General features: G+C 47.9%; 5 long non-coding RNA genes and 2 pseudogenes across 14 annotated transcripts; 4 read left to right on the forward strand and 3 right to left on the reverse strand.

Moving 5' to 3' along the window:
* Positions 1–3,106: 3,106 nt before the first annotated feature.
* Positions 3,107–70,419, forward strand: LOC147570828 (pleckstrin homology domain-containing family M member 1-like; annotated as a pseudogene).
* On the reverse strand, positions 45,283–47,146 carry LOC147570829 (uncharacterized). Its single transcript, XR_015247988.1, has 2 exons — positions 46,975–47,146; positions 45,283–46,687 (listed from the first exon to the last, which is right to left on the reverse strand). It is a non-coding gene; the product is annotated as an uncharacterized LOC147570829 (long non-coding RNA).
* Positions 47,448–50,085, forward strand: LOC147570830 (uncharacterized). The gene is made up of 2 exons (XR_015247989.1): positions 47,448–49,200; positions 49,822–50,085. It is a non-coding gene; the product is annotated as an uncharacterized LOC147570830 (long non-coding RNA).
* A 4,054-nt stretch (positions 70,420–74,473) lies between the features above and the next one.
* Positions 74,474–85,267, reverse strand: LOC147570831 (uncharacterized). Of its 10 annotated transcripts, XR_015247995.1 has the most exons (7): positions 83,777–83,875; positions 80,642–80,685; positions 80,173–80,305; positions 79,078–79,219; positions 78,627–78,980; positions 76,274–76,701; positions 75,688–76,162 (listed from the first exon to the last, which is right to left on the reverse strand). It is a non-coding gene; the product is annotated as an uncharacterized LOC147570831 (long non-coding RNA). The 10 variants fall into 10 exon arrangements; XR_015247999.1 differs by lacking the exon at positions 75,688–76,162 and adding an exon at positions 74,474–75,253 and having other exon boundaries at positions 78,627–79,219; XR_015247994.1 differs by lacking the exon at positions 83,777–83,875 and adding an exon at positions 84,926–85,267 and having other exon boundaries at positions 78,627–79,219.
* Positions 79,216–82,601, forward strand: LOC147570832 (uncharacterized). The gene is made up of 2 exons (XR_015248000.1): positions 79,216–79,379; positions 82,221–82,601. It is a non-coding gene; the product is annotated as an uncharacterized LOC147570832 (long non-coding RNA).
* LOC147570833 (pleckstrin homology domain-containing family M member 1-like) lies at positions 83,892–132,198 on the forward strand (annotated as a pseudogene).
* On the reverse strand, positions 132,038–133,490 carry LOC147570834 (uncharacterized). The gene is made up of 2 exons (XR_015248001.1): positions 132,869–133,490; positions 132,038–132,173 (listed from the first exon to the last, which is right to left on the reverse strand). It is a non-coding gene; the product is annotated as an uncharacterized LOC147570834 (long non-coding RNA).
* Between the last annotated feature and the right edge of the window lie 42 nt (positions 133,491–133,532).

Genomic DNA, 133,532 nt, shown 5'->3' on the forward strand with positions numbered 1-133,532 from the left:
TTATAGCAGAAGCAGGCTCTGAGGAGATCCTGCCCTTTCTAGAACATCTTCTTGGTGATGGAATGGGAATTGATAAAAAACGACGGATTTTAATACGGGCTGCCTAAAGACCAAGGATTTCTCAAAGGAAGTCATACATATGGGGCGCCTGGGTGGCTCACACGGTTAAGCGTCATGATCGTAAGCGGCTCATGGTCTTACAGTTTGTGAGGTCAAGCCCTGCATTGGGCGCTCTGCTGTCAGAGCAGAGCCTGCTTTGGATCCTCGGTCCGCTCTGTCTCTGCCCCCTCCCCCACAGGCACATACACGTATGCACATTCTCTCTCTCTCTCTCTCAAAAATAAGTAAACATTAAAAGAAGGGGCAGCTGGGTGGCTCAGTCGGTTGAGCATCCGACTTCGGCTCAGGTCATGATCTCACGGCTCATGGGTTGGAGCCCCGCATCGGGCTCTGTGCTGCCAGCTCAGTGCCTGGAGGTTGCTTCATATTCTGGGTCTCCCTCTCTCTCTCTCTGCCCTCTCCCTCTCATGCTGTCTCTCTCTGTCTCTCAAAAATAAATAAACATTAAAAAAAAAGAAAAGAAAAGAAGGCATTAGGGTGGCCTGGGTGGCTCAGACGGTTGAGCGTCCATTTGGCTCAGGTCATGATCTCACGATTTGGGAGTTTGCTGTCACCACCTAGCCCACTTTGAATCCTCTGTCCCCCTCTCTCTTTGCCTCTCTCTCTCTCTCTCTCTCTCTCAAGTCAAATAAGCAAACAATGAAAGAAGTATATGACCCATAAGTCATATGAAAAGATGTCTAACATCAAAAGACTGCATACTGTATGACTTCATTTACACAAAATGTCCAGAATTGGCAAATCCATAAAGACAGAAAGTAGATTAGTAGTTGCTAGGGGTCGAGGGAGAGGGGACTAGAGAGGAGTGACTGCTCATGGGCACAGTGTTCCTTTTTGAGAGAATGAAAATGTCCTAAAATTAGGTAGTGGCTGTAGTTTCACTATTCTGTGAATATACCAAAAATCACTGAACTGAATAGTTTAAATGAGTGAATTTTATGCAATGTAAATTGTGTCTCATTAAAGCTGTTATAAAGAAAAAAGGAACAGGGGCGCCTGGGTGGCGCAGTCGGTTGAGCGTCCGACTTCGGCTCAGGTCATGATCTCACGGTCCATGAGTTCGAGCCCCGCGTCGGGCTCTGTGCTGACAGCTCAGAGCCTGGAGCCTGCTTCGGGTTCTGTGTCTCCCTCTCTCTCTGACCCTCCCCCGTTCATGCTCTGTCTCTCTCTGTCTCAAAAATACATAAACATTAAAAAAAATTTTTTTTTTAAAGAAAAAAAGAACATTCAAGTTTTCTAAGAACATTAACATGAACTGTTTGGGCTAAGATAAAAATAAAACAGTAAAATATTTATCCATAATCCTATCAGCTAACAGTTCAAACCAGGTTTTCTGTATTCCCTCCCAATCCTTTTCCAAAACATAGGTATTTTGACATGCTTATATTATGACAGAACTGTCTTTATCTTTCCAAAGGATTTTACATATATGTATTTTATAATTGATTTATGTAACAGACCTTAACGGAATACTTACATGTGTCAGGAACCAGGCCAAGTGTTGAGGATGCAAGAATGAAAAAAAAAAGCAAGTCCTGCCCTCAGAGTAATCCCCCCCCCACCCCCCAACTCCTGTGCTGTAGGTCAGGAAGTATTCGTTCCGTTTAACAGATGAGGAAATTAAGCTCAGTGAGGTTAAGTGAAATGTCTGCAGTGACCCAGCTGTTGACCAACAGAGCTGAGACTAACATCTGCCTCTGACTGCCAGGTCAAGGATCTTTCCTTTTTTCTTTCTTTCTTTTTAAAGTTTATTTATTTATTTTAGGGGCGCCTGGGTGGCTCAGTCAGTTAAGCGTCCTGTTTCGGCTCAGGTCATGATCTCACGGCTCGTGGGTTCGAGCCCTGCATCAGGCTCTGTGCTGACAGCTCAGAGCCTGGAGCCTGCTTCGGATTCTGTGTCTTCCTCTCTCTCTGCCCCTCCCCCCCTCATACTTTGTCTGTCTCTCTCTCTGTCTCTCTCTCTCAAAAATAAACATTAAAAAGATATTTTTAAATAAATAACGTTTATTTTATTTATTTTGAAAGGGAGAGTGAGCATGAGCAGAGGAGGGGCAGAGGAGGGGCAGAGAGGGAGAGAGAGAGAGAGAGAGAGAGAGAGAGAGAGAGAGAGAGAGAGAGAATCTCAAGCAGGCTCCACACTGTCAGCACAGAGCCAGATACGGAGCTCAAACTCAGAAACCGTGAGATCACGACCTGAGCTGAAATCAAGAGTCAGATGCTTAACTGACTGAGCCACCCAGGTGCCCCTAGGATCTTTCGTAATGTGGACCATGCTCCTGTTTTCTTGGTGTTTTTATGGTTCTAAAGTGGCACTTGTAGCCTCTTCATGGAATCGTAGACCCCTAAACAAGGTGGAAAGCTTCACCCCTGCCCTAGATGGATCACCCAGGCTCCCACACCTGTAACTATGATGGAGCCGGTATTTAAACACAAGATTTCTATGGCTATCAAATCACTGAAGTTCGGTTTAAAAAGCAAAACAAAAGAAAAACATACAACTATCTTTGCAAAAAAATAACTATCTCTGGGGGGTATAAGTACATAATTTTCCTTTTCTCCTCTATGCTTTGTCTCTGTTTTCTTTCTTTCTTTTTTTAAAATTTTTTTCCAACGTTTATCTATTTTTGAGAGAAAGAGAGAGAGCGCGTGTGTGCGTGTGCAAGTGGGGGAGGGGCAGAGAGAGAGGGAGACACAGAATCCAAAGCAGGCTCCAGGCTCTGAGCTGGCAGCACAGAGCCCGACGTGGGGCTCGAACCCATGAACCGTGAGATCAGGACCTGAGCCGAAGTCGGACGCTCAACCGACTGAGCCACCCAGGCACCCATCTTTGTTTTCTATGATTAGCTTGTGCTAGTTTTGCTGTATACACACCCACAGGTAGACGTGAGGCGTGTGTGGGTGTGCGTGTATTTGGTGATAAGCACTTCCCTTCCAGGGGTCACCGCAGGATCTTCTAAAGGCCTGTGTTATGTCTGACACTGACTAGGTCATCAAGAAGAAGCTAGTGGGATCTGTGAAGGCGTTGCAGAAGCAGTACGTGTCCTCGGACACAGTGGTCACTAGCGAAGACGGAGATGCCAGCACCATGTGCAGTGCCCTGGAGGCTGTATTTATCCACGGACTGCATGCCAAGCACATCCGAGCCGAGGCCGGAGGGAAAAGGAAGAAGAGCGCCCACCAGAAGCCTCTGCCTCAGCCTGTCTTCTGGCCCCTCCTGAAAGCTGTCACCCACAAGTGAGATCAGCAGGGGAGGCTTTGCTTTGGGGAGGAGCTTCAGTGTGGGTGACCCTGGGCTCTCCCTCTACAGCTCTATGGGAAGGCAGCAGAGATGCTCTGTGTTCTAGAATGGAGATGGGTGAGATAGGGGTTATTGTTAGACCAAGCCTCAAGAGCCCCTCAGCGCACAGGCAATGGCCTGGGGCTGCTCAGGCCCCTGGCTGGTCGCCTTTAGCAGGAGCCGCTTTTTTGCCACACCGTGGCAAAGTTAGGTAGTTGGAACAGAGAATGTGTGGCCTGCAAAGCCTAAAATCTTTACTAAGTGGCCCTTGACAGAAGAGGTTTGCTGACCCTGCCTTGGAATGTTTGAACATCTCTATGCTAAGTATTATATCCTAAGAGGCTGTGGCATTTTTTAAAGCAGTGGAATCCAGATCATCTGAATATCCACCCTGGGACGTTTGCCTCTGCGGCCCTGGCCCTAACTGCCTGGGCTTTGGAGCAAGCAGCTGCTGGCACGTTGCCTCTAAGGGCTATTAAATGCCACCTGCAGCCTGAAGGTGCCTTGTCGGTCTGTATCTTCCTTTTCCTGCTGACTGCCACCGCCCTATCTCAGGTTCTTACCTCATTCCCAGGTGGCAGTGGCTTTCTAATTGTCCCCCTTATCTCATTCTGTCTGTCCTTAGGTCAGGCAGCTGGTCCACATTTATTGAGCTTAAGCTAACCCGAGCTCATTCCCTGAGCCCTGTGGAGCACGCACTCCTATGGGCGAGACGTGCTCAGGGCACTGTGATGGTCAGAGGAAGGGCATTTACATCAGACCAAGGGTTCGGGAACTGAGTTTGGTACCTGATCTTATCCCGAGCAGCCCACCCAGAAGTCTGCGTGACTGCGGTCGAGTCATTTCCCGGTGTAAAAACTCTCAGGCTCCCCAGTGCTAGCCTGGAGTCCCATTCACTTCGTTGGGGCCCCAGAATCTGTATCCTGACCAGGTTCCCAGGTGATTCTGACGCACAGCCAGGTGTGGGGACCCTTGCCCCACTTTGCCTCACCGGTTGGATGCTCGAGACCCTGCATCACCTGACTTTGCAACCCAATCAGCCGCTCCTCCTCCTCCCCGTGCTGTAACGGGAGTGCTCACCACTCCTGTTACACAGCTGCTGCTTCCCTACCCTTGGTGCCTTTTTGCTGTCAGTCCTTGGTGCCTAAGGTTCCCCTTCCATCTTTGCCGCTTGAAATCCCTCAAGGCCCAGCTCAATGCCTTGCCTATCCCTAATCCCTATGCCTAATCCCTCAATGCCTTGCCTAAGGCATTGTTCTTACTGCAACCTGGAAGTGATTGCCTTCCCCCCACCCCAGCTCTACTGACAACAGGGTTCACCTCCGTGTGCCCTTGAAAGGTAGTAACCTGGACTGAGGGCAGGACCATGTCTGTATCCTGTATCTTCACGGCTCCAAAGACCTGGCACTTAGGGGCTCATCAGATGTATGCCGGATGAGCAGGTGATGTCAAGGGCGCCTGGGGAGTTGTAACAAAAATGGCAATTATCCTGCATGACAGTAACCTCGAAAAAGTGGGGTGTTGTAGCTAAATATTTCTCAATTCCTTGTAGAACACTGCTATCTGAGATTTTTTTCCCAAGCCTGTATATACTTGCAGTCATTATTACTGGCTCCTGCTCACCAGTGGATAAAACAATCCTCCGTGATCTGAAATCATTTCTTGAAACAAGCCTGTCCTCTCCACCCGCAGACACATCGTCTCGGAATTGGAGCACCTGATCTTTGTCAGCACGGACGTGGGCCGCTGCCGGGCCTGGCTGAGGCTGGCCCTCAATGACGGCCTGATGGAGTGCTACCTGAAGCTGCTCCTCCAGGAGCCCGCCCGCCTGTGCGAGTACTATCAGCCCGCAGCCCTGCTTCGAGACGCCGAGGAGGGCCAGTTCCTCCTCAGCTTCCTGCAGGGACTGACGTCCTTATCCTTCGAGCTCTCCTACAAGTCCGCCATCTTAAACGAGTGGACGCTTACCCCACTGGCTCTCTCTGGGCTTTGCCCGCTCTCTGAGCTCGACCCCCTCACCACCTCTGGGACACAACTACAGCGGAAAGAGTCTCTGGATTCAATTTCCCATTCCTCAGGCTCGGAGGACATCGAAGTCCAGCACTCAGGCCATAAGATCCGACGGAACCGGAAGCTCACGGCCTCCTCCCTCAGCCTGGACACCGCCAGTTCATCCCAGCTGTCTTGCAGCCTAAACTCTGATAGCTGCCCACTCCAAGTGAATGGCTCCAAGAGTCCAGATCGTTCCGAGGAGCCCATGTCCTACGACTCCGATCTGGGGACAGCAAATGCCGATGACTCAGACCCGTCTCTGCAAGAGTGAGTGTCCTCCCCCCACTCCTTCTCCTCCCCCTGCCTTCCTTCCTTCCTTCTCCTCTTCCTCTTTCTCTCCCTTCCTATGGCATGTGATTGCCTGTCACTGAGCATTGAGCTCTCTAAGGGCATAAAGGAAAAGAGGACCGTGGCTCTTCCTCAGGGACTGGAGTTGCCGGGACTTATAACTGGAGGCAACATGGGGCAGCGAGGAGAATGGATTCAGGGAGGGCTCAGAGCTGAATCAGGCTCCGGCTCTGCCCCTGGCTGATCTTCGACAAGTTACCTAATTTGTCTGAGGCTTCGTGTAAAATATTATTGCCTCTAGGGCGGAAACTAACGGTTCGGAGTTAGATGTACGACTTCCAAAAGACGCAGTGAAGCCCAGCGCGTCAGGGTGCTCCGCTGCGACCTCCCAGAAGGCCTCTGAAGGACACAGACCCTGAATGAGGCCTGGAGGAGGTGGTGCACAAAAGGGGCCAAGCAAGTGAGTGGAGGAAGAGCACAGGGAGCAATGAACTTGACTAGAGAAGGGACCCTGGGCAGAGCTATCTCTTTAAAAGAACTTTTTTCTATTTGAGTATTGTTGACGCACGGTGTTATATTAGTCTCAGGTGTACAACGTAGTGAGTCACCATCTCTCTATGTTAACCATGCTCACCACAGCAGAGCCTTCTTCGTTCAGGCCCTTTTGAAACATTCGTTTTTTAATAGATTTATTTTTATGGTAAGAAAAAAAAGTCTACCTACAGTGAAACGTCTTTTCCACCTTTGTAACCATAATTATTAATTCCTTACATCTTTCTTTTTCTTTTTTTTAAAGTTTATTTATTTTTGAGAGAATGAGCAGGGGAGGGGCAGTGAGAAAGGGGGACGGAGGATCTGAAGCAGATTCTGTGCTGACAGCAGAGAGCCCAACGTGGGGCTCGAACTCACAAACTGTGAGATCATGAGCTAGGCTGAAGTCAGACATTTAACTGACCGAGCCACCCAGGCACCCCCTTTACATGTCTTTTTCTGATGTTTCTAAATGCATCTAACAGATATGAAAAGACTTTTTAAATGTCTTTTATATTTCTTATCTCTGCCCCATCCCCACAAAGCTATTATAAATATACTGTTTGATACCTTGTCTCAGAAGAGATCAGAATTTTTGTTTTGGAGCTTCATATCAGTTTCTTCAGTTTTTTTTTTTTTTTCCCCTGTGACATGTGTTTCCATTGTATGAATCTACCTTAGTTTATTTGGCCAGCCCTGTATTTACTGGACACTGGAGTTCACTCTTTCTATAAATAACCGTGTGTATGTGATCTTTTAAGTCTATGCAACTATCTCTGTTCAGTAAAGTCCCAGAAACAGAATTGCTGAGGCAAAGGATAAATGAATCTACAATTTTCATAGATAACCGCCTGTTTACACTCTGTCAGGAATGTACCTGTGCCCTCTCGGCCTTGTAGGCAGAAGGTATTATCAAACTTTTGGATATTTGCTCATCTAATAGGTAGAACATGATAAACTTTTTTTTCAAGTTTATTTATTTGTTTTGAGAGAGAGAGAGAGAGAGAGAGCAAGCGAGCATGAGTTGGGGAAGGGCAGGGAGAGAGAGGGGGAGAGAGAGAATCCCAAGCAGGCCCCTCGCTGTCAGTGCAGAGCGTGATGCAGAGCTTGATCCCAGGAACTGTGAGATCATGACCCGAGCCAAAATCAAGAGTCGGACGCTTAACTGACTGAGCCACCCAGGCGCCCCGAAAATGGTAAATTTTTATTAAGCGCTTCCTTCAGCCAGACCCATGTTCCCTCAGCCAGTGTCTAGGATCTTCTTTTCTACTCCTGTGTGCCCCTACCTTCTTGGTTCATTCAAGTCTTTACAGGTTTCCCAGCTGCTGTGGGAAGAACACCAGATTGGGTGCCGGTACGGACTGGCTTGTAGCAGGATCCGGCCTCAAGCCCTGTTCTACCAGTCACAAGTCCAGTAACGGCAGGCCAAGCGTTGGCTCTGTGAGGTTGTTTCTTCATCTGTAAAGTGGAGGCTCCCTCATAGGGATTCTCTGGCTGAGAATCAGATCAGATGCCTGGGGGCGAATTACGGCTGAAGCAGCTTCTGAGCAACAGAGCACATTAGCTAGAACTTTCAAACATCAAACAAGAATTTAGGTAGAACATCCTGGAAGGGAGCAATCCCCGCTCTATCGGCTGGGCCCATGGCGTGACTTAAGTTCACTCACCTGTCTGAACCCTTCCTTGTGTCTCCTCCTCCCACAGGCCAGCCCGCCGGCCCTCTGTCTGTCATGTGCCCTGCTTTTATCTTTCGTGAGTCTTGTGATTGGAAAATTCCAGCTTAAGGCCGTTGAATCAGTGACCGTCCACCCTGTGTGGGAAGCGTCATCCTGGGCATTGTGGGAGAAGTCAAGGGAAGAGGGTCAGGATGTACAGACCAGCGCGGGGCAGTGGCGTGCGGAACCAGCAAACACAGAGCACACAGATGCACAAACACACATCCAGCACCGTCACTCTGAGTGCTGGGCTTGAAGTTATCTTCGCACGTCCACACACACCAGCTCTTAGAGGGTGTGTCTGAGGGTGAAGAGTCACATCAGCAGTTAAGAGTTCGCTTATTTTTGTCATATTACTTAAATATTTGTTTACGTGGATTTTTTAAAGTTGATTTATTTTGAGAGAGAGAGAGAACAGGCGTTCTATCAAAATAAATGTTAAAAAAAGTTTTTTAAAATCATCTACAAGTTAAACATAAAGTACAAAAGATGTAACATTCCAAGGAAATGTATTAACTTAATGTTTTCTGGAAACCAAACTGCAGTTTGCTTTGTGAATAGAGGATTGATGGCCTGAATAGCTTCTTTTGTGTTGGTTGGGTCTGAATTACAGTGATCGCTGAGAAGCACAGCTAGGGGCCGGTGGTTAGGAGTGTGGACTCAGGAGCCAGACTGCTGGAGTCTTCCATTAACCAGCTTTGCGACCCCGGGCAAGATACTCAACCTTTCTGACCTTGATGTCCTCATCTGCAAGACGGGGATAAGAATGCTAGGAAGTGAGTTAAGGTATGCAAAGCGCTTAGAGCAGTGCCAATCACAGGGTGAGTGCTCCATAGGCGGTGTCATCATCATTTTACTACTGGGGGTCCCCGTGATGTCAGTTCTCGCGCTACTTGTCTGTGTATACACGGCTGCAGATCTGTGCTTGGTGATATTTGTCAGAGGTCGTTATCATGAGGCCTTCTCTTGGGGGAAATGATTCTTCGCACATGCGGCCCCCTCCTGTACTTTCATGAGCACCCCTGACCGCCAGGTGGTGCCGTGGACCCCAACGCGCTAGTCCACGCGCTCAGGAAAAGCGCAGGCTCAGAATCGCTTGGCGGGGGCACTTTATGGGGTGGTCATGCCGATTCTCCAGCCCATGCTTTTATTCCACACCTACGCCTCTGTGTACGCGCAATATACGTATGTGTATAATACGTATATGTTTCCAGACTGTCTTCTAAATGAAAGCACAAACTTCTAGAATTTTTCAACAGGCAGTTTTTGAAAAACGCTGCCCTGAGCTGGACAGAAGTGGAAGGACCGGAGCGGTGTCACCGTTTCAGCCCTATGTTGGTTGCATTTTCTTCAAAAGTTTTGAAAATTCTCTTTCTTTCACTTTTCCTTCAAAACCTCATCTCTAGCACTTTTTCCCACTTGATGTGCATGTCTCTTATTCTCTCTGGGTCCTGCCGACCAGCTCTGATCCTGGTGAGACTCCTGTGAACTTGATTTCATCCTGACCGTGGTGTTGATTTGGTGGAAACTCTAATTTATCACACAAGCTTCTTGCTGTCGGGTGGTGTTTCTTTATTCCCACACCCAGTCCACTCCATCATTAAAATGTGTCTTACAGACGAGGGGTCATTTATAATTGATAACCATTTCGGTAATGCTGGTGAATCTTTCCGTAATTCTCTTTCCTTACATTTTTATAGCCATGTGTGTAGAGGCTAAGCAGTCTTGCCAGTGGCGATAAGAACAACCAATGACAAATTGAGGTTAATGTTTATTGAGTACTTACTTTGTGCCAGACACTCTATAAGCATTTTACCTATATGATCTCATTCAGCCTTGAACACAGTCATAGGTGGGTGCTGTTACCGTGCCGGTTTTACGGGTAAAGGAATGAAGTCCGTGAACTTTAGGAACCTATTGTGGGGCCACAGCAGTGTGCCAACCAAAGCCAACCAACATCACCCTTTAAGGAAACCCCTTACCCACTAGCTATGGATTTACCTATTCTGGACATTTAATACCAACGGAATCATACACTATGTGGCTTTTTGTGACCTCCTTCCTTCACTTAGTAGGTTTTCAGGGTTCATCCGTGTTGTAGCATGGGTCATGGCTGAATCATATTCCATTGTGTGAATACACCACAATTTGTTTTATCTTTTCAGTTAGTGGACATTTGTTCTATTCCTACTTTTTGGCTACTGTGAATAATATTGCTGTGAACACTCGTGTACAGGTTTTTGTGCAGACATTGTCTTTTCATTCTCTTGGGTATATACCCATGAGTTGAATTGCTGACTCATATGGTAACTCTATGTTTAACTTTTAAGGAACTACCAAACTGTTCTCCACAGAGGCTGCACCACTTCACATTTCCGCCAGCAGCGTGTAGGAGTTCCATTTTCTCTACACCTTTGCCAACACTTGTTATTCTCTGTCTTTTTAATTTTTAAAAAATTTTTAATGTTTCTTATTTTAGAGAGAGACAGAGAGAGAGAGAGAGACAGAGCATGAGTTGGGGAGAGGCAGAAAGAGAGGGAGACACAGAATCTGAAGCAGTCTCCAGGCTCCAAGCTGTCGGCACAGAGCCCGACACAGGGCTCGAACCCACGAACCGTGAGATCATGACCTGAGCCGAAGTCGGATGCTTAACTGATTGAACCACCCAGGTGCCCCTCTCTCTTTTTTATTATAGGCATCTTGGTAGGCATAAAGTAGTATCTTATTACGGTTTTGATTTGTATTTCACTCCCGTCTAATGATATCGAGCATCTTTTCATGTACTTTCCATTTGTATACCTTTAGAGAAGTGTCTCTGTAAACCTTTGCCCATTTTTCAGTCAGATTATTTGTTCTAATATTATTGAATTGTAAGAGCTCTCTATATTCTGGATACTAGACCCTTATCAGATATGTGATAATCCTTGGATATAAGATATGCAGATTTTTTTCCTGTTCTATGGGTTATCTTTTTACTTTCTTGATAGTATCCTTTTGAAGCCCAAAAGCTTTTAGTGTTGATAAAGTCCAGCGTACCTATTTTTTATTGTTTACTTATTTGTTGGCTGTCATATAAGAAACCATTGCCTGATCCAAAGATGTATACCTGTTTCCTTCTAAGAGTTTTATAGTTTTAGCTCTTACTTTTAGGTCTTTGATCCATTTTGAGTTCATTGTTTATATGGTATGAGGTAGGGGTCCAACTTTCTTCTTTTGCATGGGACTGTTCGCTTATCCCAGCACCATTTGTTGAAAAGACTATTCTTTCCCCACTGAAATGTCTTGGGCTGCAGATCAGTTGCCCATAAATGTATGGGTTGTTCACCAATGTTTGACTAGCATGTCTTGAAATGTTGTTTGGGGTTATGATGTAGATAAGAGCACACAGCTCAGCCAGAAGACATTAAGGTAGAAACTTGAGTTCTAAAATCCTTATGGAAATGAGCCCACATTAAGGGGAGTTTGGCACGTCTTCTGACCCAGTGTAAACCATTAGGGCAGATATGGGCAATCTCTTGGGCCCCGGGTAGCTTTGTTGTTGTAGGAATCTGTATTCACCCGTGACATACTCTATTGGTTCATAAACAAAGGAGGAGACAGCAAATAGTTCTAGTTCAGAAACAGAATGTGGATTCTCAGAAGCCTCAGGAGAAGGGGAGCAGCCACTAGCCAGTGCACATTTTAGAAGGCCCAGAGTAGTTTTCATGTGCGTGCGTGTGTGTGTGTGTGTATGTAAAGACAGTAACACTGGCTCCCTGTAGTCCCTGAAGCACCACTGAAGGGCAGGAAGAGGCAGTACCATTGGAAGAGTGAGCAGGTGCACACCCCATGTATACTTGCGTGCACACTCCTGCACCCCGTGTACACTGATCTCCGGCAGCAGGTCCTGGGAACAGGAGGCATCTGGGACCCCACATACGGCCCAGCTCTGGTGGACCAGCGCTTGCACCGGAGATCCCGGGCCCCGCAGTTCCCTTGGCCGCCCACTCTACCTCAGTCCCAGCTGGGGAGAAACTTTGTGAGGCGTGTCAGAGGAAGGCTTGTGTGTAAGCAGAGGAGCACGGTGGGTGGATGACGAGGATGTTTTGTTTTGGAAATCCCCAGACAGCAGTTTTGCCTTCTTACCGCCGTCCCAATAGCCTTGGGCATTCTAGCTGACAGCTTGTCACACAGGTTTCTCTGTTTAAAAACTTCCAGGGTATTGTCGGAATTCAGCAAAGCCCAGGTAAACTCTGTGCCAACCAATGGACTGAGCGGACTGAGTGGAGAAATGGAGATTCCCACGGGGCGGGCCTCACTCCCCCTCCCCGGCCTGGAGGCCAGCATCCCTTTTGATGTGCCCGCAGAGCCCCTCCCGCCCCAAGCATCCTCTGGGACTCAAGATGGGGACCGCAAGCAGGAGCCGCCTCCCCAGGCACCTGGCACCCTGGGCTTGCTGCAGTTGGGCACTGCCAAAGCTGTCCCCTCGGTGAGCATTTTAGACCAGAGGCCTTCCAGTCCCGTGGGAGAGGCGGCGGCCAGAGCATTCAGCCCGGGGAGCGGCCAGCAGAAGTCTGTGGAGGATGACGGAGCTGCACGGAGCCTTGGGGTGTCCTCACCCACCAGCCCGGTGAGTGATACAAGCTTTTCGGGGAGAGGTCTTGGGGAAATGTCTCAGAGCTGGTGCAGGGTCTCCCCAGCTAGCCACCCCGAGTGGTCTCTGCCTTGTCTCCATTAGCCCCTCATATCTGTCACGGCGGACGTGAGCCAGGCACGGTGCCAGTCCCTTCCCATGGGTCTCTCTTGTCCTCTCACATTGACCCCGTAGAGAAGATAATTCTCATCTGATCATAGACCCTGCGCATAACCACTGCCACTTATCAGCTCAAGGCCTCGGGCGAGGCCCTTTGCCTCACTGAGCCTTGGTTTCCTCCTCAGCTCTTGTTATTATTAAATTCAGATTTGCTAAAATACCAGACTTTGAGAATACTCATCTTGCAATATGAGCCAGGTTAGAACTGCACCATCCCCTATGGTAACCACTAGCCACACGTGGCTGTTGAATGAGCGTGTAAAATGTGGTTAGCTCAAACTGAGATAAGCTCTGTGAAATAAACACTGGATCTTGAAGGCTTCGTCTGAAAAAAAAAGAAGGTGAAATACTCAATCATTTATCGATTATGTGTTACAATGAAAATATGTTTGATGTTGGGTTAAATATAAAAGTTAATTACACGTGTTTCTTTTTACATTTTTTTTTTAATTTTTTTTCAACACTTACTTATTTTTGGGACAGAGAGAGACAGAGCATGAACGGGGGAGGGGCAGAGAGAGAGGGAGACACAGAATCGGAAACAGGCTCCAGGCTCTGAGCCATCAGCCCAGAGCCCGACGCGGGGCTCGAACTCCCGGACCGCGAGATCGTGACCTGGCTGAAGTCGGACACCTAACTGACTGCGCCACCCAGGCGCCCCTCTTTTTACATTTTAAAAACGTGGCTAGTAAAACATTTAAAATGATACATGTGGCTGGAATTCTGTTTCTGTTGGGCAGTGCAGCTCTAGAATGGGCCGGTCTCCTTTGTTGATAACCCCGAGGGAAGCCAGCCCTGGGAATCTCCTGCACAGAGCCATGGGTCAGAGGCTTGAGAACCATCGGCCCAGTGAAGCGGTTGTCAAAGCTGTGGACCTGAGCTCTTTGCCATTTCACATTTGTCCTTTAGGATGAATAGCCAGGGTAGGAAGTTGTATGCACGTGTGCATGCAGACATACAGAACCCCAGGTTTATCCCAGCTGTTGTCTGGGGTCACGTTAGGATATAGTCTTGCTTTTTCAGCTCCATCCGTGCATATCTCTCATCCGGTAGCTTCCAGATCCTGTAACTCAGGATGGGGCCAAGGCCGTGAAATAGATTAGGACACGCGCTCGCGCGCGCGCGCACACACACACACACACACACACACACTTTTAAATAGCTTTATTGAGATATAACTCATATACCATACAATTCACCTAATTAAAGTGTATAATTCCATTTTTTTTCGTATATTCACAAGGTTGTGCAGCCATCACTACAATCGAATTTGAAAATATTTTCATCCCCCATAAAAGAAATCCCTTGGGATGCCTGGGTGGCTCAGTCGTTTGAGGGTCTGACTTCAGCTCAGGTCATGATCTGTGGTTCACAAGTTCGAGCCCCATGTCGGGCTCTGTGCTGACAGCTCAGAGCCTGGAGCATGCTTCAGACTCCCTCTCTCTCTGCTCCTCCCCTGCTGATGCTCTGTCTCTATCTCTCTCTCAAAAAATAAACAAAAACATTTAGAAAGAAAAGAAAAGAAATCCCTTACCATTAGCAGTGACGTCCCATCCTCCTCCTCCCGCCTCACTCCCCTCATCCCCTGGCAACTACTTATTTCCTTTGTCTATAGATTTGCTATTCTGGACATTTCACAGAAATGGAATCCTGTAATATGCAGCCTTTGGTGACTGGCTTCTTCCAATTAACATACTGTTTTCAGGATTCATCGTTGTTGGAGCCTGATCTGTGCTTCAGGGAGTAATAATTCATTGTAGATTCCTTTGTATGAACCCGTCACATTTTATTTTGTCCTTCATCAGTGGATAGACTTTTGTTTTTTTCCCCCCATTTTTTTGGCTAATATAAATAACACAGCCATGAACATTCATGTACAAGTTTTTGTGTGGGTATATTTTTGATTGTCTTGGATGTATACCCAGCAGCAAAATCTCTGGGTCACATGGTAACTCTATATTTAACCTTCTGAGGAACTACCAAACTGTTTTCCTAAGCAGCGGCCCCATTTTATATTCCCACCAGCAATGTATTCCATCCTCACCAACAGTTCTTACTGTCTTTTTAAAAATTGTCATTATAGCTAGCAGGCGGCAGGAGCAGTATCTACTTACGGTTTTGATTTGCGTTTCTTTAATGACTAATGATGTCAAGCATCATCTTGTTTGTGTGACTTTTGGCCATTTGTAGATCTACGTTGGAGGAATGTCTATTCAGAACCTTGGCCCATTTTTATTTTATTTTGTTTATTTTTCACTTATTTATTTTGTGGGAGTGCGGGCATGAGTAGGGGAGGGGCAGAGAGAGAAGGAGAGAGAGTCCCAAGCAGGCTCCTTGCCGCTAGCACAGAGCCCGATGCAGGGCTTGAACTCACGAAACGTGAGGTCACAACCTGAGCCAAAACCAAGAGTCAGATGCTGAACCCACTGAGCTACCCAGGTACCCCTTGGCCCATTTTAAAATGGGATTATTTGTCTTTTTATTATTGAATTATAATAGTTCTTTATATATTCTGGGTTGTATACCCTTATTAAATACATAATTAGCAACTGTTTCCTCCCATCCTGTGAGTTGTCGTTTCACTTTCTTGGTGGTAACATTTACAGCATAAACGTTTTCAATGTTGATAGAGTCCAGTCTACCTATTTTTTTCTTTCGCCATTTGTGCTTTTGGTGTCCCGTGTATACCCGTTTCCTAGCCCAAGGTCACAAAGATTGATGCGTTCTTCTAAAAATTTTATAGTTTTAGCTCTTACATTGAGATCTATGATCCATTTTGAGTTGACTTTTGTATGTGGTATAAGGACGAGGCCCAGCTCGATTCTTTTGCATATTGATGTACAGTGGTACCAGCACCATTTGTTCAAAAGACTATTATTTCCGGGCGCCTGGGTGGCTCAGTCGGTTAAGCGTCCGACTTCAGCTCAGGTCGTGATCTGTGGTTCGTGAGTTCGAGCCCCGCGTCGGGCTCTGTGCTGACGGCTCAGAGCCTGGAGCCTGCTTCCGATTCTTGTGTCTCCCTTTCTGTCTGCCCCTCCCCTGCGCGCGCTCTCTCTCTCTCTCTCAAAAATAAAGATTTTTAAAAATTTACCAGAAAAAAAGACTATTATTTCCCCCTTTAGAACGTTTTCGAGGAATGCTGTAAAGTGATCTTTAGTACACATCTCAGTGAGTACTTATATACGATGTACCCTCTATGGCCACCCTCCAGATGGAAACATAGAACACTTCCAGCCCACCAGAAGGCTCTCTCATGCCTTGTCCCATTGTTCCCCTCTAAAGGAAGCCTCTATTCTGACTTCTAGCACCGTAGATTAATTTCTCCTATTGTTCGACTTCATTCGTATGGAAGGAACTGTACAATGCATACTCTTTTGCTTCTTTCACTGAGCATTATGTCTGTGTGGTTCACCTGTGCATATAGCATGAGGCTATAGTTTGTTCTTTTCCATTGTTCTGTAGCATTCCATTGTAAGAGTATATCACAGTGCATCTATCCATTCTCCTGCTAACAGACATTTGGGTTGTTTCCAGGTTTGGGCTATTATGATGAAAGCTGATGTGAACGTTCTTACATTTGTATTTCTGTGAACCCCTCTGCACTCTTTTCTGGGGGTTTATATCTAGGAGCGGAATCGCCCAGTCATTGGGAAGGCGTATGTTTACCTTTAGTGCATACTGCCAAGCAGTTTTCTAACAGTGCTTGCATTGACTTGTACTCACATTGGCAATATGTGAGCATTTTCATTGCTCTTTATCCTAGCCAGTGGGTCATCAGTCTTTTTCATTTCGGCCACTCTAATAGGTGTGCAGTGGGACCTCACTGTGGTTTTAATTTGCATTTCCCTGATGACTAACGATCTTGATACCTTTTCGTTTGCTTATTGGCTGTTGGAAGTCTCTAAGTCATTGCTTCATTCTTAAATTGAGTTGTGTGTATTTCCTGATTCATTGGTAGAGGCTCTTTACATATTATGGATATGTCTTTTATTAGAGAAAAAAATATGTCGCATATACATATAGCAAACGTTTCTTCAAGTCTATGGCTTGCCTGTTTTTTTAACGTTTATTTATTTATTTTGAGAGAGAGTGTGTACGCTCATGCGCGTGCAGAAAAAGAGGGAGAGAGGAATGCCTGGGTGGCTCAGTCGGCTAAGCTCAGGTCATGATCTCGCGGTTCACGAGTTCAAGCCGTGCGCCGGGCTCTGTGCTGACAGCTTGGAGCCTGGAGCCTGCTTTGGATTCTGTGTCTCCATCTCTCTCTCTCTGCCCCTTGCCCACTTGCACTCTGTCTCTGTCTCTCTCTCAAAAATAAATAAACATTAAAAAAACAAAAGAAAAAGAGAGGGAAAGAGAGAGAATCCCAAGCAGTCTCCACACTGTCAGTGCAAAGCCTGACTTGGGGCTTGAACTCACAAACTGTGAGATCATGACCTGAGCCGAAATCAAGAGTTGGATGCTTAACTGATTGAGCCACCCAGGTGCCCCTATGGCTTGTGTTTTAAATCTCTTAATGGTATTTTTCGTGGAGCAGAAATTCTTGGTTTTAATGCTCTTCAATTTATTGGCCTCTCTGTTTGTGGTTTACGTATTTTGTGTCTATTTTTAAGATCTCTACCCAAAGCTGTGAAGACCCCTGTATTTTCATCTAGAAGCTTTGTTGTTTTACCTTTTGCAATTAGATTTATGATCCACTTGGGACTGAGTTTTGTGTATGGTGTGAGGTAAGAGTCAAAAGTCACGTTTTGTCCATACAGATATCGGACCGACTAGCACCACTGACTGAATGTGACTGTATAAGCCATGTAGCTGTATAAGTGAGGTCACAGTCTCCATTTTTTACTATCCTGAAGAGTCTTCAGGGCCCAGAATGTCAGAGGACTCTGAAGGTTTTGAGCCGACAACTGTCAACACCCTGAAGGGTAAAGAAGAACGACTCCACAGCCCCTGGCTTGAGCTGGAAGCAGGGGGCTACCCCTAGGGTCTGGGGCTGCGCGCCCTAGTAGGATGCCACAGAGTGGCGTTGACCAAGCTGAGTTCACTCCCGTCCAAGACCTGACTCGTGTTGTGTCTCAGCTCCGACATCCTGTCTTGCCAGGGTCCCAGAGCTGATGGGACAGGGCAGCTTAACTTGTCACCCAAGCTCCTCGGCTCACCGGGCGTTGCTCCTCTGGCCTCCGGCAGCTTCTGCCACCGCAGGCTCCTTTCAGCCCCAGGCGTTTCCATTTGCCATTCCATCTGCCCGGACCCTTTCCCAGCTCGCCCCTTTTCCTCACCCTTGTCTCCGCCTTCCCCCAGCACCCTGTCCCAAAAGCACCGTCCCCAGTGACTCCCTTTCCCATTTGCCTGCTTCACTTGATTTCCTGCCTCTGGACTCGAATATCGGCTCCGTGATACGGAAGAGCATGTCTGTTCCCTTCTGTAAGGTCAGCTCTGCACACCGTACCTGGGTGAGTGCAGGCGTAATTAACGGCTCTCGAACTCTCAGAGACTCTCGAGATGCCAGCTTGGGAGTTTACGCTGAGAAGTAGGCCGCCAAGTGCATGGGCTGGGCTGGTGGGTCTGACCAGGGCGGGCTCCGCCTCCCCGCAGGCCTCAGGGGACTCAGGTGGCTGAGAGCCCACAGGACCCACTCATCCCTCCCCTAAGTAGATAGTCGCTGGGCACTCCCGTGCAGCCCACCTGGTGGACCCCCGGCTCCACCCCGCGTGTCACCCCTGTGAGTCTCATTTTCCTGTGCTTCTGTCACTTAGTCACTGCCATTTATTTGACACTTTGGTGGCGTGGGGTGGGGGTGGGGGGGGTGAGTAGAGGGTTCTGACTGTCAAGTCGTATAACCATGAGAGCCATTCAGTCTTTCTTTAAAAAAGAAACAAAAACCATTATTTTAAATTCATTCACCACAGAGGCCCTGCTCTGGGCCAAGCACCATACTTGGTACGGTGATGGAACAGGACGGACAAGGGCCCTGCTCCTTGGGGACAGACACTGGATCAGGCAAGTCATTACCCACATCATAATTACACTGGTGACAAGTGCCAGGAAGGAAAGGGGCCGGGAGTGGGGGAGCTAAGGGGACTTCTATTTGTGGACTCCGGGGGGCTGTGAACGGATTTCTCAGTTGCACTCCAGAGGACAGTCTGGATTCTAAGACTTCACCCAGTGAAAGTGGCATTCCTCTGTCTCGGGCCCCTCGTGGCAGGTGCTGCCATGGCTTTGACCCGTGGTCTGTGGCGGTTTCCTCCACCGTTAGAGCGGCAGGGAACTGGCCAGATGTGGGGGCTTGAATGAGCAGAAGGTAGGAAGGTAGGTGGTAGGAAGGGGGAGGGGGAACAGTGGGGTGCTCCCCCCACACTCCGCTTGGTGACCGGGGGCCCTGGCTGGGGCACAGCTACAGAGCTCCGTCCAGGCCTGTGTGCAGTAGCTCCAAGGACCCAGTGTTCCCACTGGTTTTGTCTGTTGTCTAAGAGAACAAAAGATGTTTCCTGGAGTATCATTTCCTGGGGGCTGACCTGTGGCCGCTGGACCGAGTCTGAACACTTCCCGATCGTCTCCCTCACCTCCTTGGAGAGAGGAGCCCTCACCAGTGAACTTCTATCACCTCACAATTCACATTTGTCTCCTTCCTTCCAGTCCCCTTGCCCCAGCCTTGTTATTTTATGCCAAAGACGTTTGATACTCAAGAATTATTCCCTCACCTGTGATAACTCTGTGCCAGGCAGAAAGAAGAGTGGCCATTGCATACAGCTTGGTAGGTGCTGGGTGGGGTGGGCAAAGAATGCCGTGGGAGCCCCGAGGAGTCCCTGACCCAGCTAGGCAGCGGGAGGAGTGTAGGCTGGGAAATAGTCAGGAAAGCTTCCCAGAGGAGGTGATGGACGGCCCCTGAGCTGAGTCTTAAGGAATAGTGAGCTGGGAGGCCGCAGGACTTCCCAGGTGTGTGTGCCAGGCTCTGTGGGGCTCCTGCCCATTTTCCTCGGGGAGCTCCCCTGGGTCTCTATGGCCCAGGCAGGCTTTGTTCAGAATCTTGTGTTGCAAATGCTTCCCAAGTAGCCACCCTGATTGACACATTGTCCTGTCACTGACTGAAGGAAGCACCTGCTAATTCCGAGGGTTTTCAGAGGGAGCCCTGGAGCCCAGCCCTGAGGCCCCGATACTCCCGACTCAGAGTTCTCCACTCTTGGCTTAAGGTGCCAGAAAGCATCTGAATGGATTAAACTGTGCAAACCAATCCCTCTAGGGCAGCCCAAGCCTTACTCCCCTTCCGCGTCTACGGGAGCAGAGAGGGCAGTCTCATTTAGGGGGTGGAAATAGCAACTTCAGGGTGAGGCTGGTGACACTTAACAAAATAGCTGGGCTGGACCCACCTCTCGTGTGAGTCACTTCCTCTGTGTAGACAGCCACTTAGGGCAGTCCAGCCAGCTTTCTTCTTGACTCTGCTCATCCATGCTTAGGCACAGAAAGGCAGGGAGTGCTTGAAATGGGGGAGGGGGGAAGCTAAAATCCCTTCCCACAATTTTGTGACCCCAGACCCACCCCACTTCTCCCACTGGTGAGCAGCTTCAGTCTCAGCAACAGAAGGGGTCCTGGGTCCTGCTCACCCATGCCTCCCTCATCTCAAACCCTATAAGCAGGGCTGACAAACTGTAGTCGCTGGGCACTAGTGACTGGTGCTGGGATGATGGGATGTCCACCTGCGACAAAATAAAGGTAGACCCCTTCCTCACACCATACACAAGAATTAACTCAAAATCAGTTGGAGACTTAGGGGAGCCTGGGTGGGGTGGCTCAGTCGGTGAAGCCTCCGACTTCGGTTCAGATCATGGTTCGTGAATTCGAGCCCCACGTCGGGCTCTGTGCTGACGGCTTAGAGCCCGGAGCCTGCTTCCGATTCTGTGTCTCCCTCTCTCTCTCTGCCCCCCCCCCCGCTGTCTCTCTCAAAAATAAATAAACATTAAAAAATTTTTTTTAATAGGCAAAGAATTCGAATAGACATTTCTCCAAAGAAGATCTACTGGTGTCCACTGAGCACGTGAAAAGATGCTCGGTGTCATTGTCCTTAGACACTGGGGAAATTGCAAACCCAAACCACAAGACGGTACTTCACACACGTGAGGATGGCTATAATCAAACAGATAATAAAAACGTTGGAAAGGATGTGGAGAAATTGGAATCCCCATATGTGGTGGGAATGTAAAATGGTGTAGTCACTTAGGGAAAGAGTTTGGAAATTCCTCAGAAAGTTAGACATAGTTACCGAATGGCCCATCAGTTGCACTCATAGACATGTACCCAACGGAACGGAAAACATAGGTCCACACAGAAATGGTTACGTGGAGACAGAGACAAACCAAACAGGGCCTTTTGGTGAGGCAGGCCTTCTCCTGAGGACGCCCAGGGACTGGAGAAGAGGGGAGGGCCATGGTCAAGTTGGTCAGCTCCGTGAGGCCGAGGCCCGGAACCGAGACGTGGAGGCGTGCGTGCGGCAGCTGCAGGAGCGGATGGAGCTGCTGCAGGCCGGGGGAGACGCAGCTGTCACGGGGGTCCCCAGTCCCCGGGCCACGGATGCACCTTCCCATATGGCCCCCCGGCCGTGGCTCTGGGCCAAGGCCCGCTGGTGGGGCCAGGCCCCATGCACCGCCGCCACCTGCTGCTCCCTGCCAGCCTGACCTATCGGAGGCGCGTTCCCTGCTCCTGTTCGCCGTTGCTCTGGCTGCTGCCGCCGCCTTGGGCTGCACAGGGTTGGTGGCCTGCGCCCACCATCTCGCCCCGGTCTGGCGCCACCCGGGAGCCGCCTTCGCCCCCTGAACCCTAGGACCCCAAGCTGGAGGGTTGGGTGACCTGAGCACGGCGCAGAAGCCATTCCTACCGCCTCCCCGTTCACACCGCCTCCCAGCGTGGGTCTCCGGCTGAGCTCCAGCCCTGCGATCCGGGCCCGCCCCCTGGCGGCCGGGGAGGGAGGAGCAGGGGGCTCCATGGAGGCTTGCAACCAGGAATGCTGCAGTTGCTGCTGGGGAGAATGGCAGACCAACCACCTACTAACTCCGGCCTGGCTGAGGCCCCGCCGTGGATGGGCAAACTGCGATCTAGAGGAGACAGCAGGGCCAGGGCTCGGCCATCAGTTTTTCACCCTCCACGCGCCCCCCGCCTATCGGCTCGCAGACCACAAATCCCTGTGCATGAGGCCCTACTATCCCGGGAATGTTCTCTTCCCGCGGCGAACGTCTAGTGCGAGCCCCGCCCGCCTTCTCGAGAACATTTTGCTTTCGCCAGCCCCGCTTTTTCGGGGACTCGCGCGCCCTCCTCACGTATGTAGCTCTGGGGGCCACAGCAGGCTCCGCCCGCCTCGGCAGTTTGGGTATTTATTGACCTGTCCTCCGACCCGCCAAGTTCCAGGACCCCAGCACCCTAATCCACGTTTTGGATGCACTGAGACCCCGACATTCCTCAGTATTTATTGTCTCTCCACACCTGGGACCCCACCCCCGATCCTCGCGAATAAAAGGCCCTCCAGTCTGCCCAACAAAAAAAAAAAAAAAAGAAAGAAAAAAAAAGAAATGGTTACGTGAATGTTCGTGGCAGCATTATTCATAATTGCCCCAAAGCAGAGACAACCCAGATGCCCATCAGCTGATGAACGGACAGACCAAATGTGCTACATCCATACCTTGGAATACTAGTTAGTAATAAAGAAATACCGATGCCTGCCACAACATGGATGGACCTAGAAAACCTGATGTTCAGAGAGAAGGCAGACACAAAGACCACATTTATAAGATTCCTTTTATATTGGGGCACCTTGGTGGCTCAGTTGAGCGTTCAACTCTTGATTTTGGCTCCGGTCGTGATCCCAGGTTCGTGAGACTGAGCCCCACGTCAGGCTCCACACTGAGTGTAGAGCCTGCTTAGGATTCTGTCTCTCTCTTTCTCTGCCTGTCTGTCCCCCTCCCCTGCTCATGCTGTCTCCCCCCCATACACCCCAAAATAAATATACATACAAATGAATAAAAAGACAAACCATAAATGAAGATTCTGTTTATGTAAACAGAATGGACAGATCTCTAGAAACAGAAAGTAGATTAGTGGTGGCCTAGAACTGGAGCGGTTGAGGGGAAATGGGAACTGACCGCTCCCGAGCACGGGGTTTCTTTCTGGAGGAATGAAAATGTTCTGAACTTCGTGGTGCTGGTTGCACAACTCCGTGAATACACTGAAAGTATTCAGTCGTGCACTCTAAATGGTTCCTTTGATGATCGGTGAATTGTGTCTCCATCAAGATGTCTGTAAAACAAAACAAACACACAAAAACCTTCAACCACCACCTGTGTCTTCCCTCCCTTCCCACTAGAAGAGCAGGAGCTGGATTTCAGAGGATGACTTCTACCGGCCTCCCCAGGAGCCGCCCACAGAGAGCCCTTCAGAACACTCCGTGGCTTCTTCCGGAGGGACTCCGGAGTCCAGGCCTGGGCTCCTCCGGCACTTTTCTCAAGGGCCAAGGAAAAGCCACTCCACGGGGGCCTTAGACCAAGCCTGCGTGCCTTCCCCAGGAGGCCGGCCAAGCAGGGCAGCGGCGGCCCAGGAGCACCAGAACTTCAGGGTGGTGCACCGCAGGCAGATGGGTAGGTGACCGCAGGGTTCCAGTGACCTTGCCGCGGGGACAGTGCCTTTCGGAGAGCAGTGCCAGAGCCCTCTTTTCCATTACTGGTTGGGTAGTGTATTCTCACGAGCAAAACCTCTTCCCAAAATGTAATCAGGAACACCCTTGCTGAGTAATTCAGGGAAGCATTTCAGGAAAAGTGCTATATTTTCTCATGAGAGCTCCACAGTATCATGCCCCCAAACCTGTTTCATATATTGAAATACTGAAACTTCCCCCCCCCCGCCCCCCGAGGTCGTGTGACTATGCACGACTCTGGGTTCTGCCTGTAGCTCAGAGCAAACCCTGCCTCCGGAAGGCGTTTCAGTGCCCCTTCCCGAGACCTCTGTCTTCGATGGTTTGTTTAACAGCTCTGGTGGGGGTGTATCAGCTCTGCCATCTGTTAGCCGTCCTCTGTGCGCTGTTTACAACGAGGCCAGCTCGAGTTCCGCACCCTGTGCAATTCTAAAAAGCGTTCAGTAACCATAAGCGAATTTCTCCACAACCCCCACAAACAGAAAAGTCTGCCCTGGAGCCGGTCTCTTTCTCACTTCATTTTCTGTTTGCCATGACCCAGCAGACGATTCCGGCCAGGTTCCTAGCTCAGGAGAGCCCTGGTCTCCACACTGGCTTCTTTTAGGTTTTTCTTGTAGTCCGTGTAACCATGCCAGAGAAAGTGTGCCTCATGCCTAGGCCGTCAGGTTCCCTGAAGGGTAGGAAGACCCTATACAATTATCTGAAATCTCCAAGGCTAGTTCAGGCTGCGGAAGAGAGAACTGTGCATCCTTTGGACCCCCCAGTTGCTGGCAGAGCCCTAGGAACCAGGGAGCATAGAGGGGTGTGTGGTGTCCAGGCACACGCTCATTCAGCGGGTATTTATTAAGTATCTGTGCTGTGCCAGGCTGTTCTGGGTGCTGGGGACACAGCAGGAAGCAAAGCAACGTCCCTGTCTTCACAGACTTCTTATATCCTAGTGCAAGAGGCAGGGAAGAAGGGAATTAACAAGTAAATGTATAGTATGGACTGGTGATAATAATTGCTGTGGAGAACTTGGGGAGTGCCGGGGGGGAGCGTACTATTTCATATGGGTGGCCAAGGAAGCCCTCACAGAGAAGGTGACATTTGAGGAGATGTGCAGGGAGAGAGGCAGGAAGGCACGGGCCGACCTGTGTGGCTCCAGCAGGGGAACAGATGCAAAGATCCTGCCATGGGCACGTGCCCAGGAAACCAAGGAGATGGGAAGGGGGTAGTTAGAGATGAGGGCGGAGTGACGGAGGGCCTCGCGGGCCACAGAAGGGACGTTAGCTTTCCCTCCGAGGGAGATGGCAGTCATTGCAGGGTTTGGGGCAAAGGGACGTGATCTGACTTCCTTTAAATGGGGAGTCATCCTGGCTCGTATGTTGAAGGACCTCAGGGGAGAGAGACCAGTCAGGAGGCTCTCGCCACAAGCCAGGCCAGGGGTGACAGCCGTCGGAGCCCGTGTGGTAGCGGTCGAGGTGGTGAGAAGCAGAGGGTTCCGGATGTGCCAGCAGAATTCGCTGACGGGCTGCGTGTGTATGTGTGTGACAGAAAGGAAAGGTTTTTAGCCCAAGCAGCTCGAAGGATGCAGTTTGCCATTTATGAGATGAGGGATGTTGGGAGAAAAGCTAGTTTGCAGTGGGAGGGGCAGGAATTGATTTTCGGGCATGTCAATTTTGAGATGCCTATTAGATATCAGCCATACATGGCACAGGTGGAGATCTGAACCTGAAGTTCAAGGGCAAGGTTCAGGCTGGACATAAACGCTGGGGAGCTGTTGGCATAAAGCCCTGAGCGTAGGCACGATCAGGTAGGAGGCGGGTGTCAATGGAGAAGGGGACCCAGGACTGAGCTCTGGGGTGCTCCAATGTTGACATGTCAGGGAGAGGCGGAGGAGTGAGCCCGGGGGACAGAAGAGTGGCCCGTCGTGGCGGAGGAGTACCCAGAGTGGCCCCTCAGCAGCCGTGTGAGGGAAGTGTCTCATGAGGGCAGGAGGGTCTCAGCTGTGTCCTGAGATACTGATGGGTCAGGCCAGATTGGCACCAAGGATTAGCCTTGGGATTTGGTGACAAGGAGGGCATGGGGCTTCCCAAGTGCCGTTTCAGTGGAAGGAGGGGACAAAAACCTGACTGGAGCAGATTCAAGATGGAACGGGAGCAGGGGAACCAGAGACAGTTGTGACACCTCCTCGAGGTTTTCTGTAAAGGGGACAGAGGAACAGGGTGGTAATTAGAAATGTGAGTGCCATCAAGAAAGCTATTTTTAAAGATGGCAGAAATAACAGCGTGTTTGTGTGCTGATGGGAACGAGCCAGGAGGGAAGGGACAAAGCAGTGACACGGTGGGGGGCGGGGGGGGGGGCTGCTGGAGAGACGTCCCTGTCCTTGAGTGGGCAGTGGGGAGGGGTCCCCTGTGCAGACGGAGGAGTAGGCCTCAGACTGAGCCGGAAGTTCATCCCCGGTGACAAGGGGGAAGTCTGAGTGTGGGTACAGATGCCATAGTGAGGGCTCTGTGGAGGTAATTTTTTTAGTCCTTTTTTTTTTTTTTTTTTCTCAGTAAAATTCAGGAACAAGGTCAACAGCTGAGGGTGCGGATGGGACGAAGGCACTCCTAAAGCGTTCTCGCGGCAGCCCCTGTCCCCACCCGCTGCAGGGCCTCGGGAGGTAGAGGCTTGGCCCGCCGTCTAAAGTGCCTCTTTCTGCCCCCAGGGCTGTCCAACCCATTCCGGGGTCTCATGAAGCTGGGCACCGTGGAGCGGCGGGGGGCGATGGGCATCTGGAAGGAACTCTTCTGCGAGCTCTCCCCTCTGGAGTTCCGCCTCTACCTGAACACCGAGGAACGCACCTGCGTGGAGAACTGCTCCCTGCTGCGATGCGAGGCCGTGGGGCCAGCCCACGGCGACGGCCGCTTCGAGCTGGTCTTCTCTGGCAGGAAGCTGCTGGCCCTGCGGGCCTCCTCCCAGGACGAAGCCGAGGACTGGCTGGACCGGGTGCGGGAGGCCCTACAGAAGTGCCGGCCCCAGCAGGAGGATGAGTGGGTGAACATCCAGTACCCGGAGCAGCCCGAGGACCCCCCAGACGCCCCCCAGGGTGGCCTCCCCTCCCACCCGGACCCACCCACTGAGCCCGAGACTCTCCAGGGCACACAGTTCTGTTGGTCCTCTGCCCAAGTTCCCGAGCCAGACGCTATTAAAGAATCCCTTCTGTACCTGTACACGGACAGGACCTGGATGCCCTATATTTTTTCCCTATCCTTGGAGTCTCTGAAGTGCTTCCGAGTGAGAAACAACGAGAAAATGTTAAGTGACAGCCACGGAGTTGAGACCATCCGAGACATCCTGCCAGACACGAGCCTCGGGGGCCCATCCTTCTTCAAAATCATCACGGCCAAGGCCGTCCTGAAGCTGCAGGCCGGGAATGCTGAGGAGGCCGCCCTGTGGAGGGAGCTGGTGCGCAAGGTCCTGGCGTCCTACTTGGAGAGGGCCGAGGAGGCGGTGACACTGGGCGGGAGTCTGGACGAAAACTGTCAGGAGGTGCTGAAGTTCGCCACGCGGGAGAACGGCTTCCTGCTGCGGTACCTCGTGGCCATCCCCACGGAGAAAGGCCTCGACTCCCAGGGCTGCTTCTGTGCAGGTGCCCCCTTGCTGTCCCGCCACCCCCAGCCTGCCCGCCTCACTCTGCCTCGGGTGGGGCTCCCGATTTAGGCTCTCTGCCCTGTCCTGGCTCTCCACGAGCGTCCCCATGCCACCCCTGGGATGTTGCAGCAGACGTAGCCTCTGCTCCTCCCCAGCACCCACCGAGGCCAGCAGCCCTGCCGAGGGTTGGGACCTGTGGGTGCACAGCTCATCCTACTGAGTGCTGTGCAATAGAACATTCTCCGATGGTGAAAATATCCTAGATCTGTGCTGTCTAATATGGTAACTACAAGCCATCTGTGGCCCCTGAGGACTTCAAATGTGGCTAGTGTGACTAAGGAACCAAATTTTCAGTTTAACTTAAAGGTATTTAAATTGAAATGGGCGCCTGTGGCTTGTGGCCACCGTACGGGCCAGCACAGCTGTATATATTGTTCTGCAACTTGGTTTTGTTCTACTGAGGAATGTATCATGGATATTATTCTACGTCAGTACATCTGCCGTATCATTACTGTCCTCAAGTCTGATCCTTCTGTGTGGGACCACCGGGCCAGCTGCTTTATTTGGATTATTTAACTTAGTCCTAACAATAACCTGTCCTGTGGTGAAGCCAGATGAGGACCTTGACGGTCCTAGAGGCTCGCTCTGGCCGTGTCCCCGCAGGGCCTCTCCACCCCATTGCTTTTCAAGGCTGTGAGATATTCCATGGCTCACGTTCCATTTTTAGCTCTTCTCCCCGACCCAGACCCCTGTTTCCATCACCTTCGGTTCTCCAGGGGGACTGTGAGGACTTTGCCCTGCCGCAGGGTGCCCTAGCAGGAGACGCAGCTGCAGGTGGTTTGAGGACCATCCTGTTGGCTGGAGCCTGTGGGACCGGAGGGAAAGTCTGCTTCGGGCATCTGGAAGGAAGTGGTCTGCGGTTTTCTTCCTGCAGAAGACATTTTCAAGTCCCTGCTCACTCCCTCCTCACACCCGCCAACCCCTAACACTCACGCTCTGAACTTTCCGCCTGTGGGTGTTGGGCTCGTGGAGGAGGCCAGGCCCCCCAGGGCTGGTGAGGAGGGTCCCCCAGTGGGTGTGAATGCTGGCAGGGGGCGGCTCTCACTGTGCCTCTCACCCGCCAGCCCTCAGGCCGAGACTGAATCTGGGGGCTTGGGCTTCCTTCCTGCTGCAGGCATGGCTTTGTGGCCGGGTGGATGCCCACCGCCGGCATCTGGCTGTATTTCATGGTTCACAGGGCACTTTCAAAGCCTCATCTCATTTAAACTTGGTCATCACCCCCACAGGAGAGCAAGGAGCAGCTGAGTTTTATAGATACTGAAATGGAACCTCGTAAAACCTCGACGAAGGTTAGGATGAGGCAGCTATTAGGCAGAAGAGCCAGCCCTTCTCGTCCCAAGGCCAGAGGGCCTCTTTCCCCTGGCCCTGTGGGAGGCAGGCATGTGCTCAGGATCTGAGCCCCACTCTGACTCCCACCGCCCGCCGCTGTGGAGGGACCTCCAGCAGAGGAGCTGAAGCCGGACCCTGCACCACTGTCCAGAGATGTCCGGCCTGTCTGACTCCAAGCTGGCACCAGGCAGTGTCCAGACGGTCCTGCCTCCGGTTGGCCTCCCCACCTACTCCCTGCCTGTCGGCCGGCCCCATGTCCCCAGCTCCTACCCTGCTTGCTGAGGCGCTGACTCGGTTGCTTCCGTTTCTGGGCCCCAGTGGAGGGGTGGGCCTACGGGAGGTTGGCATTGGTGAGCAAGCAGTGGGAACACTGAACACAGGCAGCTAGGTAGAAGAGGATGTGGGCTCTAACACCAACCCAACCCAAATCCGATTACCGGCTCTGCCACTTAATCGTCCTGTGACTGGGCAGGTCTCCTGACCTCTCTGTGCACCGACTGCTTCGGCTGCAAAATGGCAGCAATAATTGTTAATGGTGTTTTGTCGTAAAGACTAAGTAATGGGGTTGTTTCTCAGCGGTGGGCATGTGAGTGACGGTTGTTTGATCTTTGTGTCCTCCTTGTATGTCTGCCCCTTCCTTAAATAGCAGGTCCTTCTGCCTAGGAGCTTCTGCGTTGTCCCCAGACTCTGGCCCCGCCACTGCTCACTCTCCTGCCGTCCCTCTCCCCAGGCTGCTCCCGGCAGATTGGCTTCTCGTTTGTACGACCCAAGCTTTGTGCCTTCTCTGGCCTCTATTACTGCGACATCTGCCACCAGGACGATGCCTCGGTGATTCCGGCCAGGATCATCCACAACTGGGACCTCACCAAGCGCCCGGTAAGCCTTGGGCCCAACCAGTCGTGGCCACACAGGGCTGAGGAGTGACAAAGGAATGGTCGCTCCCCTTTGTTGCTGCTCTTTGTGTGGAGGAGTTTGGCTCTAGGGAATTTAGGGTCACTGGTTCAGGCCCCATGATGGTGGGAGGGCCAACCAAGAGAAAACTGTGCTGCTGGTCTGTAGCCCCTGGGCAGAACTCTGTCAGTGCCTGCCTCGTTCCTCAGGTGGAGGTCTGAGGGTGGTTCTCTGCAGCTCCCATGGCCATGGAGAAAACTGTTTAAGGCACCAGCAACTAGAGAGAGAGAAAGAGAGGGAGAGGAAGAATAGATAAGGAAAGATAGTTAGGATAGATTATATTTCTAGATGGATGGGGGATGGGTGGGTAGATAGTTGTGAATAGATAGATGGGTGGATGGGTTGGCGGGTGGATGTAGACAGATGGTTGGGTGAATGGATGTGGATGGAGGGATGGGTAGATGGATGTGGACTGATGGACGGGTGGATGGATGGGTGGGCTGGCCAACTGGCTGTACTTCCCCTTGGAGCAGTCAGCCTTTTCTGTATATTTGTTTACATACATTTGTAAAGTTGGGATCGTTCTGGACTCATACTGATTTATAACAGGCTCTGTCCACTTGGTACCATTTAGTGTGATTTAGTCTTGAGTACTTTTTTATGTTCACCAAATGCTTTTGAATAAGATGTATTCTAAGATCTCTCTTTTCTTCTTCTCCACCTGAGCTTACCCACCTACCTAGCTATGTTACCATTAGCAAATTATTTAACTTCAGTTTCCTCATCTATAAAGAAGGATTAATAAGTATCTGCCTCAGAGGACATTACAGGAGATGGCACCCGCCAGTCTCTTAGAGCCTTACATCAGTGCCCTTTCTTTCTCCTGAGGCCTGCCACACCTTCAGCCCCTCATTCACTTAGTCAGAGCCTGCCTGGAGGAGCACAAACTTGGCTTTCTCCCAAAGGCACAGATTTCTGCTTAAGACAGACACAGAAGCACAAAGAAGAAGCTATTTGTTTCTCAAGACCCAGGCCTATTGGCCATGCAGTCTTGACGTGTGGATGTGTCGTCAGAGCACAGGGAACGTGACTCTTAGATTCCGTGCCACCCCAGCCTCCACCTTGCTGGGGACCGGAACCCCAAGGACATTAGCTTCACTTTGGCTTTTTGTTGGTTACCTTGTCCTCACTCCTGCCCTCAGTGGTAAGTATTTAACTAACTGCATATAGAATATTAAACCTCAGAACCGCCACAGATGCAAATAATTCTTTGGCCATAAAACACACTCGCTATTTACAACATCCGGACAACTTTTTTTTTTTTTATTTTTTATTTTTTGCATTTATTTATTTTTGAGAGAAAGAGAGAGAGAGAGAGAGAGCACGAGTGGGGGAGAAGCAGAGAGAGGGGAAGACTCAGAATCCAAAGCAGGCTCTAGGCTCTGATCTGAGCTGTCAGCACAGAGCCCGACATGGGGCTCAAACCCGTGAACCGTAAGATCATGAACTGAGCCGAAGTCGGACGCTTAACCGACTGAGCCACCCAGGCGCCCCTGCATTATTATTATTATTATTATTATTATTATTATTATCATTATTTTAACCTAAACTCAAAATAATTCCGTAAGAGATGCTTTTCTTTTCCCCACTTTATAGACAAGGAAACTGAGTCACAGAGGTTAAATAAGTGTCACAAGGTCCTACTGGTAGGCAGTGGTAGAGCCAGGATTCGAATTCAATTCTGACTTGAAAGCCTGACTCCTAACCACTGCATGGTAGTTGATGGTGGAGACCATCTCAGATCCTCCGGCCTTCTTATTACACCAAGGAGGAGACTGAAGGGGAGAGAAGCTTCTTGGTAGTTAATGAGGCAGCCAAGTGTGCAGAGACAACACCTCAGTTTAGACCCGGGCTCTGCTTTCTGCAGGTAGATTGGATAAGCCACTTTAGCTTCTCTGAGCCTCCATTTACTCATCTGTAAAATGGGGGTGGTGACACCTCCCCCATTGAATTGTCATCAGCCCGAAGAAAGGATATGGTTGAGATCCGCAGCCCACCGTCGGGCAAATAGTAGGCGCTCAGTAACCGGCTTTGGCATTAGGGTCAGGGCCGAGGGTAGAACCTGTAACACCCTGTCAGTGGGAGAGGCTGGGATTGATCGCTCCCCTCCACACGGGGACTTGGGGGAGCCCTGGTTGGTGCTGCTGGCCAGAGCTTGGGGTGGGGGCGCTCGGGAAACCTTGTTAAGCTGTGTCTGATCTGTAGTTTCCTGTGGCTGGAGCCTGACTCAGACAGTCACCTGGTTCCCGGGTCGGCGCTGGGGCAGTGCCTGTTTCTGTTAGGCAGGAAAATGGGGGCTGGGAAGACAGGAAATAGTGGGAAGGATCTGTAGGCCCGGGGGGAGAGGGGCATTGACCCAACGTGGCCGGGGAGGGACCGCAGCTAGTGCCTGGGAGGGAGAGTAGGTTTGGGAGTTAGGGCAACTGGGTTCAGATCTTGACTTTTATGAGCTGTGGACCTAGGCCCGGTCACATCATCTCTGGTCCTCCATTTCCTCATCTGTATAATGAAGATGGCACCGCTTCCCTTGGACGGTGGTGGCAGGGCGGGTGAGTGGGTGGGTAATACTGTGCCTGTCGCAGAGATGCTCACCGAACGGCCATTCTGTCCCGCCCCCCCCCCCCAACCGCCACCGTCTGCCGTCTGGTGGTGTCCCAGATCTGCCGGCAGGCTCTGAAGTTCCTGACGCAGATCCGGGCCCACCCCTCATCAACCTGCAGCTGGTGAATGCCTCGCTGTACGAGCATGTGGAGCAGATGCGCCTCGTCCGGAGGAGACGGGAGCAGCTGAAGCTTCTGGGGGATTACCTGGGCCTGTGCCGAAGTGGGGCCCTGAAGGAGCTGAGCAAGAGGTGAGCGTCCCGGACACACACACACACACACACACACACACACACACACGCATGCAGCTAGTGCCCGCCCAAGACGCCCCCTTAGGAAAAATGCCAGAGCCGAGCAGAAATCACCTTCCCACTAGGTTGGGGAAATTACCGCAAGCTTTGGGAGTGGTTTTTATTTGTTCATGTATTCATTCATTTACTCGTTCATCTAACAGTTATTTACTGAGAACATACCAAGTGCTCAGCACTGAGCCAGCTTTGTGAGCTCCACACTGAGCAAGGTAGACCCGGTCCTACCCTCTCACAGGGAAGGCAGATGAGTAAGCCTAGAGCTACAACAGCCTGTAGAGCTGCTACAACAGCCTAGAGGGAGCTAGAAGGGAGGCAGGATGCCTGGAAGTACAGAGGTGAGCCCTCTAATCCGGAGTGGAGGAGGGCAGAGCCCGGAAGACTTCCTGGAGGAATGTACATATAAGATGAGCCTTGGAGAATGAGTCAGAGTTAGAAAGGGGAAGACTCAGGAAAGAGTGTTACAGATGGAAGGAACGGTGCGCTCAGGCCCTGAATGAAGGCCCCATACGAGGGAAGAACAGAGAGAGCTCCTGGGCGTGCAAGGAAGGAAGAGGGGCGCTGCCAGGACCCCGCGCTGCTCGGCCACGTGGAGGCCCCCCAGGCAGGCGCACGCGGCGCGCACCCCGAAGTCGGTGCCCGCGCGCGCGCACTCCTCTCCACTGGGCCCGGCAGCCCTTCCCTCCCTCGACACCCAGCAAACAGAGGTTGCGGGGGGGACTGGAACTGAGGGTCCCCAACCACGTTGGAGCAGGAGGGCAGAGTAGGAAAGGATGCGGGGGGAATAAGGGAGACCAAAGGAGGAAGGACTGAGGGTTTTTTGAGGGGGGACCACCTCGCTGTCTCAATTCCTCGGATGAGTGGCCTAGAGCCAGCCAGGCTGGGCCAGCAGGGCGCTGGGAGGCAGTGTCAGCCTGTGGCTTTGCTGGGCTAGAGGTGGGGGCGGGGGCGGGGCGGGGAAGGCCAGGTGGCAGGGGCTGTTTGGAGAAAGGAAGGCTTTCTGGGCCCAAGGGAGGCCAAGTCCGACGCCTGCCCCGGAGCCCGGTGTACTTGATTTGGCTTTTCAAATATGCACTGAGGCGTCGTTCTTGCCTTGAGAGCTGAGTTATTCACACCCACTGGGCCCTGCTGGATAAGAGCACCAGTGAATGCAGGACTGGTAGGGAGAGCCAGCTAGTGCGCTGAGGTTGCACAGAGAGACAGTGACCCCTCGCCGTTTTCTGGGTGTGGAACTTTTAGTCCCCGCGCAGGAGAGGGTGACAGCCTTCTGGTTCCAGGCGGGGACGCAAGGAGCTCCGTTTCTCAGCCTCCCCTTGGGCTGATGGCTCGGAGCCTGGAGCCTGTTTCCGATTCTGTGTCTCCCTCTCTCTCTGCCCCTCCCCCGTTCATGCTCTGTCTCTCTCTGTCCCAAAATAAATAAAAAACGTTGAAAAAACAATTAAAAAAAAAAAGCAGCTGTTTATTTGTACCCTTATCTCACTTCCTTTCCTAGACCGCGACCTCTCTTGAGGGCAAGAGGAACCGGTTTCCCCACAGCACACAAGACACGGTTACCACTCATTCATTGGGAGTTTATTGGAAGGATAAATGGGGGGGGGGGGGGGGGAGTAGTAACCGGACATATTTGACATAGGAGATGCTTGCGCACAAGAGCCCAGCGGAGCGCAAGCTCCAGACCCACAACTGAGCAGCTTACTGGGAAGCAGAGCGAGAACAGCCCCCCCAAGCCTGCCTCCGCTGGGGAATGGCAGGTGTACACCAGCTCTCCTGCAGCTTTGCTCTGAGGACCTCACGTCCCTACTTCTCCGACTGCCCTTGTCAACGCCTGACTCGATGCCGAAGCCCGCCCCCCTACCCACAACTATGCTTCCTCGTCCCCGATCTGCGGCAGTGCCTCTGACTACTCTTAGCCTTTTTGTCCGGGCCTCTTCTCCGTCGCCCTCCTCTTCTGTCTCCATCACCACCGGCAGGGCGCGCGCCGGGGCAGCCCTGGCCGGCAGGAGGGGGCGGGTCCTGCGACCGGGAGCCGGAAGCCGGAAGCCGGACGGGGGGGGGGGGGGGGGGCCGTGAGGACGTGTTCCAGGGAAGCCAGGGCCGGACCCGGCGGGGCCGGCGACGTGGAGCCGCTGTACCAGCAAACGCACAAGTGAGGGCCGCGTCGGGGCACGGGCGGGGGCGCAGCCAGGCTGGGCGAGGCCGGCTCCCCTGGCTGGGGCCTCGGGCGCCCGCCAGTGTGGAGGCCGAGTCCTTCCGCCGGGGCGCTGCCGGGGGCGGCTCGGAAGTTCTGTCTCTGGCGGGATGCCCAAGTCGGCGGCGGATGGAGGGTCCGGCCTGATGCGTGGGGACGTTGGGCCGGACGGCTCATGGGATCTTCGAGGCCGCGACTACCTGCTAAGTAGACTAGGTGAAGGGAAAGTCACACTTACAGATGATAAATTGTTTGTCCAGCACCTGCCAACTCACTGCTCTGGGTTGGTAGAGATGGTGGGAGTCAGGGCCCCTACACCTAGTTTACTATTCACTTGGAGAGCCCAGGGACGTCCGAAAAAAATCTAAGGTGTGGCAGGATTGGATGGAGTGTAAAGGAACAATACAAACGGAGTCTTCTTTAGTTTAGAAAGAGCCATCATTGAGCTAAGGTCGTCAGAATAAGTTTCATTGTAACTCACAGCTCCTAAATGACGTCGGCCCCAACTCTTGATTGACACTAATCTGTTGTTGCTGCTACACTTTTTTCCCTTTTCTTTTGATTTGGTTTATACCAGAGACCATAATGATGAAGTGTTTGGTTTGAGTGCAAATATAAAACCTACTTTGTAACAGTTTTAAAACGGAGCCCTTTAAAATAGGGAGCCCTATTCTCATATAAAAAGTATAAGAAGGGACGGGTCGCCTGTGTGGCTCAGTCGGTTGGACATCTGACTCTTGATCTCAGCTCACGGCTTGATCTCTGGGTGGGGAGTTCAAGCCCTGCGTTAAGCTTCAAGCTGGGCGTGGAGACGACTTTAGAAAAAAAAATTTTATATCTATATGCATTCTAAGGTCCTTCTTGGTCCAGAACTTTGAAGTCAGTAGCTCTGAGGAAAGGTGTTTCCCCTTCCATATCCCAACTCAACCTCTACCGATTGCAATTCTGTGTTAATTTTTTTTTAACGTTTATTTATTTTTGAAACAGAGAGAGACAGAGCATGAACGGGGGAGGGTCAGAGAGAGGGAGACACAGAATCTGAAACAGGCTCCAGGCTCTGAGCTGTCGGCACAGAGCCCGACGCAGGGCTCGAACTCACGGACCGCGAGATCATGACCTGAGCTGAAGTCGGCCGCTTAACCGACTGAGCCACCCAGGCGCCCCTCAAGTTTTCTAATTTATTCAACGACCATTTCTGCTGCTCATAGACTGAGTTTTTTACTAATGATAATACTTTTCATTCATATAATCTTGAGTTGGTTCTTTTTATTAGATGTACTGTTTACCTCTATCTGAGGATATATTAATGATGCTATTCTAAATTTTTTATAGTGTTTATTTTTGAGAGAGAGAGAGAGAGAGAGTGAGAGACAGAGTGCAAGTTGGGGAGGGGCAGAGAGAGAGGGAGATACAGAATCTGAAGCAGGCTCCAGGCTCTGAGCTTCAGCACAGAGCCCAGTGCAGGGCTTGAACCCATGGACTGCAACCTGAGCCGAAGTCGGATGCTTAACCGACTGAGCCACGCAGGTGCCCCATTAATGTTGGTATTCTCAAATCCTTTTGTGTTTTCTCTGTTAACTGTGTCATTGACTATAAGCTGTTATATTTGTTTTTTATTTTCTGTCCTGAATGGAATTGGCTTTCTCACTCCACATGGTCATTCCTGAGTGCAATTTATCTTTGTAGTTGAGATTTGACTTGCTTCTGTTTTCTGGTCCTAAGGAAGAGGTGAAATGAACCACGGGGCTTGTTATTGGTGACAGGTCCCCCTGAGAGTTAAAGAAGAGGTGGGAGGTGACTTCTAATGGCTAGTCAGAGTGTAGACCCTTCCTCCAGGGTTCTGGGACCCTGCCCCCTTCTAACACCAATGGCTCCTGCCTGGAAGAAAACACCCTTTGCTGCCAGATCCCAGGAGGAAGGATGTGGGGTTGATGTGCTGTCCTTGGTCCTACTGCAGTATCCCAGCTAATCACCCTGTAGGTGGCTCCAAGGCATTTCTGGTGGGGAGTGTTTGTAGAGCTACTCCCTTGGCTTTGAGCTAAGGTTGTGGATTTTCTAATTGTATCTTTTCTAATCATTCTTAGGGACTTTGGTGGAGTTTGGAGTTTGGTAGAGACCTGGCATGTTTCAATCTGCCAGCTTGAAATAGCACAACCTCTTAGGAAGGCAATTTTGTACCCCTGTTAAATCCTGGAGAAACTTAGGCAAATGTGTACTAGGATATAAACAGAAAAATGTTCAAAGCAGCACTGTTTATAATAACTAAAAATTAGAAAAATCTAGTATCCACCAACAGTAGAAAGAACAAATAGCGTTACACGGGTATTTACTCTATACATATTAAACTGAGCATTTATGTTATGTGCATTTTATGCACATTTTTAGTTCTCACAGATACTTTTTGGTTGGGGAAAAAAATTAGATGGCTTTACTCGTAGCACTGATATGGTTATAAATAGGGCTTCCACAATAAAATTTGGGAAAAGAGAGGAGGAAGTGGCAGTTCTGTCCATGTTTTTGCCACTCAGGGCTGGATTCTAACAGAGATTTTGTGATCCAGAGAGTAGGCATTAAATGTACATTTTGGTGTGAAGAGTGGATAGGGGTGTGTGTGTGTGTGTGTGTGTGTGTGTGTGTGTGAGAGAGAGAGAGAGAGAGAGAGAGAGAGAGAGACAAAGGAGTATGTGAGAAGAAAATATTTGAATCAAACAGCAGAGGTCGCCATCCCTACATTAAATAAGAATTAGTGTATTTGGTGGCACCATTACCCAGGTTTCTCTCACATCTAGCGGTCCTGTGTAGCAAATAGTTGTAGTTATTTTGCATTTTGACCCAGAAATGACCTTTTCATTTTGCAGAATTCTCAGTGAAAATTATCTGACCGAATTACGTAAAGACACATTTGAAGGCCTGCTATCCCTCCAGTATTTGTAAGTTAATCAGTTCATCATTTATTATGAGTTTTTAGTTATATTATTTATTAAAAAATACAGGGTTCAAATTAGATAATTGCAACAATTTCTTCTAACAGTAGAATTCTGTAACTCTCTCTATTAAATTGTATAACTCTGTAAGTCTGTGGGGACCCAGCCCATCTCTAGCATTAAATACCTCCTATGCGTTTTCAACTTTTTAATTTTATAGACAAGATCTAGGAAAAAGCCCTTCAGTTGTAGAGGAAAAGGGGTAATGAGGTCTGAGCAATTATGGACACCCATATGAACCTTGTTATGTAAGTGTTCATATACCATCTGCCTTTATTTATATTTATTATTTATGGCCCATGGATCAAATCCTGTGTATGGTCTGTCTTGATACAACCTATGAGTTCAGAATGATTTTCATGTTCTTAAAGGGCTGTAAAAGAGAAAAGAAGAGAGAGAAACAGAGAATATGTGACAGAGACCGTATATGGCCTGCAAAGCCTAAAATATTTACTGTGTGGCCTTTACAGAAAAGGTTTGAAAAAGTTGGCTTAGTAAAATGAGAGGAATTGAAGTTAACCTCAAATTGTCACCTACAAGACAAGAAAATATAGAACACTTACATTAATTTGAATGCCATTAACCCAGAATTTTTAAATAATTTAATCTAAATGAAATATTTAAATATGAAATATTTAAGCAGGTGAATTATGTAAGCAGTATTACCAAGTACATATTAAATTATCAAGAGAACAGATTAGGGATTTCAGTGTGGGAAATTTTATTAGTTTATTTTTTTATTATTATTTTTTATGTAATTTATTGTTAAGTTAGCTAACATACAGTGTGCTCTTGGCTTCAGGAGCAGATTCCTGTGATCGGTGTGGAAATGCTTATGCCACCATAAAAATAGATGTTTAAAATGATGGTTAAGGGGTTGGGGCTCCTGGGTGGCTCAGTTGGTTGGGTGTCTGACTTTGACTCAGGTCGTGATCTCACAGTTTGTGGGTTCGAGCCCCGTGTCGGGCTCTGTGCTGACAGCTCAGAGCCCGGAGCCTGTTTCAGATTCTGTCTCCCTCTCTCTCTGCCCCTCCCCCACTCATGCTCTGTCTCTGTCTCTCTCAAAAATAAATAAACATTAAAAAAAAGATGGCTAAAGGGCACGTGGCTGTCTCAGTCATTAGAGTCTGCAACTCTTGATCTCGAGGTTGTAGGTTAGAGCCCCATGTTAGGTATAGAGATTACTTAAAAAAAATGAAATCTTTAAAAATATAATGATGGTTAAGTGGTATAGTTAGAAATGTTTACACTAAACAAACATCAGAAATGCCTCTAACTTTGCTAATTACAGAATAAACATCTCTCCAGCCTCATTGTCAAGGAAGAAATGTTTGCATATATCTCTGTACATTAGACATACAGAGATACTAATGTTCTTTGCTATGGAGGTTCAGTGTTTATTCTTTGCCCATGCCATCCAAAGCTGTGTATTTCATTAATCCTTTTTTTAAAAATTTTTTAATGTTTATTTATTTTTGAGAGAGAGAGAGAGAGAGAGAGACAGAGTATGAGAGAGACAGAGTATGAGCAGGGTAGGCTCAGAGAGAGAGGGAGACACAGAATCCGAAGCGGGCTTCAGTCTCTGAGCTGTTGGCCCAGAACCCGATGCGGGGCTCGAATTCATGAACAGTGAGATCATGACCTGAACCGAACGAAGTCAGATGCTCAATCGACTAAGCCATCCAGGCGCCCCTCATTAATCCTTATTAATGATGTGCTTTAGAAAATAGATTCTTCTTGCAAATGTAGAAGGCTTAAGGGTAGTGAGTAAAAGGAATCTCATATGACACTAAAAATAGTCCTTCAAATTATCAAACCTTCCAAGTCTTAGGGGACAACCACTTTGTATTGGTCTTCTTGGCTACCTCTGCCATCTGGGCTCCAAACGTTACAAACACAGTTTGGAGAAAAACAAAAGAGACAAACTGCGCAATGGATTGGGCCTTTCATTATTTCTACTATGAGGTACTTTGTAAGCCAATTATTTCATGTTAGGTGAAGTGTTCTCATTCATTCATTCAAAAAAAAATGTGAATCAAAACCTAAAAAAGAATGTGACAGGCCCTATGCCCAGTACCATAGGCACGCAGATGGTTAAGACAGGCTTCCCACCCTTGTAGGAACTCATGATTTCACAGGGAAAATAAACAGAAGCTTAAACCATAACGCATAAGCACTAAATGGATGATGAAGCACTGACAGAGTGCAGAAGCGGGAGCCACAAAGTCATAAAACCACATTTCTTTTCAGTCATTTTGCTCCTTCTACTCACTACCCAGCTGTTAATTTATTTTATAAATATTTGAGTTTGTTCTTTGTCCATGCATCAGTTTTAAACACAGTAGACAACGCAGATGAGCAAGACTAGTCCATACTTTCATGGAGTTTATGCCCAGAGGAAATGGAATGCCAGAATAACTATATTAAGAAGAAATTGGGGCACCTGACCGGCTGAGTCAGTAGAGCATGCGACTCTTGATCTCAGGGTCGTGAGTTCAAGCCCCAGGTTGGGCGTGGAGTCTACTTTAAAAAATTCAAAGAAGGAGAAGAAGGAGGAGGAGGAGAGGGGGAGGGGAAGAAATGGATTTGGGCAATGAGAAGTATAAGTTGTTTTTGGAACATAGAAGAGGGGGGAAGACTTCAAGTTGGATCAGGGAAGTTACTAGAGAAATGCTGTTTGAACAGAACCTTGAATGGCTATGACGTGTCATCGGATAGACATCTTGGGAAGAATATGCTTGCAAAATAGAGTGAGTGAAAGGCAAAATGCAGGAGAAATTTCTTTGGTATCTGTAGAGTAGGAAACTAGAGCCAGATTTAGGATTTTGAAGGCCTTGGATAATATGCCAAGCTACCGTGTTATCACAGCAGTGCTCTAGGACAAACTTTAGACTGCACCAGGGTCACTTGGAGGCCTTGTCAGAACACAGGTTCCACCTCCACAGTTCCTGATTCACTCAGTCCGGAGTAGAGCTGAGAATTTGCATCTTGAGTAAGTTCCCAAGTGACTCTGATATTTGAGAACCACTCCTGGAGAATTAATCTGGTGACTGTGTGCAGTATAGATTAGAATGGGAGAGACCAGAGATGACAATGCCAGTCAGAAGATGGTGGTACCCATGTAGGTGGAAAGTGAGGGACTCGGCTGAAATCAATGGAAATAAGAGGGTCAACTATAATCAAGAATGGGTGTTTCCAAATAAAAATCCAGTACCATGTTGTTTTTTTGTTGGCCCCACTTGCAACTGAAGCAGTTGATAAATTCATAGAGCGTTTAGGCAATGTACAACCAAAAATAAATTTCTATTAATATGATAATATAATTCTGAGTTCGTTCAAAGTTAGGTATTGATTAGAGGAGTAACTTCTTTTCAAGTTAAATGAAAAGGTATCTTTTATCTCTTCTGGTATTGACTTGGTGTCGAGAAATACAACTAAACCAGGAAGGTGTGCTAATGTGAGAATATCCCTTTTAATATTAGAAATTATATGTGGAGATCACAACTTTGAGCTCATAATTTAGAAATTGATGAGGCCACAGAAAGTCATTTAATCAATTCTTCTGCTCTCAGGAAAGATTACTTCCAAGATCTATCAAGATCTATAGTTGTATGTTTTATGTATGAAGATCACAAAGGTGAGACTCTTAAGAAAGGTGAGGGCAGGGTTAGGGGCTCTGGAAGGTTCAAATAACAATTCCTAATACTCAGAGTTTAGCCAAAAGCTACTTATTCAATACTATCATCCTACTAATTAGATAGCTTAGAGCTAATTGAGGCAATATTTTCCTTTTCCTTTTCCTAGAGATTTATCCTGCAATAAAATACAATCTATTGAAAGACGTATATTTGAATCCCTACCTTTTTTGCAGTTTATGTAAGTTACAAATATAATTTCATTGTATTTGGAATTTTTATTAAACTTAATTGTAAACCTCTTTGTTATTCATTTTGAATGAATGAAACTTTATTAGTCGAAAGCTACTAAAATTATGTAGCAAATCTTTTTTGTCTGTGGCAAAGTTTGGTGTGAGAGTTATTATAGAGATCAGAGTGAATCGTTCTAGAGCAGCAGTTCTCTGCCAGGGTGCTTTTGCGTCCAGGTGACACTTGGTAGTGTCTAGAGACATTTTTGATTGTCAGACTGTAGATGTGCTGCTGGCATCTAGTGGGTGGAGGCCAGGGCTGCTGTCACACCCTACAGTTCACAGGGCAGCACCCCCCCCCCATAACAAAGATTATCCAACCATAAATCTCAACAGTGCTAAAGTTGTGAAACATTTTTCTAGAGAAATAAACTTACTTCTCTAGAAAAAAATACTTACTTAACACAAGTATTTATTGAGCATTTACTGATTTGTATCTAATGCACCACATGTATAAACATGAAAGTATAAATCTTTCATGCAAATATTTTTTTTAAAAGGCAAGCATCTTTCATAGTGAGATTTCTTTAGTGTATGGAGATTGTATTGTGGTTATGTTTCGTTATCTATAAATTAGAATCACTGCCAAAGGATAAATATTCTGAAAATATCTTGTTTTTCTTCTTCGTTTGTGTCTTGTTTTTTTTTGTTGTTGTTTTGTTTTGTTTTGGTTTTTTTTTTTTTTTTTTTTTTTTTTTTGGTGTGTGTAGAAATCTTGGTTGCAATTTACTCACCAAACTGAACTTTGGAACATTTCAGGCCTGGCATGGAATGCAGTTTTTACACAAGCTGTAAGTGAAACAGAAAATGAATACATGTAAAAAAAAAAACCAAAAAAAACTACATGTAAAAATATCATACAGTGATTGGTTAGGTGTGTGTTAATAAACCCAGTATGAATTCTGGAAAGTAGGTCTTAAAATCCATTTTTTTTTTCAAATGAGGAAACTAAGGTACAAAGAGGCCAAGAGACTTGTCTTAACTCCTAAATGGCACTCTCTGCCCTCCCTCGTACCCAGCTTTGTGTGGGCAGTGAAGGCCCCAAGCAAGTAACACCCAAGTCAGTATTATCATGGGAATTCGTGACAGTGATGCTTCCCCAAGGTGTGCGTGGTCCTTGAAATCCACTTCTGAATTTAACTTTGATTCTGGCTCACGTGCAAGTTTCCTGTGCAAAAGAGAACTGCGAAGAACTAAGTTTAGCACAGAGTTCTCCAGGCAGCAAAAGGTGTGGGTGCTTCCTCAGCCATCAGGAAAGCAGCAAGAACTCCTGAACACCTGCCACAGGGCACTGCTCTCCATGTGCTTTCTTTCCTGACCACTCTTCAGTTAAGAAGTGTGTGACTCCCTTTCAGCAGGGACATTCTGTGATTTCTCTGTCAAAAAGCAAATCATACTGGGCATGTTCAGTGGCCTGAGGGGGATGTTGAGACTCAAGGTTGAAGACCCTCCACTAAAGCAGACGCTGGAAAAGACTGGCTCACTGTCTTGTGGTTCAGAAATCCGATTTCACAGCTTATCTTCCGTTAGATGAAAGTGTTTACGGTGTGTCTGGAGCTGGAGTAAGTTCCTGCGGGTGCCCAAGAGCAGGGGCCTCCTCTCTCATTAATTTGCTGATGCCTAACTTGGGGAAAGAATACTGAGGGTCAGTTTTTTGTTTTGCCAGCATGCCAGAGAACGGGCTCATTGAGTTTCTCCACCAAGAGGTTTTAGTGGTGTCAATATAATGTCTTAAAAGTCACCACCTCTACTAAGCATCTTATAACACCAAGAGTCTCTTCTAAGAATCTGAATTTCATAGTTATGTAGGCAATACAGGACAAAATAGGGTGGAATCCGTTGATAACAATGAATGAATTCATTGAAAAACAATCCGTGCCACGCGCACTCTATGTCGACAATGTACTAAGTACCGGGGGTACAAAGAATATACAGGGACTGTCCCCAAGAATCTTTCATACTGGAAAAAGGAGAAAAAGATGGCCTTTTTCTTGTAATTTACTAAGATATTTGTAAACTGATGGAAACCCCTGTCTTGCCCGACTGAGATCTCTATCAGTTAACCATTTGTTTTCTTTCCTTTCCTTTGTCCTCCAGCAGCCAGAATGACACATATCCCACCTGGGGCGGGGGCATGTGCTAATTTGTATTTTGCCCTCAACTTGCCCCATGCTCCCTCATCAATCTTACATGACAGAGAAAGGTAATTAAAGAACCAGAGCTAGCTGGTATTGAGAATAAATTAATACTCATGCCATGTGTGTTATGCCCAGAATTCGTGATCCCCAAATACCGCCAGGGAGCCGAGTCCGGTGTAAAAGCAAAAGAGCCTTTATTGGAGCTAGCTCGAGCTCAATCCCCTACCTGCACTGTCGAAGCTGTGAGATACCCGGGAGAGAGAGCCAGTTTCAAAAGGACAAAGGTTTTACTGGTGCCTAGTGGCAGTTGGTGAGGTAATGGCTGCGGCCTCAGCTGATTGGCTGGGGAAGGGTCCTGGGGAAGAGTCCTGTTAGGCAGTTGGGGGGGGGTTACTCAAGGGGAGGAGGTGTGGTCAAGGTGAAGGACACAGAACAAGATGGAGTCGGCCGGTGTAGGCCCGCCCTTTCAATGTGGTTTGAATAGAGCTGTACTACTAAAACGAATTCACAGTTAACTTCCAAAACATTATCACAGTACAGTAAGTGTGTATTGGAGGTTGGGCTCCTTGTTTGGGGCCAAACTTTTCTTTTCTTTTTTCTTTTTAACGTTTATTTATTTATTCTGAGAGAAAGAGAGCGTGCGCAGGGGAGATGCCATCCCGTGAATTCAGTCACGTTATTACCTATGTGACTTATTACTGGGGTGTTTATAAGTTGAAACAGTATTTTCTCCAGCATTAAATAAGCTTGTAAACCTTTTGGGCCCCAGCTGAGGTGGATTTATCTTGAACTGACTGGAGCTTAAACTTCAGGTCTCCTCACTTACATAGGCCCCTTCCAAAGTCTTGGGAGGGACCCTCGCAATTCCTGTACGCATAATTTTGCATGTTTTGATGAGGCAGGATTTCCCAAAGTAGATGAGGTTCAGACCCTACAAGGCCTTGATTCACCCCTGGGTTTCAGGTAATTATATCTCAGTAAGTTTTTTGAATGAAGCCTCTTAAGTTATTGATAAACACTGAGTGAACACGTTAGCGGTGTGGTAAAGTCTATTTTGAATCTGAAATCCACCTCAAAGCCATGCCAAGAGTTTATTAATAAGGTACCACTTTTTGAATGGTAGTAATAATCCTGTTTCTTTCAGATGAAATCAGGAATGAAATATATTATGGAAAACCAACAGTGGTTGATAATCCTAAATGTTAAGTATAGTTTTTTTTTTTTTTCCTGACTTTAAAGTGCTTCTCCTTCATTCACCTACACAGGTCCAGACTGGTGGCTTATTTTAAAAAATTCACTTCATTGGTTCTAACAGTACGAGCTCCATGATTTTAGAAGCTGAAGGACTCTACGATGTAGAAAGGCTGTACCTTATCGGGATAGAGCACATTCACATGCTGGCTCGTCTGTGGCGCATCCGTATTGTGCCAAGAACATAAGCTCTAAGGGAGAATAAGGAAAATCTAAGCCTTGCCCCTGTTGAATTATTGTTGAGAATATCATTGAGGTAGGTGTGGCCACCCTCTGAAGGCAAACTCGAGCCCCAGTCACAGACACGCCCTAACGCTCCCCCAGTCAACCGGCATCTGCTTCCTTTTAGACAGCTGTGTGCCCACAAAAGTTGACACACTTCAGGATATTGTCATCGCTTTTTGGTATGTACTGGAAATCCTGGCAGCTTCTTCTCAGATTCAGAAAGGCATAAACGTTAAGGATGAAGATAACAACTCAGGGCTGTCCTTTTGGGGTGATTTAGGGTAACTTTTATTATTTTCCGTGTGTGGTAGTTCAAAAGCTTTGCCATAGTCATACCCAACTATTACTTTTCTTCTCCCAGCTGCATCTGAGTCTTCCCACGTATATACCAAGGCATCTTCTTTCTCTGGGAAGCATGGTAGTTGCTCCTCCGCCCCATATCATTTCTTTAATACCGACCTCTATTAGGTATTTACTGCGCTCCGGCACTATGCTAAGACCTTTCGCTTGTGCTGCAAGTAAGACAATGTGTCTTAAACTCTTAGAATAGAGCCTGGCACGTGGGAAGTGCTCCGGACGTGGCCCCTCACACGGCACTTCATTTTCGTCTTTCCAGCAACTCTTGTGACACAGGTAGTATTATCCTCATTTTGGGGATGAGGAACTTGAAACTCAGAGACATCGGGTGACTTGCCTAGGTTCACACTGTCAATAAGTGACAGAACCACTTCAGAAGCTTCGCGAGTAATACAATTCCGCATTCCCTGGCACTAGGTAGGACCTGAATGACAACTGGCCTTTTGGGCGTCGTCCCTTGGAGTCAGCTTCTCACTGGAATAGGACCTTTCGAGCAGGGAGCTCCTTTTCCCTATGCTTCTGGAGTTCCTGGCCATGCCACCTATGGGCATCCCCAGGCTTCCTGCTCACCGCCTGGTGCAACTATCACATCGTCACTGCTAGGCACCCACTCTGTGCCCAGCCTTATGCTAGGTGCTTTGCACATGCTCTTTCCTTTAATCCTCAAGTTGCCTTATGAGGTAAATGCTGCTAAAAGGACTCGGAGACGTTCGTTACTTAAGTCCCTTCACCAGGAAGTGACAGCCAGAATTCAGACCTAGGTCTGCCTGATTCCAGGGCCCTTGCTTCTTGGGCTGGTCCTCACTGCCAGAAACTCCTCTTCAAGGCTATTCTCAGAACTTTAATTAAAACATAGGCTCACCATTTCAGATTCTTTAGGCTTCGCCCCTCCCCCCGCCCAACCCCTGAGAAAGGATTTACGTGATGCCCTTAGATGTCTTGCATTGAGGAGCTTCCCATGGGGAGTCACGTTCTCATGGCTCATGGACCTATGTAGATGAATAAAGGAAAGGGGTTATTCTATCCCCAGGTACTTCAAACAGACTGGAATAGGGTCTAGATCACTCCACTTATCTCTTCAACTGCTTTCCTCCAACGAGCCAGTTTTCCCTCCATGCCTTGGGATTCCAGCGTAGAGAGTTTGGAGTTTGTCCTATTTGAAATTTATTTTCACTGCCTGCTTTGGACATTTTTTCAGCTAAAGCTGTTAGGATTTCAGTACATTCAGGACAGTGGTGACAAGCTTCAGTCCTCAAGTCTTCTCTGTCTCCTCAGTTAATAGAAAGGAAACGTAGCCCATCTGTCTGGACCTCTGTAGAAGAATTTGGAGAAAAAAAAAATAACACGTAAGAAATGTTCCCTTATTTTGTGAGCTACCTTTAGTCTGTCCCGTTGCTCTGCAACAGAAAGCTTTTGCAAAAATACTTGAGTTTTCCTCTTCAAATAAGATACAGTTTTTTAAAAAACAAAAGAATATCTAGAACAGTATTTCTTCAACTTTGATTATGAGACAGTCTTTGAGGATAACTGTTGTTATGTTTGACTCCCATAAAGATAAGCCCACGAATATCCAAAAGCCAATAGACTGAGTCAGCACACCTTTTATCTGTAAGATGAGGGAATTGAACGGAAATGGAGATGATCTCTAGTGCAATGTCCACCGTTCGTTCGTATCGCAGTCTGTGGAAAAACAATTGCTGTCGGTCCAGCAGAGGTAACCTGTCGGGTCAGTTCTCATTCTCCCCTTGGCTCAGGCACAATAGCTCCATGAAGAAAAGGCAGCACTAAAGACAGGAGGAAATAGGATAATTTGGAGTGGCCTGTATTTTGTTTTCACTACAGATAAACACGGGGCATTCATCTCAGCAGGAGGGCTGCCTGGGTAAGAGGAAGCACTGAGCCGATGGGTATAAGGCCATGGGTGAGCTACCAGGAAAGAGGGGGGGACAGTGGGGGTAGAGCACTGAGATAGTTGGGGGGAAGGATAACGAACTACTAAATTGTTTTGGCTGCATAACTCTTCATAGTCTTTCTTAATAGGGAGCCGGGGGTGGGCGCGGGGTGGAGGGGGGAGGGGAGCAGTGGGCAGGGGAAGACACACACGTGGAAGAGCTTACTTGCACAGAGCCCACCAGTAAGCTTGTAGGTATGAATGCCATTGTTATTGTTTCAAAGCCAAAGGACATTCAGAGCCTCAAGGTTGAGGAACTGTGTTTAACCAGACATGTGACACTCACGTTCTTTCTCTTCATAACATTGTCTGACTGGATATTAACTAGTGTTACACAAACCCGACATGTTAATGGGCCTGAAAAAACGTAGAAGAATGGGCTGGAATAGGAAGAATAGGGGAGTTTCCAAGGCAGGAACAAAAACGCATGGCTCCCAGCCGCACCGCTAACTCCCTCTGACCTCCGTTGTGGAAGAGTTTGAATCTTCGCTCCCCTTTTCTCCACCTACTAACATGTTTATCTTCTGGCAACTGGTTCTCTATTTATCACAACGTGGTTCTTTTTTTTTTTTTTTTTTTCAAATTGAGATATAGAATATGCATAATAGAATATGCAACGTTATAAAGTATATAGTGCAATGGTATACTTTGATAGACAGTAATCACTGCTAATTCCAGAACATTGTCATCACCCCCCTCAAAAGAAATACCATACCCATCAGCCTTTACTCCCCATTCTCCCCTCCCCCCAGGCCCCTGGCAACAACTAATTTACCTTCTGCCCCTATGGATTTGCCTATTCTGGACATTTCATCGAAATGTGTGTCTAGTTTCTTTCACATAGCTTGTTGGCTTCAAGATTTATCCGGTTGTAGCATGTTTCAGTACTTCATTCTTTTTTTTAATGTTTATTTATTTTTGAAAGAGAGCGCCCACACAAGCGGGGAAGGGGCAGAGGGAGAGGGGGACAGAGGATCCAAAACCACAGAGCCTGATGTAGAGCTCGAACTCATGAACTGTGAGATGACGACCTGAGCCAAAGTCAGATGCTTAACCGACTGAGCCACCCAGGTGCTCCAATCACATTTTGTTCATCCATTCATGAGTTATTGGACATTTGGATTATTTTGACTTTTTGGCTCTTATGAATAATGCTGCTATGAGTATTCATGTGCAAGTTTTTGTGTGGTCATATGTTTTTAATTCTCTTGGGTACGTACCTAAGAGTGGAATTGCTGGGTCATGTAGTAACTCTATATTTAACCCTTTTGAGGAACTGCCAAACTGTTTTCCACAGTGACTGCACCATCTTACATTCCCACCAATGTATGAAGATTCTGGTTTCCCCAAATCTTGCTACCACTTATCATTGTCTCTCTGTTCGATCATAGCCATCTTAGTGAGTGTAGAGTAGTATCTCATTGTAGCTTTGATTTCTATTTCCCTAATGACCTAAGACATTGAGCATCTTTTCATGTGCTTATTGGCCATTCATGTATTTTCTTTGGCGAAATGTCTCTTCAAATCCTTTACCCATTTAAACATTAGATTATTTGTCTTTTTCCTGAGTTTTAAGAGTTCTTTATATATTCTGGATATTCTGGATACTAGACTTGTATCAGACATATGATAGTTTTGGGTTGTTTTTTTATTTTTAAATAAAGTCCAGCTTACCTATTTTTCCTTTGGTTTGTTGTGCTTTTTGTGTCATGTCTAAGAAACTGTTGCCTAAATCCAAGGTCATAAAGATTTCTCTCCTGAGAGTTTTATAGCTTGAGCTCTTCCATTTAGGTCTTTGACTCATTTTGAGTTAATATTTATATATGGTGTGAAGTGTAGGAATCCAACTCCATTATTTTGTATGGGGATATACGGTTGTCCCAGCATCATTTGAAAACACTAGTCTTCCCACATTGAATGGTGTTGGCACCCTTGTTGAAAATCAGTGGGCCATAAATGTGAGGATTTATTCCTGGACTGTCAGTTCTGTTCCATCAGCTTACATGTCTGTTCTTATGCCAGTACCACACCGTGATTACTGTAGTTTTGAAGTAGGTTTTGAAACCAGGGCGTGTGAGTCTCCCCATTTGGTTGTTCTTTGTCAAAATCGTTTTGGAGCCCCTGGGTAGCTCAGTTGGTTAAGTGGCCGGCTCTTGATTTCAGCTCAGGTCATGACCTCACGGTTTGTGAGATGGAACCCCGTGTTGCCATCTGCACTGACAGCATGGAGCCTGCTTGGGATGCTCCCTCTCTTTCTCCCTCTGCCCCTCCCCTGCTCACACTTTTCCCCACTCACACTCGCTCATGTTTGCTCTTCTGCACGGGTGTGTATGCTCGCTGTCTCTCAAAATGAATAGATAAACTTTTTTTTTTTTTAAAGATCATTTTGGGCTATTCTCGGTCCCTTGAATTGACATACAGATTTTAGAATTAGCTTGCCAATATTTGGAAAGAAGTCAGTTGGGGTTTTGATAGGGATTATACTGAAACCACAGTTCAATCTGGGGTATAGTGCCATTTTAACAATATTTTCCTCTGATCCGTGAACATGGCATATCTTTACATTTATTTCAATCTTCTTTAATTTCTTTCAACAACGTTTTGTGGTTTTTAGTGTGATTCTTGCACTTCTTTGGTTAAATGTTTTCCTAAGTATTTTATTCTTTTGAGTACTGTTATACATGGAATTGTTTTCTTAATTTCATTTTTGGAATAGTCATTGCTGATGTATAGAAATAAAGCTAATTTTTACATATCGATCTTGTGTCCTGTAACCTTGCTGAACTCATTTATTAGTGCTAAGGTTTTTTTTCTACATTCCCAGGAATATGTCTTGTGGTCTTCTAGTTACCCAGGAAGATGTTGGAGCATTTCAAAGTCCCTATGGACATCTCATTTCTCAGCTTTTCCCTTTTAGGCTTTTTGTTTAGGCTATTTTTTGTCTTGTGATCAATTGCCTCACATAGCTGCCAGATTAAAACATTTATCTATAATTGTTTTCAAAAAAATGCCCCTTGGGAAGAGGCTATTTTAGCACTGTGCAGTTCTCAGTGAGGTCAAGGGCAAGGCTTTCAAGTGAAGTTTTTTAGGGACCCCACTAGACAGGTAAAACAATGACAGTTTGTTCTTTGGGAATGAGGCTTTAAGGAACTTCAGCTCCATTTTGTTCCCCTGGGATGCGGGCAATTTTTAAGGCTATCATCAGGATGGAGAGCAGAGGTTGAGGACAAGTTAAAACAACAGAGCTCACTGTTCTTATAGAAATTAGTAATTTTTTCTTTAATACATGCTCTCCGGGTTGCTGCAAGCCCATTGGTTAAAATTTCCAAAGTTCTGAGAAAGTTGATTTTGACCATTTTTGCTAGTTGTTGTTGTTGTTGTTGTTGTTGCTTTTACGGAAGGATGAATTTTCAGACGTCCTTCCTTTCTCATTTTCACTGATTCACCTGTAACAGGGCTTTAAAATCTCTAAAGTCTCAGGGCACCTGGGTGGCTCAGTTAACTGCCTGACTCTTGATTTCGGCTCAGGTCATGATCTTGCGGTCATGGGATCAAGCCCCATGTCAGGCTCTGCACTGGGCATGGAGCCTGCTTGGGATTCTCTCTCTCTCTCTTCCTCTGCCTCTCCTGCACTCATACTCTTGTACTCTCTCTCTCAAAAAATAGAATAAAAAAATAAGAAATGAAATCTCTAAAGTCTCAATGATCACAGGCTAATTAAATACTTAATCATGGGAGATGATTAGAGGAAAGGAATAAAAGTAGAAAATGTAATTCTTAGAGAAGCTCTCCCAGATGGAGAGATGAAGTTCAGCAAAGTGTTTCTATATTTAATGCTCTCAAAGTTAAGTTTAAGGTAACGGCTATTTTAAACCCCCTTTTTTTCATACAATTTAAATACAGGCTTTGGAGTCAGAACTGAGTTCAGATTCCATCTCTGCTTCTTGACTGGCTTGACAAACTGGGACAAATTATACAACCTCTCTGTACTTCAGTTTCCTCACTTGTAAAATGGGGTAATGATGTGTCTATCACATAAGGTTATTGTGAGGTTTAAATGTGAAATGCTGATCACAGATGCCCCATAGCTCAATAGTATCGGTTGTGATGATTATCCTTATAATTTTGCAAAAGTACAGTGATGATTCTTGAGCAGAGTCAACCTAAAGGCAGATTTTCTTTTCTTTCTTCCTGTTTCCTTCACTTTATTTTTGCTGTAAAGAACTGAGAAGAAAATCTACTCAGCATTTTGGAATAAAAACTTGTGTCAAGCAGTGACAAAATGTTATTTATTCAACAAGCCTTCACTAAGTAACTAGTAAATAACAAGCACTCTGTCAGGCACAGGGACAAAAATGACAATAGAGTATGGTCCCTGCCCTCAGGGAGCTGGCAGTCCAGCAGATGGATAAGGAAACGGGATCATATGCCACCTAACAAAGGCTGTCATAGGAGAATGAATACAAATGGTGGGGGTATAGCTTTCACCATTTCCTCTTAGATTAATCCCTTTGTCTTTAGCCCCCAAACTGAGGAATTGGTCCTATTTTTGTCTTTAACCGGGTGTTTTAAACTGTGGAATTTTTTACATTTCTAGAGATAAAGGAAAAGCACCTAGAATTATAGAGGACACTAGAAACAGTATTTCCTACAGAGCCTGGGCTTCCTACCAGCATAGTCACTTCTAGGGTTTTCAGCCCAAAAAGTTCTTTGGCATATCTTTGCTTTGCTGTCCACGTAAAAAAAAAAAAAAAAAAAAAAAAAATTTTTTTTCTCTTTCTGTTCTCCACTTTATCGTCCAGAGAGCTGGGTAGTTCCCAAAGGAAGAGTGCTTTACAGATTCTAAGGGTGATTTATAGGCAAAGGCAGAAAATGATTAGTTTTAACCTTCCAGTTCCATACCCCCAAAATGAACATAAACTTTCATGGTAGTCATTACTGGAAATGCAGATCATTTTAATTCCATTGCATTTTTCAGAATTATCAGCCGTAACCCTCTGTCAGCTGTTGAAGATTCCTATCTTTTTAAGTTGCCAGCATTAAAATATTTGTAAGTATTGCAACAATCTCATGGCTCATGAGATGATTTCTGATCTTTTTTGTTGTCATCAAAAGATTAAGTATTTTGCGTTTTGGTTAAAAAGTCCTAATTTAAGTTTTAACTGGGTTATTGAAATAAGCATTATTAGCAAAGAAAAAACGTATATGGGCAAGATAGCCTGCAGAGGAAGGCGTAGTAGTGAAGAACACATAAGAGACATGGGACTTGCAGATGTAGGTAGAAATACCATTTATCTCAAAGTGGAAAGTGGAGTAAGGTGTATATTAAAAGAAAAAAAGACTAATCAAGAGAGGTGGATGCAATTGAGAATGAAAATGAGGATAAGAGTAAAAAGGATTGTACTGTTGAGCACCAAGGTGATTAATTTGATGATGCACATAAAATGTCTTCATTGGGAGTTTTCTGAAATTATTGTCCATAGCAAGAAAACTCTTGAGCTGACTTGACAAAGAAGCCAGAATTGAAGTAACCACATGTTGTTAAGTATCTTTTTAGGTACAGAATTTTTATCCTTGGGTTCAAATCACGCATGTTTGGGCTTTCTCCTTCAGAGACATGGGATCAACACAGGTGTCACTTACAACAGTTGAGAGCATCCTCATGATGACCCTTGAATTTGGAAACACTGTAAGTTGATTTTTCTTATGTGTATTTTCACTTAGTTGTTGATTTAGATTTGTTTTATTGTCTTCCTAAGTCAGATTTATTGAGGTATAAAATTTACTCTTTTTAAGCGTACAGTTTGATGAGTTTTGACAAACGTGTACTTATGTAAGCACCACCACATTTGAGACGTAGACCATTCTGTCACCCCAAAAGGCCCCTATGTGCCTTTGCAGCCAATCCCCTTTTGTCACCACCAGCCCTGGCAACCACCAACCTAATTTTTGTCCCTATAGTTTTGCCTTCTCCACAGTGTCTTATAAATGAAATCATACAAGGGGCACCTGGGTGGCTCGGGCAGTTAAGCGTCCGACTTCAGCTCAGGTCATGATCTCGCGGTTCGTGAGTTCAAGCCCTGCATCGGACTCTGTCCTGACAGCTCAGAGCCTGGAGCCTGCTTCGGATTCTGTGTCTCCCTGTCTCTCTACCCCTTCCCCATTTGCCCTCCATCTCTCTCTCTCTCTCTCAAAAATAAATGAACATTAAAAAAAATAAATAAATGAAATCATACAGTATGCAGTCTTCTGTGATTGGTTCCTTTCAGCATAATCCTTTTGAGATTCATCCATGTGTTTTTTTAACTTTTTTAACGTTTATTTATTTTTGAGAAACAGAGAGCATAAGCAGGAGAGGGGGAGAGAGAGAGAGAGAGAGAGAGAGAGAGAGAGAGAGAGAGACAGACACACACAGAACCCGAAGCAGGCTCCAGGCTCTGTCAGCGCAGAGCCCAATACAGGGCATGAACCTGCGGAACATGAGATCATGGCCTGAGCCAAAGTCGGTCACTTATCTGACTGAGCCACCCAGGCACCCCAGAGACTCATCCATGTGTTTGCACATGTCAGTAGTTCATTTCCTTTTTATTGCCGAGTAGTATTGCAGTTGTGAGGATATACCAGTTTGTTTATGCGTTCATCAGTTAATGGGCATTTGAGTTGTTTCTAGCTTTTTGGCCTTTATGAATAAAGTTGCTTAAAACACTTACATGCAGGTCTTCGTATGAGCATATGTTTTCATTGGGGGAGGGGGGGAGGGGGTAAAATACCTAATGGCAGGATTGCTACATCATATGCTAAGTGTATATTTAACTGTTTAAGAAACTGCTTACCTGTTTTCTAAAGTGGATGTACCATTTTGCATTCCAGCCTGCAGTATATGAGATCTTCTATCTATCCTTTCTTCTAATGTCTTGATCTATTTTTCATAAGGTGAATGTTGGCCTTAAAATTGAGTTGGGAAGTAGTCCCCTCTCTTCAATTCTCTAGTACAGTTTGTGCAGAATTGGCATTATGTTTTCCTTAAATGTTTGCTAGAATTCACCAGTGAAGCCATGTGGGCTTGAAGCTTTCTTTGTGAGAAAGTGTTAAACTACAGATTTTATTTTTGTAATAGTGCTACTTAAATTACATACTTATTTTTTGGAGTAGTTCATGTCTTTCAGGGAATCTATTTCATCTTGAAGTTATTGACATAAAGTATTTTATAATGTTCCCTTATTATCCTTTTAGTATCTGTAGAATTGTAGTGATGTCATTCCTCTCATTTTTGATATTGATAATTTGTGTCTTCTCTTGTCTTTTCTTGATAAATCTGGCCAGAAGTTTATCAGTTTTACTTATCTTCTCTAAAAAGTGCCTTTTCATTACACTGACTTCTCTATTTTTGTTTTCCTTTTTAAAAATTTCTGCTTTGATCTTCATCATTCCATTTTCTCTCCTTACTCAGTGATGAATTTCCTTTTCTTTTTCTAGTTTCTTCAAAGTGGACACTGGGGGGGGGGGGGGGGGCGCCTGGGTGGCGCAGTCGGTTAAGCGTCCGACTTCAGCCAGGTCACGATCTCGCGGTCCGTGAGTTTGAGCCCCGCGTCGGGCTCTGCGCTGATGGCTCGGAGCCTGGAGCCTGTTTCCGATTCTGTGTCTCCCTCTCTCTCTGCCCCTCCCCCGTTCATGCTCTGTCTCTCTCTGTCCCAAAAATAATAAATAAACGTTAAAAAAAAAAAAAAAAACTTAAAAAAAAAAAGTGGACACTGGGGAAGATGAATACTATATGAGCAACATCCCACATGTTGACATGTGTTTTCAGTTTCAGTCGGTACAAAATCGTTTTTAATATCCATTTTGACTTATTTGACCAATAGGGTTCCTTAGGAGTGTGTTGGTTAGTTTCTAAATATTTGGAGATTTTACAGATCTGTTAATTTGTTATTTAATTCCATTGTGGTCACAGAACAATATGTTGGATGACTGAAATCCTTTTAAATTTATTGAGGCTTGTTTTATAGCCAATGAATTCTGGTAATAGATGAGAATATGGTCTATTTTGATAAATATTATGTGCCCACTTGAAAAAAAATATGTAGTCTGCTGATTTGGTGTGGAGTATTCTATAAATGTCAACTAGGTCAAGTAGGTTGGTAGTATTTTTCAAGTCTGATGTATCATTACTCATTTTCTATATATTTTTTCTGTCAATTATTGAGAGAGGGATATTGAAATCTCCAACTATAATTGTGTACTTTTGTGTCTCTCTTTCCTATTCTCCTTAATATATTTGGAAGTTCTATTATCAGATACATAAATTTTTAAGTTATGTCTTTTCTATTAGTTGACATTTCTATCACAATGGAATAACCTCATTTATCCCTGGTAATATCTTCGCTTTGAAATTGACTTTGTCCTATAGTAAATATAGCCACTCAAGGTTTCGTTTGATTAGTGTTAGCAAAGCATAATTTCTTCCATATTTTTAACCTACTTATATCTTTGTATTGAAGATGAATCTTATAGACAGCATATAGTTGGCTTTTGCTTTTTTATCCAGTATGACAACTCTATCTTTTAATTAGGTGATTGCACCATTTATAGTTAATGTAATTATTTATAGGATTACATTTAAAGCTACTGTCTACTCTTTCTATGTATCCCATCTGTTCTTTGTTTCTTTTCTTTTTCTTTTTCTTCCTGCTCTTGGGTTGATTTAGTACGTTTTATTATTTTTTGGTGGGGGGATAAATAGTTACAACTCAGGTTTTGTTATTTTAGTAGCTGTTTAATGGTTTGTAGTGTTCATGTTTAACTTATCACAGTCTATCTTCAAATGATATGATATGATTTCATGAATAGTATAAGAACCTTACAATAAATAGTGTACTTCCATTGTTCCCCTCCTGACCTTTGTGCTATTGTTTTCATACGTTTTACTTTTAGCACACCATATTATTTTTTTTGTTTAAATAGTCAATTATCTTTTTTTATTTTTTATTTTTGAGAGAGACAGAGTGCAAGTGGGGGAGGGGCAGAGAGAGAGGGAGACACAGAATCTGAAGCAGGCTCCAGGCTCTGAGCTGTAGACACAGAGCCTGATGTGGGGCCTGAAATCACAGACTATGAGATCATGACCTGAGCTGAAGTCAGATGCTTAACTGACTGAGCCACCTGGGTGCCCCTCAATTATCTCTTTTATTGAAGTATATATAGATCATGTAATATTAAATTAGTTTCAGGTGTACAACACAGTGATCTTTTATATACATTATGAAATGCTCACCACAATAAGTATATTACAGTATTATTGACGATATTCCCTATGCTGTACTTTTCATCTGGTGACTTATTTATTTTATAACTGCAAGTTTGTACCTCTTAACCCTTTTCACTCATTTTGTCCATATCCCTAGTTTGTTCTCCATATTTACAAGTGTTTTCTCTTTTTTGTTGTTGTTTATTCATTCATTTGGTTTTTTGTTTATTTTTTGTTTATTTTTTACCTTGTTTTATATTTTATTTTTTATTTATTTATTTTTTTAATATATGAAATTTATTGTCAAATTGGTTTCCATACAACACCCAGTGCTCATCCCAAAAGGTGCCCTCCTCAATACCCATCACCCACCCTCCCCTCCCTCCCACCCCCCATCAACCCTCAGTTTGTTCTCAGTTTTTAACAGTCTCTTATGCTTTGGCTCTCTCCCACTCTAACCTCTTTTTTTTTTTTTTTCCTTCCCCTCCCCCATGGGTTTCTGTTAAGTTTCTCAGGATCCACATAAGAGTGAAATCATATGGTATCTGTCTTTCTCTGTATGGCTTATTTCACTTAGCATCACACTCTCCAGTTCCATCCACGTTGCTACAAAAGGCCATATTTCATTTTTTCTCATTGCCACGTAGTATTCCATTGTGTATATAAACCACAATTTCTTTATCCATTCATCAGTTGATGGACATTTAGGCTCTTTCCATCATTTGGCTATTGTTGAGAGTGCTGCTATAAACATTGGGGTACAAGTGCCCCTATGCATCAGTACTCCTGTGTCCCTTGGATAAATTCCTAGCAGTGCTATTGCTGGGTCATAGGGTAGGTCTATTTTTAATTTTCTGAGGAACCTCCACACTGCTTTCCAGAGCGGCTGCACCAATTTGCATTCCCACCAACAGTGCAAGAGGGTTCCCGTTTCTCCACATCCTCTCCAGCATCTACAGTCTCCCGATTTGTTCATTTTGGCCACTCTGACTGGCGTGAGGTGATATCTGAGTGTGGTTTTGATTTGTATTTCCCTGATAAGGAGCGACGTTGAACATCTTTTCATGTGCCTGTTGGCCATCCGGATGTCTTCTTTAGAGAAGTGTCTATTCATGTTTTCTGCCCATTTCTTCACTGGGTTATTTGCTTTTCGGGTGTGGAGTTTGGTGAGCTCTTTATAGATTTTGGATACTAGCCCTTTGTCCGATATGTCATTTGCAAATATCTTTTCCCATTCCGTTGGTTGCCTTTTAGTTTTGTTGGTTGTTTCCTTTGCTGTGCAGAAGCGTTTTATCTTCATAAGGTCCCAGTAATTCACTTTTGCTTTTAATTCCCTTGCCTTTGGGGATGTGTCGAGTAAGAGATTGCTACGGCTGAGGTCAGAGAGGTCTTTTCCTGCTTTCTCCTCTAAGGTTTTGATGGTTTCCTGTCTCCCATTCAGGTCCTTTATCCATTTTAAGTTTATTTTTGTGAATGGTGTGAGAAAGTGGTCTAGTTTCATTCTTCTGCATGTTGCTGTCCAGTTCTCCCAGCACCATTTGTTAAAGAGACTGTCTTTTTTCCATTGGATGTTCTTTCCTGCTTTGTCAAAGATGAGTTGGCCATACGTTTGTGGGTCTAGTTCTGGGGTTTCTATTCTATTCCATTGGTCTATGTGTCTGTTTTTGTGCCAATACCATGCTGTCTTGATGATGACAGCTTTGTAGTAGAGGCTAAAGTCTGGGATTGTGGTGCCTCCTGCTTTGGTCTTCTTCTTCAAAATTACTTTGGCTATTCGGGGCCTTTTGTGGTTCCATATGAATTTTAGGATTGCTTGTTCTAGTTTCGAGAAGAATGCTGGTGCAATTTTGATTGGGATTGCATTGAATGTGTAGATAGCTTTGGGTAGTATGGACATTTTGACAATATTTATTCTTCCAATCCATGAGCAGGGAATGTCTTTCCATTTCTTTAAATCTTCAATTACCTTCATAAGTTTCCTATAGTTTTCAGCATGCAGATCTTTTACATCTTTGGTTAGATTTATTCCTAGGTATTTTATGCTTCTTGCTGCAATTGTGAATGGGATCAGTTTCTTTATTTGTCTCTCTGTTGCTTCATTGTTAGTGTATAAGAATGCAACTGATTTCTGTACATTGATTTTGTATCCTGCAACTTTGCTGAATTCATGTATCAGTTCTAGCAGACTTTGGTGGAGTCTATCGGATTTTCCATGTATAATATCATGTCATCTGCAAAAAGCGAAAGCTTGACTTCATCTTTGCCAATTTTGATGCCTTTGATTTCCTTTTGTTGTCTGATTGCTGATGCTAGAACTTCCAGCACTATGTTAAACAACAGCGGTGAGAGTGGGCATCCCTGTCGTGTTCCTGATCTCAGGGAAAAAGCTCTAGTTTTTCCCCGTTGAGGATGATGTTAGCTGTGGGCTTTTCATAAATGGCTTTTATGATCTTTAAGTATGTTCCTTCCATCCCGACTGTCTCAAGGGTTTTTATTAAAAAAGGGTGCTGGATTTTGTCAAAGGCCTTTTCTGCATCGATTGACAGGATCATATGGTTCTTCTCTTTTTTTTTTTTTGTTAATGTGATGTATCACGTTGATTGATTTGCGAGTGTTGAACCAGCCCTGCACCCCAGGAATGAATCCCACTTGGTCATGGTGAATAATTCTTTTTATATGCCGTTGAATTCGATTTGCCAGTATCTTATTGAGAATTTTTGCATCCATATTCATCAGGGATATTGGCCTGTAGTTCTCTTTTTTTACTGGGTCTCTGTCTGGTTTAGGAATCAAAGTAATACTGGCTTCATAGAATGAGTCTGGAAGTTTTCCTTCCCCTTCTATTTTTTGGAATAGCTTGAGAAGGATAGGTATTATCTCTGCTTTAAACGTCTGGTAGAACTCCCCTGGGAAGCCATCTGGTCCTGGACTCTTATTTGTTGGGAGATTTTTGATAACCGATTCAATTTCTTTGCTGGTTATGGGTCTGTTCAAGCTTTCTATTTCCTCCTGATTGAGTTTTGGAAGAGTGTGGGTGTTTAGGAATTTGTCCATTTCTTCCAGGTTGCCCAATTTGTTGGCATATAATTTTTCATAGTATTCCCTGATAATTGTTTGTATCTCTGAGGGATTGGTTGTAATAATTCCATTTTCATTCATGATTTTATCTATTTGGGTCATCTCCCTTTTCTTTTTGAGAAGCCTGGCTAGAGGTTTGTCAATTTTGTTTATTTTTTCAAAAAACCAACTCTTGGTTTCGTTGATCTGCTCTACAGTTTTTTTAGACTCTCTATTGTTTATTTCTGCTCTGATCTTTATTATTTCTCTTCTTCTGCTGGGTTTAGGCTGCCTTCGCTGTTCTGCTTCTATTTCCTTTAGGTGTGCTGTTAGATTATGTATTTGGGATTTTTCTTGTTTCTTGAGATCGGCCTGGATTGCAATGTATTTTCCTCTCAGGACTGCCTTCGCTGCGTCCCAAAGCGTTTGGATTGTTGTATTTTCATTTTCGCTTGTTTCCATATATTTTTTACTTTCTTCTCTAATTGCCTGGCTGACCCACACATTCTTTAGTAGGGTGTTCTTTAACCTCCATGCTTTTGGAGGTTTTCCAGACTTTTTCCTGTGGTTGATTTCAAGCTTCATAGCATTGTGGTCTGAAAGTATGCATGGTATAATTTCAATTCTTGTAAACTTATGAAGGGCTGTTTTGTGACCCAGTATATGATCTATCTTGGAGAATGTTGCATGTGCACTCGAGAAGAAAGTATATTCTGTTGCTTTGGGATGCAGAGTTCTAAATATATCTGTCAAGTCCATCTGATCCAATGTCTCATTCAGGGCCCTTGTTTCTTTATTGACCATGTGTCTAGATGATCTATCCATTTCTGTAAGTGGAGTGTTAAAGTTCCCTGCAATTACCACATTCTTATCAATAAGGTTGCTTATGTTTATGAGTAATTGTTTTATATATTTGGGGGCTCCGGTATTCGGCGCATAGACATTTATAATTGTTAGCTCTTCCTGATGGATAGACCCTGTAATTATTATATAATGCCCTTCTTCATCTCTTGTTACAGCCTTTAATTTAAAGTCTAGTTTGTCTGATACAAGTATGGCTACTCCAGCTTTCTTTTGGCTTCCAGTAGCATGATAAATAGTTCTCCATCCCCTCACTCTCAATCTAAAGGTGTCCTCAGGTCTAAAATGAGTCTCTTGTAGACAGCAAATAGATGGGTCTTGTTTTTTTATCCATTCTGATACCCTATGTCTTTTGGTTGGCGCATTTAATCCATTTACATTCAGTGTTATTATAGAAAGATACGGGTTTAGAGTCATTGTGATGTCTGTATGTTTTATGCTTGTAGCGATGTCTCTGGTACTTTGTCTCACAGGGTCCCCCTTAGGATCTCTTGTAGGGCTGGTTTAGTGGTGACAAATTCCTTCAGTTTTTGTTTGTTTGGGAAGACCTTTATCTCTCCTTCTATTCTAAATGACAGACTTGCTGGATAAAGGATTCTCGGCTGCATACTTTTTCTGTTTAGCACACTGAAGATCTCGTGCCAATTCTTTCTGGCCTGCCAAGTTTCAAAAGAGAGATCAGTCACGAGTCTTATAGGTCTCCCTTTATATGTGAGGGCACGTTTATCCCTTGCTGCTTTCAGAATTTTCTCTTTATCCTTGTATTTTGCCAGTTTCACTATGATATGTCGTGCAGAAGATCGATTCAAGTTACGTCTGAAGGGAGTTCTCTGTGCCTCTTGGATTTCAATGCCTTTTTCCTTCCCCAGTTCAGGGAAGTTCTCAGTTATAATTTCTTCAAGTACCCCTTCAGCACCTTTCCCTCTCTCTTCCTCCTCTGGGATACCAATTATGCGTATATTATTTCTTTTTAGTGTATCGCTCAGTTCTCTAATTTTCCCCTCATACTCCTGGATTTTTTTATCTCTCTTTCTCTCAGCTTCCTCTTTTTCCATAACTTTATCCTCTAGTTCACCTATTCTCTCCTCTGCCTCTTCAATCCGAGCTGTCGTCGTTTCCATTTTGTTTTGCATTTCGTTTAAAGCGCTTTTCAGCTCCTCGTGACTGTTAGTCCCTTGATCTCTGTAGCAAGAGATTCTCTGCTGTCCTCCATACTGTTTGCAAGCCCAGCGATTAATTTTATGACTATTATTCTAAATTCACTTTCTGTTATATTATTTAAATCCTTTTTGATCAGTTCATTAGCTGTTGTTATTTCCTGGAGATGCTTCTGAGGGGAATTCTTCCGCTTGGTCATTTTGGGTAGTCCCTGGAGTGGTGAGGACCTGCAGGGCGCTTCCCCTGTGCTGTGGTGTATAACTGGAGTTGGTGGGCGGGGCCGCAGTCCGACCTGATGTCTGCCCCCAGCCCACCGCTGGGGCCACAGTCAGACTGGTGTGTGCCTTCTCTTCTCCTCTCCTAGGGGCGGGATTCACTGTAGGGTGGCGTGGCCCATCTGGGCTACTTGCACACTGCCAGGCTTGTGATGCTGGGGATCTGGCGTATTAGCTGGGGTGGGTAGGCGTATTAGCTGGGGTGGGCAGGAGGGGCAGGCTTAGCTCGCTTCTCCTTAGGTGATCCACTTCAGGAGGGGCCCCTCTTCTGTGGGCCTCTCATCTGCGCTTGGCTCCGGAGACTCCGTTCTGCTAATCCTCTGGCGGCTTTCTGGGTTATTTAGGCAGGTGTAGGTGGAATCTAAGTGATTAGGTCCCAAGTTTAAATGTCAAATCTTTCCAAAGAAATTGGAAACTGCCCAACCGCAGGAGAAGAGCCTAGACGAGGTTGAGAGTGTGGGGAAAAAGTTCCTGAGAGTGAACAAGGTCATCAAGGGCCCAAAGGGCATACGGAAAAGGCACTTAAAAGAACTGAGACGTCAGAACATCCAGAGGAAACAGAACGCCCAGCCGTCTGTGGAGAACATGGCCAAGGAAAGAAGGCTCAGGAGACCATCCCCAGGGGAGCTTCACGTGGCGCACAGGCCCAGCAAATTAATGGGAAGCTCCTTCAATACAGAGCCTTCGTTCGTAGAGGAGCACAAGGCAGCGGTCTCTTCTTTCCTGAAGCAATACTCTTTGGGCAGGCCTTCTGCCACCCCCGCTCCAAAATCCCCACCTGACGTGAAAAAAAAAAATCAAAAGACTTCATGTACAGCGTTTTTGTTTTAGAAGATGCAAATGCTAGAGTTAGAAATATGAAGGCTTTCGGGCCAGCCTCACACCCCAGAAAAACACACCGCTTTCATAAAAGTCGCTCCCATGTGGTCCACAGAACACCCTAGGCCAAACTGAATCGAAAGTCCAGAAAGGAAAGTTCACTCAGTAATAGACAGCTGCTTGCAAAGAGGCCTCCATCCTCTGCAGTCAGGAGCCTCATAAATTCCCCTTCACGAGAGGATTTTTCATCTCCGGGAGAACTGAGTCCTCAGAAAAATCCTTTTCCAGAATTATTTGCTCCTTCAGGAACTTACAGAGAAAACACTACTGCAGAGAACGCTACTGCCCAAAATGTTTCTGACGAAAATATTTCTACAGGAAACACTACTGTGCCAGCACAAACCCTCCCTGAATTCACAAACCGTAAGAATCTTTCCACTGCTAATTCTACTGTTACTGCAGACAACTCTATGCCGACCGTTAAACAAACCAATGATACACAATGGGAATACCACAATGCGGGCACTGGCTTGCCCCCAAAAGCCACAGGCTTCACTGTGTCAAAGGTGATCTGTTTGAAATTCCGTTAAACCAGCAGCTACAGTCCCTCATCCCCAACAATGACGTGAGAAGCCTCATTTCTCATGTTATCCGGACTTTGAAAATGGACTGCTCCGAGACCCACATGCAGCTGGCCTGTGCCAAGCTCATCTCCAGAACAGGCCTCCTGATGAAGCTTCTCAGCGAGCAGCAAGAAGTAAAGGTGTCCAAGGCAGAGTGGGATACGGACCAATGGGAAAATGAGAACTATATCAGTGAGAGCACAGAAGTCCAGAGTGAACAGAGAGGGCAGGAGTCAAGGGAGGTGAGGATAAATCCCAAAATGTGGGGTCTCGACATTTAGGTGGTTTAGGACATGGACCCAAGCACAAGGACCAGGGGCTCCTAGTCCGGGTCTTGTCTTGGCCACATAATTTTGCCTAAGGCAATGATCTGCCACTTTGCTCATTCAGGAAACAGTGCCGCTGTTCCCAGAGTAGACAAAAAGAGGACCTAACATACAAGATACATAAATTCTTGAAGAAAATCCTAATGATTAAGATTACATATCACATTAGATTTGGTATATTCCTTAAGAACCTATAAGCGATTCATCGGAAAGAATGGGGTTTTAGAGTCGTTAAAGAATAGTTAACTTTCATCCTATCTCTGTTTTCTAAAAACATTGTTCTTTCCCTTTTTTTTAGCTCACAAAAGTTCCAGGCTATGGCTATAACAACAAACTCATCTTGGCAATATCTGTGACTGTAGTAGTGATGATTTTGATCATAGTTTTCTGTCTCATTGAGGTAAGGACAACAATTAATTCAGATTCCCAGACTATATTCCTTCTTTATAATAGATTCAGAACCCACAAACTGAAAATCAAAGCCACTTTCCCACCTATCACGACCTGATATCCCTCTTCAGTCTGGAGGAAGGAGATAGGCTTTGTCCTTTCATTGCAAAGTATATTCCAGGGATTTTAAAAGGAACCCCACTGCCGGGAGACATCTGTGGATTGTAACCAAGATAACAAGCCATTAGCTTGTTCTGAGACATTAGGTCTAAGAAGGCCACAGTTGACACGATAGTAAAATTTCTTCAACTCAAAAAAATTATGTCGATTCGATGCACTCACCAGTCATCCTCCTCCTACCACTGATTTCTTTCCTCGTTGGCTAAAATGATGAGAGAGAAATAGTCTTCACCTTCATGGAGCTATCAGTCATCTCGGAAGAAAGGGCATGGCTTAGAGATAAAAGTGTCATCTTGTTGATTAATTAGATGTACCTACAGCTCTCTCCTCCACTTCGCAAGGCATTGTGTAGACAGGTTCAGTTAAAACCCTGCAGCTAAAATCCTGCATCAGGCTACTCAAAGCTTGTCATAATTACAGTTGCCTATTCCTGGAGCTTGCCTGTTTACCTTTTATTCAATTATGTATGAATTGAATATATATTCAATATATTTATTCAAATATACATATGCTTATTATATATATATATGTATATGTATATATATATATGTATATATATATATATATATATATACATATATATATATTGCCATCTGTCATGGCAACCCTCCATTTCAGCCAAAGCAGCCCCCCACCATCCCCTAGTCAGACCATGCCCATTCCTACTTTTGTTGGTGACTTTGCCCACTTGAAATTCCTTTATTTCACTCTGCTGGTGGAAGTCCCATGAGCCTTCAAAAGCCAACTCGAGTTCATCTTTCTTCACAAAGCCTTCCCCGAATACTGTAATACTCCTGGACCTAGTCCTTCTGTGAGATTGTCACCATTTCTTAGGGTCTACAGTGACGCATTCCCCTCCCCTGATAACAAAAATATGCTAAACAGTTTGTTAAAAGGCAGCTCCTCAAGAGAGAAATATCAAGGTCATGGATCAGAGCAGAGATATGTAAGGCTTCCTGGTCTCTCAGACTCGAGTAAAGCCTGACTGGATGTATTAACTGCTAAGGAGAAACATGTCTGTCTTCTGGAGGGTTGGTCAGTAGTAAAGGCATAGAAATGGTGAGGAAGAGACCAACATGGGCAGTGCCCACCTAGCCTTGCCTAAGAGTAGAGATGGCACCTCAGGCAGCAGATGAGAGTCAGGCCCACCAGCTGGGCTGTGCCCGCGGGGCAGATGGATGGATCTAGCTACCTCAGTCCTTTCCATTAAACACTGGATTCAGCTAATTACTTTTCTTCCACTTCTCTTCTCACCAAATAGCCTTCTGATTATACTTCAGCGTGCCACAGAGGCCTGTCTCCACAGGAGGTAATGCCCAATCATGTAGACACAGATGCCCTATCTATGGAACGGATGTTTTCCTTATTGTCAAGTCTTGACCTGACATTCTGATTTTGATCAATCCTGTGACATTGGTGAGGTGATATTGCCTCCATGTAGAAAGAAGTGCGTTCTCTCTTGATGAGATCAGGGTCTGATTTCTCAGCCTAAGAGCCTAGGAACTAGCGTGGGGTCAGCTTACCATGACCTCTGGGAAGAGAAATCATTGGCCATTGTCCAGTCAGTACTCTGCATCTTGAGGTGGCCTGCAGCCTTTTGCTTTTGGGGAAGTTCTATAAACTCCTATTGCTGTTTTAAATTCCTATGTGGTTTAACCTTGTGTGTATATTTTTTTATGTGGTTTCATTATTTCCTCTCCCTACTTAGATGATACACTTTTTGAGGTCAGAGACCATGCAGTTTTTTTCCTGTAGTGGACAATAATGATGTTCAAAGGAAGAGATGAGGCATTGTGTCAATTTCACAAGGAGGAATAATGCAACCTAATATTTATGTGAAGTAGCCTACAGAGTCCAGCAATAGACAGATCCGTGGGTGACTAGGACTTTTGAAATGTTACCTTTTAGAGGCGCCTGGGTGGCTCAGTTGGTTAAGCGTCCTACTTTGGCTCAGGTCATAATTTCATGGTTCAGGAGTTCGAGCCCTGTGTTGGGCTCTGTGCTGACAGCTCAGAACCTGGAGCCTGCTCTGGATTCTGTGTGTGTCTCTCTCTCTCTTTGCCCCTCTCTCACTCTTACTCTCTCTCTCTGTCACTCTCAAAAATAAATAAACATTGAAATGTTACCTTTTAGTATTCAAATCAGTGGACGAAAATAAATAAATGGTAGTAGAACAACTGCTTAATTATTTGGGAGGAAAATAACAACAGATCCCTATTTCTCACCTTAAAAAAACATATTTCAGTCAATGTAAAAAAAGAGAAACAAGAACCCGCCCAAGTATTAGAAGAAAATAGAATCAATACTTTTATGATCTTGTGGTGAGAAAAAGCTTTGTGACCTGATACCACATGCAGAAACATTTGATAGATTTGATCGTCTTGTCTGATTTATGCTTGGAATAAACCAGACATCTGATTTAATCCCCACAGTCCTGTGAGGATGATATCACCATCCTTCTTTCATACATAGAAGGGGATCAGCTTAAGGCCCCTGTGGCAAAACCCAAAGCAGAACCCAGCTGTGCCTGCAGTCAGCCTGTCTCCTATCCCACGGTTCCGTCTCCTTCACGATAAAAACACTGACAAATATTTGAAACATTGAAATTCAGTGAAAGCCCTTGAAAGGATGAATATATCTCATATGAAGAGAGTTTTATAAATCAACAGGAAGAGGACAAACAATCCAGGGGATCAAGGGGGCAAGGACTACGATGAACAGGAGGGTGTGGACAGTCCGTCACCATATCTGCCTCATGGCTTATGGGACATGGGTCTTGTTAACAAGGCCTTTTCGCCTCATGGTATAAAAACAGTCTCTGATATTTTCTTCTGTACTCTTATAATATTTGTTGTGATTTATTTATTTTTAATCTGTATGGAATCTGTGTGGTGTTTTGGTACGGTCGAGGTAGGGGATCTAACTTTTTTCCCTTACGTAAAGATCCAGTTACTTTAAAATCTTTTATTGAATGGTTCATTCTTTCTTCATGGATCTAAAATACTATTTTTATCTGGACTCTATTCTATCAATCTGGTTTTCTTTTCCTGTATCAGTATCACGCTACATACTTAACTGCAGTTGCTCCGTAAGAATGTATTTTAATGTCTGCTCTGTGATCTTCTTTTTCATACAGTTTGTAGCTATGCTTGCACATTTTCTCTACCAAATGTCAGCTGGCCAGTTTTTGTTTAAAAAACTGTCTTGGGATTTGAATGGGATTGCCTTGACTTTGTAGGTTAATTTGAAGGGAACTGACATCTTTACACTATTCTGGGAAAATAGTGTCTCACATCATGTATTCGTTTCTTCTTAATGTCCTTCAGAAGAGCTTTAGTGTTTTCATCTCATAGGTCTTACCCATTCTTTGCTAAGTTTATTCCTAGGTACTTTATGCCTTTTTATTGATCATTGTAAATGGGATAATTCTTCCGTTTTTTGATTAATTATTTATGGAACATAGGAAAGTCATTGAGGTTTACATGTTGATCTCTTGATTTTATATCTAGCCATCTTACTGAATTCTCATATTTCTTCCAATAAAATTTTAGTTGATTCTCTTGGGCCTTTTAGTTTGTCTGTAATTTCGTATGCAAATACGTCTTAGTTCTTCCTTTCCACGACTCCATTTTTTCCCAGTGCATCAGTTAGGACCTCCTCAACACCAATGAATAGAAGCAGTGATAACACACATCCTACTCTTGTCCTTGACTTTAAAACAGTGCTGCTGTTTAGGTTTCTGGTAGACACTTTTCTTTTCCTCCTCCCAAGAATTTTTATTAGGAATTATCTGTCGAATGTTATCTGAGACAGTCAGTAAAACGTATTACCAGCTGCACACAAGTTAGGTGTTATTGAAGAGTCAAAGGACTATTAAACAAATTCCTGTCCTAGGAAAAGTTATCCTCTCACTGGGTAGAGAAGACCTAAAATGCAAAGGAATGAATAAAGATTTGGAGGGAGTGGTTATTGTGATGGGTAACTGTGATCATGTTCTCTTCCAAAACAGATTCATTCTCATAGAGCAGCAGCCAAGGAAGGTAAAGAAGGAAGCTCAAGGTAAATATTAGTCTGGCAATCGTTACAGTAGAATTTTAGAACTAGATTTTCAAACTCATCTATTTCAATCCCCTTGTTTTACAGCCAGGAAATCACCAAAGGCAGAAAGAATACATATTTGGCCTAATGCTTTACCTGGATCCAGCAAAGTTAGCTGCCCAGCCAAACCCGAGTTAGAATGGGACTGGCACAGAGCACCTGCTCACTAGACCTTTAAAGAAAGATCGTGGGGGGACGGGGGTGGAAATGTTCAGACCCGTTGCTGCTGGCGGTGGGCATCGGGCCTGGCCACAGACCTTCTCAGAGGCTCTGGAGAAGGGATAGGGAGGGCCAAAAGTCGTGGGGTGAAGGGGCTAGTCTTCAAGCATGATGGAAGGTGGAATACATGAGTCCGTCCTATAGAGTGGGGGGGAGACTTCCTTCTTCCTCCTTCTGGTTTTCGAGGCCCCGCTCTCCATTCCCTTTATCCAGACCCAATAGAATTTGAACTGGGAGAGACCTTAGATAATCATTTATCTCTTCCTTTTATAATAATGAGATGGAGAAGGAGAAAAGGAAGATGTCTTGCCGGACGGTTGTATCACTAGTACCACTAGAACCAGAAAGAAGATGGTTCCTTTCCAGTTGGGCATGTCTCTGACTACACTGTTCTTGGGCTGTGAACTGCATTTTATGTCACAACTCAGTGCACACATACCGTATAGACATAAGTCCCTTCTAAAACAAACTTACCATACACTCTGATTCTTTCTGTTCTGTTTGAGTTTATTATTTATTTGGGGGGGGGGGGAGCAGAGAGAGGGAGAGAGAGAGAGAGAGAGGGAGAGAGAATCCCAAGCAGGTTCTACACTATCAGCACAGAGCCAGACACAGGGCTCAATGTCACAATCTGTGAGATCATCACTTGAGGCAAAATCAAGACTTGGGCTGCTCACCTGACTGAGCCACCCAGGTACCCCCTATTCCGTTTGTATGCAAAAAGAGTATTTTGTGTTTTAGCGCTAGCCGTGTGTTTTAAGGTGATTTCACGACCCACTCCCTCATCTGCCTGCAGTGTGACAGTCAGTGAGCTAGATAACTGCTGGTTGGACTCAGGCATTCACTCGGTGCGATTCATCTCGTAAGGTAAAGCAGCTAGGAAAATGGAAACACCTCCCCACCCGCCAGCAAATGATGCCTGGGAGGCTAAGCCTGGCGGGGACGGATGTAAAATGCTTCTGGAGAGAGTTAGGTGCTTCTGCCGTGTGGTCACCCAGTTTGTTGACTGCACAAGGGCACTTGGCCAAGGGCCAGAAGGGGAGCAGGGTGAAAATCCTGCCTATACTTCATGTCAAGTTACATGCAAAGGTCTCCCAGGGACACTGTGGGGCCATTATGGACAGACACAGGACAATTCTGAAAGCCCAGCATGTATGGAATTATTTCTGAGATCCCAGGTCTGTGTTGATTTTGCTTGCTAATAAGACTGGAGAAATACATTGTGAGAGGCATGGAAAATGGTACGAATCACTAATTGTCTGTGTGTGTGTTTCCTTCAAGGGGCTTCTTTGGATCTCTGCTGCGTAAGAGATGCTCAAAGGAAAGTGACAGTCAGGTAAATCTGAGGAGGATAAAGTACCGTGGCTGGAGAAGGCAGGGGAAACGGACCTAACATTGTCCTTTCTGTTTTCTAGGAGGGCTTTTTCTGGAGAAGGCGGCCACTTTGGCTTAGGGACATGTACAGACCTCTCAATGCCACACGCAAGAAAAACATGGCACAGAAGCTACACGACAAGGATTCTTCTCATTAAGATGAGATTTTCCACATGGAACTAGGGTACGTGATTGGGGAAGATTTTCTCTAAAATGAGGCAATTATGAAGAGTTGAATTGTTCCTTTCGAGAGTCAAAGCCTTGGCATTCTTCTCCTTTTCCCAGGGAGCCTGGCAAAGCCACAGCAGAGAAGGCCACAGATTCCACTACTGAAGAGCTGGGTGACGAGAGTGAGACACTATGTGAGGTTGTCACAGAGTGAACGCCGTCCTGCCTCAGGCCACCTACAAAGTTTACTTTCCGATACTCGCTTCTCAGCATTGCTTATAAAATACTTTTTCTTCTCATATTGAAATGTATAAATCCATAACCAATTCTAGCCACGTGGTAAGGAACTAAAACGTAAACAGTTCAGAATTTATCTACAGACAACAGGGGCCACGGGCGAGAGAAGCAGGACTGAAGCCAGAGTCCCTCGTGGTAGCCAGGATTTCCGCAAGACACAAATGGGCAAAGTAGGGTGAATGGGGCGTCTTTCCCTCATTTCCCTGATACAGTCAGTCTCTGGAAACCGGACAACGTATCTTCAAGGGGCTTAGACTATTAAGTTCATTCACAGCTTATTCTGGTGCTCTCTCCCCTGGCTCACCAAATACCAGTTACTCACAACGCGCTTGACCCCCTGCCCGTAGAGGATCATCTCTTTCTGGCCCCTCCGTGAGGTCTTTGGGGTTGCCAGAGTATTTGGATCGCTGAGCCTACCTCCACTGTCGGGCTGAGGCCTGTCTGTCTTCCCAAGAGCTCAAACTCAGACACAAAATGTGTAGCGGGAAGTAGGGTGTTCCTCAACCTTACAAGCTAGTAGACAATTCCCATTGGGTTTTTGTGTTTGTTTTCTTTAAAAAAAAAAAAAGTCCCCACCCTCAGAGAGCTAGCAGGGAGATGCTGGAGGGTTAGAGTAAAGAATGTGTGAGAGCAGTAATCACCCAGGACTGCCCTGCTCAGGCCTTTATTTCAGAAAACTTATTGGTGGGGGCACTTCCTGTTCACCTGTACCACACTAGCCTCTGCTGACCCCACTGAGGGTCGGATGCGTGCGGCTGGGCTCTCTCCAGTTCAGCCCAGCACCGCACCTACCACTGCTTTCCTACCCAGCTCGGATCAGGGCTGCACGATTCCAAGAGATAATGCAGCACAACGTGCAGAAGACGCAAACATCCCTCCACTTCTGCAGAGGAGGGCGTTAACCAGTCACATTTGGGATGTTGGGAGGAGTCGGGGTGCCTGGGTGGCTCCGTCCGTTGAGCATCCGACTTTGGCTCAGGTCATGACCTCATGGTGTGGGAGTTTGAGCCCTGCATTGGGCTCTCTGCTGTCAGCACAGAGCCCACTTCAGATCCTCCGTCTCCCTTTCTCTCTGTCCCTCCCCCCAGCTCACACACTGTCTCTCAAAAATAGATAAACATTAAAAATAATGAAGTCATCTATACTTTCTGAGTAAATGAATGACAGATTTTAGAAAAAGGACGTCAGAGTCAAAATACAGTAGTGAATAAAAGAAATCCTGAACGAACAAGGTTTGATCATCTCTTTTCTTAATGTCTGTTTATTTTGAAAGAGAGCAAGGGGGGAGGGGCAGAGAGAGAGGGAGAGAAAGAGCCCCAAGCGGGCTCCGTGCTCAGTGTGGAACCCGATGCGAGGGACTCGATCTTACGACCGTGAGATCACAGCCTGAGCTGAAATCAAGAGTCGGATGCTTAACCGACTGAGCCACCCAGGCGCCCCTGACAATCTCTTTACATGCCCCCAAATAAATGCTGGTGGCTTAGCGATAGGTGATGGAATATGGCACCAACCGCTGGCCACCAACAGAGTCCCCCGAGGGGACAGTAGGACTGGGGCACAGCCCAGCAGATTTGGCAGGGTTGGTAGGAACGGTTCCAAGCGGAGTGATTGGCCCATCAGTGCCTCTTCGGCTCTATTAGTTTGCTGCTGCTGGGCAAGGACACCTGTTCTCCGGGTGCCTGCTCCCGTTCCCCCAGCGTTTTAGTGAGAATGGCCCCCAAGTGTCTGTCTCGGTGTGGTGACTTCAGTGAGCCAACAAATAACTGTGTTGAAAGCACAAGACTAGAGAGTAACAGTAATCGGAAGCAGCGGCAGCAGCTAGTTCACTATTTGCTTACTTGGTGTCAAGGCCTGGGTTGGGCGTGTTGCAGTCTTAATTTCGCCCAACAGTCCGTGAAAACATACTTTATTATCCCCATCTGGCAGATAAGGGGACAGGGCTTAAAGGATGTAGGTAACCTGTTCAGGTGCCCAAAGCCGCAAATCCAAAACTGCCAGGTAGGGGTTTAATCCAGGCCTGTTAACTCCAAAGCCTGCTGACGGTTATACTGCCCTGCTGCAGGGTGCAGGGGTACAGAGACGTCTAAGCCATGGTTACCATCAAAGAATCAATAATTAGAACGATGAGGATGGTGGCAGCTACTGTTTGTTGAGCACCTGCTTTGAGCCAGGCGCAGTACCAGGCCCTGTAGTCACTCTTAGGTCACAAGGGCAGAAATTCCTCATGCCAGCCCAAACTCCTTAATGAGCTGGGTGGAGCGGGGGCTGGTGGTGACTTTTTGAATAAGAGAGGTGGACACAGAGACAGAGCTGACGAGAAACCAAGAAGACCCATCTGTGCATAGTTGGGCTTCCCAAAGTGTGGGCCGGGATTCCAGGCAACTCCATTCTCCTATTTTGGAATATTTCCATTAGCGCAAATGTGGTTCATAGAGTGAAGCTTAGAAAATGTTGTTTCTATAACACTACCTCAAATTTGCACAATACTTATTAGTCTCAAATGCCACCCTGCCATATTTCTTTTAATTTTTTTTTTAATTTTTTTTTTCAACGTTTATTTATTTTTGGGACAGAGAGAGACAGAGCATGAACGGGGGAGGGGCAGAGAGAGGGAGACACAGAATCGGAAACAGACTCCAGGCTCTGAGCCATCAGCCCAGAGCCCGACGCAGGGCTCGAACTCACGGACCACGAGATCGTGACCTGGCTGAAGTCGGACGCCCAACCGACTGCGCCACCCAGGCGCCCCTCTTTTAATTTTTTTAATGTTTATTTTTGAGAGAAAGAGAGAGAGAGCGTGCGGGCAGAGAGAGAGGGAGACACAGAATGTGAAGCAGGCTCCAGGCTCTGAGCTGTCAGCACAGAGCCCGATGCGGGGCTCGAACCCATGAACCACGAGATTATGACCCTCTCTGCCACTCCTCCACTCGCACTCTATGTCTCTGTCTCTTGCTCTCTCCAAAATAAACATTTAAAAAAATTTTTTTAAAACAACAATAAGCATTTATTCCTCAAAAAACATCTTTTTTAATGTTTATTTTGAAGAGAGAACAAGAGAGAGAGTACAAGCAGGGGAGGGGCAGAGAGGGAGACATAGGATCTGAAGCAGGCTCCAGGCTCTGAGCTGTCAGCACAGAGCCCAATGCGGGGCCCGAAGCCATGAATGGTGAGACCATGACCTGAGCCAAAGTCAGACAGACGCTCAACCAACTGAGCCACCCAGGCTCCCCATTCCTCAAAAGTTTTGAGTCAAATTTTTGGGAATAGCTTGGGCACTTCTGCCCCTGGGTCTTTGGTGAGATTCTCAAGATACCACAGGGCTGCAGTCACCTGAAGGCTTGACTGAGTCGGAAGGGTCCACTTCCAAGGTGGTTCACTCACTTAACATGGCTGTCAAGGGGGTTGGAGGGAGGCCTCAGATCCTTGCCATATGAGCCTGCCCACATGCTGTTTGACTGAATGTCCTCACAGCATGATGGCTGGGTACCTCCAGAGTGAGTGAGCTGAGAAAGAGAGACAGAAATGACAGAAGGTAGCCTTCCTATGACCTCACCTCAGACGGCACAGAGCAGCATTTAGCAGTGACTTAGTCACTAAATCCAGTTCCCATTCAAGGGGTGGGAATTTAGACCCCACCTTTTAAAGAGAGAAGAGTCGGGGTGCCTGGGTGGCTCAGTTGGTTAAGCGTCTGGCTTCAACTCAGGTCACGATCTCGCGGTCCATGAGTTCGAGCCCCGCGTCAGGCTCTGGGCTGATGGCTCAGAGCCTGGAGCCTGCTTCGGATTCTGTGTCTCCCTCTCTCTCTGCCCCTCCCCCGTTCATGCTCTGTCTCTGTCTCAAAAATAAATAAACGTTAAAAAAAAATTAAAATAAAGAGAAGAGTCAAAGAATTTGTGAACATATTTTATTTTTTATTTTTTTCCAGCACTCATTCAGTAGATCTTTATATTTTTTCAATATATGAAATTTATTGTCAAATTGGTTTCCATACAACACCCAGTGCTCATCCCAAAAGGTGCCCTCCTCGATACCCATCACCCACCCTCCCCTCCCTCCCACCCCCCGTCAACCCTCAGTTTTGTGAACATATTTTAAAACTACCATAGCCAGGAAAACAAACCATTCTAGATATTTCAAACACACACACACGCAAAGGTTATACAAGCAATTGGTGCTCACCACTGGTGGGGCTCGCGGTGGTGAAGGTCAGGGCCAGGGGGGAATCGCACCACTAGCTCTCAGGTTACTTTACCACAGTTGCTTTCCATAGATTCAAAGTTGCTGCTGCCACTCAGTCAGGAAACTTCGGGAAGCCACTGCTGGGGTCACTACAGCCCCATGGCCCCAAGCCTGACTGGTGGGGAGTATGGACTCCAACATTCAGCCTGCATGTCTGCTGCTGCAGAGGAGAAAAGCATGGCTTCCGCCTCCTTCCCGCCTTCTAAATCTCACACAGGTACGCTTTATTGGCAGAATTCTGTTGCCGAGGGAATCTGTGAACTATGGTTCGTGGGTTTCCAGGACCTGCAAAGAAGGGGCTAGAAATGGGTGTCAAGAGCCAACCAACATTATCCAGCAAACCCCTCCTGATGGGTGGGTGTTCAAAGGCTTTGTAAAAGGGGGGTGGTGTCCACATGGAGTAACCTGGTGGTCGTGTTTCTAAGTCAGAAACCCTGAAAGGTGTCATTCTAGCTGGGCAGCAGGTGAGGTGCTGGATGCTGACGACATACACTCATTCCCAGAGGTGACTGGAGAAGCGCCTGGAGTTGATTCTTAGTTTCATCTCTGGAACGTTCTCACTGGAATTAAAGCTGGATGGACTATTGGCAATGCGGTATCTGAGAAAACATAGCCCCCATTCAAAAGGGCTGCCAGAGAAAAGATCTCCACAGGGAAACATGATTTCTCAAAATATAGCCTTTGGACCTCTATACGCAAACATCCCTGGGATGCTTACTTAAAAAGCTGATCCTGAAAATAATTTAATTTCAAAGGCTGTTGGGGCACCTGGCTGGTTCAGTCAGTTGAGCGACCGACTTCGGCTCAGGTCATGATCTCACGGTTCTTGGGTTTGAGCCCCACGTCGGGCTCTGTGCTGACAGCTCGGAGCCTGGAGCCCGCTTTGGAGTCTGTGTCTTCCTCGCTCTCTGGCCCTCCCCCACCCCCCTGCTTGCACCCTGCCTCTCTCTCAAAACAAAATATTAAAAAAAAAAAATTAAAAGGCTGATCCCGCACACCTCCCCTGATGAAGATAAACAAAAGCAGACACTACTTAAAGTAATCCAGACAGAGTTCAGTCAGTAACATAGTATTGCAGTGCCGTAGGGGAAAGGGTTCATCGTGAGCAGGCACCCAACTGGGAGTATTACAGAGGTGATGGGGTATTTCACAGGGAGAATGAGGGACTAGGGAAGGGAATGAGTGGGGGCTCTATAATCAGAAGTGAAAGATGACAAAAAGCAGGAAGGGACGCTGGCCCATAGGAGACCCATCTGGCTTTGCTGACACTTCTCAGAGTTAAGCTCCTGCCCTCTCACAGAAGCTGGGAGACAGGGGCCCGATCTTCAGGCGTCGGCTGGACTAAGCAGCCAATCCTTTAGACAGCCGGGAGTTTTGCAGGCAGGCACTTTAAGGGAGGCTAGAGTCCTACTAGGGATGCGGCCACGAGCTGCCAGCAACCATGCCCGTGGTTGTTCAAGTCTTCACAGGCCAAGCAAGGTTGAATCAAGAAGAGGGCTCGGAGGAGCCTGGCGAGCATTTGGAGAAAGAATCTGTCACCCTCCGAACCCACATGCCCACCCCTCCTGAGCCCATCCCCCAAACAGAGGGACCACTTCGACAGGCCTTTTTATGCTCACCAAACTACTGAAGTAGGACAAGGCGGACGGGGAGGTGGGGGAAGCAGAGGTTCTCCGGCTTCTTCAGGGCTGGAGGTCAGCAGGGATCTGCGAGCGGGAGACGAAGGGCAGAGCAGATTGAGGATGACCAGGAGGCTCCACTGGATTCTTAACCTGGGAGTCCCGACTGGTCATGCTGGCGGGCTCCTGCCCCCACGGAGGTCAGGGCCTCTCAGTCCTGAGGAGCACCAGGCACGACCAGCTCTGGCTCCTGTGGTCCTGGTGGGGGTATGTTGTTGAGACCTGGGGGATGGCGTGGAGCACCAGCTGGGGGGCGGGAGCACACTCATTCAAGAAGAAGAAAAGTCCCGAGGCCCGAAGCAGAGGCAGGAATGGTGCTTAGGCTGCCTGTGTTCCAGGGCAGTGGCAGAGAGCGGTCTGGCGCCACCCTGTGGAGGAAATGAAGATTTCAACAGTACAAAGGCCTCATCTGGATGAGGGCTACACCCCAGGGTGGTAGAGCAGGAAAACAGAAGGAGCCTGGCTCCCTGACATAAGAGCCACCGAACCAGCCCCAGATCCAGTACTTAACCGGATTATCATATGAGAGATCAAGAAGCTGCTTCTTAAAAAAATTTCTTTTCAATGTTGACTCATTTTTGAGAGACAGAGACAGAGCATGAGCGGGGGAGGGGCAGAGAGAGAGGGAGACACAGAATGTGAAGCAGGCTCCAGGCTCCGAGCCGTCCGCACACAGCCCGACCCAGGGCTCGAACCCATGAACGGCAAGATCATGACCTGAGCCGAAGTCAGACACCTGACCGACTGAGCCACCCGGGTGCCCCCAAGAAGCTGTTTTTTTTTTGTTTTTTTTTTTTTCAACGTTTATTTATTTTTGGGACAGAGAGAGACAGAGCATGAACGGGGGAGGGGCAGAGAGAGAGGGAGACACAGAATCGGAAACAGGCTCCAGGCTCCAGGCTCTGAGCCATCAGCCCAGAGCCCGACGCGGGGCTCGAACTCACGGACCGCGAGATCGTGACCTGGCTGAAGTCGGACGCTTAACCGACTGCGCCACCCAGGCGCCCCAAGCTGTTTTTTAATTTAACCCACTGTTGGGGCGCCTGGATGGCTCAGTCGGTTAGGTGTCCGACTTCAGCTCAGGTCAGGATCTCACCGTTTGTGGGTTCAAGCCCCACATCGGGCTCTGTGCTGACAGCTCAGAGCCTGGAGCCCGCTTCGGACTCTGTGTCTCCCTCTCTCTCTGCCCTTCCCCCACTCAATCTCTGTCTCTATCTCAAAAAGAAATAAACACTTAAAACCAAAAAGAATTAAAGGGCGCCTGGGTGGCTCAGTCGGTTAAGCATCCAACTTCAGCTCAGGTCATGATCTCGCGGTTCGTGAGTTTGAGTCCCACGTCGGGTTCTGTGCTGTCAGCCTGTCAGCGCAGAGCCCGCTTTGGATCCTCTGCCCCACTCTCTCTGCCCCTCCCCCGCCTGCACTCCCCCCCCCCGAAAAAAAGGATTAAAAAAAAAAGAATTAAAAAAAATTCACTTAACCCACTGTTGTGTCGGGTCTCTACTGCAGCAGCTGAACCTGTACGTAACCTGATAACGGAGGGAGTCCATGTATCTGTTATCTTTTGCCACAACAGTGCTAACTAATAAACCATCCTCAAAACTCAGGAGGCTGGGAAACCGATTCTCACAGGTTGGCCGTTACCGCTGTACTTTAATGCCCTGCTGGCTGGATCGGCGCGGCTTCTCGCTGCTGGTCCTGTCTCCCTGCGTTGCTGCCGGGACCCAGGCTGAAGAGGCAGCGGCTACCCAAGAGAAGCGGAAGAGAGCAAGCACTCTTGCTCTCTTCGAGCCTAAGCACGGAGCCTCTTCGAGCCTAAGCACGGAACCAGCCCCAAGCCCCAAGCCAGGGATGGGAAAGTACACTGTGGCCACGAGGAGACACAGCAGGAGCGGGGTTGCGGGGAGGGCCCATAATTCTCTCTCCCAGAATGTGACAGAGTCGTGGGTTAGAGGCTACGACACGGTGGCCCTGCTCTTCTAGGCGTCACCTACGAATGGCGCGGAGTGAAAGATAGCGTCCGTCCATGTGAAGACTCAACCGCAGTTCTCTGTTAGGTCAGGAGCCCTGACAAGACAAGAATCACATCTCCTTCCTCTTCCCAACGCCTAGTGCCAGACCCTGCCCTCAGGGCTGACTCGGGGATATTACTGGGTGAATCTGAGACCATTTCTTCACTCTCTGCATAGGATTCCTTATGTAATACAGACTGACCTCCTAAAGGTCAGCACACAGTGCTATGTGTTTGCCCCCAAAGCTGCAAAGGGACCGTGCCATTGGGAACTGAGATGTGTACCTAGGTCTGTCTACACCGCATCCTGGATCCACTGCCTCCCAGAGGGACCTCCAGAAGAAAGGACTTCTACAAGTTTAATATCGCAGACTCCACACTCCAAAGGAGAACCGCTTGAAGAGAGCCATGGTTGACGCTAAGGAATGCCACCATCACCACAGAATTCCAGGCACCGGGCATGTGGGTAGAAAGTATATTTTAGGGCAGTGACTCATGGTAAGTCGTTTCCTCCAGACCCTAAAACGGACTATTCCACGTCAAGCTGTCTCAGGCTCAGGCTGATAACAGGGCAGCCACAGGGGACCTAATGGGAGCTGCGTTGTCACGGTCCAAGTCTGTACACACCGCTTGTATAACCTGCCCAAGTTCGCAAAGACAATGTATCAGTCGCCGCTCTTTATGCTCCAAGTGAAAGAAATCCAACTAAAATATGCTTAAACCAAAAATGTCATACAGTGTATCGGCTCACATAACCGGGAAGCCTAAGATCTTAAAGCTGGCCGCATCTAGCGCTCAAACGTCATTCTCTCCGCAGCTGTCCCTCAGTTGTGCTTTCCTCCATGATGGCTTCAGGCTTCAGGATGCATGCCCCAAGACTGCAAAGATAGTCGTTAGTAACTCCAACTCTCCACTGAGGTTGAGCAAGCCTCATAAAGGAAAGCCAGTCTTCAAAAAGCCTCTGATTGGTCTGCTTGGACCCTGTATCTGGTAGGAGGAGACCCTGATTGGCCAGCCATGGCCACGTGCACCTGCAAGGTGGGCCTTAAACCAGTACTTAAGTCTCTGCTAGGGCACAGGAACTGAATAGAAAGTCAAGAGAGGGGTTGTCTCACGGCAAGTTGAGGGGGTGAGGTGACAAATGGAAGACCAGACATTGAGGCTAGATTGAACTAACCCTAAGCCTAAACTTTGAACAGGCTTTCACACGTTCATAGATGCTATTGCGAGTAAAACACAAATTCACTTAAGAGCAGGAGTGCCTTCATAGTAACTTTTGGTCTTTCTGTATTTTTTGTCCCAATTAATAGATATCGAAAGGATACCTACGATCACGAGCAGGTCCAAAGACCATTCTATTTTTTAATATTAGAAAGGGATTCTTAACTGCAGATTAAGAGAGAGAGTGAAGAAAGCAAGAAGAGAAGGGAGCCAGGAAAAGCCCAGCCCAGGAAGCAGCGAAGGAAGGTTCCAGGACAGCAGCGTAGGACAGGTCAAGGAGGTAGCCGAGGGGAATGGCACTAACTGTCATGCCAGAGCACTGGAGCGGAGTGGAGGAGTGATCGTGGCGGGCAGCACAGAAAGAGAAGGAGAAGAAATTAAACCCCGGGGGGTCGGGGGACAGAAACGAGTGCCATCGGACTACATGAGTAAGCTCTGCGGTGAACAATACTTGCCTAGTCACAATTCTGCAACCACTGTCACTCGTGGGGCAAGAGTGACAAAAGTAAACCCCAAGAATGGAATGGGTGGGGGGTGTTAAAGACCTAACTCCTTGCCTGTGTTGCCAGGACGTCCACAGACAGTGTCTAAAATGCATGAATCAGAGCACCTGGGTGGCTCAGTCGGTTGAGCGTCTGACGTCAGCTCAGGTCACGATTTCACGGTTCTTGGGTTCGAGCCCCGCATCGGGCTTTGTGTTGACGGTGCAGAGCCTGCTTGGGATTCTCTCTCTCCTTCTCTCTCTTTCAAAAAAAAAAATTTTTTTTTTAAATCTTTTAAATGGAAGAATTAAGAGCTAGAAACACAAGACAGGTGGAGATAAGCACCCGAAGACCCAGCGAGAGGTAAGGAGGACCGAGGACTGGTGAGCTGGCCCAGGAGGGTGGGGATGGTCGAGGCAAGAGGCTGCTGCGGGTCATTCTGTTTCCTCACCATTTCATTTCGTACTATTTGAACTGTAAACTACGTGTGATAACATTTGGGAGGCTTACAGAGTCCATTCTTTTGTCAACTGCACCTCAAAGCTGTATTTGTGTCCAACTTCATTGAGATAGAATTGACAAATCATTTTTACGAACCCTTTAAATCCATTTCTTCAAGTAGAGTGGGAGGAACCAGCTTCCTGCAACAGAAGCCATGAGAACATTACCTATTCCGGTTTCAAAAGAAATGGTGGCATTAGTCCTACTTAGATGATTTCGGTCAGAGACCAAGTAAGGATACATCTGGGGTTCCAACAAGAGAGGCTCTCACTCCAGTGCTCAAAGACCAGTTAGAAAACGGAGATCTGACTGGACTGGGTAGGTACAAATTAGCCAAAACTGTAATAATAATAATAATAATAATAATAATAATAATAATATAGCTAGTTATCCTCAAGTGCTTACTTCAGACCAGAAACCGTCCTGAGGATATTATCTTCTTTAATCCTCACGGCAACTGATATTTTCCCCAATTTACAGATGAGGAACTGAGGCTCAGATAGTTTGGGGAACTTCCCGGAAGTCACACACTCTGGCCCCTCTGCCTGAGGCGAAGGGGCCTCAGAGTGTTGTGATTTACTTCTCTTTTCTAACCACCAATCAAACTTAGAAGTTTCTATCTCTGGTGCCATCTCGAGGGGCCTATGAAAACCACTGACTGTGGCAGTGGTCTCAGGCCCACACTTGCTGGGTTGTGCTGGGCCCCGCGCTGTCTTAGGGAAGGCCTAGAAAACGGTATGGGGTAGAGCCGGTATTCAAACCTAAGCATTCCTGGCTCCAAAGCCCACTTGCTCGGCCACTGAATTATGCTAGTTCTCCAGCTAGAATCAGAGCTGGGTGAGGATCCCACCCGTAGTAATTATGAGTTGTATGGCCTTGGGCCCCCAAGTTCCTTAACCTCTCTTAAGCCTGTTTTATCATCTATGCCATGGGCATAACAATGGTGCTTACCTTCAGGGTGGTTGCTAAGGATAAATCAAAATTCCTATCTGGCAACTAGGAGCCTCTGTTTTCCACACCTGTTAAATCCCTTGCCCTTCAGCTCCTAGGTTAAAGAGAGATCCTCACATTTTCTCACCCTTCAGATCCACGGGTGGGAGGGCAAGAGACAGAAAAGGTCTGGGCCAAGGCTAAATGCTTGGGCCTCATCCCAGAGTGACTCTCCAGGGCAGGGGCGGGGTTCAGGAATCGACACCTTAGACCCCCGAGAAGTTCAGATGCCTGCAGTTCTCCTGCCTGGCTTTGAATGACTATGCCTAGTGCTTGACTCTGACAGACCAGTGCCTTTGTGAGCGTCTGAGCCCTTCCTGCGCTGGCCTCCAGCTCTGTCTGTGCCTCCTCCCTTTCCCCATTGCCCAATCTGTCTTTATCTCCCCCTTCCATTCTGATCCCCCTCCTCTTACTCTGGCCTTACTTCCTAGCTTCCTCTCCACCTCTCCGTGCACCCTCCCCTGAGCTCAGTCTGCATTCCTACCCACCAGCCGTTTCTCTACCAGTCTCTTCGCCGGCATCGGCATCGCCCTTTCCTGTGTCCACCCGGAAGGCTCAGATAAAAGGTGCTTCCGCCAGGATAACCTTCCAGGCCTCTTCTCTGGCACCATGGCACTTTGCATGTACCTTTATTATTGCTCAAATAACAGGGTAATGGGAGATTTTTTTTTTTTTCCGGCCTCAGACTACCTGGTGGACTCGTGGCCCATGAATGGTGGAAACGTGCGCCAGAGTAAGATGGAGAGAGGAAGACAAGCCCGTCGACTTTGCAGAGGGGCCGAGAGGCCTGAGAAGTAAGAGAAGACCAGGAGACGGGGGCTCCTGAAAAGATAGACAAGAGATTACCATGCGGGGTTCCCACAGCTTTTGCAGACAGCGGCTGCGTACAAATTCATTGGAAGAACTGAGGAATGTTGCTGGCTCCATCTGGGGGAGGGCATGCTTGTATCAAGACACTGATGCTCTTGATGTGCTATAATTATAACCAGAAACACTATCCTTTTGCCCAGGAAGCTGGATTTCCTAGTAAATTCCTTACTTTCCAAGTTGTTTAATGCTAAGATAATGCTTTGCTTCTGTGTCCTTATTTATTTATTTTTAATGTTTATTTACTTTTGAGAGGGAGAGCACATGCGAGGGAGGGGCAGAGAGAGAGAGAGAGAGAGAGAGAGAGAGAGAGAGAATCCCAAGCAGGCTCTGCACGGTCAGCGCAGAGCCCAATGCAGGGCTGGAACTCACAACTGTGAGATTGTGACCTGAGCCGAAGTCAGACACTTAACCGACCGAGCCACCCCGGCATCCCTCCGTGTCCTTATTTCTAACTTTCTGTTCAACTGTTAACCATACTAAATGTACTCAGATTCATCTAGTCTAAAATCGAGGAGAGGTGGTTCTCGCTCCTAGAGAGAGAATTATTGAAGGGGCAACCCGCACACACTCAGGTGCCACATCTTCAACAGCTGGTTTTATAAATGGAAACAGGCACTGGGACCCCTTCTTCTCCCCTTCCCAGAAAGGCTGATGGAGAGCCTGGCCCAGATCAGTGGAGCTTTCTTCCAAGAACTGTCCCGTTCCCAGACCAGCCCTGTAGACACCCCCAAAGTCCCCCTGAACCTGCAGATAGCAGTACCTCTCCACCCCACTACTCACCCCACACTCAGGCCCTAAGATCCCATTTGACCTAAGCCTGCAGGTATGAAGTGTCCAAAGCACAAGACATCTCTCCCCACCCCCACCAACACACACTCTTGACCTTCTGTTCCGAGTCCATGTGAAAGAGAAATATCAACTCTACCAAGTAAAGGAAACAAACAACTTGCTGGCTAGATGAGAATAACCAGAACCTTAAGCTTCATGCCTGGGGGCTGACGGGTACCTAAAGGTGCTCCCTTGGTGACAGCGGTGATCAAAACCTGTATGCTTTTCCTGAGAACCACCAGGCGGGAAGCACCTACTGCACTGATGCCCTCAGGGAGGCAAAACTAGGGTAGACGTTATTGGTCCGATTTTACAAGTGGGAACCTTCCGGGCAGGAGGCCAACAGACAGCCTCAATGGTAGATAGTGCTGTGCCCAGGCAAGGTCATGAACCCAGAAGGCGGCCGGGATCTAGTGAGACGCAGACACTTCTGGGGGCGGGCAGTAGGACACGTTCCGCCCGACACTGGTGGGCTACCCCGGTGGCCTCGCCTCTTCGTGCGCATCTCGGGTCGCAGAGTCCCCAGCCTCCCAGATCACTCACCTGCTCCGGGGCTGGTGACTTGGGCTTTCCCGAGCGGTGGCCCCGCCCCGAGGCTCCGCCGGCCCTGCGATTGGCTCCGCGGTCCGGGGGCGGGGCCGGACGCCGAACCAACGTGATGGCGTCCGGCGCCGCGAGCGCCGTTTCCTGTTGTCGCTGGCCGGGAGGCCGCAGCGCCTGGTCGGAGGCTTAGGGGCTGCCGTGGCCAGGAGTGCCCCGCGCCCCGTCCCCGCTCCCTCTGGTGAGTTAGGGGTCAGAGGGCGAGGAGGGTGAGAAGGGACGGCGGGGCCGAGACGAGAACGGGCGATGGGTCACCAGCCCTGTCCGTGATCGCAAACCCTTGGTTGCTTTGAAACTGTCCTGCTTCAGAGCCTTTTCCCTTCCCCGCCTGAGCCCCGCACCCTACCCCACTCGGACCCGAGCCTTCAGCCCAAACAGCCAGTGCTGACCCGTCCCCTTCCTCTTCTTCACCCGTGACCCGAGCCCAGCCCTTACCCTCACCCCTTCACCACTGGTCTTGCGTAAGTGCAGCCACACTCGACCCCACGGCAGCCCACTTCCAACCCCTAGGACAGCCACTTCCCTCCGCCTCCCTCTGACGCATCTCATTCTCACCCCTCAACCCCTTTGGCGATCCCAGTGCTCCACGCAGACCTCCTCGAACCCCCCCTCCCCCCTCCCCGTCTTTCTGGCTTACCCCTTTTCAGGCTCAGCTTTCTTATCCCAGCCCCCCTGCTCAGCCCCCCAAGGTCTGCTCAGCCAAAACACCCACCTCCCCCCACTCATTTAATACCTACCACCACAGTAGATGCCCTATTGCGCTTACCCCCCTCTTCTTGATAACTCTGATCTCAGCCCTATCTCAAGTCTTGTATGTATCTTCTTGTCCTCGCCCACTCAACCCCTAACTTCCAAGCCCACCCCGTACTTTCTTTCCATCCCCAGCCAGCCTGAGGACACTTCATTCCTGAGTCTTTGCTAAACCACCCCCCAACTCTTGCTGCCCTAGTTCCCACCACCCCTACCCAATCTTGTTAGACTGACGTCTTCCTATCCCCGTTTCAACTCTTCATCCCAACTCTGCGCCCATTCTTCCCTTGATGTGGTCCCCATTTGATCTGAGAACCTAGTGCAGTCCCCTGCCGACCCCACCTGCTTTCTCAGAGCCAGGCACTTGCCGAACACCTCAATTGATGCAGGGCCTCAGATGGTAAGTAAGTGTGGAGGAGTAGAGATCCTTCTCCCGTGGGTCAAGTGCTTTTCCTGGATGTCAGGTCCCCTGTAGCTGTCCTTAAGGATTGTGTTCCTGGCATCCATATTACATCACTCGCGTTGGCTGCTGGAATGGTAGGTATCATCCAAATACCTGGAAGGTGAGGGACAGCTACTCATTCAGCTGGGGCAGTGGGAGCTTATCACTTCCTTTTGGGTGATGATCTGGAGAAACTCCAGGGGTTCCACTGTGTGGGGTTGGCTGTGGTCACAGAATCATGTCCATGTGTATTGCCCTGCCGCTTAGAAAGGACCCTCACCCAGTGCCCCTCCTGGCCAGAACTGGTTGTAGATTAGTCCCGCTACCGAATGTGCCAGAGGTGACGTTACATGTTGTGAAGAGTAGAGATGAGTGGATCCTGGGGACGCCGAGGCCTCCGTGGAGGCTGTTGAATTGCTTCCTCTTTTGGCAGGTGCTGGAGCATTGAGTTTTGACCATTTTGATTACCCATGAACACAGAGAGTCAAGTTATCTCAGAGTAGCTAGACATTCTTGAGGCACCCAGGCTCCATTGTTAACATTTATAATCTCCTGGGATTTGGGGGTGCACCTCCCCTCTAAGTTCTGGTGACCAAACTCCGAAGGATTGGCCATTTGACAGCCATTGTAAAGGACCCCAAAGAAGACCCATTGTCTTTGCTTGCATTTGTAGTCTCACGCCTTCGAGAATCGGATGGCCTTTGACCTTCAATGTCCCCTTCCGTGAAGGTGTGATCTCTGAAGGGTTTCAGCCTGTTGGCAGCTTGGTGTAATGGAAGGAGTTCCACAGTGACCCCACCACTGAAAAGTTGTATACCTCAACCTCTTACGGTCTGCAACGGTCTGAGCCTTTTTATTTTACTCATCTGTTCATTCAGCAAGTATTTCTTGAGCACCACCCTGTGCCGTGCACTGTTTGAAGCATTAGAAATACAATGGTGAATGAGTCAGGCAAAGGTCCTGCTTTCATTCACTCAGAGTTTGGTCCTTGCCAGAATCTTAAGGGACCTGGGACAAGAATATGGGAGAGATGGGTGTTGTTGGATGGAAGGAGGGAGGGAGGAAAGAAAGATACCCAGTGTTCCTAGACTTCACATTTCTGGCCTCCCCCACTAGCCTTTGGACTGGGAATCACGAGCTAGAAGTTGCTTGCCCTCCAGCTGATATTCAGTTGCTTTGTTGCCCAACCCCACCCCACCCCCAACACACACACCCATCCCACCCCCCACAGGGCTCTTGTCTAGAAATCCGACTTTCTTCAGGTAGAAGGAGGTGCTGTTTACTCAGCACTCACATGTCTGAAGTATCCGCTGTCTTTCTGAATCAGAAGATAACTTTGTCATTTGTTTCCAACTGAAAACCCTGACTCATCACCTGGTAGAGCAGCTGGAGGGCTTAAACACCGGCCTGTTGTCGTGCATAGCCAGGTGCAGGATCGGAGTCAGGCCGTAGAGACGAGGCTGTCGCGGATGGCGGGGAAGTCTCTCAGAAGAGGAGGTTGCTGTTTACTGATGAACGGAGTGTTTCGAAAGTGGTGAAGCCAGGTTATCCATTTCTTCTTTTAATGTAAGTCTCATCTGAGTCCTTCTCCTCTTTTCGTTCTTCCTTAGTCTCCTGAGGAAGTGAAATTGGATGTTTATAGAAGGCCAGGCAGTATCACGAAGAGAATCAACCACAACGATTCCTTCCTGTGTGTTGGAACGTTTGAGGAGGGACAGCTCGGAAACCTGGCTGCCATGGAAAGGACCTGTGGTCAGCTAGGTGGGGCCACAGATCTGATGGGCAAGATTGTTTCTTGTCAGTGTTAGGCCTTCTTTGATAAGGTGGAGCTTCTGAAGAGTCTGTGAATAATAAGTTTGCCTGAAACTCTTTGAACCAAGGACCTGGGACAGTATGAACTGGCGAAAGGCACAGAGCTTGGAATGAGAAAATTCTGTCCCTCACCTGAGGCGTGTTTCTACTGAGCCTCAGTTTTCTCTTCTGTGAATGAGGGATAATCATCCTTCTCTCACAGGATTGTTTTAAGAATTAAATGAGGATAGAGAATGAGATCCTGTGCCAGAGTGAACCGATACCGAGGGGCAGAGGTAGACGAAGGGTGGCTTAGGAGTTTCCTAAAGGCACACGGCACTCACCTTTTCTGCTCAACTGTATCAGGGATGTTTGAACTCTCTACTTGCTCTCTTTATTCTGGGTCTCCTGAAGACCCACCCCTCTTTTGTTTGCTTCTTGGTGTCAGTGAAGACAGTTCTGAGGATAGAAAGTGAAACCAGTCCCATAGCATGGTAGATGGGGGTCTGGCCCACCCAAGGAGCCTGCTGGAGTGCTGACCTAGCAGTCAGGAGACCCAGAGCCCAGAGATCTCACATCGTAGATGGTCGTGGTCCTGCCTCTGAGCCATTGCCTGCCTTCCTGAGGCGTTCTAGCACCGACAGGCCTATGTAGGGAGCTTTGGTTTCCTGCAAAGAAAGATGTGCCCGGAACTTTGGCCTGACCCCCACGTCTCAGTTCTGTTTTGTGAATTGTCAAGTGGCCATTCTTCTAGGTTTCTCTGCACGGTTGTCCTTTTGTGACGTTCCTGACACTGTTTTAGGTCCCAGTTGTCTCTTGTCTGGCCCTGCTCTGACCTCAGTGTCAGTTTACTTTGTTTTTTCAGCAGATCCTGACTTGGCCAGGACACCCACTTAATGATAAGCCTCCCTCCCTCCAGTGAATATTATTTTCAGTTAATTAGTTGATGAGGCCTCAATGGTCCTCCTCTTCAGATTGCTGAGGCCCAAGCCTTGAGGCCGGCTGAGGGAAGGGCAGTTTTAGGGCTTGAGGCTCTGTCTAGAAGGGCAGGCCCCCGGAATTACCAAAGGGGATTGGATGCCAGGGTCTCAAAGCCAGAGAGCCTGAACTTGGCCTGCAGGGCTGCGTAGGGTAGCCTTGAAGAAACCCAGCCTCTAGGATCAGGCACGGTTTCAGGACCGACTCTGTAGTACGTCCCCTTCTCCCGGTGCCCTGGTGGCCAGAGCATGGAGCTGGTCTCCAGCAAAGGGTCCTGAGGATTCCCGGTGGGTAGGAGCTGGGAAAGTGGTGGAGGGAGAGACAGTGTGATGGGCTGTGGCCAGGGGCTAGTGTTCCTCCTGTCAGTCTGTTGTGCGCTGACCAGAGCTGGTTTCGTGGGGCCCGTCCTCCACACACCTGTCTCCCTTTGCATGTCCTTACTTAGGAAGGTCGGCGCTGGGTCCTGTTCACCCTCTGCCGGATCCAGAGGCCAGGGGTGAATCAGAGCGTCTTTCATCATTTAGGGCCACCCTGCCGTTCTCCATGCCTCGCTGTTCGCCTGTAAACCTTTCCTGCCAGACTCAACCCGATGCTCCCTTGCATCCCGCCACCTGGGCCCCCGGCCGAAGAGCCCTCCTCCCAAGACTCCCCTGCCCCCTCCCCAGCCACCCCTTAGCCCTAGCTCACACCTGCCTCTTCCAGAAGGGTGGATGTCATCCTGGCCGAAGGTGGTAGAGCCCGCCACTGATCAGCCCTGGGATCTTGGGAAGTTCCTTGACCTGGGTCAGCTTTGATTTCGTATCTGTTAGATCTGGATAATAAAAGAGCTCGCCTAGGGTGGTTCCAAGGAATGAATGAAGCAATGTGTGTAAACAGTACAAAATCCATTCAGCATGCCTCCATTTGATAACTTCTTTGGGCCATCGGTTTTTGAGAACAGAGACAGCGATGACCTGTTTTTTGGTGTCCCTCCATGCTCGGCAGTGTGGTCACTAGAGATCTGTTTAGATGGGAATGTGCCTACCCAATCCTGGTCCGTCCAAGTGGCTGGGGCGGTCCAGGCGAGCCAACAGCCCCCCCCCCCGAGGCTCAGGTTGAGGCCCCCCCCACCCCCGACCTAAGCCACCCCCGGGGGGTGGGGGGGAGCCAGTGCCCTGAGGGATTTACCTGTGTACTGACTTCAGGTAGTTGAGCGGACTCATTCAGACAGTGGCCTTTGCCTGTAAGGCTTGGCCACATCCAACCGGGGTAATAGACACCATTTATCCTTAGTACCGTCAGGCCCTGTGCTGGGCATTTTCCACATTCATAACCTCCATTTGAGACGTCTGCCGTGGTGCCCCACCTAGCATGCCTAAGTGGTTAGTGGCAAATCGAGATTCGAACCCGTGTTGTTTCCCTTAGGCGTGTCCCTGTGCTGCTCCAGCTGGACCCTCGTGCCTGGAGGGGAAGCAGCTATGTAGCAAGAGGCCCTCCCTTTGGAAACTTCCTTCGGTTGTGCTTGTCCCCGCCGAGCTGGCAGACATGGGGCTGGCACAGGAGTCAGAGGCTCCGAATGTGAATTGTGAGCCCCTGCTTCCTGGTCCATGTGGGCTCTTGGCACCTCCAGCGGCAGCATCCCCCTCGCACCCTTAGTTCTGTATCCAAATCAGCCCTTCATTCCCTGCTTTTTTGTGCCAGCGTGTGGTGTGGCATACAGAGGCCTTTCCATGCCCTGATTAGGGTGGACCCACCCATGGCACATAGGATTCCCCACCTCCTGAGATCCGAGCCCTCAGATTTCTTCTCTTCCCTTGTTTCCTTCCTTAAAATCCACTCTTGGCTTTTACTTTTGAATTCAGAGGCCTTTGCATTGCAGTTTGAGGAAGATGGGCTGACCCGCTGCCTGCTGGGGGAGGGGGAGAATTGGCTGCGGGTGGGGAGCTGGAACCTGCTCATCTGGCCGCCGCCGTCTGTCTCTGCAGGTGTCATGTGATTCTCCGAGGGAGCTGCAGTGTGAGCGGAAATGCTCTCGGTGGTGGAGAATGGACTGGACCCCCGGGCTGCCATCCCGGTAGGCAGTCGGAGAGGCTCAAGGGTGGGGAAGGGGGCACGGGACAGCCATGTCGTTGGTTTTCCTCACTTTGAAATGAATGAGTACTGTCTGGAAAGCGAGGCCTCGGGTTGAGAAAGAGTTATAGCAGAAGCAGGCTCTGAGGAGATCCTGCCCTTTCTAGAACATCTTCTTGGTGATGGAATGGGAATTGATAAAAAACGACGGATTTTAATACGGGCTGCCTAAAGACCAAGGATTTCTCAAAGGAAGTCATACATATGGGGCGCCTGGGTGGCTCACACGGTTAAGCGTCATGATCGTAAGCGGCTCATGGTCTTACAGTTTGTGAGGTCAAGCCCTGCATTGGGCGCTCTGCTGTCAGAGCAGAGCCTGCTTTGGATCCTCGGTCCGCTCTGTCTCTGCCCCCTCCCCCACAGGCACATACACGTATGCACATTCTCTCTCTCTCTCTCTCAAAAATAAGTAAACATTAAAAGAAGGGGCAGCTGGGTGGCTCAGTCGGTTGAGCATCCGACTTCGGCTCAGGTCATGATCTCACGGCTCATGGGTTGGAGCCCCGCATCGGGCTCTGTGCTGCCAGCTCAGTGCCTGGAGGTTGCTTCATATTCTGGGTCTCCCTCTCTCTCTCTCTGCCCTCTCCCTCTCATGCTGTCTCTCTCTGTCTCTCAAAAATAAATAAACATTAAAAAAAAAGAAAAGAAAAGAAGGCATTAGGGTGGCCTGGGTGGCTCAGACGGTTGAGCGTCCATTTGGCTCAGGTCATGATCTCACGATTTGGGAGTTTGCTGTCACCACCTAGCCCACTTTGAATCCTCTGTCCCCCTCTCTCTTTGCCTCTCTCTCTCTCTCTCTCTCTCTCAAGTCAAATAAGCAAACAATGAAAGAAGTATATGACCCATAAGTCATATGAAAAGATGTCTAACATCAAAAGACTGCATACTGTATGACTTCATTTACACAAAATGTCCAGAATTGGCAAATCCATAAAGACAGAAAGTAGATTAGTAGTTGCTAGGGGTCGAGGGAGAGGGGACTAGAGAGGAGTGACTGCTCATGGGCACAGTGTTCCTTTTTGAGAGAATGAAAATGTCCTAAAATTAGGTAGTGGCTGTAGTTTCACTATTCTGTGAATATACCAAAAATCACTGAACTGAATAGTTTAAATGAGTGAATTTTATGCAATGTAAATTGTGTCTCATTAAAGCTGTTATAAAGAAAAAAGGAACAGGGGCGCCTGGGTGGCGCAGTCGGTTGAGCGTCCGACTTCGGCTCAGGTCATGATCTCACGGTCCATGAGTTCGAGCCCCGCGTCGGGCTCTGTGCTGACAGCTCAGAGCCTGGAGCCTGCTTCGGGTTCTGTGTCTCCCTCTCTCTCTGACCCTCCCCCGTTCATGCTCTGTCTCTCTCTGTCTCAAAAATACATAAACATTAAAAAAAATTTTTTTTTTAAAGAAAAAAAGAACATTCAAGTTTTCTAAGAACATTAACATGAACTGTTTGGGCTAAGATAAAAATAAAACAGTAAAATATTTATCCATAATCCTATCAGCTAACAGTTCAAACCAGGTTTTCTGTATTCCCTCCCAATCCTTTTCCAAAACATAGGTATTTTGACATGCTTATATTATGACAGAACTGTCTTTATCTTTCCAAAGGATTTTACATATATGTATTTTATAATTGATTTATGTAACAGACCTTAACGGAATACTTACATGTGTCAGGAACCAGGCCAAGTGTTGAGGATGCAAGAATGAAAAAAAAAAGCAAGTCCTGCCCTCAGAGTAATCCCCCCCCCACCCCCCAACTCCTGTGCTGTAGGTCAGGAAGTATTCGTTCCGTTTAACAGATGAGGAAATTAAGCTCAGTGAGGTTAAGTGAAATGTCTGCAGTGACCCAGCTGTTGACCAACAGAGCTGAGACTAACATCTGCCTCTGACTGCCAGGTCAAGGATCTTTCCTTTTTTCTTTCTTTCTTTTTAAAGTTTATTTATTTATTTTAGGGGCGCCTGGGTGGCTCAGTCAGTTAAGCGTCCTGTTTCGGCTCAGGTCATGATCTCACGGCTCGTGGGTTCGAGCCCTGCATCAGGCTCTGTGCTGACAGCTCAGAGCCTGGAGCCTGCTTCGGATTCTGTGTCTTCCTCTCTCTCTGCCCCTCCCCCCCTCATACTTTGTCTGTCTCTCTCTCTGTCTCTCTCTCTCAAAAATAAACATTAAAAAGATATTTTTAAATAAATAACGTTTATTTTATTTATTTTGAAAGGGAGAGTGAGCATGAGCAGAGGAGGGGCAGAGGAGGGGCAGAGAGGGGGAGAGAGAGAGAGAGAGAGAGAGAGAGAGAGAGAGAGAGAGAGAGAATCTCAAGCAGGCTCCACACTGTCAGCACAGAGCCAGATACGGAGCTCAAACTCAGAAACCGTGAGATCACGACCTGAGCTGAAATCAAGAGTCAGATGCTTAACTGACTGAGCCACCCAGGTGCCCCTAGGATCTTTCGTAATGTGGACCATGCTCCTGTTTTCTTGGTGTTTTTATGGTTCTAAAGTGGCACTTGTAGCCTCTTCATGGAATCGTAGACCCCTAAACAAGGTGGAAAGCTTCACCCCTGCCCTAGATGGATCACCCAGGCTCCCACACCTGTAACTATGATGGAGCCGGTATTTAAACACAAGATTTCTATGGCTATCAAATCACTGAAGTTCGGTTTAAAAAGCAAAACAAAAGAAAAACATACAACTATCTTTGCAAAAAAATAACTATCTCTGGGGGGTATAAGTACATAATTTTCCTTTTCTCCTCTATGCTTTGTCTCTGTTTTCTTTCTTTCTTTTTTTAAAATTTTTTTCCAACGTTTATCTATTTTTGAGAGAAAGAGAGAGAGCGCGTGTGTGCGTGTGCAAGTGGGGGAGGGGCAGAGAGAGAGGGAGACACAGAATCCAAAGCAGGCTCCAGGCTCTGAGCTGGCAGCACAGAGCCCGACGTGGGGCTCGAACCCATGAACCGTGAGATCAGGACCTGAGCCGAAGTCGGACGCTCAACCGACTGAGCCACCCAGGCACCCATCTTTGTTTTCTATGATTAGCTTGTGCTAGTTTTGCTGTATACACACCCACAGGTAGACGTGAGGCGTGTGTGGGTGTGCGTGTATTTGGTGATAAGCACTTCCCTTCCAGGGGTCACCGCAGGATCTTCTAAAGGCCTGTGTTATGTCTGACACTGACTAGGTCATCAAGAAGAAGCTAGTGGGATCTGTGAAGGCGTTGCAGAAGCAGTACGTGTCCTCGGACACAGTGGTCACTAGCGAAGACGGAGATGCCAGCACCATGTGCAGTGCCCTGGAGGCTGTATTTATCCACGGACTGCATGCCAAGCACATCCGAGCCGAGGCCGGAGGGAAAAGGAAGAAGAGCGCCCACCAGAAGCCTCTGCCTCAGCCTGTCTTCTGGCCCCTCCTGAAAGCTGTCACCCACAAGTGAGATCAGCAGGGGAGGCTTTGCTTTGGGGAGGAGCTTCAGTGTGGGTGACCCTGGGCTCTCCCTCTACAGCTCTATGGGAAGGCAGCAGAGATGCTCTGTGTTCTAGAATGGAGATGGGTGAGATAGGGGTTATTGTTAGACCAAGCCTCAAGAGCCCCTCAGCGCACAGGCAATGGCCTGGGGCTGCTCAGGCCCCTGGCTGGTCGCCTTTAGCAGGAGCCGCTTTTTTGCCACACCGTGGCAAAGTTAGGTAGTTGGAACAGAGAATGTGTGGCCTGCAAAGCCTAAAATCTTTACTAAGTGGCCCTTGACAGAAGAGGTTTGCTGACCCTGCCTTGGAATGTTTGAACATCTCTATGCTAAGTATTATATCCTAAGAGGCTGTGGCATTTTTTAAAGCAGTGGAATCCAGATCATCTGAATATCCACCCTGGGACGTTTGCCTCTGCGGCCCTGGCCCTAACTGCCTGGGCTTTGGAGCAAGCAGCTGCTGGCACGTTGCCTCTAAGGGCTATTAAATGCCACCTGCAGCCTGAAGGTGCCTTGTCGGTCTGTATCTTCCTTTTCCTGCTGACTGCCACCGCCCTATCTCAGGTTCTTACCTCATTCCCAGGTGGCAGTGGCTTTCTAATTGTCCCCCTTATCTCATTCTGTCTGTCCTTAGGTCAGGCAGCTGGTCCACATTTATTGAGCTTAAGCTAACCCGAGCTCATTCCCTGAGCCCTGTGGAGCACGCACTCCTATGGGCGAGACGTGCTCAGGGCACTGTGATGGTCAGAGGAAGGGCATTTACATCAGACCAAGGGTTCGGGAACTGAGTTTGGTACCTGATCTTATCCCGAGCAGCCCACCCAGAAGTCTGCGTGACTGCGGTCGAGTCATTTCCCGGTGTAAAAACTCTCAGGCTCCCCAGTGCTAGCCTGGAGTCCCATTCACTTCGTTGGGGCCCCAGAATCTGTATCCTGACCAGGTTCCCAGGTGATTCTGACGCACAGCCAGGTGTGGGGACCCTTGCCCCACTTTGCCTCACCGGTTGGATGCTCGAGACCCTGCATCACCTGACTTTGCAACCCAATCAGCCGCTCCTCCTCCTCCCCGTGCTGTAACGGGAGTGCTCACCACTCCTGTTACACAGCTGCTGCTTCCCTACCCTTGGTGCCTTTTTGCTGTCAGTCCTTGGTGCCTAAGGTTCCCCTTCCATCTTTGCCGCTTGAAATCCCTCAAGGCCCAGCTCAATGCCTTGCCTATCCCTAATCCCTATGCCTAATCCCTCAATGCCTTGCCTAAGGCATTGTTCTTACTGCAACCTGGAAGTGATTGCCTTCCCCCCACCCCAGCTCTACTGACAACAGGGTTCACCTCCGTGTGCCCTTGAAAGGTAGTAACCTGGACTGAGGGCAGGACCATGTCTGTATCCTGTATCTTCACGGCTCCAAAGACCTGGCACTTAGGGGCTCATCAGATGTATGCCGGATGAGCAGGTGATGTCAAGGGCGCCTGGGGAGTTGTAACAAAAATGGCAATTATCCTGCATGACAGTAACCTCGAAAAAGTGGGGTGTTGTAGCTAAATATTTCTCAATTCCTTGTAGAACACTGCTATCTGAGATTTTTTTCCCAAGCCTGTATATACTTGCAGTCATTATTACTGGCTCCTGCTCACCAGTGGATAAAACAATCCTCCGTGATCTGAAATCATTTCTTGAAACAAGCCTGTCCTCTCCACCCGCAGACACATCGTCTCGGAATTGGAGCACCTGATCTTTGTCAGCACGGACGTGGGCCGCTGCCGGGCCTGGCTGAGGCTGGCCCTCAATGACGGCCTGATGGAGTGCTACCTGAAGCTGCTCCTCCAGGAGCCCGCCCGCCTGTGCGAGTACTATCAGCCCGCAGCCCTGCTTCGAGACGCCGAGGAGGGCCAGTTCCTCCTCAGCTTCCTGCAGGGACTGACGTCCTTATCCTTCGAGCTCTCCTACAAGTCCGCCATCTTAAACGAGTGGACGCTTACCCCACTGGCTCTCTCTGGGCTTTGCCCGCTCTCTGAGCTCGACCCCCTCACCACCTCTGGGACACAACTACAGCGGAAAGAGTCTCTGGATTCAATTTCCCATTCCTCAGGCTCGGAGGACATCGAAGTCCAGCACTCAGGCCATAAGATCCGACGGAACCGGAAGCTCACGGCCTCCTCCCTCAGCCTGGACACCGCCAGTTCATCCCAGCTGTCTTGCAGCCTAAACTCTGATAGCTGCCCACTCCAAGTGAATGGCTCCAAGAGTCCAGATCGTTCCGAGGAGCCCATGTCCTACGACTCCGATCTGGGGACAGCAAATGCCGATGACTCAGACCCGTCTCTGCAAGAGTGAGTGTCCTCCCCCCACTCCTTCTCCTCCCCCTGCCTTCCTTCCTTCCTTCTCCTCTTCCTCTTTCTCTCCCTTCCTATGGCATGTGATTGCCTGTCACTGAGCATTGAGCTCTCTAAGGGCATAAAGGAAAAGAGGACCGTGGCTCTTCCTCAGGGACTGGAGTTGCCGGGACTTATAACTGGAGGCAACATGGGGCAGCGAGGAGAATGGATTCAGGGAGGGCTCAGAGCTGAATCAGGCTCCGGCTCTGCCCCTGGCTGATCTTCGACAAGTTACCTAATTTGTCTGAGGCTTCGTGTAAAATATTATTGCCTCTAGGGCGGAAACTAACGGTTCGGAGTTAGATGTACGACTTCCAAAAGACGCAGTGAAGCCCAGCGCGTCAGGGTGCTCCGCTGCGACCTCCCAGAAGGCCTCTGAAGGACACAGACCCTGAATGAGGCCTGGAGGAGGTGGTGCACAAAAGGGGCCAAGCAAGTGAGTGGAGGAAGAGCACAGGGAGCAATGAACTTGACTAGAGAAGGGACCCTGGGCAGAGCTATCTCTTTAAAAGAACTTTTTTCTATTTGAGTATTGTTGACGCACGGTGTTATATTAGTCTCAGGTGTACAACGTAGTGAGTCACCATCTCTCTATGTTAACCATGCTCACCACAGCAGAGCCTTCTTCGTTCAGGCCCTTTTGAAACATTCGTTTTTTAATAGATTTATTTTTATGGTAAGAAAAAAAAGTCTACCTACAGTGAAACGTCTTTTCCACCTTTGTAACCATAATTATTAATTCCTTACATCTTTCTTTTTCTTTTTTTTAAAGTTTATTTATTTTTGAGAGAATGAGCAGGGGAGGGGCAGTGAGAAAGGGGGACGGAGGATCTGAAGCAGATTCTGTGCTGACAGCAGAGAGCCCAACGTGGGGCTCGAACTCACAAACTGTGAGATCATGAGCTAGGCTGAAGTCAGACATTTAACTGACCGAGCCACCCAGGCACCCCCTTTACATGTCTTTTTCTGATGTTTCTAAATGCATCTAACAGATATGAAAAGACTTTTTAAATGTCTTTTATATTTCTTATCTCTGCCCCATCCCCACAAAGCTATTATAAATATACTGTTTGATACCTTGTCTCAGAAGAGATCAGAATTTTTGTTTTGGAGCTTCATATCAGTTTCTTCAGTTTTTTTTTTTTTTTCCCCTGTGACATGTGTTTCCATTGTATGAATCTACCTTAGTTTATTTGGCCAGCCCTGTATTTACTGGACACTGGAGTTCACTCTTTCTATAAATAACCGTGTGTATGTGATCTTTTAAGTCTATGCAACTATCTCTGTTCAGTAAAGTCCCAGAAACAGAATTGCTGAGGCAAAGGATAAATGAATCTACAATTTTCATAGATAACCGCCTGTTTACACTCTGTCAGGAATGTACCTGTGCCCTCTCGGCCTTGTAGGCAGAAGGTATTATCAAACTTTTGGATATTTGCTCATCTAATAGGTAGAACATGATAAACTTTTTTTTCAAGTTTATTTATTTGTTTTGAGAGAGAGAGAGAGAGAGAGAGCAAGCGAGCATGAGTTGGGGAAGGGCAGGGAGAGAGAGGGGGAGAGAGAGAATCCCAAGCAGGCCCCTCGCTGTCAGTGCAGAGCGTGATGCAGAGCTTGATCCCAGGAACTGTGAGATCATGACCCGAGCCAAAATCAAGAGTCGGACGCTTAACTGACTGAGCCACCCAGGCGCCCCGAAAATGGTAAATTTTTATTAAGCGCTTCCTTCAGCCAGACCCATGTTCCCTCAGCCAGTGTCTAGGATCTTCTTTTCTACTCCTGTGTGCCCCTACCTTCTTGGTTCATTCAAGTCTTTACAGGTTTCCCAGCTGCTGTGGGAAGAACACCAGATTGGGTGCCGGTACGGACTGGCTTGTAGCAGGATCCGGCCTCAAGCCCTGTTCTACCAGTCACAAGTCCAGTAACGGCAGGCCAAGCGTTGGCTCTGTGAGGTTGTTTCTTCATCTGTAAAGTGGAGGCTCCCTCATAGGGATTCTCTGGCTGAGAATCAGATCAGATGCCTGGGGGCGAATTACGGCTGAAGCAGCTTCTGAGCAACAGAGCACATTAGCTAGAACTTTCAAACATCAAACAAGAATTTAGGTAGAACATCCTGGAAGGGAGCAATCCCCGCTCTATCGGCTGGGCCCATGGCGTGACTTAAGTTCACTCACCTGTCTGAACCCTTCCTTGTGTCTCCTCCTCCCACAGGCCAGCCCGCCGGCCCTCTGTCTGTCATGTGCCCTGCTTTTATCTTTCGTGAGTCTTGTGATTGGAAAATTCCAGCTTAAGGCCGTTGAATCAGTGACCATCCACCCTGTGTGGGAAGCGTCATCCTGGGCATTGTGGGAGAAGTCAAGGGAAGAGGGTCAGGATGTACAGACCAGCGCGGGGCAGTGGCGTGCGGAACCAGCAAACACAGAGCACACAGATGCACAAACACACATCCAGCACCGTCACTCTGAGTGCTGGGCTTGAAGTTATCTTCGCACGTCCACACACACCAGCTCTTAGAGGGTGTGTCTGAGGGTGAAGAGTCACATCAGCAGTTAAGAGTTCGCTTATTTTTGTCATATTACTTAAATATTTGTTTACGTGGATTTTTTAAAGTTGATTTATTTTGAGAGAGAGAGAGAACAGGCGTTCTATCAAAATAAATGTTAAAAAAAGTTTTTTAAAATCATCTACAAGTTAAACATAAAGTACAAAAGATGTAACATTCCAAGGAAATGTATTAACTTAATGTTTTCTGGAAACCAAACTGCAGTTTGCTTTGTGAATAGAGGATTGATGGCCTGAATAGCTTCTTTTGTGTTGGTTGGGTCTGAATTACAGTGATCGCTGAGAAGCACAGCTAGGGGCCGGTGGTTAGGAGTGTGGACTCAGGAGCCAGACTGCTGGAGTCTTCCATTAACCAGCTTTGCGACCCCGGGCAAGATACTCAACCTTTCTGACCTTGATGTCCTCATCTGCAAGACGGGGATAAGAATGCTAGGAAGTGAGTTAAGGTATGCAAAGCGCTTAGAGCAGTGCCAATCACAGGGTGAGTGCTCCATAGGCGGTGTCATCATCATTTTACTACTGGGGGTCCCCGTGATGTCAGTTCTCGCGCTACTTGTCTGTGTATACACGGCTGCAGATCTGTGCTTGGTGATATTTGTCAGAGGTCGTTATCATGAGGCCTTCTCTTGGGGGAAATGATTCTTCGCACATGCGGCCCCCTCCTGTACTTTCATGAGCACCCCTGACCGCCAGGTGGTGCCGTGGACCCCAACGCGCTAGTCCACGCGCTCAGGAAAAGCGCAGGCTCAGAATCGCTTGGCGGGGGCACTTTATGGGGTGGTCATGCTGATTCTCCAGCCCATGCTTTTATTCCACACCTACGCCTCTGTGTACGCGCAATATACGTATGTGTATAATACGTATATGTTTCCAGACTGTCTTCTAAATGAAAGCACAAACTTCTAGAATTTTTCAACAGGCAGTTTTTGAAAAACGCTGCCCTGAGCTGGACAGAAGTGGAAGGACCGGAGCGGTGTCACCGTTTCAGCCCTATGTTGGTTGCATTTTCTTCAAAAGTTTTGAAAATTCTCTTTCTTTCACTTTTCCTTCAAAACCTCATCTCTAGCACTTTTTCCCACTTGATGTGCATGTCTCTTATTCTCTCTGGGTCCTGCCGACCAGCTCTGATCCTGGTGAGACTCCTGTGAACTTGATTTCATCCTGACCGTGGTGTTGATTTGGTGGAAACTCTAATTTATCACACAAGCTTCTTGCTGTCGGGTGGTGTTTCTTTATTCCCACACCCAGTCCACTCCATCATTAAAATGTGTCTTACAGACGAGGGGTCATTTATAATTGATAACCATTTCGGTAATGCTGGTGAATCTTTCCGTAATTCTCTTTCCTTACATTTTTATAGCCATGTGTGTAGAGGCTAAGCAGTCTTGCCAGTGGCGATAAGAACAACCAATGACAAATTGAGGTTAATGTTTATTGAGTACTTACTTTGTGCCAGACACTCTATAAGCATTTTACCTATATGATCTCATTCAGCCTTGAACACAGTCATAGGTGGGTGCTGTTACCGTGCCGGTTTTACGGGTAAAGGAATGAAGTCCGTGAACTTTAGGAACCTATTGTGGGGCCACAGCAGTGTGCCAACCAAAGCCAACCAACATCACCCTTTAAGGAAACCCCTTACCCACTAGCTATGGATTTACCTATTCTGGACATTTAATACCAACGGAATCATACACTATGTGGCTTTTTGTGACCTCCTTCCTTCACTTAGTAGGTTTTCAGGGTTCATCCGTGTTGTAGCATGGGTCATGGCTGAATCATATTCCATTGTGTGAATACACCACAATTTGTTTTATCTTTTCAGTTAGTGGACATTTGTTCTATTCCTACTTTTTGGCTACTGTGAATAATATTGCTGTGAACACTCGTGTACAGGTTTTTGTGCAGACATTGTCTTTTCATTCTCTTGGGTATATACCCATGAGTTGAATTGCTGACTCATATGGTAACTCTATGTTTAACTTTTAAGGAACTACCAAACTGTTCTCCACAGAGGCTGCACCACTTCACATTTCCGCCAGCAGCGTGTAGGAGTTCCATTTTCTCTACACCTTTGCCAACACTTGTTATTCTCTGTCTTTTTAATTTTTAAAAAATTTTTAATGTTTCTTATTTTAGAGAGAGACAGAGAGAGAGAGAGAGACAGAGCATGAGTTGGGGAGAGGCAGAAAGAGAGGGAGACACAGAATCTGAAGCAGTCTCCAGGCTCCAAGCTGTCGGCACAGAGCCCGACACAGGGCTCGAACCCACGAACCGTGAGATCATGACCTGAGCCGAAGTCGGATGCTTAACTGATTGAACCACCCAGGTGCCCCTCTCTCTTTTTTATTATAGGCATCTTGGTAGGCATAAAGTAGTATCTTATTACGGTTTTGATTTGTATTTCACTCCCGTCTAATGATATCGAGCATCTTTTCATGTACTTTCCATTTGTATACCTTTAGAGAAGTGTCTCTGTAAACCTTTGCCCATTTTTCAGTCAGATTATTTGTTCTAATATTATTGAATTGTAAGAGCTCTCTATATTCTGGATACTAGACCCTTATCAGATATGTGATAATCCTTGGATATAAGATATGCAGATTTTTTTCCTGTTCTATGGGTTATCTTTTTACTTTCTTGATAGTATCCTTTTGAAGCCCAAAAGCTTTTAGTGTTGATAAAGTCCAGCGTACCTATTTTTTATTGTTTACTTATTTGTTGGCTGTCATATAAGAAACCATTGCCTGATCCAAAGATGTATACCTGTTTCCTTCTAAGAGTTTTATAGTTTTAGCTCTTACTTTTAGGTCTTTGATCCATTTTGAGTTCATTGTTTATATGGTATGAGGTAGGGGTCCAACTTTCTTCTTTTGCATGGGACTGTTCGCTTATCCCAGCACCATTTGTTGAAAAGACTATTCTTTCCCCACTGAAATGTCTTGGGCTGCAGATCAGTTGCCCATAAATGTATGGGTTGTTCACCAATGTTTGACTAGCATGTCTTGAAATGTTGTTTGGGGTTATGATGTAGATAAGAGCACACAGCTCAGCCAGAAGACATTAAGGTAGAAACTTGAGTTCTAAAATCCTTATGGAAATGAGCCCACATTAAGGGGAGTTTGGCACGTCTTCTGACCCAGTGTAAACCATTAGGGCAGATATGGGCAATCTCTTGGGCCCCGGGTAGCTTTGTTGTTGTAGGAATCTGTATTCACCCGTGACATACTCTATTGGTTCATAAACAAAGGAGGAGACAGCAAATAGTTCTAGTTCAGAAACAGAATGTGGATTCTCAGAAGCCTCAGGAGAAGGGGAGCAGCCACTAGCCAGTGCACATTTTAGAAGGCCCAGAGTAGTTTTCATGTGCGTGCGTGTGTGTGTGTGTGTATGTAAAGACAGTAACACTGGCTCCCTGTAGTCCCTGAAGCACCACTGAAGGGCAGGAAGAGGCAGTACCATTGGAAGAGTGAGCAGGTGCACACCCCATGTATACTTGCGTGCACACTCCTGCACCCCGTGTACACTGATCTCCGGCAGCAGGTCCTGGGAACAGGAGGCATCTGGGACCCCACATACGGCCCAGCTCTGGTGGACCAGCGCTTGCACCGGAGATCCCGGGCCCCGCAGTTCCCTTGGCCGCCCACTCTACCTCAGTCCCAGCTGGGGAGAAACTTTGTGAGGCGTGTCAGAGGAAGGCTTGTGTGTAAGCAGAGGAGCACGGTGGGTGGATGACGAGGATGTTTTGTTTTGGAAATCCCCAGACAGCAGTTTTGCCTTCTTACCGCCGTCCCAATAGCCTTGGGCATTCTAGCTGACAGCTTGTCACACAGGTTTCTCTGTTTAAAAACTTCCAGGGTATTGTCGGAATTCAGCAAAGCCCAGGTAAACTCTGTGCCAACCAATGGACTGAGCGGACTGAGTGGAGAAATGGAGATTCCCACGGGGCGGGCCTCACTCCCCCTCCCCGGCCTGGAGGCCAGCATCCCTTTTGATGTGCCCGCAGAGCCCCTCCCGCCCCAAGCATCCTCTGGGACTCAAGATGGGGACCGCAAGCAGGAGCCGCCTCCCCAGGCACCTGGCACCCTGGGCTTGCTGCAGTTGGGCACTGCCAAAGCTGTCCCCTCGGTGAGCATTTTAGACCAGAGGCCTTCCAGTCCCGTGGGAGAGGCGGCGGCCAGAGCATTCAGCCCGGGGAGCGGCCAGCAGAAGTCTGTGGAGGATGACGGAGCTGCACGGAGCCTTGGGGTGTCCTCACCCACCAGCCCGGTGAGTGATACAAGCTTTTCGGGGAGAGGTCTTGGGGAAATGTCTCAGAGCTGGTGCAGGGTCTCCCCAGCTAGCCACCCCGAGTGGTCTCTGCCTTGTCTCCATTAGCCCCTCATATCTGTCACGGCGGACGTGAGCCAGGCACGGTGCCAGTCCCTTCCCATGGGTCTCTCTTGTCCTCTCACATTGACCCCGTAGAGAAGATAATTCTCATCTGATCATAGACCCTGCGCATAACCACTGCCACTTATCAGCTCAAGGCCTCGGGCGAGGCCCTTTGCCTCACTGAGCCTTGGTTTCCTCCTCAGCTCTTGTTATTATTAAATTCAGATTTGCTAAAATACCAGACTTTGAGAATACTCATCTTGCAATATGAGCCAGGTTAGAACTGCACCATCCCCTATGGTAACCACTAGCCACACGTGGCTGTTGAATGAGCGTGTAAAATGTGGTTAGCTCAAACTGAGATAAGCTCTGTGAAATAAACACTGGATCTTGAAGGCTTCGTCTGAAAAAAAAAGAAGGTGAAATACTCAATCATTTATCGATTATGTGTTACAATGAAAATATGTTTGATGTTGGGTTAAATATAAAAGTTAATTACACGTGTTTCTTTTTACATTTTTTTTTAAATTTTTTTTCAACACTTACTTATTTTTGGGACAGAGAGAGACAGAGCATGAACGGGGGAGGGGCAGAGAGAGAGGGAGACACAGAATCGGAAACAGGCTCCAGGCTCTGAGCCATCAGCCCAGAGCCCGACGCGGGGCTCGAACTCCCGGACCGCGAGATCGTGACCTGGCTGAAGTCGGACACCTAACTGACTGCGCCACCCAGGCGCCCCTCTTTTTACATTTTAAAAACGTGGCTAGTAAAACATTTAAAATGATACATGTGGCTGGAATTCTGTTTCTGTTGGGCAGTGCAGCTCTAGAATGGGCCGGTCTCCTTTGTTGATAACCCCGAGGGAAGCCAGCCCTGGGAATCTCCTGCACAGAGCCATGGGTCAGAGGCTTGAGAACCATCGGCCCAGTGAAGCGGTTGTCAAAGCTGTGGACCTGAGCTCTTTGCCATTTCACATTTGTCCTTTAGGATGAATAGCCAGGGTAGGAAGTTGTATGCACGTGTGCATGCAGACATACAGAACCCCAGGTTTATCCCAGCTGTTGTCTGGGGTCACGTTAGGATATAGTCTTGCTTTTTCAGCTCCATCCGTGCATATCTCTCATCCGGTAGCTTCCAGATCCTGTAACTCAGGATGGGGCCAAGGCCGTGAAATAGATTAGGACACGCGCTCGCGCGCGCGCGCACACACACACACACACACACACACACACACACACACTTTTAAATAGCTTTATTGAGATATAACTCATATACCATACAATTCACCTAATTAAAGTGTATAATTCCATTTTTTTTCGTATATTCACAAGGTTGTGCAGCCATCACTACAATCGAATTTGAAAATATTTTCATCCCCCATAAAAGAAATCCCTTGGGATGCCTGGGTGGCTCAGTCGTTTGAGGGTCTGACTTCAGCTCAGGTCATGATCTGTGGTTCACAAGTTCGAGCCCCATGTCGGGCTCTGTGCTGACAGCTCAGAGCCTGGAGCATGCTTCAGACTCCCTCTCTCTCTGCTCCTCCCCTGCTGATGCTCTGTCTCTATCTCTCTCTCAAAAAATAAACAAAAACATTTAGAAAGAAAAGAAAAGAAATCCCTTACCATTAGCAGTGACGTCCCATCCTCCTCCTCCCGCCTCACTCCCCTCATCCCCTGGCAACTACTTATTTCCTTTGTCTATAGATTTGCTATTCTGGACATTTCACAGAAATGGAATCCTGTAATATGCAGCCTTTGGTGACTGGCTTCTTCCAATTAACATACTGTTTTCAGGATTCATCGTTGTTGGAGCCTGATCTGTGCTTCAGGGAGTAATAATTCATTGTAGATTCCTTTGTATGAACCCGTCACATTTTATTTTGTCCTTCATCAGTGGATAGACTTTTGTTTTTTTCCCCCCATTTTTTTGGCTAATATAAATAACACAGCCATGAACATTCATGTACAAGTTTTTGTGTGGGTATATTTTTGATTGTCTTGGATGTATACCCAGCAGCAAAATCTCTGGGTCACATGGTAACTCTATATTTAACCTTCTGAGGAACTACCAAACTGTTTTCCTAAGCAGCGGCCCCATTTTATATTCCCACCAGCAATGTATTCCATCCTCACCAACAGTTCTTACTGTCTTTTTAAAAATTGTCATTATAGCTAGCAGGCGGCAGGAGCAGTATCTACTTACGGTTTTGATTTGCGTTTCTTTAATGACTAATGATGTCAAGCATCATCTTGTTTGTGTGACTTTTGGCCATTTGTAGATCTACGTTGGAGGAATGTCTATTCAGAACCTTGGCCCATTTTTATTTTATTTTGTTTATTTTTCACTTATTTATTTTGTGGGAGTGCGGGCATGAGTAGGGGAGGGGCAGAGAGAGAAGGAGAGAGAGTCCCAAGCAGGCTCCTTGCCGCTAGCACAGAGCCCGATGCAGGGCTTGAACTCACGAAACGTGAGGTCACAACCTGAGCCAAAACCAAGAGTCAGATGCTGAACCCACTGAGCTACCCAGGTACCCCTTGGCCCATTTTAAAATGGGATTATTTGTCTTTTTATTATTGAATTATAATAGTTCTTTATATATTCTGGGTTGTATACCCTTATTAAATACATAATTAGCAACTGTTTCCTCCCATCCTGTGAGTTGTCGTTTCACTTTCTTGGTGGTAACATTTACAGCATAAACGTTTTCAATGTTGATAGAGTCCAGTCTACCTATTTTTTTCTTTCGCCATTTGTGCTTTTGGTGTCCCGTGTATACCCGTTTCCTAGCCCAAGGTCACAAAGATTGATGCGTTCTTCTAAAAATTTTATAGTTTTAGCTCTTACATTGAGATCTATGATCCATTTTGAGTTGACTTTTGTATATGGTATAAGGACGAGGCCCAGCTCGATTCTTTTGCATATTGATGTACAGTGGTACCAGCACCATTTGTTCAAAAGACTATTATTTCCGGGCGCCTGGGTGGCTCAGTCGGTTAAGCGTCCGACTTCAGCTCAGGTCGTGATCTGTGGTTCGTGAGTTCGAGCCCCGCGTCGGGCTCTGTGCTGACGGCTCAGAGCCTGGAGCCTGCTTCCGATTCTTGTGTCTCCCTTTCTGTCTGCCCCTCCCCTGCGCGCGCTCTCTCTCTCTCTCTCAAAAATAAAGATTTTTAAAAATTTACCAGAAAAAAAGACTATTATTTCCCCCTTTAGAACGTTTTCGAGGAATGCTGTAAAGTGATCTTTAGTACACATCTCAGTGAGTACTTATATACGATGTACCCTCTATGGCCACCCTCCAGATGGAAACATAGAACACTTCCAGCCCACCAGAAGGCTCTCTCATGCCTTGTCCCATTGTTCCCCTCTAAAGGAAGCCTCTATTCTGACTTCTAGCACCGTAGATTAATTTCTCCTATTGTTCGACTTCATTCGTATGGAAGGAACTGTACAATGCATACTCTTTTGCTTCTTTCACTGAGCATTATGTCTGTGTGGTTCACCTGTGCATATAGCATGAGGCTATAGTTTGTTCTTTTCCATTGTTCTGTAGCATTCCATTGTAAGAGTATATCACAGTGCATCTATCCATTCTCCTGCTAACAGACATTTGGGTTGTTTCCAGGTTTGGGCTATTATGATGAAAGCTGATGTGAACGTTCTTACATTTGTATTTCTGTGAACCCCTCTGCACTCTTTTCTGGGGGTTTATATCTAGGAGCGGAATCGCCCAGTCATTGGGAAGGCGTATGTTTACCTTTAGTGCATACTGCCAAGCAGTTTTCTAACAGTGCTTGCATTGACTTGTACTCACATTGGCAATATGTGAGCATTTTCATTGCTCTTTATCCTAGCCAGTGGGTCATCAGTCTTTTTCATTTCGGCCACTCTAATAGGTGTGCAGTGGGACCTCACTGTGGTTTTAATTTGCATTTCCCTGATGACTAACGATCTTGATACCTTTTCGTTTGCTTATTGGCTGTTGGAAGTCTCTAAGTCATTGCTTCATTCTTAAATTGAGTTGTGTGTATTTCCTGATTCATTGGTAGAGGCTCTTTACATATTATGGATATGTCTTTTATTAGAGAAAAAAATATGTCGCATATACATATAGCAAACGTTTCTTCAAGTCTATGGCTTGCCTGTTTTTTTAACGTTTATTTATTTATTTTGAGAGAGAGTGTGTACGCTCATGCGCGTGCAGAAAAAGAGGGAGAGAGGAATGCCTGGGTGGCTCAGTCGGCTAAGCTCAGGTCATGATCTCGCGGTTCACGAGTTCAAGCCGTGCGCCGGGCTCTGTGCTGACAGCTTGGAGCCTGGAGCCTGCTTTGGATTCTGTGTCTCCATCTCTCTCTCTCTGCCCCTTGCCCACTTGCACTCTGTCTCTGTCTCTCTCTCAAAAATAAATAAACATTAAAAAAACAAAAGAAAAAGAGAGGGAAAGAGAGAGAATCCCAAGCAGTCTCCACACTGTCAGTGCAAAGCCTGACTTGGGGCTTGAACTCACAAACTGTGAGATCATGACCTGAGCCGAAATCAAGAGTTGGATGCTTAACTGATTGAGCCACCCAGGTGCCCCTATGGCTTGTGTTTTAAATCTCTTAATGGTATTTTTCGTGGAGCAGAAATTCTTGGTTTTAATGCTCTTCAATTTATTGGCCTCTCTGTTTGTGGTTTACGTATTTTGTGTCTATTTTTAAGATCTCTACCCAAAGCTGTGAAGACCCCTGTATTTTCATCTAGAAGCTTTGTTGTTTTACCTTTTGCAATTAGATTTATGATCCACTTGGGACTGAGTTTTGTGTATGGTGTGAGGTAAGAGTCAAAAGTCACGTTTTGTCCATACAGATATCGGACCGACTAGCACCACTGACTGAATGTGACTGTATAAGCCATGTAGCTGTATAAGTGAGGTCACAGTCTCCATTTTTTACTATCCTGAAGAGTCTTCAGGGCCCAGAATGTCAGAGGACTCTGAAGGTTTTGAGCCGACAACTGTCAACACCCTGAAGGGTAAAGAAGAACGACTCCACAGCCCCTGGCTTGAGCTGGAAGCAGGGGGCTACCCCTAGGGTCTGGGGCTGCGCGCCCTAGTAGGATGCCACAGAGTGGCGTTGACCAAGCTGAGTTCACTCCCGTCCAAGACCTGACTCGTGTTGTGTCTCAGCTCCGACATCCTGTCTTGCCAGGGTCCCAGAGCTGATGGGACAGGGCAGCTTAACTTGTCACCCAAGCTCCTCGGCTCACCGGGCGTTGCTCCTCTGGCCTCCGGCAGCTTCTGCCACCGCAGGCTCCTTTCAGCCCCAGGCGTTTCCATTTGCCATTCCATCTGCCCGGACCCTTTCCCAGCTCGCCCCTTTTCCTCACCCTTGTCTCCGCCTTCCCCCAGCACCCTGTCCCAAAAGCACCGTCCCCAGTGACTCCCTTTCCCATTTGCCTGCTTCACTTGATTTCCTGCCTCTGGACTCGAATATCGGCTCCGTGATACGGAAGAGCATGTCTGTTCCCTTCTGTAAGGTCAGCTCTGCACACCGTACCTGGGTGAGTGCAGGCGTAATTAACGGCTCTCGAACTCTCAGAGACTCTCGAGATGCCAGCTTGGGAGTTTACGCTGAGAAGTAGGCCGCCAAGTGCATGGGCTGGGCTGGTGGGTCTGACCAGGGCGGGCTCCGCCTCCCCGCAGGCCTCAGGGGACTCAGGTGGCTGAGAGCCCACAGGACCCACTCATCCCTCCCCTAAGTAGATAGTCGCTGGGCACTCCCGTGCAGCCCACCTGGTGGACCCCCGGCTCCACCCCGCGTGTCACCCCTGTGAGTCTCATTTTCCTGTGCTTCTGTCACTTAGTCACTGCCATTTATTTGACACTTTGGTGGCGTGGGGTGGGGGTGGGGGGGGTGAGTAGAGGGTTCTGACTGTCAAGTCGTATAACCATGAGAGCCATTCAGTCTTTCTTTAAAAAAGAAACAAAAACCATTATTTTAAATTCATTCACCACAGAGGCCCTGCTCTGGGCCAAGCACCATACTTGGTACGGTGATGGAACAGGACGGACAAGGGCCCTGCTCCTTGGGGACAGACACTGGATCAGGCAAGTCATTACCCACATCATAATTACACTGGTGACAAGTGCCAGGAAGGAAAGGGGCCGGGAGTGGGGGAGCTAAGGGGACTTCTATTTGTGGACTCCGGGGGGCTGTGAACGGATTTCTCAGTTGCACTCCAGAGGACAGTCTGGATTCTAAGACTTCACCCAGTGAAAGTGGCATTCCTCTGTCTCGGGCCCCTCGTGGCAGGTGCTGCCATGGCTTTGACCCGTGGTCTGTGGCGGTTTCCTCCACCGTTAGAGCGGCAGGGAACTGGCCAGATGTGGGGGCTTGAATGAGCAGAAGGTAGGAAGGTAGGTGGTAGGAAGGGGGAGGGGGAACAGTGGGGTGCTCCCCCCACACTCCGCTTGGTGACCGGGGGCCCTGGCTGGGGCACAGCTACAGAGCTCCGTCCAGGCCTGTGTGCAGTAGCTCCAAGGACCCAGTGTTCCCACTGGTTTTGTCTGTTGTCTAAGAGAACAAAAGATGTTTCCTGGAGTATCATTTCCTGGGGGCTGACCTGTGGCCGCTGGACCGAGTCTGAACACTTCCCGATCGTCTCCCTCACCTCCTTGGAGAGAGGAGCCCTCACCAGTGAACTTCTATCACCTCACAATTCACATTTGTCTCCTTCCTTCCAGTCCCCTTGCCCCAGCCTTGTTATTTTATGCCAAAGACGTTTGATACTCAAGAATTATTCCCTCACCTGTGATAACTCTGTGCCAGGCAGAAAGAAGAGTGGCCATTGCATACAGCTTGGTAGGTGCTGGGTGGGGTGGGCAAAGAATGCCGTGGGAGCCCCGAGGAGTCCCTGACCCAGCTAGGCAGCGGGAGGAGTGTAGGCTGGGAAATAGTCAGGAAAGCTTCCCAGAGGAGGTGATGGACGGCCCCTGAGCTGAGTCTTAAGGAATAGTGAGCTGGGAGGCCGCAGGACTTCCCAGGTGTGTGTGCCAGGCTCTGTGGGGCTCCTGCCCATTTTCCTCGGGGAGCTCCCCTGGGTCTCTATGGCCCAGGCAGGCTTTGTTCAGAATCTTGTGTTGCAAATGCTTCCCAAGTAGCCACCCTGATTGACACATTGTCCTGTCACTGACTGAAGGAAGCACCTGCTAATTCCGAGGGTTTTCAGAGGGAGCCCTGGAGCCCAGCCCTGAGGCCCCGATACTCCCGACTCAGAGTTCTCCACTCTTGGCTTAAGGTGCCAGAAAGCATCTGAATGGATTAAACTGTGCAAACCAATCCCTCTAGGGCAGCCCAAGCCTTACTCCCCTTCCGCGTCTACGGGAGCAGAGAGGGCAGTCTCATTTAGGGGGTGGAAATAGCAACTTCAGGGTGAGGCTGGTGACACTTAACAAAATAGCTGGGCTGGACCCACCTCTCGTGTGAGTCACTTCCTCTGTGTAGACAGCCACTTAGGGCAGTCCAGCCAGCTTTCTTCTTGACTCTGCTCATCCATGCTTAGGCACAGAAAGGCAGGGAGTGCTTGAAATGGGGGAGGGGGGAAGCTAAAATCCCTTCCCACAATTCTGTGACCCCAGACCCACCCCACTTCTCCCACTGGTGAGCAGCTTCAGTCTCAGCAACAGAAGGGGTCCTGGGTCCTGCTCACCCATGCCTCCCTCATCTCAAACCCTATAAGCAGGGCTGACAAACTGTAGTCGCTGGGCACTAGTGACTGGTGCTGGGATGATGGGATGTCCACCTGCGACAAAATAAAGGTAGACCCCTTCCTCACACCATACACAAGAATTAACTCAAAATCAGTTGGAGACTTAGGGGAGCCTGGGTGGGGTGGCTCAGTCGGTGAAGCCTCCGACTTCGGTTCAGATCATGGTTCGTGAATTCGAGCCCCACGTCGGGCTCTGTGCTGACGGCTTAGAGCCCGGAGCCTGCTTCCGATTCTGTGTCTCCCTCTCTCTCTCTGCCCCCCCCCCCGCTGTCTCTCTCAAAAATAAATAAACATTAAAAAATTTTTTTTAATAGGCAAAGAATTCGAATAGACATTTCTCCAAAGAAGATCTACTGGTGTCCACTGAGCACGTGAAAAGATGCTCGGTGTCATTGTCCTTAGACACTGGGGAAATTGCAAACCCAAACCACAAGACGGTACTTCACACACGTGAGGATGGCTATAATCAAACAGATAATAAAAACGTTGGAAAGGATGTGGAGAAATTGGAATCCCCATATGTGGTGGGAATGTAAAATGGTGTAGTCACTTAGGGAAAGAGTTTGGAAATTCCTCAGAAAGTTAGACATAGTTACCGAATGGCCCATCAGTTGCACTCATAGACATGTACCCAACGGAACGGAAAACATAGGTCCACACAGAAATGGTTACGTGGAGACAGAGACAAACCAAACAGGGCCTTTTGGTGAGGCAGGCCTTCTCCTGAGGACGCCCAGGGACTGGAGAAGAGGGGAGGGCCATGGTCAAGTTGGTCAGCTCCGTGAGGCCGAGGCCCGGAACCGAGACGTGGAGGCGTGCGTGCGGCAGCTGCAGGAGCGGATGGAGCTGCTGCAGGCCGGGGGAGACGCAGCTGTCACGGGGGTCCCCAGTCCCCGGGCCACGGATGCACCTTCCCATATGGCCCCCCGGCCGTGGCTCTGGGCCAAGGCCCGCTGGTGGGGCCAGGCCCCATGCACCGCCGCCACCTGCTGCTCCCTGCCAGCCTGACCTATCGGAGGCGCGTTCCCTGCTCCTGTTCGCCGTTGCTCTGGCTGCTGCCGCCGCCTTGGGCTGCACAGGGTTGGTGGCCTGCGCCCACCATCTCGCCCCGGTCTGGCGCCACCCGGGAGCCGCCTTCGCCCCCTGAACCCTAGGACCCCAAGCTGGAGGGTTGGGTGACCTGAGCACGGCGCAGAAGCCATTCCTACCGCCTCCCCGTTCACACCGCCTCCCAGCGTGGGTCTCCGGCTGAGCTCCAGCCCTGCGATCCGGGCCCGCCCCCTGGCGGCCGGGGAGGGAGGAGCAGGGGGCTCCATGGAGGCTTGCAACCAGGAATGCTGCAGTTGCTGCTGGGGAGAATGGCAGACCAACCACCTACTAACTCCGGCCTGGCTGAGGCCCCGCCGTGGATGGGCAAACTGCGATCTAGAGGAGACAGCAGGGCCAGGGCTCGGCCATCAGTTTTTCACCCTCCACGCGCCCCCCGCCTATCGGCTCGCAGACCACAAATCCCTGTGCATGAGGCCCTACTATCCCGGGAATGTTCTCTTCCCGCGGCGAACGTCTAGTGCGAGCCCCGCCCGCCTTCTCGAGAACATTTTGCTTTCGCCAGCCCCGCTTTTTCGGGGACTCGCGCGCCCTCCTCACGTATGTAGCTCTGGGGGCCACAGCAGGCTCCGCCCGCCTCGGCAGTTTGGGTATTTATTGACCTGTCCTCCGACCCGCCAAGTTCCAGGACCCCAGCACCCTAATCCACGTTTTGGATGCACTGAGACCCCGACATTCCTCAGTATTTATTGTCTCTCCACACCTGGGACCCCACCCCCGATCCTCGCGAATAAAAGGCCCTCCAGTCTGCCCAACAAAAAAAAAAAAAAAAGAAAGAAAAAAAAAGAAATGGTTACGTGAATGTTCGTGGCAGCATTATTCATAATTGCCCCAAAGCAGAGACAACCCAGATGCCCATCAGCTGATGAACGGACAGACCAAATGTGCTACATCCATACCTTGGAATACTAGTTAGTAATAAAGAAATACCGATGCCTGCCACAACATGGATGGACCTAGAAAACCTGATGTTCAGAGAGAAGGCAGACACAAAGACCACATTTATAAGATTCCTTTTATATTGGGGCACCTTGGTGGCTCAGTTGAGCGTTCAACTCTTGATTTTGGCTCCGGTCGTGATCCCAGGTTCGTGAGACTGAGCCCCACGTCAGGCTCCACACTGAGTGTAGAGCCTGCTTAGGATTCTGTCTCTCTCTTTCTCTGCCTGTCTGTCCCCCTCCCCTGCTCATGCTGTCTCCCCCCCATACACCCCAAAATAAATATACATACAAATGAATAAAAAGACAAACCATAAATGAAGATTCTGTTTATGTAAACAGAATGGACAGATCTCTAGAAACAGAAAGTAGATTAGTGGTGGCCTAGAACTGGAGCGGTTGAGGGGAAATGGGAACTGACCGCTCCCGAGCACGGGGTTTCTTTCTGGAGGAATGAAAATGTTCTGAACTTCGTGGTGCTGGTTGCACAACTCTGTGAATACACTGAAAGTATTCAGTCGTGCACTCTAAATGGTTCCTTTGATGATCTGTGAATTGTGTCTCCATCAAGATGTCTGTAAAACAAAACAAACACACAAAAACCTTCAACCACCACCTGTGTCTTCCCTCCCTTCCCACTAGAAGAGCAGGAGCTGGATTTCAGAGGATGACTTCTACCGGCCTCCCCAGGAGCCGCCCACAGAGAGCCCTTCAGAACACTCCGTGGCTTCTTCCGGAGGGACTCCGGAGTCCAGGCCTGGGCTCCTCCAGCATTTTTCTCAAGGGCCAAGGAAAAGCCACTCCACGGGGGCCTTAATCCAAGCCTGCGTGCCTTCCCCAGGAGGCCGGCCAAGCAGGGCAGCGGCGGCCCAGGAGCACCAGAACTTCAGGGTGGTGCACCGCAGGCAGATGGGTAGGTGACCGCAGGGTTCCAGTGACCTTGCCGCGGGGACAGTGCCTTTCGGAGAGCAGTGCCAGAGCCCTCTTTTCCATTACTGGTTGGGTAGTGTATTCTCACGAGCAAAACCTCTTCCCAAAATGTAATCAGGAACACCCTTGCTGAGTAATTCAGGGAAGCATTTCAGGAAAAGTGCTATATTTTCTCATGAGAGCTCCACAGTATCATGCCCCCAAACCTGTTTCATATATTGAAATACTGAAACTTCCCCCCCCCCGCCCCCCGAGGTCGTGTGACTATGCACGACTCTGGGTTCTGCCTGTAGCTCAGAGCAAACCCTGCCTCCGGAAGGCGTTTCAGTGCCCCTTCCCGAGACCTCTGTCTTCGATGGTTTGTTTAACAGCTCTGGTGGGGGTGTATCAGCTCTGCCATCTGTTAGCCGTCCTCTGTGCGCTGTTTACAACGAGGCCAGCTCGAGTTCCGCACCCTGTGCAATTCTAAAAAGCGTTCAGTAACCATAAGCGAATTTCTCCACAACCCCCACAAACAGAAAAGTCTGCCCTGGAGCCGGTCTCTTTCTCACTTCATTTTCTGTTTGCCGTGACCCAGCAGACGATTCCGGCCAGGTTCCTAGCTCAGGAGAGCCCTGGTCTCCACACTGGCTTCTTTTAGGTTTTTCTTGTAGTCCGTGTAACCATGCCAGAGAAAGTGTGCCTCATGCCTAGGCCGTCAGGTTCCCTGAAGGGTAGGAAGACCCTATACAATTATCTGAAATCTCCAAGGCTAGTTCAGGCTGCGGAAGAGAGAACTGTGCATCCTTTGGACCCCCCAGTTGCTGGCAGAGCCCTAGGAACCAGGGAGCATAGAGGGGTGTGTGGTGTCCAGGCACACGCTCATTCAGCGGGTATTTATTAAGTATCTGTGCTGTGCCAGGCTGTTCTGGGTGCTGGGGACACAGCAGGAAGCAAAGCAACGTCCCTGTCTTCACAGACTTCTTATATCCTAGTGCAAGAGGCAGGGAAGAAGGGAATTAACAAGTAAATGTATAGTATGGACTGGTGATAATAATTGCTGTGGAGAACTTGGGGAGTGCCGGGGGGGAGCGTACTATTTCATATGGGTGGCCAAGGAAGCCCTCACAGAGAAGGTGACATTTGAGGAGATGTGCAGGGAGAGAGGCAGGAAGGCACGGGCCGACCTGTGTGGCTCCAGCAGGGGAACAGATGCAAAGATCCTGCCATGGGCACGTGCCCAGGAAACCAAGGAGATGGGAAGGGGGTAGTTAGAGATGAGGGCGGAGTGACGGAGGGCCTCGCGGGCCACAGAAGGGACGTTAGCTTTCCCTCCGAGGGAGATGGCAGTCATTGCAGGGTTTGGGGCAAAGGGACGTGATCTGACTTCCTTTAAATGGGGAGTCATCCTGGCTCGTATGTTGAAGGACCTCAGGGGAGAGAGACCAGTCAGGAGGCTCTCGCCACAAGCCAGGCCAGGGGTGACAGCCGTCGGAGCCCGTGTGGTAGCGGTCGAGGTGGTGAGAAGCAGAGGGTTCCGGATGTGCCAGCAGAATTCGCTGACGGGCTGCGTGTGTATGTGTGTGACAGAAAGGAAAGGTTTTTAGCCCAAGCAGCTCGAAGGATGCAGTTTGCCATTTATGAGATGAGGGATGTTGGGAGAAAAGCTAGTTTGCAGTGGGAGGGGCAGGAATTGATTTTCGGGCATGTCAATTTTGAGATGCCTATTAGATATCAGCCATACATGGCACAGGTGGAGATCTGAACCTGAAGTTCAAGGGCAAGGTTCAGGCTGGACATAAACGCTGGGGAGCTGTTGGCATAAAGCCCTGAGCGTAGGCACGATCAGGTAGGAGGCGGGTGTCAATGGAGAAGGGGACCCAGGACTGAGCTCTGGGGTGCTCCAATGTTGACATGTCAGGGAGAGGCGGAGGAGTGAGCCCGGGGGACAGAAGAGTGGCCCGTCGTGGCGGAGGAGTACCCAGAGTGGCCCCTCAGCAGCCGTGTGAGGGAAGTGTCTCATGAGGGCAGGAGGGTCTCAGCTGTGTCCTGAGATACTGATGGGTCAGGCCAGATTGGCACCAAGGATTAGCCTTGGGATTTGGTGACAAGGAGGGCATGGGGCTTCCCAAGTGCCGTTTCAGTGGAAGGAGGGGACAAAAACCTGACTGGAGCAGATTCAAGATGGAACGGGAGCAGGGGAACCAGAGACAGTTGTGACACCTCCTCGAGGTTTTCTGTAAAGGGGACAGAGGAACAGGGTGGTAATTAGAAATGTGAGTGCCATCAAGAAAGCTATTTTTAAAGATGGCAGAAATAACAGCGTGTTTGTGTGCTGATGGGAACGAGCCAGGAGGGAAGGGACAAAGCAGTGACACGGTGGGGGGCGGGGGGGGGGGCTGCTGGAGAGACGTCCCTGTCCTTGAGTGGGCAGTGGGGAGGGGTCCCCTGTGCAGACGGAGGAGTAGGCCTCAGACTGAGCCGGAAGTTCATCCCCGGTGACAAGGGGGAAGTCTGAGTGTGGGTACAGATGCCATAGTGAGGGCTCTGTGGAGGTAATTTTTTTAGTCCTTTTTTTTTTTTTTTTTTCTCAGTAAAATTCAGGAACAAGGTCAACAGCTGAGGGTGCGGATGGGACGAAGGCACTCCTAAAGCGTTCTCGCGGCAGCCCCTGTCCCCACCCGCTGCAGGGCCTCGGGAGGTAGAGGCTTGGCCCGCCGTCTAAAGTGCCTCTTTCTGCCCCCAGGGCTGTCCAACCCATTCCGGGGTCTCATGAAGCTGGGCACCGTGGAGCGGCGGGGGGCGATGGGCATCTGGAAGGAACTCTTCTGCGAGCTCTCCCCTCTGGAGTTCCGCCTCTACCTGAACACCGAGGAACGCACCTGCGTGGAGAACTGCTCCCTGCTGCGATGCGAGGCCGTGGGGCCAGCCCACGGCGACGGCCGCTTCGAGCTGGTCTTCTCTGGCAGGAAGCTGCTGGCCCTGCGGGCCTCCTCCCAGGACGAAGCCGAGGACTGGCTGGACCGGGTGCGGGAGGCCCTACAGAAGTGCCGGCCCCAGCAGGAGGATGAGTGGGTGAACATCCAGTACCCGGAGCAGCCCGAGGACCCCCCAGACGCCCCCCAGGGTGGCCTCCCCTCCCACCCGGACCCACCCACTGAGCCCGAGACTCTCCAGGGCACACAGTTCTGTTGGTCCTCTGCCCAAGTTCCCGAGCCAGACGCTATTAAAGAATCCCTTCTGTACCTGTACACGGACAGGACCTGGATGCCCTATATTTTTTCCCTATCCTTGGAGTCTCTGAAGTGCTTCCGAGTGAGAAACAACGAGAAAATGTTAAGTGACAGCCACGGAGTTGAGACCATCCGAGACATCCTGCCAGACACGAGCCTCGGGGGCCCATCCTTCTTCAAAATCATCACGGCCAAGGCCGTCCTGAAGCTGCAGGCCGGGAATGCTGAGGAGGCCGCCCTGTGGAGGGAGCTGGTGCGCAAGGTCCTGGCGTCCTACTTGGAGAGGGCCGAGGAGGCGGTGACACTGGGCGGGAGTCTGGACGAAAACTGTCAGGAGGTGCTGAAGTTCGCCACGCGGGAGAACGGCTTCCTGCTGCGGTACCTCGTGGCCATCCCCACGGAGAAAGGCCTCGACTCCCAGGGCTGCTTCTGTGCAGGTGCCCCCTTGCTGTCCCGCCACCCCCAGCCTGCCCGCCTCACTCTGCCTCGGGTGGGGCTCCCGATTTAGGCTCTCTGCCCTGTCCTGGCTCTCCACGAGCGTCCCCATGCCACCCCTGGGATGTTGCAGCAGACGTAGCCTCTGCTCCTCCCCAGCACCCACCGAGGCCAGCAGCCCTGCCGAGGGTTGGGACCTGTGGGTGCACAGCTCATCCTACTGAGTGCTGTGCAATAGAACATTCTCCGATGGTGAAAATATCCTAGATCTGTGCTGTCTAATATGGTAACTACAAGCCATCTGTGGCCCCTGAGGACTTCAAATGTGGCTAGTGTGACTAAGGAACCAAATTTTCAGTTTAACTTAAAGGTATTTAAATTGAAATGGGCGCCTGTGGCTTGTGGCCACCGTACGGGCCAGCACAGCTGTATATATTGTTCTGCAACTTGGTTTTGTTCTACTGAGGAATGTATCATGGATATTATTCTACGTCAGTACATCTGCCGTATCATTACTGTCCTCAAGTCTGATCCTTCTGTGTGGGACCACCGGGCCAGCTGCTTTATTTGGATTATTTAACTTAGTCCTAACAATAACCTGTCCTGTGGTGAAGCCAGATGAGGACCTTGACGGTCCTAGAGGCTCGCTCTGGCCGTGTCCCCGCAGGGCCTCTCCACCCCATTGCTTTTCAAGGCTGTGAGATATTCCATGGCTCACGTTCCATTTTTAGCTCTTCTCCCCGACCCAGACCCCTGTTTCCATCACCTTCGGTTCTCCAGGGGGACTGTGAGGACTTTGCCCTGCCGCAGGGTGCCCTAGCAGGAGACGCAGCTGCAGGTGGTTTGAGGACCATCCTGTTGGCTGGAGCCTGTGGGACCGGAGGGAAAGTCTGCTTCGGGCATCTGGAAGGAAGTGGTCTGCGGTTTTCTTCCTGCAGAAGACATTTTCAAGTCCCTGCTCACTCCCTCCTCACACCCGCCAACCCCTAACACTCACGCTCTGAACTTTCCGCCTGTGGGTGTTGGGCTCGTGGAGGAGGCCAGGCCCCCCAGGGCTGGTGAGGAGGGTCCCCCAGTGGGTGTGAATGCTGGCAGGGGGCGGCTCTCACTGTGCCTCTCACCCGCCAGCCCTCAGGCCGAGACTGAATCTGGGGGCTTGGGCTTCCTTCCTGCTGCAGGCATGGCTTTGTGGCCGGGTGGATGCCCACCGCCGGCATCTGGCTGTATTTCATGGTTCACAGGGCACTTTCAAAGCCTCATCTCATTTAAACTTGGTCATCACCCCCACAGGAGAGCAAGGAGCAGCTGAGTTTTATAGATACTGAAATGGAACCTCGTAAAACCTCGACGAAGGTTAGGATGAGGCAGCTATTAGGCAGAAGAGCCAGCCCTTCTCGTCCCAAGGCCAGAGGGCCTCTTTCCCCTGGCCCTGTGGGAGGCAGGCATGTGCTCAGGATCTGAGCCCCACTCTGACTCCCACCGCCCGCCGCTGTGGAGGGACCTCCAGCAGAGGAGCTGAAGCCGGACCCTGCACCACTGTCCAGAGATGTCCGGCCTGTCTGACTCCAAGCTGGCACCAGGCAGTGTCCAGACGGTCCTGCCTCCGGTTGGCCTCCCCACCTACTCCCTGCCTGTCGGCCGGCCCCATGTCCCCAGCTCCTACCCTGCTTGCTGAGGCGCTGACTCGGTTGCTTCCGTTTCTGGGCCCCAGTGGAGGGGTGGGCCTACGGGAGGTTGGCATTGGTGAGCAAGCAGTGGGAACACTGAACACAGGCAGCTAGGTAGAAGAGGATGTGGGCTCTAACACCAACCCAACCCAAATCCGATTACCGGCTCTGCCACTTAATCGTCCTGTGACTGGGCAGGTCTCCTGACCTCTCTGTGCACCGACTGCTTCGGCTGCAAAATGGCAGCAATAATTGTTAATGGTGTTTTGTCGTAAAGACTAAGTAATGGGGTTGTTTCTCAGCGGTGGGCATGTGAGTGACGGTTGTTTGATCTTTGTGTCCTCCTTGTATGTCTGCCCCTTCCTTAAATAGCAGGTCCTTCTGCCTAGGAGCTTCTGCGTTGTCCCCAGACTCTGGCCCCGCCACTGCTCACTCTCCTGCCGTCCCTCTCCCCAGGCTGCTCCCGGCAGATTGGCTTCTCGTTTGTACGACCCAAGCTTTGTGCCTTCTCTGGCCTCTATTACTGCGACATCTGCCACCAGGACGATGCCTCGGTGATTCCGGCCAGGATCATCCACAACTGGGACCTCACCAAGCGCCCGGTAAGCCTTGGGCCCAACCAGTCGTGGCCACACAGGGCTGAGGAGTGACAAAGGAATGGTCGCTCCCCTTTGTTGCTGCTCTTTGTGTGGAGGAGTTTGGCTCTAGGGAATTTAGGGTCACTGGTTCAGGCCCCATGATGGTGGGAGGGCCAACCAAGAGAAAACTGTGCTGCTGGTCTGTAGCCCCTGGGCAGAACTCTGTCAGTGCCTGCCTCGTTCCTCAGGTGGAGGTCTGAGGGTGGTTCTCTGCAGCTCCCATGGCCATGGAGAAAACTGTTTAAGGCACCAGCAACTAGAGAGAGAGAAAGAGAGGGAGAGGAAGAATAGATAAGGAAAGATAGTTAGGATAGATTATATTTCTAGATGGATGGGGGATGGGTGGGTAGATAGTTGTGAATAGATAGATGGGTGGATGGGTTGGCGGGTGGATGTAGACAGATGGTTGGGTGAATGGATGTGGATGGAGGGATGGGTAGATGGATGTGGACTGATGGACGGGTGGATGGATGGGTGGGCTGGCCAACTGGCTGTACTTCCCCTTGGAGCAGTCAGCCTTTTCTGTATATTTGTTTACATACATTTGTAAAGTTGGGATCGTTCTGGACTCATACTGATTTATAACAGGCTCTGTCCACTTGGTACCATTTAGTGTGATTTAGTCTTGAGTACTTTTTTATGTTCACCAAATGCTTTTGAATAAGATGTATTCTAAGATCTCTCTTTTCTTCTTCTCCACCTGAGCTTACCCACCTACCTAGCTATGTTACCATTAGCAAATTATTTAACTTCAGTTTCCTCATCTATAAAGAAGGATTAATAAGTATCTGCCTCAGAGGACATTACAGGAGATGGCACCCGCCAGTCTCTTAGAGCCTTACATCAGTGCCCTTTCTTTCTCCTGAGGCCTGCCACACCTTCAGCCCCTCATTCACTTAGTCAGAGCCTGCCTGGAGGAGCACAAACTTGGCTTTCTCCCAAAGGCACAGATTTCTGCTTAAGACAGACACAGAAGCACAAAGAAGAAGCTATTTGTTTCTCAAGACCCAGGCCTATTGGCCATGCAGTCTTGACGTGTGGATGTGTCGTCAGAGCACAGGGAACGTGACTCTTAGATTCCGTGCCACCCCAGCCTCCACCTTGCTGGGGACCGGAACCCCAAGGACATTAGCTTCACTTTGGCTTTTTGTTGGTTACCTTGTCCTCACTCCTGCCCTCAGTGGTAAGTATTTAACTAACTGCATATAGAATATTAAACCTCAGAACCGCCACAGATGCAAATAATTCTTTGGCCATAAAACACACTCGCTATTTACAACATCCGGACAACTTTTTTTTTTTTTATTTTTTATTTTTTGCATTTATTTATTTTTGAGAGAAAGAGAGAGAGAGAGAGAGAGCACGAGTGGGGGAGAAGCAGAGAGAGGGGAAGACTCAGAATCCAAAGCAGGCTCTAGGCTCTGATCTGAGCTGTCAGCACAGAGCCCGACATGGGGCTCAAACCCGTGAACCGTAAGATCATGAACTGAGCCGAAGTCGGACGCTTAACCGACTGAGCCACCCAGGCGCCCCTGCATTATTATTATTATTATTATTATTATTATTATTATCATTATTTTAACCTAAACTCAAAATAATTCCGTAAGAGATGCTTTTCTTTTCCCCACTTTATAGACAAGGAAACTGAGTCACAGAGGTTAAATAAGTGTCACAAGGTCCTACTGGTAGGCAGTGGTAGAGCCAGGATTCGAATTCAATTCTGACTTGAAAGCCTGACTCCTAACCACTGCATGGTAGTTGATGGTGGAGACCATCTCAGATCCTCCGGCCTTCTTATTACACCAAGGAGGAGACTGAAGGGGAGAGAAGCTTCTTGGTAGTTAATGAGGCAGCCAAGTGTGCAGAGACAACACCTCAGTTTAGACCCGGGCTCTGCTTTCTGCAGGTAGATTGGATAAGCCACTTTAGCTTCTCTGAGCCTCCATTTACTCATCTGTAAAATGGGGGTGGTGACACCTCCCCCATTGAATTGTCATCAGCCCGAAGAAAGGATATGGTTGAGATCCGCAGCCCACCGTCGGGCAAATAGTAGGCGCTCAGTAACCGGCTTTGGCATTAGGGTCAGGGCCGAGGGTAGAACCTGTAACACCCTGTCAGTGGGAGAGGCTGGGATTGATCGCTCCCCTCCACACGGGGACTTGGGGGAGCCCTGGTTGGTGCTGCTGGCCAGAGCTTGGGGTGGGGGCGCTCGGGAAACCTTGTTAAGCTGTGTCTGATCTGTAGTTTCCTGTGGCTGGAGCCTGACTCAGACAGTCACCTGGTTCCCGGGTCGGCGCTGGGGCAGTGCCTGTTTCTGTTAGGCAGGAAAATGGGGGCTGGGAAGACAGGAAATAGTGGGAAGGATCTGTAGGCCCGGGGGGAGAGGGGCATTGACCCAACGTGGCCGGGGAGGGACCGCAGCTAGTGCCTGGGAGGGAGAGTAGGTTTGGGAGTTAGGGCAACTGGGTTCAGATCTTGACTTTTATGAGCTGTGGACCTAGGCCCGGTCACATCATCTCTGGTCCTCCATTTCCTCATCTGTATAATGAAGATGGCACCGCTTCCCTTGGACGGTGGTGGCAGGGCGGGTGAGTGGGTGGGTAATACTGTGCCTGTCGCAGAGATGCTCACCGAACGGCCATTCTGTCCCGCCCCCCCCCCCCAACCGCCACCGTCTGCCGTCTGGTGGTGTCCCAGATCTGCCGGCAGGCTCTGAAGTTCCTGACGCAGATCCGGGCCCACCCCTCATCAACCTGCAGCTGGTGAATGCCTCGCTGTACGAGCATGTGGAGCAGATGCGCCTCGTCCGGAGGAGACGGGAGCAGCTGAAGCTTCTGGGGGATTACCTGGGCCTGTGCCGAAGTGGGGCCCTGAAGGAGCTGAGCAAGAGGTGAGCGTCCCGGACACACACACACACACACACACACACACACACACACGCATGCAGCTAGTGCCCGCCCAAGACGCCCCCTTAGGAAAAATGCCAGAGCCGAGCAGAAATCACCTTCCCACTAGGTTGGGGAAATTACCGCAAGCTTTGGGAGTGGTTTTTATTTGTTCATGTATTCATTCATTTACTCGTTCATCTAACAGTTATTTACTGAGAACATACCAAGTGCTCAGCACTGAGCCAGCTTTGTGAGCTCCACACTGAGCAAGGTAGACCCGGTCCTACCCTCTCACAGGGAAGGCAGATGAGTAAGCCTAGAGCTACAACAGCCTGTAGAGCTGCTACAACAGCCTAGAGGGAGCTAGAAGGGAGGCAGGATGCCTGGAAGTACAGAGGTGAGCCCTCTAATCCGGAGTGGAGGAGGGCAGAGCCCGGAAGACTTCCTGGAGGAATGTACATATAAGATGAGCCTTGGAGAATGAGTCAGAGTTAGAAAGGGGAAGACTCAGGAAAGAGTGTTACAGATGGAAGGAACGGTGCGCTCAGGCCCTGAATGAAGGCCCCATACGAGGGAAGAACAGAGAGAGCTCCTGGGCGTGCAAGGAAGGAAGAGGGGCGCTGCCAGGACCCCGCGCTGCTCGGCCACGTGGAGGCCCCCCAGGCAGGCGCACGCGGCGCGCACCCCGAAGTCGGTGCCCGCGCGCGCGCACTCCTCTCCACTGGGCCCGGCAGCCCTTCCCTCCCTCGACACCCAGCAAACAGAGGTTGCGGGGGGGACTGGAACTGAGGGTCCCCAACCACGTTGGAGCAGGAGGGCAGAGTAGGAAAGGATGCGGGGGGAATAAGGGAGACCAAAGGAGGAAGGACTGAGGGTTTTTTGAGGGGGGACCACCTCGCTGTCTCAATTCCTCGGATGAGTGGCCTAGAGCCAGCCAGGCTGGGCCAGCAGGGCGCTGGGAGGCAGTGTCAGCCTGTGGCTTTGCTGGGCTAGAGGTGGGGGCGGGGGCGGGGCGGGGAAGGCCAGGTGGCAGGGGCTGTTTGGAGAAAGGAAGGCTTTCTGGGCCCAAGGGAGGCCAAGTCCGACGCCTGCCCCGGAGCCCGGTGTACTTGATTTGGCTTTTCAAATATGCACTGAGGCGTCGTTCTTGCCTTGAGAGCTGAGTTATTCACACCCACTGGGCCCTGCTGGATAAGAGCACCAGTGAATGCAGGACTGGTAGGGAGAGCCAGCTAGTGCGCTGAGGTTGCACAGAGAGACAGTGACCCCTCGCCGTTTTCTGGGTGTGGAACTTTTAGTCCCCGCGCAGGAGAGGGTGACAGCCTTCTGGTTCCAGGCGGGGACGCAAGGAGCTCCGTTTCTCAGCCTCCCCTTGGGCTGATGGCTCGGAGCCTGGAGCCTGTTTCCGATTCTGTGTCTCCCTCTCTCTCTGCCCCTCCCCCGTTCATGCTCTGTCTCTCTCTGTCCCAAAATAAATAAAAAACGTTGAAAAAACAATTAAAAAAAAAAAGCAGCTGTTTATTTGTACCCTTATCTCACTTCCTTTCCTAGACCGCGACCTCTCTTGAGGGCAAGAGGAACCGGTTTCCCCACAGCACACAAGACACGGTTACCACTCATTCATTGGGAGTTTATTGGAAGGATAAATGGGGGGGGGGGGGGGGAGTAGTAACCGGACATATTTGACATAGGAGATGCTTGCGCACAAGAGCCCAGCGGAGCGCAAGCTCCAGACCCACAACTGAGCAGCTTACTGGGAAGCAGAGCGAGAACAGCCCCCCCAAGCCTGCCTCCGCTGGGGAATGGCAGGTGTACACCAGCTCTCCTGCAGCTTTGCTCTGAGGACCTCACGTCCCTACTTCTCCGACTGCCCTTGTCAACGCCTGACTCGATGCCGAAGCCCGCCCCCCTACCCACAACTATGCTTCCTCGTCCCCGATCTGCGGCAGTGCCTCTGACTACTCTTAGCCTTTTTGTCCGGGCCTCTTCTCCGTCGCCCTCCTCTTCTGTCTCCATCACCACCGGCAGGGCGCGCGCCGGGGCAGCCCTGGCCGGCAGGAGGGGGCGGGTCCTGCGACCGGGAGCCGGCAGCCGGAAGCCGGACGGGGGGGGGGGGGGGGGCCGTGAGGACGTGTTCCAGGGAAGCCAGGGCCGGACCCGGCGGGGCCGGCGACGTGGAGCCGCTGTACCAGCAAACGCACAAGTGAGGGCCGCGTCGGGGCACGGGCGGGGGCGCAGCCAGGCTGGGCGAGGCCGGCTCCCCTGGCTGGGGCCTCGGGCGCCCGCCAGTGTGGAGGCCGAGTCCTTCCGCCGGGGCGCTGCCGGGGGCGGCTCGGAAGTTCTGTCTCTGGCGGGATGCCCAAGTCGGCGGCGGATGGAGGGTCCGGCCTGATGCGTGGGGACGTTGGGCCGGACGGCTCATGGGATCTTCGAGGCCGCGACTACCTGCTAAGTAGACTAGGTGAAGGGAAAGTCACACTTACAGATGATAAATTGTTTGTCCAGCACCTGCCAACTCACTGCTCTGGGTTGGTAGAGATGGTGGGAGTCAGGGCCCCTACACCTAGTTTACTATTCACTTGGAGAGCCCAGGGACGTCCGAAAAAAATCTAAGGTGTGGCAGGATTGGATGGAGTGTAAAGGAACAATACAAACGGAGTCTTCTTTAGTTTAGAAAGAGCCATCATTGAGCTAAGGTCGTCAGAATAAGTTTCATTGTAACTCACAGCTCCTAAATGACGTCGGCCCCAACTCTTGATTGACACTAATCTGTTGTTGCTGCTACACTTTTTTCCCTTTTCTTTTGATTTGGTTTATACCAGAGACCATAATGATGAAGTGTTTGGTTTGAGTGCAAATATAAAACCTACTTTGTAACAGTTTTAAAACGGAGCCCTTTAAAATAGGGAGCCCTATTCTCATATAAAAAGTATAAGAAGGGACGGGTCGCCTGTGTGGCTCAGTCGGTTGGACATCTGACTCTTGATCTCAGCTCACGGCTTGATCTCTGGGTGGGGAGTTCAAGCCCTGCGTTAAGCTTCAAGCTGGGCGTGGAGACGACTTTAGAAAAAAAAATTTTATATCTATATGCATTCTAAGGTCCTTCTTGGTCCAGAACTTTGAAGTCAGTAGCTCTGAGGAAAGGTGTTTCCCCTTCCATATCCCAACTCAACCTCTACCGATTGCAATTCTGTGTTAATTTTTTTTTAACGTTTATTTATTTTTGAAACAGAGAGAGACAGAGCATGAACGGGGGAGGGTCAGAGAGAGGGAGACACAGAATCTGAAACAGGCTCCAGGCTCTGAGCTGTCGGCACAGAGCCCGACGCAGGGCTCGAACTCACGGACCGCGAGATCATGACCTGAGCTGAAGTCGGCCGCTTAACCGACTGAGCCACCCAGGCGCCCCTCAAGTTTTCTAATTTATTCAACGACCATTTCTGCTGCTCATAGACTGAGTTTTTTACTAATGATAATACTTTTCATTCATATAATCTTGAGTTGGTTCTTTTTATTAGATGTACTGTTTACCTCTATCTGAGGATATATTAATGATGCTATTCTAAATTTTTTATAGTGTTTATTTTTGAGAGAGAGAGAGAGAGAGAGTGAGAGACAGAGTGCAAGTTGGGGAGGGGCAGAGAGAGAGGGAGATACAGAATCTGAAGCAGGCTCCAGGCTCTGAGCTTCAGCACAGAGCCCAGTGCAGGGCTTGAACCCATGGACTGCAACCTGAGCCGAAGTCGGATGCTTAACCGACTGAGCCACGCAGGTGCCCCATTAATGTTGGTATTCTCAAATCCTTTTGTGTTTTCTCTGTTAACTGTGTCATTGACTATAAGCTGTTATATTTGTTTTTTATTTTCTGTCCTGAATGGAATTGGCTTTCTCACTCCACATGGTCATTCCTGAGTGCAATTTATCTTTGTAGTTGAGATTTGACTTGCTTCTGTTTTCTGGTCCTAAGGAAGAGGTGAAATGAACCACGGGGCTTGTTATTGGTGACAGGTCCCCCTGAGAGTTAAAGAAGAGGTGGGAGGTGACTTCTAATGGCTAGTCAGAGTGTAGACCCTTCCTCCAGGGTTCTGGGACCCTGCCCCCTTCTAACACCAATGGCTCCTGCCTGGAAGAAAACACCCTTTGCTGCCAGATCCCAGGAGGAAGGATGTGGGGTTGATGTGCTGTCCTTGGTCCTACTGCAGTATCCCAGCTAATCACCCTGTAGGTGGCTCCAAGGCATTTCTGGTGGGGAGTGTTTGTAGAGCTACTCCCTTGGCTTTGAGCTAAGGTTGTGGATTTTCTAATTGTATCTTTTCTAATCATTCTTAGGGACTTTGGTGGAGTTTGGAGTTTGGTAGAGACCTGGCATGTTTCAATCTGCCAGCTTGAAATAGCACAACCTCTTAGGAAGGCAATTTTGTACCCCTGTTAAATCCTGGAGAAACTTAGGCAAATGTGTACTAGGATATAAACAGAAAAATGTTCAAAGCAGCACTGTTTATAATAACTAAAAATTAGAAAAATCTAGTATCCACCAACAGTAGAAAGAACAAATAGCGTTACACGGGTATTTACTCTATACATATTAAACTGAGCATTTATGTTATGTGCATTTTATGCACATTTTTAGTTCTCACAGATACTTTTTGGTTGGGGAAAAAAATTAGATGGCTTTACTCGTAGCACTGATATGGTTATAAATAGGGCTTCCACAATAAAATTTGGGAAAAGAGAGGAGGAAGTGGCAGTTCTGTCCATGTTTTTGCCACTCAGGGCTGGATTCTAACAGAGATTTTGTGATCCAGAGAGTAGGCATTAAATGTACATTTTGGTGTGAAGAGTGGATAGGGGTGTGTGTGTGTGTGTGTGTGTGTGTGTGTGTGTGTGAGAGAGAGAGAGAGAGAGAGAGAGAGAGAGAGACAAAGGAGTATGTGAGAAGAAAATATTTGAATCAAACAGCAGAGGTCGCCATCCCTACATTAAATAAGAATTAGTGTATTTGGTGGCACCATTACCCAGGTTTCTCTCACATCTAGCGGTCCTGTGTAGCAAATAGTTGTAGTTATTTTGCATTTTGACCCAGAAATGACCTTTTCATTTTGCAGAATTCTCAGTGAAAATTATCTGACCGAATTACGTAAAGACACATTTGAAGGCCTGCTATCCCTCCAGTATTTGTAAGTTAATCAGTTCATCATTTATTATGAGTTTTTAGTTATATTATTTATTAAAAAATACAGGGTTCAAATTAGATAATTGCAACAATTTCTTCTAACAGTAGAATTCTGTAACTCTCTCTATTAAATTGTATAACTCTGTAAGTCTGTGGGGACCCAGCCCATCTCTAGCATTAAATACCTCCTATGCGTTTTCAACTTTTTAATTTTATAGACAAGATCTAGGAAAAAGCCCTTCAGTTGTAGAGGAAAAGGGGTAATGAGGTCTGAGCAATTATGGACACCCATATGAACCTTGTTATGTAAGTGTTCATATACCATCTGCCTTTATTTATATTTATTATTTATGGCCCATGGATCAAATCCTGTGTATGGTCTGTCTTGATACAACCTATGAGTTCAGAATGATTTTCATGTTCTTAAAGGGCTGTAAAAGAGAAAAGAAGAGAGAGAAACAGAGAATATGTGACAGAGACCGTATATGGCCTGCAAAGCCTAAAATATTTACTGTGTGGCCTTTACAGAAAAGGTTTGAAAAAGTTGGCTTAGTAAAATGAGAGGAATTGAAGTTAACCTCAAATTGTCACCTACAAGACAAGAAAATATAGAACACTTACATTAATTTGAATGCCATTAACCCAGAATTTTTAAATAATTTAATCTAAATGAAATATTTAAATATGAAATATTTAAGCAGGTGAATTATGTAAGCAGTATTACCAAGTACATATTAAATTATCAAGAGAACAGATTAGGGATTTCAGTGTGGGAAATTTTATTAGTTTATTTTTTTATTATTATTTTTTATGTAATTTATTGTTAAGTTAGCTAACATACAGTGTGCTCTTGGCTTCAGGAGCAGATTCCTGTGATCGGTGTGGAAATGCTTATGCCACCATAAAAATAGATGTTTAAAATGATGGTTAAGGGGTTGGGGCTCCTGGGTGGCTCAGTTGGTTGGGTGTCTGACTTTGACTCAGGTCGTGATCTCACAGTTTGTGGGTTCGAGCCCCGTGTCGGGCTCTGTGCTGACAGCTCAGAGCCCGGAGCCTGTTTCAGATTCTGTCTCCCTCTCTCTCTGCCCCTCCCCCACTCATGCTCTGTCTCTGTCTCTCTCAAAAATAAATAAACATTAAAAAAAAGATGGCTAAAGGGCACGTGGCTGTCTCAGTCATTAGAGTCTGCAACTCTTGATCTCGAGGTTGTAGGTTAGAGCCCCATGTTAGGTATAGAGATTACTTAAAAAAAATGAAATCTTTAAAAATATAATGATGGTTAAGTGGTATAGTTAGAAATGTTTACACTAAACAAACATCAGAAATGCCTCTAACTTTGCTAATTACAGAATAAACATCTCTCCAGCCTCATTGTCAAGGAAGAAATGTTTGCATATATCTCTGTACATTAGACATACAGAGATACTAATGTTCTTTGCTATGGAGGTTCAGTGTTTATTCTTTGCCCATGCCATCCAAAGCTGTGTATTTCATTAATCCTTTTTTTAAAAATTTTTTAATGTTTATTTATTTTTGAGAGAGAGAGAGAGAGAGAGAGACAGAGTATGAGAGAGACAGAGTATGAGCAGGGTAGGCTCAGAGAGAGAGGGAGACACAGAATCCGAAGCGGGCTTCAGTCTCTGAGCTGTTGGCCCAGAACCCGATGCGGGGCTCGAATTCATGAACAGTGAGATCATGACCTGAACCGAACGAAGTCAGATGCTCAATCGACTAAGCCATCCAGGCGCCCCTCATTAATCCTTATTAATGATGTGCTTTAGAAAATAGATTCTTCTTGCAAATGTAGAAGGCTTAAGGGTAGTGAGTAAAAGGAATCTCATATGACACTAAAAATAGTCCTTCAAATTATCAAACCTTCCAAGTCTTAGGGGACAACCACTTTGTATTGGTCTTCTTGGCTACCTCTGCCATCTGGGCTCCAAACGTTACAAACACAGTTTGGAGAAAAACAAAAGAGACAAACTGCGCAATGGATTGGGCCTTTCATTATTTCTACTATGAGGTACTTTGTAAGCCAATTATTTCATGTTAGGTGAAGTGTTCTCATTCATTCATTCAAAAAAAAATGTGAATCAAAACCTAAAAAAGAATGTGACAGGCCCTATGCCCAGTACCATAGGCACGCAGATGGTTAAGACAGGCTTCCCACCCTTGTAGGAACTCATGATTTCACAGGGAAAATAAACAGAAGCTTAAACCATAACGCATAAGCACTAAATGGATGATGAAGCACTGACAGAGTGCAGAAGCGGGAGCCACAAAGTCATAAAACCACATTTCTTTTCAGTCATTTTGCTCCTTCTACTCACTACCCAGCTGTTAATTTATTTTATAAATATTTGAGTTTGTTCTTTGTCCATGCATCAGTTTTAAACACAGTAGACAACGCAGATGAGCAAGACTAGTCCATACTTTCATGGAGTTTATGCCCAGAGGAAATGGAATGCCAGAATAACTATATTAAGAAGAAATTGGGGCACCTGACCGGCTGAGTCAGTAGAGCATGCGACTCTTGATCTCAGGGTCGTGAGTTCAAGCCCCAGGTTGGGCGTGGAGTCTACTTTAAAAAATTCAAAGAAGGAGAAGAAGGAGGAGGAGGAGAGGGGGAGGGGAAGAAATGGATTTGGGCAATGAGAAGTATAAGTTGTTTTTGGAACATAGAAGAGGGGGGAAGACTTCAAGTTGGATCAGGGAAGTTACTAGAGAAATGCTGTTTGAACAGAACCTTGAATGGCTATGACGTGTCATCGGATAGACATCTTGGGAAGAATATGCTTGCAAAATAGAGTGAGTGAAAGGCAAAATGCAGGAGAAATTTCTTTGGTATCTGTAGAGTAGGAAACTAGAGCCAGATTTAGGATTTTGAAGGCCTTGGATAATATGCCAAGCTACCGTGTTATCACAGCAGTGCTCTAGGACAAACTTTAGACTGCACCAGGGTCACTTGGAGGCCTTGTCAGGACACAGGTTCCACCTCCACAGTTCCTGATTCACTCAGTCCGGAGTAGAGCTGAGAATTTGCATCTTGAGTAAGTTCCCAAGTGACTCTGATATTTGAGAACCACTCCTGGAGAATTAATCTGGTGACTGTGTGCAGTATAGATTAGAATGGGAGAGACCAGAGATGACAATGCCAGTCAGAAGATGGTGGTACCCATGTAGGTGGAAAGTGAGGGACTCGGCTGAAATCAATGGAAATAAGAGGGTCAACTATAATCAAGAATGGGTGTTTCCAAATAAAAATCCAGTACCATGTTGTTTTTTTGTTGGCCCCACTTGCAACTGAAGCAGTTGATAAATTCATAGAGCGTTTAGGCAATGTACAACCAAAAATAAATTTCTATTAATATGATAATATAATTCTGAGTTCGTTCAAAGTTAGGTATTGATTAGAGGAGTAACTTCTTTTCAAGTTAAATGAAAAGGTATCTTTTATCTCTTCTGGTATTGACTTGGTGTCGAGAAATACAACTAAACCAGGAAGGTGTGCTAATGTGAGAATATCCCTTTTAATATTAGAAATTATATGTGGAGATCACAACTTTGAGCTCATAATTTAGAAATTGATGAGGCCACAGAAAGTCATTTAATCAATTCTTCTGCTCTCAGGAAAGATTACTTCCAAGATCTATCAAGATCTATAGTTGTATGTTTTATGTATGAAGATCACAAAGGTGAGACTCTTAAGAAAGGTGAGGGCAGGGTTAGGGGCTCTGGAAGGTTCAAATAACAATTCCTAATACTCAGAGTTTAGCCAAAAGCTACTTATTCAATACTATCATCCTACTAATTAGATAGCTTAGAGCTAATTGAGGCAATATTTTCCTTTTCCTTTTCCTAGAGATTTATCCTGCAATAAAATACAATCTATTGAAAGACGTATATTTGAATCCCTACCTTTTTTGCAGTTTATGTAAGTTACAAATATAATTTCATTGTATTTGGAATTTTTATTAAACTTAATTGTAAACCTCTTTGTTATTCATTTTGAATGAATGAAACTTTATTAGTCGAAAGCTACTAAAATTATGTAGCAAATCTTTTTTGTCTGTGGCAAAGTTTGGTGTGAGAGTTATTATAGAGATCAGAGTGAATCGTTCTAGAGCAGCAGTTCTCTGCCAGGGTGCTTTTGCGTCCAGGTGACACTTGGTAGTGTCTAGAGACATTTTTGATTGTCAGACTGTAGATGTGCTGCTGGCATCTAGTGGGTGGAGGCCAGGGCTGCTGTCACACCCTACAGTTCACAGGGCAGCACCCCCCCCCCATAACAAAGATTATCCAACCATAAATCTCAACAGTGCTAAAGTTGTGAAACATTTTTCTAGAGAAATAAACTTACTTCTCTAGAAAAAAATACTTACTTAACACAAGTATTTATTGAGCATTTACTGATTTGTATCTAATGCACCACATGTATAAACATGAAAGTATAAATCTTTCATGCAAATATTTTTTTTAAAAGGCAAGCATCTTTCATAGTGAGATTTCTTTAGTGTATGGAGATTGTATTGTGGTTATGTTTCGTTATCTATAAATTAGAATCACTGCCAAAGGATAAATATTCTGAAAATATCTTGTTTTTCTTCTTCGTTTGTGTCTTGTTTTTTTTTGTTGTTGTTTTGTTTTGTTTTGGTTTTTTTTTTTTTTTTTTTTTTTTTTTTTTGGTGTGTGTAGAAATCTTGGTTGCAATTTACTCACCAAACTGAACTTTGGAACATTTCAGGCCTGGCATGGAATGCAGTTTTTACACAAGCTGTAAGTGAAACAGAAAATGAATACATGTAAAAAAAAAAACCAAAAAAAACTACATGTAAAAATATCATACAGTGATTGGTTAGGTGTGTGTTAATAAACCCAGTATGAATTCTGGAAAGTAGGTCTTAAAATCCATTTTTTTTTTCAAATGAGGAAACTAAGGTACAAAGAGGCCAAGAGACTTGTCTTAACTCCTAAATGGCACTCTCTGCCCTCCCTCGTACCCAGCTTTGTGTGGGCAGTGAAGGCCCCAAGCAAGTAACACCCAAGTCAGTATTATCATGGGAATTCGTGACAGTGATGCTTCCCCAAGGTGTGCGTGGTCCTTGAAATCCACTTCTGAATTTAACTTTGATTCTGGCTCACGTGCAAGTTTCCTGTGCAAAAGAGAACTGCGAAGAACTAAGTTTAGCACAGAGTTCTCCAGGCAGCAAAAGGTGTGGGTGCTTCCTCAGCCATCAGGAAAGCAGCAAGAACTCCTGAACACCTGCCACAGGGCACTGCTCTCCATGTGCTTTCTTTCCTGACCACTCTTCAGTTAAGAAGTGTGTGACTCCCTTTCAGCAGGGACATTCTGTGATTTCTCTGTCAAAAAGCAAATCATACTGGGCATGTTCAGTGGCCTGAGGGGGATGTTGAGACTCAAGGTTGAAGACCCTCCACTAAAGCAGACGCTGGAAAAGACTGGCTCACTGTCTTGTGGTTCAGAAATCCGATTTCACAGCTTATCTTCCGTTAGATGAAAGTGTTTACGGTGTGTCTGGAGCTGGAGTAAGTTCCTGCGGGTGCCCAAGAGCAGGGGCCTCCTCTCTCATTAATTTGCTGATGCCTAACTTGGGGAAAGAATACTGAGGGTCAGTTTTTTGTTTTGCCAGCATGCCAGAGAACGGGCTCATTGAGTTTCTCCACCAAGAGGTTTTAGTGGTGTCAATATAATGTCTTAAAAGTCACCACCTCTACTAAGCATCTTATAACACCAAGAGTCTCTTCTAAGAATCTGAATTTCATAGTTATGTAGGCAATACAGGACAAAATAGGGTGGAATCCGTTGATAACAATGAATGAATTCATTGAAAAACAATCCGTGCCACGCGCACTCTATGTCGACAATGTACTAAGTACCGGGGGTACAAAGAATATACAGGGACTGTCCCCAAGAATCTTTCATACTGGAAAAAGGAGAAAAAGATGGCCTTTTTCTTGTAATTTACTAAGATATTTGTAAACTGATGGAAACCCCTGTCTTGCCCGACTGAGATCTCTATCAGTTAACCATTTGTTTTCTTTCCTTTCCTTTGTCCTCCAGCAGCCAGAATGACACATATCCCACCTGGGGCGGGGGCATGTGCTAATTTGT

This window comes from Puma concolor, unplaced genomic scaffold, assembly GCF_028749965.1.
Source record: "Puma concolor isolate L17-30 unplaced genomic scaffold, mPumCon1.1.hap2 unalloc_scaffold_83, whole genome shotgun sequence".
Taxonomy (NCBI): domain Eukaryota; kingdom Metazoa; phylum Chordata; class Mammalia; order Carnivora; family Felidae; genus Puma; species Puma concolor.